At 37.9% G+C, this 144,179-nt stretch overlaps 4 protein-coding genes across 14 annotated transcripts in view; 3 read left to right on the plus strand and 1 right to left on the minus strand.

Annotated features, from left to right (window-relative positions):
• The window catches only part of sstn (stepping stone), a 4,238-nt gene extending 3,954 nt beyond the window's left edge, over positions 1–284 (plus strand). Inside the window, exon 10 of the mRNA XM_008202136.3 lies at positions 1–284. This exon is cut by the window's left edge and continues 274 nt beyond it. The gene's annotated coding sequence lies outside the window, so the exon portion shown is untranslated.
• A 1,881-nt stretch (positions 285–2,165) lies between these two features.
• Efa1 (elongation factor 1-alpha) lies at positions 2,166–4,370 on the plus strand. Its single transcript, NM_001114363.1, has 3 exons — positions 2,166–2,275; positions 2,661–3,424; positions 3,586–4,370. Exons 2-3 carry the CDS (start codon positions 2,672–2,674, stop codon positions 4,219–4,221), a joined length of 1,389 nt encoding a protein of 462 aa, NP_001107835.1. The 5' UTR covers positions 2,166–2,275; positions 2,661–2,671; the 3' UTR covers positions 4,222–4,370.
• Positions 4,371–5,953: 1,583 nt separating this feature from the next.
• On the plus strand, positions 5,954–18,286 carry Hcf (Host cell factor). 2 transcript variants are annotated; one of them, XM_008202137.2, is made up of 13 exons: positions 5,954–6,421; positions 8,783–8,931; positions 8,986–9,541; positions 9,607–9,752; positions 9,802–9,939; positions 9,995–10,214; positions 10,581–10,760; positions 10,819–11,420; positions 12,329–12,524; positions 12,574–13,475; positions 16,828–16,986; positions 17,035–17,227; positions 17,286–18,286. In XM_008202137.2, exons 1-13 carry the CDS (start codon positions 6,262–6,264, stop codon positions 17,375–17,377), a joined length of 3,693 nt encoding a protein of 1,230 aa, XP_008200359.1. In that variant the 5' UTR covers positions 5,954–6,261; the 3' UTR covers positions 17,378–18,286. The 2 variants fall into 2 exon arrangements, with proteins under 2 accessions (XP_008200359.1, XP_969302.1); XM_964209.3 differs by lacking the exon at positions 10,581–10,760.
• Positions 18,287–18,941: 655 nt separating this feature from the next.
• Positions 18,942–93,420, minus strand: Cirl (Calcium-independent receptor for alpha-latrotoxin). 10 transcript variants are annotated; one of them, XM_064359432.1, is made up of 14 exons: positions 92,917–93,419; positions 59,758–59,857; positions 27,812–28,001; positions 26,138–26,244; positions 23,953–24,939; positions 23,313–23,905; positions 23,103–23,268; positions 22,842–23,056; positions 22,689–22,792; positions 22,411–22,455; positions 22,099–22,267; positions 21,836–22,051; positions 20,483–20,749; positions 18,942–20,347 (listed from the first exon to the last, which is right to left on the minus strand). In XM_064359432.1, exons 2-14 carry the CDS (start codon positions 59,843–59,845, stop codon positions 19,601–19,603), a joined length of 3,894 nt encoding a protein of 1,297 aa, XP_064215502.1. In that variant the 5' UTR covers positions 59,846–59,857; positions 92,917–93,419; the 3' UTR covers positions 18,942–19,600. The 10 variants fall into 10 exon arrangements, 9 of the variants coding, with proteins under 9 accessions (XP_064215502.1, XP_064215501.1, XP_064215503.1 ...); XM_064359431.1 differs by having other exon boundaries at positions 27,812–28,004; XM_064359433.1 differs by lacking the exon at positions 26,138–26,244 and adding an exon at positions 26,352–26,455 and having other exon boundaries at positions 27,812–28,004.
• Between the last annotated feature and the right edge of the window lie 50,759 nt (positions 93,421–144,179).

Raw genomic sequence — 144,179 nt, forward strand, 5'->3', positions numbered from 1 at the left:
ATCTGAATTTCGGAAAGTGCCTTGTTTTAATTGAGCGACAATACATTGATCTCAGTCAAAAACAATACTGTGAAAGTAGTTAAGTAGGAACTTAACCGATGCGTGCTTTAAGCATTTTGTACTATTTTAGATTTTTAAAGGTAAAACGGATAATTAGCTCAGTTCTAGGTTTATCGCCCGGCAATATTTGGTTTTCAGAAATGAACCAAAGTCTCGTACCTTGTTAGGTTCGTGTTTGTATTTAAACTTATTTTCTATGTTTTAATAAAGACGATTTTATTTTACCACTTGTTTCATTTACCCCAAAATAAAAATTGATATCTGAGAATTATTTCTTGCGCCAGCACTGTGTAAACAACTTTTTGCGCAAAAACTCCTTTATTTCCATTTATGGATTCCCGGGAATTGTGTGGGGAAGCTCGATTCAAACGCGTGGCACTGGAAAATATTTGTTTGGCGTACACAATGTTTTCATCGATTTATTAACAAACAGCAATACAATAACTGCGCAAATAAGTAATTTGTTAAACGTAAAAAGAATTAATTTCATTAATTTGTAATACACGAATTTTAATTCAATTACACGATGGTTGAAAAATGTTATGCAATAATAATGAATCAACTTAAATAATACGCTGACATTTAATGGCCGTAAAAGTAATTATGAAAAGGTTTGCAGATTCCAGACGCTTGTAAATGCCGACAAAACAGAACTTCTTTGCATGTTTACGAAAGTAATTAATCGGACATTATTTTTCAAAGAAGTTTTGTTTTTTATTGTTATCTAAGGAATGGACGGTGCACGTTACATTACACATTCCCATTAAACAAGAATAATACCAAGATGATAAACGTGTGAAAAAGCCTCAGTTTTGCTCCTTTATCTTTACTCAAGTTTTAAGACAATATGGGAATTTTTGCCACAATTTCGTAACCAAATATTTTGTCCGCATTAATATTTTTCAGCTTTTTTTTTTAATAAGTTCTAGTGTCCATCAGATGAAAGACCTATTAATTTGAAGTAATTCGCCTTCCAAGTTATAATCAAAATCTTTTATGTAAATTTGAATCGACTTTGAGCATTTTTCATTCCTCCCGTGTCCATACTGGCAAGGAGCCCAAAATTTTATCATTTTATTTTCTTTTATTATTTCCTTGAAGAAAAAAAAATAAATCTTTTCCTAACATTTTGCGTCGCTTGAAATTTCTTAGGCTTCTGCTATAACACGCCACTGGCGAATAATTGTCAAATAGTAAAAATAATGAAGCCTAAATAAAAACTAGTCGTATTTTAAAAATAAATTCAAAATAACGTCTACATAGAGACATTTTAAAACCGTGCTTGATGGACTTTGTTATACCGGAGGAAATGACCATTAATCCGACCCTGGATTTTAATAAAATAGCGCATATTGGTTAGAAAAATGTGAATTAATTAAACATTAAGGCGTATTCAAATTTAATTAAATATTAATCCACATTTTTTGCGTAAATTATCATCAATTACATGTAACTAGAAAAACTCTTATCTACTTCAAATAATTGTTTTTTATTATTGCAACACATTTAGACATAATTCATAAATTTTCGACACTCCACAAAGCAACTCTTGACTTACGAGATAAGAAAAGAGAGATTTTGCATAGACTGTATATAATTGTTGTATGAATAATTTTCAAAAGTCGCTATTTAAATTTGTTATATGACGAATTGTACACTATCCAAAAAAAAATCTCTTGAACAGTTTTATAAAAAAAATCAGTCATTTATTTATTTAAGTATATAAAACAAAAACATAGTATGGTACATAAAAAAGTAACAGTGTTACAGTGGCAATGTTTATAAAACGCTTTTTACTTTCATGCCCACACACTAAAACATTTTACAAATCTTACATTAATTGACTTAATGTAAGCTGTGAATATTTTATAATTAATTATGAACTGGTAACAATAAATCAGTTTCTTTGTCATGTCTGAATTATGCAAAACACCTCGTTGATGCCCTTTGCCTGTAACCCCGAAAATCGGCCAAATTACCATGAAAGCAGCTCTTCGCGCCCAAAATCAAAACAGTCATTCGTCGATTTGCGCAGTCCTTCCGCCCCGTCACCGTCCGTAGTGCGTGGGGGGGAAAGAAAAGAGCGCAACTTGTGGGCCTCTTCCTTTTTGACTTGCTCGTCGTTCGGTGTGGTCGCCGCTTCGTTAAGTTGTAAATTTAGTGTTCCTATTTGTTAGGTATTTTGTTAACTGTTGCATTTATTTCATTCCAAACGGTAAGTACCCTCCACTGTAATTATTTCCGCGCGAATTTCGGCCCGATTTAGAAAATCTGAGCGGAATTTTTCCGAAAAACAGCGCACCACCACGTGTACAGATAGATGCATTCCGGTCATGTCCGCCATATGCTGAAACTCAATTTAACGCAATTGCGGCGTCTTTTACGGAATTACAGCGGGCCTGAAGCCAGATTCGGGCCCCTTTTGGGGTTTCCGCGGCTTTTGCGCCGGAAATTGCGTATTTGTGCGGAATTGAGAGTCATGCCGTGTCGGTCAACCTGTTGGATACGGCGGTCATGTTGCAAATTGCAACACGTGAATTAATTACGAGTTTAACGGATTTTGGGTGCCAGCACGTGTTGCTAATGGGGTGGTTTTGCAGGTTGGAGCAAGATGGGTAAAGAAAAGACTCATATCAACATCGTCGTTATCGGCCACGTAGATTCTGGTAAATCTACCACCACTGGTCACTTGATCTACAAATGCGGTGGCATCGATAAGCGTACGATCGAAAAGTTCGAGAAGGAGGCCCAGGAGATGGGCAAGGGTTCGTTCAAATACGCCTGGGTTTTGGACAAGCTCAAAGCCGAGCGTGAACGTGGTATCACCATCGATATCGCGCTGTGGAAATTCGAAACTTCCAAATACTACGTTACTATCATTGACGCTCCCGGCCACAGAGATTTCATCAAGAACATGATCACGGGGACGTCTCAGGCCGATTGCGCCGTTTTGATCGTGGCCGCAGGTACCGGTGAGTTCGAAGCCGGCATCTCCAAGAACGGACAGACCCGCGAACACGCCCTTCTGGCCTTCACTCTGGGAGTCAAACAACTGATCGTTGGTGTGAACAAGATGGACTCCACTGAACCACCATACAGCGAAGCTAGATACGAAGAAATCAAAAAGGAAGTGTCTTCCTACATCAAGAAGATCGGCTACAACCCAGCCGCTGTTGCCTTCGTACCCATCTCCGGGTGGCACGGGGACAACATGTTGGAACCCTCCACCAAAATGCCCTGGTTCAAGGGGTGGAACATCGAACGCAAGGAGGGCAAAGCTGAGGGCAAATGCTTGATCGAGGCCCTTGATGCCATCCTCCCGCCCACGCGCCCCACCGACAAGCCCCTCCGTCTTCCGCTCCAGGTGCGTACGCCCCCTTGCCCCAAACCCCCAGTCACTCCATGATGTTACCAAAAAAACATGACTACTATGAGTGTGTTATAAGGCTTAATCTTTGCTGAAATAACCCAACCGTTCCTTCAAATCATTACCAATTGACAGTTTTTACAATAAAAAATTTACAGGACGTGTACAAGATCGGCGGTATTGGAACAGTACCAGTCGGTCGTGTCGAAACCGGAGTCTTGAAACCCGGAATGGTGGTCGTGTTCGCGCCCGCTAACATCACGACTGAAGTCAAGTCCGTCGAAATGCACCACGAGGCGCTCCCGGAGGCCGTGCCCGGCGACAACGTCGGCTTCAACGTGAAGAACGTGTCCGTGAAGGAGTTGCGTCGTGGGTACGTGGCCGGCGACTCGAAGGCCAGCCCCCCGAAAGGCGCGGCTGACTTCTTGGCGCAAGTTATCGTGTTGAACCACCCTGGACAAATTTCGAACGGTTACACCCCCGTTCTTGACTGTCACACCGCTCACATCGCGTGCAAGTTCGCCGAAATCAAAGAAAAGGTCGACCGTCGTTCAGGAAAGACCACTGAAGAGAATCCCAAAGCTATCAAGTCTGGAGACGCTGCTATTGTCACTTTGGTACCGTCGAAACCAATGTGCGTCGAATCATTCCAGGAGTTCCCGCCATTGGGACGTTTCGCCGTACGTGATATGAGGCAAACCGTTGCCGTAGGTGTCATCAAGAGTGTCAACTTCAAGGATGCTGGTGCTGGGAAAGTCACAAAGGCCGCAGAAAAAGCCGCCAAGAAGAAATGAGCTTAAACTCCGTTTATTCATTTTATAAGTTCAGTTTTCAATAAATTTGGAGTTTTAAAGATATTTTATTTTATAACTTGTGATTTTATAGAATAATTCCACAGTTTGACATTTCCATGTTTATTACTTACTAATAAATGATTTCGTAAATTCGAGTTTTATTATGCTAACAACTAAAACACATTTTAGATCCAAAGGAGAAGTTCGCATGGCCCTTTGTCTAAAATTGTGACGTGTGCTAAATTTCAGCTAAAAATTCACTTAACTCGCGATACTTTCACACAAGTTTCAGGACCGGACTTTCTTTCACTTTCTTTTTTTAATGTTTTACGTGCCACAGTAACAAAAATTCGTTATCATATATAAGTAAAAATTTTCCAAGCTTAAAGATACACTTGATTATTTTTAACCCCAACTCTAGCCTTTTTTGAACAATTTCTGCAATTGGATCCAACACAAAGAATTTTTTATCTTGCAGTCTCATTACACGCACAGCACAAAGTTTTCGGGAACAATTGATTTTGGACAACCCTCACGAAGTTCGTACTTGTCAGGGCCTCACTTGAATTAAATTCAATGTACCAATGATATATATACAGTCCGTGATGGTATTTCATCGCTAAAATTTGCATCAAGTTCACCCATGCACTCTTGAAATAAGAGAATTGAAAAAAAATATCGCTTAAAACGGTTCACCAGTTATTACAATTTTTATCCGAGATATATTTTTAAAATCACCTGTAAATCACAGGAATAGCATCTTAATGCCAAAACATTTTAAAAAAATCGAATTTTACGATATGGCCGTTGATTTTTAGATATAAACAAGACGAACGTCTATTCCTTAAATATTAAAGACAACCTACGTAAATGTGATAGACAGGGGCCAGGTTACGGCTCTAAAACGAAAAATTAACTACTAGCTAATTAAATAATACGGTAGAGGTTGTATTTTAAATACCTACGGTTTTATCCAAAATTTCTGAATATGAATGATTAAAAAGCATTACAAGGACTTAATTACTCGCAGAATAAAAGAACAGGTAAGCTACTGTTAAACAAATAAAAATTAATAATTTACCCATAACGAAAACAGTAAGGAAATGGATACATGATTTTTTAAACAAAAACTTTGAATAATTGAATAAAAATGAAATTTAAACATTATTTGTTTACACAATTTTTACTGTTTTGTTTTTATTTAATTGACGATTGATAAGAACATGAAATGTTTATTATTATTTTGACAGCACAACTTAAAAAGCTTATTAATAAATCCTTGAACCCAGTTCCATTACGTCCAACTCTCCCCTAACATATTGTAAAAAAATAACAAAAAGAAATTGTGACTCGTACGAACGAAAAACATTACCTAAAAGGGTTTAATACAAAAAAATAAATATTACAACGTTCCTAATACGTTTTTTTTTAAACTTTACACTTGGAAAAAGCTTTAAGTACGTCCCTGTTTTTTGATACTTCCCCCCTTTTTTCTTTCTAATGGATTCGTCCGCAACTGGAGCAATCAAATGTATTCTATAAAGTATTACTTTTAGTAGACATCACTAGAGGGCAACTAAAATTTATTATAATTTAGTAGACTTGTTGACACTTATTTAATAAAAGATAAATTACAACATTCGGAGATAATTCAACTTAAGTGCTCGGGTGTTTCGGTGTTAAATATTACGCCAGATTTTTTGCCGTATTTAGGGTTCTGGCCCCATTGTGGGTGTTGGGGGGTAGATGGCGCCCAATTTGGACGTCCTGTTTTACCGGCGGAGTGTTTCTACGCGTTCGTTCTTAGCCGATTTGACGAAAACCTTTTCAATGGTTTTGCCGCTAAAGTTAGTAAAGCGGAGTTATTTTCGTAGACTTTCTAAAACTTTTGTATACCGAGTGTTGTGTATGGAGATAGACTAGGATCAGGGGGTGGCGATCGTGGTGTTGTGTGTGGCCGTTTTCGGCTGTGTCCACGTTTGAATTTGCAAACTTGCTGCGATTGGCTTTGTGGATGGTTATGTGCAATGTGATCACGTAATGGCGGGTAAGGCGTTACAGTGGAAATGTGTGGTTAACACCACTGGCCCCCAACCTCGGCCGAGACACGGACACCGGGCCGTCGCTATCAAGGACTTGATGGTGGTTTTCGGCGGCGGCAACGAAGGAATCGTCGACGAACTCCATGTTTATAACACGGGTATGCGAGCTTTAGCCGATAAATATGGCGCGGGGTTTGTTGTTATTTATATTTACCCCCCGGGACGGCGCTGGGGCTGATCCGGCCCCAGCCGCCCCGCGATCGGCCCCGCGCCCCCAGTGCAACTTTCTCTTTCAAAATTTCAAATGTCGCTTTTCGGGATTGTTTGGTTCGAAAACAAACATGGCCGTCAAACAACAACATTCTACAGGGACCGGACTGAGATTTTTCAAAGATTTTCGCGAATTTACAACGACGCGCTTTTTTTGTCCCAACTTTCATTCAACTGTTTCGTCATTTCTAAAAGGTTAAATTCGCCGACTTCACACTTATCCCCACTGTCATAACCTCACGATGCACGACTCGACTGAAATTTATTAACCTAGTTATGTGAGATTTTTTCAAAATTTAGAAATTTCACTCAATAAGTAAGCCAACGTAACGTAATAGTGCGCTTTTTTGAAATTTTACAATTTACCCAAACGTCACTCTTTTTTTGTTGTCATGGTTACGTCTGATTCAAAAATCACGTTTTTGAAAATTGTCAATTCGGTTAATCAAATTAAGCACTAATTGAATCTTCGGAAGGCAAAATGATGTTCTGCTGACTAACGCTATTGATTTTTGGATTTCATAAATAATAAACAAGTTTAAATTACAGGTACTCCCTTTATAAAATTTTAATTAGCCGCGTTTTTCTGTGTAATACAGTATACAGTAAAGTTTGGATAATCGAAACAGAAAGTTTGCAGATCCCGAAAACGTTCGCATTATAGAATTCACTTTTTCTGTTTAATTTATTACAAGAAAAACCTAAGAAACAGTTAATGGACATCTCCGAATAACGGACATCTCTTCATAACGGACATTTTTGTAGGAACGAAACAAAACCTATGTTAAAATTTCTACCTGCCATTAGTGGACACCTCTCCACAACGGACAGTTAAAGGTTTCCCATCGGTGTCCGTTGTTCGGAGGTTTTACTGTATTAGTATTTAGTATGGAGCTCGAAACATTTTTTATCTGCTTGATAAAAATTCAATTTTCCGAAAGTGTGTCAAGTTTTGTCAGTTTTTAAATTTTTATGGGTAGTAAATCAGTGGAAGGTTATTAAAAAATGTTAGTTTGTAAACACGAATTTTTAACGAAAATAGGAGAAACTGATAAGCTGTTTAACACAATTGTTTGTCTGGTTTTACTTTCAAAATTGAAAATTATTGTGATTTTGGAGAGGGTCAAGGTGACTGTTGAACCCAGTTTTTTCATTTCTAACTGAAATTACAAAAAGTGGCTACGGAATGTAGCGATAACAAAAGGTAACGTGAACCGTACGTGTCGTTATAAATATTAATTAGTAGTCTTATATGAAAATGAGTTTTTTGCCGGAAATGTGTATCAATCATTGAATAATTATTTCAATTTTAGACGTTCAAAAACGTACCGTTATGTTACCACACGTGATAAGGTACGAAAATGAATGAAAATCGCCTGTTGTGGGTTTTAATTAGCGCATTATTTAATTAGTGATTGTTTTTCGAACAGTTTCATCGCATAAAAGCCAGGCAGTTTTCTTTGTTCGAATCGTTCAAGTGTAGCTGATAAAAGTATTTTCCGAGATAAAATAACACGGAACCTTTGTGATACAAATAAACAATAAACTACAGTGGTGTCCGATTATAACGAACTCAGAAAACGCATCAAAATGAATTTGTTATATACGAGGTCTGCTATAAGCTGTAAATTAAAAAAAAAGGTTTTTTTGCAGTTATTTTACTTTACCTACTTATGAAATAGGACGAAATAGATAAGTATCTATCGTAAAATAACATGAATTCTTTGCGAAACAGTAATATGTATAGTGTGTGAATTACAAGTATATTTGCTTTGTCCTAATATCTATAGTTTATGAGAGTTTTGGTCGCCGAATTAATTTGACTCCATCACAAATGTTAAAAAATCATAACATTGAGTTAAAACTAGCAAAAACAGCCACAGAAAAACGAGTCTAAAGTCAGTCAAAACAAGTCCAAAAAAACGAGGCAAAGCTACACCGAACATCATTTTCGTCTGTTAATTATTAAACTTTGGAAAAAAGTACCCAAAAGACGCAAACCTAGTTGATATTGCGTTTTTTTGACGAATTTTTAGACGCTGAAGTGCAGGTTGCAACCTTAATTAGGTTTAAAAACACACGTTTTCACCGGTTAATATTAAATTTCAGTCAATGATTCAATAATCGGTTTATCAGTTAATACTTTTCTTTCTGCTTTGTTATTATCAACCGCGACATATTCTAAATACCGGGCTCTACTGTATGTTTTTGTAATTAGACAAGTGGTTTTTATTGTTGTTGTTCTTCAGCAACCAACCAGTGGTTCGTGCCTATGACCAAAGGCGACGTTCCTCCAGGATGTGCAGCGTATGGTTTCGTGGTGGATGGGACTCGCCTTTTGGTCTTTGGTGGTATGGTTGAGTATGGAAAATACAGCAACGAACTGTACGAGCTACAGGTATTAGTTGTGCAAAGTACTGGTTGTATTTTTCATTTTGTCTTTTTTAAACAGGCATCAAAATGGGAATGGCGTCGCCTAAAACCCAAACCTCCAAAATCCGGCCCAGCCCCGTGTCCTCGTCTGGGCCACAGTTTTACTCTCGTAAATAACAAAGTCTACTTATTCGGTGGTTTAGCAAATGATAGTGCCGATCCAAAAAATAACGTGCCGAGATACTTGAATGATTTATACACGTTGGATATACGTACGTCTCCCGTACAGTGGGACATTCCTATAACTAGTGGTTCATCGCCACCACCAAGAGAATCTCATACGGGTGTCGCTTATATCGATAAGAAAAATAACAAATCGTTTTTGGTTATTTATGGCGGAATGAGCGGTTGCCGATTGGGTGATTTGTGGTTTCTCGAAACGGAAACACGCACTTGGAGCAAACCCCAAATATCGGGAACGACGCCGTTACCACGGTCGTTGCATACTTCGACCCTAATCGGACACAGAATGTTCGTTTTTGGCGGGTGGGTGCCGGTGGTCGCCGACGATGTCAAAACCTCCACAAACGAAAAGGAATGGAAGTGCACGAGCACCATGGCCTGTCTTAATTTAGGTAAAACCATAACCATAATTAGGAATTAATTCGGCTCACTTTATCGTCTTGAATTTTTTGCGTAGAAACAATGAGTTGGGAACAGTTGGATATTGACACCACGGAGGAAAACGTGCCATGCGCTCGCGCCGGCCACTGCTCCGTCGGCGTGAACACGCGGCTTTATATCTGGTCGGGACGTGATGGATATCGAAAAGCTTGGAAAAACCAGGTTTATCTCCCGTTTTCTCCTCAAACTATTTTCTAAACGTTTTATACAGGTGTGTTGTAAAGACATGTGGTATTTGGAAGTGGACCGGCCAGCGCCTCCTAGCAGAGTCTCGCTCGTGAAAGCAGGAACTCATTCGTTAGAAGTCAACTGGAATGGGTCTCCGAGCGTTCAGATGTATATTTTACAGGTGTGTTAATATTGCGTTTGTTTGGTACGATTTTTAAATAATGTTTGGGGGATAGATACAAAAGTATGATTTGCCGACGCCTTCCCCTGCAACAAATGCCGCGGCCAAAGCTATACCTGCAAATACCGCAGTCAAACATGTGCCTGCAGTGCCTCCATTATTGGCATCAGCTAAAACAACACCAGTGGCTAAAGCTACAACAGCCGTGACGCAGCCGAAACAAGTCGTCCAAACAAATCAAATAGGAAATCCACCGAAAGCAACACAAATTAAAGGTAATAACGGTGCGAAAATAGTGAAAATAATCATTGATTTGGCGACGCGTATTGTGGGTCTTGCCAACAAATAATTGGTCGAATGTTGGTCTGTAGGTCAGTGTTTGGGACACCTGTTTTTGGAGTTTTTCGACACAAAATACCGAACGACTTATTTTAGTGCATGATTTTTGATTTGTTCATTTTTTTTTATTGTTAGATCGAGAAGTTTTATTACGTGAAGACGGTCAATTTGATTTACCTGAAAGCAAGTTTTTTTACACTTGAAAGGTAGTGATGATTGGTTTTTCTTTATTTGGTAAAACTTGTTTGTTTTTTCTTGTTTCCTTTTGTATTTGAAATAACCAGTGTTCTTATTATTTATAGTTCGAAATGCGGTGAAAAATACATCAGCATGTGCTCCACTCTTAATTGCACCTCCACAGAGTGCCATGAATACTGATCCTACACAAGCTAGTACGTTGTCAGGCATTCAGGCACTAGCTGCAGCAGCTGCTGCTACCCAAAAAATAACTGTTGCCCCACAAACAACTCAAATCAAAATTGGTGATTATCCTAAACCTGCGATTTCATTTCGAAACTTACGTGAAACAATCTCTTCCAGCGTCGCCGAATGTGCGAGTCCAAGGCACAACGGGACCAATTATCAGACAGACATCACAGGTCGCCGGCAAACCTTTGATCGTTCAGAAAGGCAGCAGTATTATCCAGAAAAGTGGCGTTCAACAGCAAGTTGTGACACTCGTCAAGACCAGTACGGGTATGACACTCGCGACGCTACCGAAAGCCGGAAATATCGTACAGAACAAAACGCCCCAACAACCCAAAAATACCATCGTTAAAATCATGCCGAGTAATCCCTCGAGTAAAGTATTAACGACAGTCAAGGCCATACCGTCGAATTTATTACAAATGAATAAAGCCACCGGAAAATTAATGCTGTCGAAAAGTGCCGGACAAATACCGACCATAAATAACCAACAAGTTATCGTCGTCAGTTCGAGTAGCGGTATTAGAACCATGCAATCCGTCACAAGTGCGCAAACCGTGCCCGTTGTCAAATCAACAACCGTCAATGTTCAACCCATCGCGTCTTCGTCGGCCATAACCGGACTACAAGGCGTCAAAATAGGCAAACCGATCACATTGTCTATGCCCATGACCGTCGTCGGATCGCCTAAGACGCTCACAATCTCCAAAAACACCGTAAGTACAAAAACCGTCAAAATCAAGGCCGTGTCTACGATAAAATTATAATTTTTTTCGTAATATTGTAGCTAAAAAAGGTAAGTAGTTTTTACACAGGGACCGACTGGATTGCATTATGCAGGCACCAAATTTTGAATGTGTTATGGTAAAGCTGCAGTAAATTGTTTGGCAATAGTATATTATTTCACCATAAATCATGCTTTTACGGAAAAAGACGATTATCTAACAAACTTTTTAAATTGAAGTCGCGATTTTGTATTTCCTATAAAGCGTGATAACTTGTAATTTTTATTTTTTATTTCTTGATTATGGCTTGCTGACGCGCAATAATTATGTGCCTTCACACCAATATTTTTTCTCCATTTGTCTAGCTCAACACATTTTTACCTAAAGCGAAAACTTGTGCATAATGTAAATCTAGGTCATGTCTGCCGCTGTCGATGCCCTGTTTCCGTACAGCCTTGTTTCTTCAATACTTTACCTCTGGTGCTGTTGTTATTTTGAATAATGTCGAAAACTGTTTGTAATCAAAGCCAGTAAACTTATTTAGAAAACAGGCAAAGTTAAAATATTGATTACTTTAATTGTTTTTTTGCTGTTTTTGTATTGTTATTATTGTTATTTTTTTATTTATTTTTATTTTTACTTTTCTTTTCACATTTCTTTGAAAACCACTTTACTTTCTGTTTATTCTTGTTGTGTATTTTCTCTTTCGCCTGCTCACATCTTTTCTTTAATGAAGGCTTTTATTTTATTTGTTTCTTTTATTTTTTATTGTTATTATTATTGTTAGTGTTATTATTATTATTTTGGAAACTCAACTAGAGCACACTTGGTGGTGGTTATTTATAAAGGGACACGGCCTTACAGCTTTACAAGTGGCGCTAATTTAATGAATTCTTTAGAAGCAAGTTATGATCGGGGGCAAGCCCGTGACCGTTCAGATGGCGGGGGGTAACAAAGTGACTTTGATGCAGCCCCAGCAAGGTTTGGGTAAAATCGTACGTTTGCCGGTAACTTCAACAATAGCATCGTCGAACAACGCCGAACAACCGAAACTAGTTGTGGTTTCGCGGCCCAAACAACCAACGGCGACGATAGGTTTGTATTTGTGTTTGTTTTAGCGATTTTTGATGTTGTTTTCTGATAGCTTCATCATCATTCGACGGTCCTGCGACGACAGACGTGGCATTGGCTGCTTTGGCCGCCGAAGCGGGTCTTATTGACCCTAAACCAGCCAAAGAGGCTTCAACGAGTGATGAGGGAGAAGCGGCCCAACAAGATTTAATTAGACAATTGGAGGGAGATAATGTGGAGGCTCCGGCAGCGACGGAGTCGCCAAGTGCAGAGGAAGCCACAATTTTGTTTGATAACAACGGGATTAATCAAAGTTTGGGTTTGAAAGGCGGATCCGTGCGAATGCCGCCGTACAAACCGTTCAATTACAAGATGGGCTTGCGAGGTGGGAGCAAAGATTCCGTCGAAATGCATAATCAAAGTAACGAAGATGTAAATACTGATGAGAATATGACGGAGGCCACGTCGATGAATGGCACTGCGGCCGAAGGCGCGGAACAAATGGATGTAACCTCGGTGAAAGAGGAAAGTATGGACGAACAAGAGGAAAAGTTCGATCCGTCGACTCTCGACGGCGAGTTGGGTGCAAGTTTGAATCAAGAAATGGCCGGATTTGCGGACCGGCAGGATGGCGAAGAAGGGCCTCCTCTTCTCGACGAAGTGAAAAAAGAAGATGGCGATGCCTTATCTGCCTTAGCCTCGGCCGCTTTAGACCACTCAAAAGAAAACAAGAAGACTGATAATACGAATAATGTACCAGAAACGATTAATAAGGAGCAGTGGCATACGGTTGGATTTATCAAAGGGAACAGTTGTGACGTTTTGAGTTACTTCCTATTGGACGAATGGTCCGATTTGACCGTCGAAAATTTGCCAGACTTGGCCGGATTTCAGCGAATTTCGCTCGAACCGGGCACGGCTTACAAGTTCAGAGTTGCCGCCATTAATTCAGTCGGAGTTGGAGATTGGAGCGAGGTATGCAATGCAGATTTCGAAATCAAATAACACCGAACCGGAAACATCTTTTCTAAGGATAAAGTTTTGCTGTTTTTTGTTAATTTATATTAACAAATTAGCAAAAAATATCCTTTTATCACATAGTAGTTATCACAACATACTGTGTGTAGAGTTACGTTAAACTTGATTGAAGTACTAAATTCCTCATCTGCATGTTCTCTCACCCTGGAAAGATGTCTCAGACAGTCGACCATGATCTTAGGACCAAATAAAATTTATAATATGTACGAATCGAAGATTGTTGACTAAACTAAGACTGGTCTGCGAGAATTTTTTTTCTCCTTCGTATTGTTATTCGTGATTCTGATTATTATAAATTTGATCTTTCGGGATCGAATTATAGTAATATGTATCACGTATTTTTTTATTTTATTTATTATTTTATTTTATTTATGAAGGACCGGTTGATAAGACACTTCATTCAAATTTAATTCGTTCTTATAAGTTATCGACGCGAGCAAACCAATCAAATTGATTCTATTTGGTCACGTGATCACTTTAATTGCGGATTAAATTAAAGACGCTTTTATTTACCGGTCCTTATTGAAGGTCACAATATTTGCAAGACAAGTTGTAAGGTACTTGTCTCAAATAAGGCCAATAGTTAATTTCAGAATCGGGTAAAGCGTTGACTGCCATCTGTGTTATCAATGACACTAATACCCTGGAAGAAAAATTAGATCTCTATACAGTTATGTACAGTTACAAATTCTTTATTCTGTGCAATTCGAAAAATTCACTTTAATAAAGATTTTAATTTTGCGTTCGTGTCTACCTATTTTTCTAAGTATGGTAAATAAACTTTACAGAATTAATAAAAAAAAATTATACCAATATTTCTTTGGTAGTCCAAGTGTGCGTAAGGCCCAGTCGTGTAAATAACACTAGCATTGCTGCGAAAAACCAGCTTCAAGTGGAGGAATCAAAAAAAGAACGTAGAAAGTTGTTTTGTTTTCTGTGCCAAAAGTATGAAAAACTGAGCATGTCTCGATGTTCATCTTGTCATCTTGTGGTGGTCATGAGGAATGTGTCGGCCTAACCAGAATAAATAAACTTACATTTACTTCGTCTAGTTTGCAGCGAAAGTTTCGATGTTTACTTGTGTTTCATAAATTTCTTTCAAAAGTTATATTTTCAATTTTTTCTTGTTTTTTGTATTCGTTTACATATGGCCTTATTGTATACGTAGTATGCTTAATAAAGTCACATGTTACCAATTAATAATATTTAATACTAAAGAGATAACGTAACGGAATTAACGCTAATATTTTAGTTACACATTTTATGAGGTTCCAAACCTTTAATATGGCCTGCTTTGGGACAGATATCTTATTTCATTGCAAAATACTAAAAATTATTAAAACAATGTAACTGTACCCTGTACCAGTTTGTTAGGTAGGTAGAATTTTCTGCGGCGAAATTACGCTGTAACCTTGAATGAAATAATTTAAATTGTTTCTAACTTCGACGTTTTGTTTTAACTTAGTCCAAGCGTAAAACTTTTACTCGTTTTCTGTTTTTACAAAATCAATTTTTATTATTTATTGCGCCTCTCGCGGAGTCTAGTAGTTTGTAATTGGTTCTAGTGTGTTATAAAATTCGACTTTAGCCGTTCAACTCAAAATCTGCCAATAAAGTACTTCAAACAGCGGGCAAAGTTATTATTAAATTTCTTGGGCGAAACTGGTATAGTTGTATATTAATAGCATTATCTTTTATAGTTTTATTCCTTAATATTATATCGTCTTTCTTATGTGTAATATATACAGGCTGTTTACGGTTTTGAGGTTGAAACTTGCGGTAGATATGTGTGAAAATAAAAATTCAATTCATTTTAGTAATTGTAGTCCATGGACCACATTTCATAAAACACTTACACAAAACACAAACCAAACTTGCCCTAAACGCTTTCAAGAGAAGTGCTCCTGATCAAACAGAATTTAAACAGAATTAACAATTTAAATTTTGATCAAAATTAAAGCCAAACAAAAGAAGTTTTCAACGATATTCTTATGTTTTGCAACCATTAAATTTTATTTTAACTGAGAAATTATTCCAGTGACCCCTAAACTCCAATACTTCGGAGTCAAGTAACTTAAAAAAAAACCTATTCCTTGAGTTTTTTTACGCAGTTACCCTATTTTACACTCTTAATACGTAGTAGGTAAAGTTTCGACTCCAAGACCGTAAACACTTCTTCATATTCGTAATATTTTTATTTTAAAGGAGAATTTCGTTACTTAATTCAAAATGTTTTTCAATTTCTGTTGCTCCGTCACCATGATAAAAAACCGGTCTCTTTGTACAACAACAAATTGTAAGCAAAAAATTTTCAAATTTGAAATATTCCATCGTTGCTAAGTTCCATGAAATGTTTTGGAAATGTCAGTCTTATCGAACAGACCTGTTTTTCCAATGATTTCAACTGTAATTGACTAATTGGCAAATCGACGTTAAAAACAGCCTTAAAATGTAAACGATCACTTGAAATTTTTGCCTCAACGTTTTCGCCAGCATACTCATTAAGGGTTCCTTCAAGCTTATTTCTTTCAGTCTTTTTTTGTTTGTCTGTTTTTGTTAACTCATATTCTTGTAACTTCACTGGTAACTTTCTAAATAAAATTATTTAGGTTCCATTAGAAACTATTTCCGTCTATCTCATGTAACTTCTTATTGCCCAGTCAATAATCTCTACTCTTATCACTTCAAATCTTTATATTATCACTCAGTTGAATTAACATAACTTGAAGGTTTTGGAAGGTCATTTCATGGGTTTACTGGTGACTTGCTAGCTCCAAAACACATATTTTATTTATCTTAGCTCACAACAGTGGCCCCCAAATGTGCAATTTAGAGGGTGAGTATGTTGTTGTAATGGGGTGGTCGTTTTCAAAGGAAAAATTCTGTATTTAGTGGGAAAAACATTGCAACCTAGTTTAATTTTGGTGACGCCGCGGGACAATTTCTTCTAATTTTTTGTAGTTATAGTTTTCAGATAACTATTTTTCGGTGTTTTTAAATTTGAAATGACTTCTAGGAACATTTAATAGCCTGGCGTCGCTGTGACAGAAATTTAATTTGCTAATTCTAGTGCACTAGCTTATGCTGTATCAACCCATTGGCAAAAAACTAAATTACGAACAATTGTTACTTTTGATTTTTTGAGTTAATTCGGACTTCATGCAGCACTCCCTGGGCCCGTGCTGCAATTGAATGACTGCGGACACGTAGCTGTGTAACGTAGAGAGCGCTTTGCGCCAATAATTTTGCTTTTTAAATGAAAAACTTTTAAGTGCGTAATTGCTTGTAGGTGTCTGCCTTCAAGACGTGTCTGCCGGGCTTCCCGGGGGCGCCCTCTGCGATAAAAATCGCCAAATCGGGCGATGGGGCCCACCTGTCGTGGGAGCCCCCCAGTAGCAATCAAGGTGATATCTTGGAGTATTCCGTCTACCTTGCCGTTCGCGGAAAAGTGAGTGACTTCGGTGGGAAGTAACTGAAATGACGGTAATGTTTGCAGGATAAAGCCACGCCTCCGGCGCAACTGGCTTTCGTCCGCGTGTACTGTGGACCAAACAATTCGTGCGTGGTTCCGAACTCGACCCTGGCGGCCGCCCATTTGGACACCTCCACCAAGGCTGCGATCATTTTCCGAATCGCGGCCAAGAACGACAAAGGTTACGGGCCCGCCACCCAAGTCAGGTGGTTGCAAGGTTGGTGATACTGATTGTGATTTGGCAGAATGGTGAGTGTGTTGTTGCATTGTTGCAGATTCGCAAACTACGAATAAATCGACAAAGCGTTTGCAAGATGACCGCCCGATGTTTAGTAAGAAAATGAAATTTGAAAAAGATGAGAATTAAACGAAAGTTGTCTGCAATGATGTGACTATCTTGAGACAAACTGCGGGGCTGGTAATCATCAAATATATATTTTCACTTTTTATTTGAGTCCATCAAGAGGCCCCTGATTTGGTTATTCCCGATTTTTAATTACTTTGACAAAAAAACATTCTAAAATGTATTTATTCAGATGAAACTGTGTTAGTGACTTTAAGTCCTACTTTATTTCTAAGTAGTTACAAAAAACATTATTTACAATAAATTAGTTTGTGTGATATCGGTCATGATATCTTTTAGGAAAAAATAAAGCATTAACTGTAAAAGGTTGACTGTGTAATACTTTCTTTCTCTATTTTTTACTATAAATCTTCAGCTTTTTGAACATGAAGATCTTGTATTATTTGTAGATTGTTATAAGGTAAGGCTTAGGAATTTGTTTATTGATGTTGTCCGTAGTACAAATTTGTCAATTACGGATATCACAATATAAGTTTGCACATTCTGTTCCCATTTTTATTTTACTGCTGTATTTGTTTTTTCAGTTTATGTGAGAAGTTAACTTATTGAGTTATATTTTTACAGATGCATTATAACAAGTAGATTAAAAAATAGAACAGAAAAAATTGTAAATATTTATTGATCATTCATTAAAAACAGTTCATTTTGTTCCTGTTGTATTTATTTTTTCAATATAGTTTATATGTGCGAAAGTTGCATGCGGCCACCGTCGACTTCAAATCGTGGAACGGAGTGAGGTGTTTGACAATGTTCAATAAATATTCCCTTAATGTAAAACAGATTTTAATGTATAATTTTTAATTCAAGTTTTCTGTAACTATTTTATCTATACTATATAGCAATATCATGTTTCTTCAGTTTGTTACTATTGTAAAAAATTTATAATGCAAGAATAAATCATTCTGTTAATGATGTGATTTCTATTATTAGAGATCTTGTAACAAATCATTGAAAATATTGTATCATAAGTGGGAGCTTAGTATCTTTTGTTAAGTCAACAACTAACTTATACAAAACTCAAACTATTTTGTTTACTGATGGTATAGTTATTTTGGTTAGTTACAATTGTTTATACAAATAAATTCATTCTCAATACTTTCCAAATTTTTATTTTCACTGGATTGCCATTTTGTGCTCAGCGCCAAGCAGACAATATAATTTAACTTTTTACAAAACATTTGAACGGGCAGTGGAAAAACGACTTTAGTCTACTAGCAGAGTTGTAAATTGTAATTTTTGAGGGCTCTGTCACATATTCAGTGAGAAATAGCAAATATGAGTTTTAGTTTTAGTCTGTCTTACTGAAGGAAGAAAAACGTGATGGGTCCAATTCAAAATTTTGATTATTTTGGTTACACCTATACAACCAACAAAACACTTACGTGTTGGTTGTGTAAGCATCTTTATTACTTTAGCAACTAAACACAATTAAAAATGTACAGTACAAAATTATACAGTTGTATTTTTTACTTACCTATTTCACACTTCAAAATCTGCGGAGGAAAAGTCTAATAAGTGGGAATCATGGATGGAAAGGATTTGGTTTGGGTAGTGAAAGTTCTATGTCTACAAGAAAATTAATTTATTGGTCAGACTTTGTGATTTAATTTTAAAATTTAATACATTGTTTTGTATAATGGTGTATTGTTTATTTTAGCTATGTGTTAATGGACATAGCAATAATAACAATTTTATGCCTGACTAATATCGTACCATTCAATCAACATGTACAAAGCTCTATACAATATATACAATATAACATAAATACATTTTCCTAATTAAATCCGAAAAACAATCATTTCAAGACAGTTAATGTTTTACAACTGAGAAATTAAATACAATAATAAATAAATAAGTAATCGATTTTGGAAGGTAGGAGGAGAAGTGCTGAGTTATATTAATAAGAAATTGTTCTATATTTACATTATGTGCTGGCTAAGTATGGCTTAATAAGCGCTAGAAAAAATTTCGAATAGATCAAGAACGCCCCTCATTGTTCAGGAAAAAGAAAACAAGTAAAAAATAATGAAAACACGTAACAAGTTGACTGGAATAACTCACATCTAAGAGACATTCGTATTCACATAAATACTTTATTAAAATAGTTCACTATAAAATTATCACTTTCCTTCATTCAATCAAGCTGAGCTTTTCTAACTTAAATATAATGACCGAAAAGTTTGATCATGTGTAAATCACAGATATTCACTTGCGAATGGCAGTTTCCTAACTCTCACTATACTGGGGTAGGACCAGAGTTCGGGACGTATACGGGTCTCGTGGGTACATCTCGGGTGGTTCTAAATGGCACACAACTGTTTCTCCGTCCAGAACGGCCGCAAGCGACCGCACGGTGTCTCCTCGGTAGATATTGGGCCGCATTCTGTATCCGTCCACATCTTGCGGATACCGACTGTGCTCTTTCTTTACCGCTTCCAGGATGCTGCGGTCCGCTCCGGGACTGTACGGGATCAGGGGCCGATGATCCCCGTACGAACGCGATGATTGTCGACTCATATCACTCTGCCTCTTCCCGTCCTCGTCACTCATATCACTAACCTGGATCTCGTTGCGCTCGATCTCCTCGTAGACGGGGTCGTCCTCCGGGGCCAGGCCTCGGGGCACCCTCCCGTCGTAGATCTCGGTGTAGGTGTGGTGGCTCCAGTGGTTGCCCCCCGATTTGGCGAAATTCCCGTTTTTTTTGCGCGTTCCGTGCAGTTGCAGACTTTGGGGCAGCGGCGGGTGCTTCGGGTGCGGGATCGTGTCGTGTCTTCGGTGGTAGTCCGGGAAATTCAACTGAATGTTGTTTTCAACTATAGCTTGATTGCAATCCGACGAAATGTATGCTTGACGACGTGCATCTTTGGCATTGTTGAGCCTGGTATCGGCTACAATTGGATGTGATCTGGGGGAGTCCTCCTGCTCTGATCCTCCATGGCCCGAATCACGACTATATGACTTAAAAGAAATGTTCTGGAACGAAATAAGGCACAGTCAGTTAACTGAAATCGAACAATTCGGTTCAAACTGTTAGTTAGTACAAGCGAAGTGATTGAGAACAGAAAGGGGAGCCGGGTTTTAGTCACCATGCAGCCGCGTGCTACGCACCTTCCAGTGTAAGGGCTTGTGAAGGGGGCCCCAAGTCGAGGCCGATTTGGGTAAATTTGGGGTGATTGTGGAGTTTTTGTAAAAATTACGAATATAGGGTAGCGTGGAGGTGTTTGGAGGTTCGAGAACAGGTGGGGGTGTTTGTGTGCCGTCTCGAGGGGGGCGACACAGAGTAGCAGCCGTGTTGCCCGAAGTAGAGGTGGGCACAGTTGCTCGGCCGCAGCGGTTCACGTTGCTGCAACTCCGGGAGTTCCAATCGCGCTGTAACTGCAACAGAGGGCGCCTTCACCTATCGTCGTCAGTAAGCAGGAAGCGTTAGTCAAACAAACTCTTACCAAACCAAACAAAGGACAGGACATGCCAAGAGGGGGCGCGCAATGCACGCACCACCACAGCACCACACGCGAGTTAGTAAGCAGCTCGTATGGACATTATTAGACATGAGACTAGAACTAACAAGCCAGTCAATTACTAATTGCACCACTCACAAACGGATTTTGCACGCCCTATTAGAAAAAAAAAATTAATTTGCGCAAGACACTTTCACAGATCTATTACTGAAGTAACCCGAGCCAAAATAAAATTAAACAGGAGTCGCGAAATGGCACGAACGAAGTGAGTGTCATGAGAATGTGTTGCATCACGAGGTCTTAGGCACTTTACCAGTTTAGATAAAACTTTAGAAAAGACATTATAAAAAAATCATCGCTGTCGCGAATCCGATATCCGGCAACATCTAGACACCGGAAGATCATAAAATATCAAAATTGAATCAAACCTCTTTTGCATAGTCCTCTTTAGTTGGCCAAAAAGACCTGCGATATTTACTAAACTAAAATGTGTCGCTCTTCGTGTATCTTTGTCGACCGTTCTGGACAATTTTACACGCTCTATTACAGAAAATGAGCAACATCTAGACACCGGACGTTCATAAAAAATCAAAATTTAATGAAAGCTCTACTGCATAGGCCAATTTACTTGGCCAAAAAGACACTTTTACTGCAGAAAATACGATGTTTACTAAACTGTCTTTTGCACCGGGCGGTTTATTTTGGCCAAAGAGGCCAACAGTTGGAGAAACAAACGTGACAAACGTAAGTTGACTGGCTTTGTACTGAAACGCTGTGACAGAGTATGTGGAAAATCGGCACGTTGCGTAAGACTGGAAGGCTACAAGACAGAGCTGCGTGGTGGAAGCAGGGTAGTACCTTGTTGCGAAACATTGTGCAGTCGATTGTGGTTGGTAGTGGTGGTACTAGCATTGTTGAGATCGGTTCTAGTTAGAACCTGGACTAGCGCGGTAGGACGCACGTTATTAAGATTATTCGCGATGACTATATTGTTGGTACCCACACTAGTTCCATGTGGTGATAAGACCGAATTATCGGTCGAATGCGAGTTTGTACCAGATGGGTTGCCGTTGGAACCAGCGTAAATGCTCGTCCTTCGCTCTTTGTTCAAGCCGGAGCTTCCACTGCTGCTGCCAGCGCCACCACCCGGCTTCGAACAACGCAAACACTTCGGCAGCCATGAGTGTCGCCGAATAAACTTGCGGTACTCCTTACGGACCTAACAAAACAATTAATAAACTCCTTAACGACTATGACAAGACAAACCTTCTCGTTTTGCACACAGTGGAACGAAAAAATGAAGAACCCTTGAAGGGAGTTTAGCAACGCAAACAGGTAAGCCATCACGACTGACTCCTGGTTGATAAACAGGAAACCAAAGGTCCAAGTCAGTCCGAGGAGGAACACCAAAACTATTGCACCTTTCAACCAGGCCCTGAAATTCCAAAGCCATGAATGATCGGCTCGGTTAATTATCTGAGTTAAAGATTAAGTCATGCCGAAACTAACTAACTACATGCAATCCTAGTTAATATCTAACTCTGACAGCGAGAAAGATAATAAAGAAAATTATCTTACAAGTGAGCTTGAAATTTGGTTTGAAGTGCATTTTCTTCCTTTCCACTACCATAGGATAAGAGCGCCATGCAAGAAAGAAGAACTTATATTAGAATTAAGACCAAACCACAAACTTCATGTTTAAAACTTCGACCTTACAAACCAACCAAATACATTGATTATAACCATAACCACTTACATTGTAAAATCAACTCTACGACAGTTGGTTTAACCATGCCCAAATTTGTGCAACATTAATTATATACACTTAATTAGGGATTATTAGTGATTAGAATTACCTGGTACTTGCTAGACGTGAGTGCTCCTTGTTTTTAATAGACACCGAAGCACTAGCGTGTCGGCACATCATGACAACAGCCATTGCTAGGAAAATAAGGTTTAGCTGAAAAGAAAAATTAGAGATCCGTATTAATTGAAACGTATCCACTCACCAGAAGCACCAGCGTGACAGGCCCGACGAAACTATAAATGAAGTAGTTGTTCGTTTTGAGCCAACAGTGCTGCTCAGTGCCGTATCCTTGCGGATAAATCGCCGCCGACACAAGCACGATTACCAACGGAAGTCCATAAGCGAAAAAATAATACCACTTCACTCTCGACTTCTCAGCTTCAAACACTTCAATCAGCATCACGTACAATTGAAAACCTGCACAATTCGGTGAGCAACGACATTACAATCAGTCGAGACAAACCTTCAAAGAACATCCAAATAAACGCACACAGGAAGAAGTACTGCAAAAAGCCGGCGATTACGCCGCACACGATCTTGTTCTCGGTCTGGTCCACGCCGATCAGGAAGATCAGCTCGGCAATCAGGAGGCAGATACATAGGTTGCAATGTATTGTGGTTCGGTCACTCTGCGCAAAAATTAGAAAAAACACCCAAAAATCTCTGAAATTACCTTGAGGCCCCGAAATAACTGAAAAGTGATGATCGCCAGGATGAGGCACACGATGGAGATGATGCAGCCGACCAGCGTGATGATCTTCAAGGCGATTTGGTGCGGGATCGCGAGCTGTATCGCGTGGACGTCCATCAGGATGGCGAAATTCGTCAAGTGGTCGCAGAGACACACCGTGTGTGACCTGTTCGTGAACTCGACACGGCAGCCCTCCTCCAGCCAGGCGCTGGAGGTGTAGTCCCAGAAGACGCAAGACGGATTGCTGACGTTCTCGGTTTGGAGGTGTCGCAGCGTCAGCCTGACCGGCTCCCTGAGCTGGATGTGGCGCCCTTTGCCCAAGCTCGCCGAAATCACCTTGCTGTTTAACATGCGGGTTACGTTGGAGTTGGTCTCGGCCGAGTCGGGCTGCCACTGGAGGATCTCCTCCAAGCGGTCGAACGCCACGAAGACTAGGCGGATGAAGCCGCCGTCGCTGTTCTCCTGGAGGGCGCCTTGCGACAGCTCGATCGAGTCGTTGCTGGCGGACCACTTGTTGTCCGACGGGAACACCTCGGTGGTGACGGACTTCGTCTCCAGGACGCGCACCGACAGCACTGCGCATTGATTAGTACAGTGGTACTGCTCGAAATCGGTTACTTACTTATGTTTTTGACGATTTGGTCGACAGTCTTTTTTCTCGTGACGGTATCAGCGAGGAGGAACGCGTTTTCTTCCAAACCGATCAAGAGGGACGTTGCGACGCGCATTTGCTCCTTGTAGCTCAGGTCGCGCCATGACGGGTGTTGCGACGAATCTAGTAAATTGCTACCAGTCTTGACAACGTCATTCAGCATTTCGGTGACAATGGCCTCGCGTTGCCGGGTGTCGGGGAACGTTTGTATGTCCTGCGACATTTTTTGTGCCATTTTCTGGATTATCTTCGTCGTGATCATCATATCGCCCCCGTACAAGGTCTTACTGCTTGTAACTTGGGCGAGATCGTTTGTTATCGAGACTAGAGGGTCCTTCCCTGCCATAATCCTCTGCTCCAAGCTGGTCAGCCAGACCGAGCGACATTGGCTTAAATCTGGCGTTGAAGGGTGCCATGTCGGAGCGGAGTTGACTTCAACGCAGCGCCACTTGGCAAAACCGGTGGTTCCCCCCGGACACGGCTGGATATCAGTTGAGTTCACCTTCGTCCAGTTCCACAAAATGCTCCGGAACGTCTTAGGGCTACATCGGCTCGAGTCGGAATCTTTGGTCCAAGATGGCAGTACACTTGGTGCTGGTACATAAGTATTAGGATAGGTACTTTCGGTTAAAACACCAGTGGCTTTTTTGGGCGTTATGGTGGTATATGGCAGTGTTGTTATCTCGTCAGGGATTGGTTTAACAAAGTCTGCTTCGGTCTCCGGTTCGTCTTCCTTGTCCGCGTCGCTGGGGAGGATTGGAGGGATTGGCGGTGGAGGGTTTGAGGAGGGTGCGACCGTCGTCGATGTTGCTGTTGTTGTTCGCGGAGGTGGCGTTGCCGATACTTTGGGAGGAGGAGGAGGCGGACGCGCTGATGGTTTCACGGTACTCCACATTGGGGGCTGAGATGTTATCAGCCAGGGAGGGCTCGGCCGGCTTGTTGTCGTCGTTGTTGTGGCTAAAGAGACAAGTTATAAGCGCACCACACGAAGACGGCACAATTTTAGAAAAAATCGAAATCAATCAACAAAGTACTGGTCCTCTAATTAAGTAACAACCTTCAAATTTTAATATCGTATGAAGGGATGGAGGCCGTAGCCGAGGTGGCAAAGCGGGAAGGAAGCGGGCCGGCAGGCCCGCTTGAAGTAAGCTTGTATGGTATACTATTAGCAGACTAGCCTGTGAAGCTTTATTGTTAATCAGAACCGTAACTGGCCACAATAAAAATATAAGCACTTTGGTTTTATAATCTCTTGGAGGGGCTTTCGCATTTACGGACTTTCCGATTTTATTGCGGAATTATCGTTTTAGTGAACTGGTACGAGCAGGTGAACTGCGAGCGACACGTCTGTTGCGAATAATAGTTTTAATAGTTATTTATGTGTGAAGGGAGTCAAGTGATTTTTGGTTTTATTTGCCCAGCGTGTTCTTTGGCCGAATTAGTTTGAGGTGGCTCTTATATTTTGCAAATAACTAACAATAGTAAACAATTTATGGGGTTAGAATGTAATTTGAACAATTTCAGATTTCATTTACTAATTAATGCTTCCGGCTGGAAACCGATTACAATCCCTGTTCAATTAAAGTATACAAGATTCATGGGTAAACAAATAGAGCAAATAATGGTAACGAATTTTTCAATTTGGGCCACTTAATTAACTCAGAAAGTAATGAAATGCTCAAAAATGATTTACTTCCGCTGTGGTCTGGAGTGATGCTTTAATTAATTCGAATTGAGTCAGTGTAATAGGAATAGGTGCGAGTTTAGTGGTTCCAGTGACGAAAAAGGATGAAGTTTCTGGGAATTCACGCCGTATTGCTATAATTTTCATCAATTCTAGTATATAATTTCAATTAATTTACATTAATGATACACACTTTAGATTTGCTGCTTTAATTATGGGCAATTTTGACATGTATTTTGACAGGTAAATTAGACGTTGCCACACAGGGAGATCTCAAGCGGCCCCAGATGACGACATTTGTTGATCGTTTCGAATTTTTGTAAAACCGTGCGAATTGTTGTCGAAACCGAGGAAGCATGGTGGTGTTCTGGTGTTAAAAGTTAAAAGTGATTGAGATGTATCACTCGTCGGCGTGTTGTAACTCGAGTAGAATCTTGTCGAACAAACAGTAATGCGTCGGGTCTAACTTACCAGGTAGGCATTGGTAATGGGCCTCAAGGTATTTGTGTGTGCCAGGACAAGGATCTCCGAACATACTTGTGCTCGCTGGGATGCTGCAGTTCTGATAATGGGTGCACCTAAGGCAACCAACCATCGCGTTAAACATACAACCACCATTAAACTAAATGCTTCCTCGTTTCTGACAATATTGTATGTTAAGTCAGCACACACTAAAATAATTTACCCTCGCATCGATATTGCGCCTCGATATATTTATTTGTTCCAGGACACGGATCACCGAAAGTCTCATTGCTCACGTTGACCGAACAGTTTCTCTGATTATTACATCTGGAAAAATTCGCGCGCTCAAAAATCAAACTCAACATGCGATTATTTGTTAATTTTTCTTTTCGGAAGCAATGACGAAATGACACCCGCTTCAGCCCACGAAAACGATGTACGATAACATACAATATTGCAGACACAAGGAAGCACACAACACAAGTTAGACACAAAAAATACAGTTTGTTAATATAAATGGGACAAATTAACCGACATGAAAACATGGTATTAATTGATTAGTTCACTTTTTATCCTCATAAACCAGTTTCGATGGCTGGATAAGCACAAATTTCAGCTGTTTCCTCTCGGTAGATTATTGCTACCAATTTTGATCATTATCAAAGTGAGGAATATGCCATAAAACCTACAAAACTATGCTACAAGAAACCGACCAACATCATTTACATATGTATACTCTTGGCTTTTTACTATCCTTGACTTTGCCCGAGGGTTAGGTGAGAAATATCAAACCGAGTCTTCATGCAAAGTAAATATTATTCACAATAACAATGCCGGTGCTACTGTTGTTTAATAATATGAAAGGCTAGCTACCGGTTTCCTGTTTCGAAATAAAAACACTGATAGCTAATTACAATGCACATTTTTACTCTCCACCCGGCACTGAAAATCATTTCCAACAACGGAAAATCACAAAAGCTTTGTCAAAAAATTACAGCTGCTGCAAAACATTACAACTCCAATCCTTCGAAAAAGAAGTTATTCTTACTTTTTTCAAGACGTTTTTGAGTTTTTGCGTATTTTTGCACAAAAATTGCCGAAGAATTGATTTACTTTTGTTCAATGAGTTCGGAGTGGGTCGAAGAGTCTTAGAAAAATGGAACTGTTCTTTGTTGGCTTTATTGCAGTGAAGAGGCCTCCTGCGTGCACCAAGGCCGCAGCCTGTACAATTATGCATATGAGGCGGCAAGGCTTATTACTTAGGATTATGAGCAAATCCATCAAATCGCCATTATTATTTGTAAACAATTATGAATTTGTTAGCAGTAATTAACAAGCGAACGCGAACGGGGCTTTATTACTGCAGGTTGTTTTTGTTTAAATCTAATTAAAATTAAAATTGATGAGGCGGTACAGTTTGGAAATTTGGATTCCTTGTGATGTGGTCAAGGTTCGCAACTTTAATCAAGCTTTATGTAAAATTCTTGATTGCAATAAAATGGCGCCTGCAAATCACAATAAAAGCCCAGCATTCAATTAATTCGCCATAGATTTATGGCTACAATATAATGATATCATAAAATTTAATGAAGGATCGAGACACGTTAGTTACTGGTAAAATAATTCTGGTTAGAAGCGGGATTAGTCAATCAGAAGCTTTCATTTTCCCCAATCGATACTCACCTCCCGTGCAAAACCCGCAAAGATTTTGGCGACATGCAGTTCACGCTCCAGTCAGTGTTTCCATGGTCGTTGCAGATTGTTATCGAAAAGCGACCATAATTAGCGCGGATCAACTTTATCAATTCGCCCTCTTTGCATTCAATCTTCAGCGTCTTGCCTTCGCACGCGTACGCCGTCTCATATCGGTACACTTCTGGAAAAAAATTACTATTAACAATCACATAAAATATTTTTCAAATGTATGAATGAATAAAGTCCTAGCGTCCCGAAACTAGCCACCCACAAGCGCATAGTCGCCGCTTGTAATAAATAAATGATAATGAGTCCTTGACATGCTTTGAGCATTAGTACATTAGTACACAGTGTGTGCATAGATCCGTTTAATCAGGTGTTTTGCAACACATATTTGCATCTTAGTCATTGAGTTGTAGACGCCTCGTATCAATTAAGAGATAATGAAATGTGCGCTGATGTCATGTATTATACTCGAAAAAGGTGAGGTGAAGCCGCGGTTGCATTCTAAAAATACCACTCAATAACGCAGAAATTGTTGACTTGTTGAAGCAATTATTTCCATTATAAGGCTGAATAATTAAACAAGTTGTTCAAGTTCCGCTAATAACAAAATCTACTGGTTTGGCGGTGACAGTAAAAAATAACTAAGCGCTTGATTGTTTGTTTCCACAAATTCATTCAAATGAACAGTTTTCTTCAGGCTTTTTTTCACACTTGACCAGGCTCCGTACTAGGACATCGCGACAGATGTTTGAACTGCTTGCACAACCTTTTGTACACCAAATCATCGGCTGGTTCACAGAACACCGACAATAGCAAAGACTTGCGGCGAGTATTGAATTTTTTCCCTAGACTATCAAAAGTGCAGAATGAAATTAAGTGCGGACGTCCAGGGGAAACAAAAATTTTATTTAGTGTTTCAAACAGCCCTCCGGGCGATGAATCATGCCAATTTAAAGTGGTGAAGGGTGTGTTTGTAATAAATTTCGCAACGACTCTTAACAGGGAATGAATTTTTTTAGTTAGTTTAGTAAATTTGATTGTGACATAGTTATTATTGGAGTGTGCAGTTGACTGGGTTTCAATCAGAAATATTCGCAACATGTTTGAAAATTGGATTATAAGCATTTCGTGCTGTTGTAAATAAGGTAATTAATAAAATGTGGAAGCGACGTTATCGTGCGCAATGCGATTTCTGTGACAAATAACAATAAAATAAAATATGGGCCATATTATGCATCCATCGGTGGGAGATAGAACTGTGTTAATATAAAAATATGATAATAACGAACGAGGAAATGGATAAAAATAAATTTGAATGACATGGGGTCATAAATCGGGGATAATGTGTGATAACCCTTGCATTATCGTTTAGTGCTGACCTGCGGTTGGCCGAATGGGAGGAATTTTATAAATTTTCCTGTCGCCCGTTGCGTTCAAATAATATATAAAATTGAGCGCCATGAATCATCTTTATAAATAATTATCTTCTAATAAATGGCTGTTATGTGTGTTATCATTTAACCAGTACCAATTTTAAATATTAAAGTGGTTTTCCCAGTTTGGCTTATCGAGATGATAATTTTAAAAACGCATATTTTAAGATAACTATAATTAAAATGTAGAGACACCTTAATCGAAGTTTTATTCACATTTGTTGCAAATCAGGGTTGAGTAATAATTAAATCGGCGCATTTTTGGCATGCTTGTGCCAGGGCTGTGGTGTGTCAACCAATCGTCATTAAAATTCCATTAAAACGAAGGCGCGCTTAGGTCGTAAGTAAATTTTCATTAGAGGGAGAGATCAATGAGGCACACATGTGGTGCGAATCCGAAACTATTCCATTCTTTTCAAGTGCCTCCTCAAATAAGTGCAGAAAGTCCGCTTTATTCAATTCTGAATGGCTAATTACAGTGTTTTACGTACTCTCCTTTTAGTTCAAGTGAGGAGTTGGAGAGTTAAAGCTAGGACATGCTCGCTTAAGAAAGCCTCTTGTGCTCGCTAATATCGCTAATGCTCCTCCACTCCCCCCAAGCTCAAATGCATACGTGATCACCCCAAACTCCAACAATTATACTTTGCACAACTCAGCCATACATCAATAAAAACTTTATTGCCGCACTGTTATCATTACACGGCATCGATTGACAACTTTACAACTTCAAGATATAAAACTCAAGTGCTTAACTTCTCAAACCGGTTTATTACAGATAATCGATGCTAAACCGGTTCCAAGACTAGTTTCCTCCACTACAAAACCGGTTTTTGACTCCACAACTTCAAACTGACTTTTTCAGGCACTTTACCAATTGTTTCTAACCGTTTTGGTTTTTTTTCTCGAGAATTTTGCCAGATTTGCAATCTTGACGCTTATTTTTTATTAGGTTTCTCTAAACCAGACCTGTTGCCTTTTTGCCTTCTTCAAGCGTTTAGCAATTTCTTTGTTGTAATTTTTCCAAAATTCACCTAATTTTCTTTGATGGGTTAGACACGCTTTGTTAAATTATCCCAAAAATAATCTTATTTTTGCTATTTCCGTAGCAGAAACGCAATTATTTGCCTATTTCAACTGTTGCTCTTGCATTACTTGTGCAAGGTGAGTCTGCCAGTATGTTTTGCTGTGATGACATTTTTTACAACTTCAGAAGTGCTTAACTTTAGAAACCGGTTTATTACTGATGATCGATACTAAACCGGTTTCAGGACTGGTTTCCTCCAGTACGAAAACCGGTTTTGACTCCACAAACTTCAAATTACATATTCGTAAAGAAACATTAAACATTTACCCCACTTTGTCGATGCAGCTAGTGTTAACCACATAAATCCAACATGTGATAGCTCCGATATTAGAATTATCGATTAAACAGAGTCATAGCCGTATATCTGATACCTTACGAAACTATTTCAATATATGGGCCGGCCCGAGTGGCCTTTCGCACATATTTTGCCATTTGGTGGGCAGTCATTGTTCTCCTGCTTGTTCAAGTTGGCCCAAGTGTCCAGGTTTTAATCAAAAATGCTGATATAGTTTTTGTGAAGAAGTGAACAGAACTCGGTTAGTTCACACATTGTGTGCATCTAGTCCAGTAATTACCTGTTGTGAGCGGCATTCCTCGGCCTCGGCTTCGACTTAAGTTGGTTGGCCGCTTTTACCACATCGTCGTCCTCGTTCTTTTGTATTTAACAAGTTCGACGTTGTGTAATCCCGAATGCTTTATACGTAGGTACAGCCGGACACATCCCCGAAAACGCGGAATGCCCGAAACTTGGCTAATTAACTTCGACGATCTAACTAATCAACTAGATGCGTCATTGATGCTTGCGGTCCACCGCCATCGGCAGCAAAGCGACTTCATCGCAACTTGCCCAGATTTACGAGAGTTTTAATTTCATTTTTTCAATTGGGGAATTATTGATTGAAGGGCTTTTTACACGCGGTTGCGGACGATAAATCTCGCTCTGAATGGAATAAAACGAATAAATTTAATAAATGATTAAGTGATGAATGTATAACTTACAAGAGGAGAACAAGAATTTTATAAAAGTTGACGTGAAAGCTACGTTTTATTACCTCACTTAAATTTTTACGATGTTCTCTGAAAGCACGTCTTATATGTGTAGGATGAAGTCCGAGCGGTCATAATTTTTTTTAATTTTATATTTTAATTTAATGGTAATTTGTGGTTTTTTTACTTTTCGTCATAGATTAGCATGTAGATAATTAGGGTAATTAGTCAGTAAAGCTCCGAAAAGACCCCGAGACTTTTATTTCGAGAAACATAAACACTTGAGCCTAATTTATTAGCTAGTCAGGGTGACAAGCAGACCACCCCAAGTCGACCGTGAGAAAGACGCCTTCGAATATGCAATTTTGCATATGAGTTTTTAGTTTTCACCCACACTTTAGAGAGGTAGTGTGAGCTAGAGTCAGTTCCAAGTTAGAGTGACTTAAAGTAATTGCTTAAGTGAATCAAGGTGAGTTATCACTGAGTAATCCCAGTTTGTTGGTGTGTGAGGTTTTTCAATCCAATAAGGTGTAGAGATTTATGATAATTACCATATCAACGGTAGGGTGAGTCGTTCAATCATTATTTTAATTGCTGCGGTGTTGATTTTATAATTGTTGATAACGTTCATCAGAAACCTGCGTGAGTATTGAGTACAATATCAAACTGAAGTTGAATTAATGCGCTATTCATCAGTTGATAGTTTATTTAATTGGTTGTTACTAAAGTTGGTGATATTTGATGAGAATGATATTGAATTGAGAGTTGACGAACTATGAATAAGATTGAGTTGAGCCCCGACATGTCGAGCTAAACTTTGTTAGTCTGTCTATCCTTAATTAATCCACGGTTAAGCTTGAGGCGGGGCGGCGCTCGAAAATGCCCATTGCACGCCGAGATTAACCCAACAGGGGACGCTGGAGGGTCGCGGCGTCGCGAGGCCTCCAGGTCTGGTTTATGTTTATTTGTGGACGCGGGGGATCACTAGGCAGCCGCGTTCATTGCACCCCCAGGTCTAGTTTGCAGAATAGGTCGTGGGGAGAGCGCTGGAAGGTGATCATTGCACTTGCTCGTTGGTCCGTGAGACGGCTTCGGCTATGAGGTTAAGGGACTTGTTCGCCACCTGCACTATGAAGAGGGCTTCCATTGCACGCTCAGGGCTATGTGTGATTAGCAGTTGAGCAGGTTAGCCAAAAAGGTGTTCATTGCACTGCCCGGAACCGCCCCTGAGATACGGCTGCGGCCATGAGGTTTATAGGGACTTGTTCACCACCTGCACTATGAAGAGGGCCTCCATTGCACGCTTAGGGCTATGTTTGATTAGCGGCTGAGCAGGTTGGCCAAAAAGGTGATCATTGCACTGCCCGGAACCGCCCCTTTTTATGTTGGTCATAGGCGAGTACCATGAACATAATATCCATTGCACGCTTGGTGTTGAATGACCTGCGGGTCTCGAAGTAGACGCTGGACGGATATTACCGGGGTACTCATTGCACAACCTAAGACAAGTGGTGGATGACAAGGCAGCGTTGCCTATTGCACGTCAGAACCGCGAGGTGGTCTCTCGATTGCTGCTGATCCAGAGACAAGCGGGCTGGATGGTATCTATGAGCAAAGGGGTAACCCTTTGCCTGGTTTCCCCCTATGCTCCTGGAGTCCTATTGACCAGGACTGCGACTGTTAACCTTTTGAACCCCTTGGACAGAGCTCAACCGATTCTATTCGAATTACATATTTTATTGATGGTAGATTTGCATAATTATTTTGGGTTAACGACTGTTACATTTATTGGTTCACAAATGGCGATTGTGGACGTCTCACTCTGATGGACTGGATTACTCACACCCCCATTTTATTTTTCAGACGTTGTCTTAACTAAAATTGATGACCTGACCCCGACACCTCGGCACCAGCTCTCCTGACAGGATTATTTAAAGTGGTTGAGTACTTTCAAAGTTAGTAAAGTAGTGAGTTGCTAAAATTGCCGCCGGTCCAAAGATTTTCCTGATATTTGATAAGCATATGTTTGTAATTTGCGATAATTACGCTTCTGTACAAAAATCGGTTCATCAAAGGCCATTGTGATGGATTTTGCACGTGTTCAAATTAGCTGTTATTTTGCGTTTCAAAAATGGCCCTACATAATTTATTTCAGAAGTGGGATAAAAGACGCACAACCACATGTCTGGCCAGGCTAACTCATACCACATGTTAAAATTTGACAAATTTATGACCACTTAAAACCACCCCCAAATAAATTGCCATTTTAAATGTGCTTTTTCCATTAACTTAAAATAACATTGGCGACAGAAATAATCCAGCTGGCAGGTGTCGGAGGCGATTTTGTTTAAACAATTGTTGACTTTTGGGTTTTGTTTCTCTTTAATAAGATGAGCGGAAATAATAAGAGGAAGCAAACTCGTGGCGAATCGCCAATTAACGCGCGAAGGGTCAGAGGCAGCACCGACGGGTCTGATCAAACCGTCTCTTCGATCGACCGCCTCACCGAAGTGATGGCAGATTTTCTCGAGCGGTCAAACAACCGCCCTACCGCGTTTGCCACAAAGGAGGAGGTGGTACCACCCTTCAACCCAGAGGACCGCGACCAAAGCGCCGAGGCCTGGTGTCGCAAGGTGGACGAGTTAAGGGGTATTTTCCGTTGGACGGAAGATGCCACAATTTATTATGCTTTGGCGAAATTGCGGGGACTCGCCGAGGTGTGGTACAAAGGGTTACCCTCCGTAAACATGTCTTGGGCGGAATGGAAGGAAAAATTAAGGACTGCGTTCCCATCCACTCGCGATTTCAATGACGATCTCTCGAGAATGATGCAGCGGCAGAAACGTCGGGATGAAAGCTACGCTCGGTACTTTTATGAAAAGCTTTCGCTCATAAACGCTTGCCGCATCATAGGAACCGACGCCGTTTCATGCTTAATCGGGGGCATTGACGACGTCGTTGTAAAAACGGGCGCGAGAGCAGGCAATCACCAAACCCCGGAATCGCTTTTCGCATACCTCGCGACGATCAGCGACACAAAAGCGCTCCCGAAACCAGCTACAGCGACCACTTCGTCGTTCTCACGAGCGTCCCAGGTGGCAAAAACCCATCACCGAGGAAGACAATTCGACGAGAAACGGCCTTCGGTGCCGGTTTGCTACGATTGCGGAAAAGAAGGGCACTATCGCCGACAGTGCCGGAAGCCAGCACCGGAAAACAGCCGGAAATCGGAGCTGCGATGCAACTACTGTCGTGGTACCGGTCACACGGAGAAATATTGCAACAAGAAAAACAAAGACCCGAAGACGGTAGCATGACTATCTAGCAAAACGCGCGATCCGGCTAATCAAAAATATTACAAATCAATCTTAATAAACGGTGTAGAATCAACGGCGTATGTAGATTTAGGTAGTTCATGTACCACAATACGTTTAGCGGAGGTTCAAAAATTAGGGTTGGATCACGATTCCAATCAAAAAACCGCACTAAAAGCTTTCGGGAACGGGGTTGTTGCGACGTTAGGGTCTACGACCTTCGAGCTAACAGCTGATCGGGCAACGGCAACCGTTCGGGCCCACGTGGTCCCAAATTCTGTCCAGGAAGTACCTGTCCTAATCGGTCGCAATTTCACCGAGATGCCCCACATTGTCATCGTAAAGGACCAGACCTCGTTAAATATAATCGCAACCGACGCAGAATCAACACTGTCAAAAATCACACCTGAACCGGCATTATCAAAAATCAAACTTCGAGTCGCGCAAAACACCATCATCCCGCAAAATCACGCCGGTCATATTGCAGTTTCCGGAGACGAGTATGAGGGTGATGTCCTCATTGAAGCTGCGATAAGACCTCAAGAAGGTCATGAATACTGTCTACCGCGTACAATTATTCACGTCAAGGCAAATGATACCGCCTTTTTACCATGTATCAACCTATCGGACAACAATTTAAGCTTTAGAAAAGGACAGACAATTGCAAGGGCCTGGCCCTGCATTGAAGAAGAACCACCCACTGAGATGGTCTTGAGGGTAAATAACTCACCCCCAACCGATCTACCGCTCGATCAGGTAAAAATCGGGCCCATCAATGAGAACGAAAGGGATCGCCTTTTTCGATTATTGATGGATTATCGAGATTGTTTTGCACTCACGATAGATGAACTCGGATGTGCAAAATCGGCGGAAATGGAAATAAGGCTCTCCGAGGATAAACCCTTCACTTATCGGCCGTATCGAATGGCGAGATCGGAGCAGGACACAGTCAAAGATATTGTGCAAGAGCTTTTGGACAATAATATCGTCAGAGAAAGTGAGTCAAATTACTGCTCACCGGTATTATTAGTCAAAAAGAAAAATGGCGAACAAAGATTGTGCATCGATTACCGGAAGTTAAATGCACAAACGGTTAAGGACAACCATCCCCTACCTCGGGTGGACGATCAAATTGATCGGCTGCAGGGTGGCGTGTATTTCACGAGTCTCGATTTGCGGTCGGGTTACCATCAAATCCCGCTAAGTGAAGAGTCGAAGAAGTATACTTCATTTGTTACCCCCTTCGGTCAATATGAGTACAACAGAGTGCCATTCGGACTGACGAATGCGCCGCGAACGTTTCAGCGATTCATGAATAAGATTTTGAAACCAGCGCGAGAAAACGCCGCCGTGTATTTGGATGACGTCCTTTTACACGCAAAAGACGTCAACGAAGCGTTGCAAAATCTACAAAAAGTGTTCGAGATTCTCAGAAGCGAAGGATTAACACTTAACTTGAAAAAGTGTTCGTTTCTGATGACCTCCGTGACATTTTTGGGATTTGATATCGAGGACGGAAAAATCAAACCCGGTCAAGATAAGACCAAAGCCATAGAGGCATATACCGCTCCGAAATCAGTACACCAGATTAGACAATTCATCGGGTTGACGGGATATTTCCGTCACTTCGTCAAAGATTACGCATTGATTGCTAAACCTTTGACAAATCTGACGAAGAAAAGTACTGCCTGGAATTGGGGCGACAAAGAGGAAGAGGCGTTCCGCAAATTACAGGCGGCACTTGTGACGCGCCCGACGTTAGTATTATTTAATGCCGAGCTAGAGACCGAAGTTCACACCGACGCCAGTGCGTTAGGGCTGGCCGGAATTTTATTGCAAAAACAACCCGACGAGCGATTACATCCAGTGGCGTACTACAGCCGGCAAACGACCGATACTGAGCAAAAATATCATTCGTACGAGCTCGAGACACTAGCCGTCGTGGAAAGCTTAAAGAAATTTCGATCTTACCTGCTCGGTATAAAATTTACCGTCGTGACCGACTGTAATGCATTACGAGCGACGAGCGTTAAAAAACAAATAATCCCGCGCATTGCCAGATGGTGGCTCCAACTGCAAGAATTTACATTTGAGGTGAAGTACAGACCCGGAAATCGTATGAAACATGTCGATGCGTTAAGCAGAAATCCGGTGGAATCGGGAGAAATCAGCGAAGTACTTCACATCGAAGAGGCGGATTGGGTCCTATCGGGGCAACTAACCGACGACAAAATAAAGCGCATCCGCCAAATTTTGTCCAAACCGCCGACAAATGACGAAGAACGAAAAATTTATAAAAATTACGCCCTACGCGATGGACGCGTGTATCGCATTACCGTGCGAGGAATCCAATGGGTTGTCCCTAGAGGGATGAGACACCAGGTGGTGCGAGCCGCACACGACGATTTCGGGCATTTTGCGGTGGAAAAGACATTGTCCCGACTGTGCGAGCATTATTGGTTCCCTAGGATGCGTAAGTACGTAGAGCAATACATCGCTTGCTGCATTGCGTGTTTGTACAATAAACGCGCATCGGGTAGAAAAGAAGGGTTTCTTCATCCCATCAAGAAGACCGCGGAACCGCTGAATGTGTTCCATGTTGATCATTTAGGACCATTCCCCAAAAGTCGTCGAGGTCACACGCACATCATCGCCGGAATCGACGCGTTTACAAAATTCGTTTTTCTCCGTGCAGTCAAGTCGACCAAAGTAAAATACGTAACCGAATATTTCCGTGATATTTTCGCCACGTATGGCAAACCAAAGATTTTAATATCAGATCAAGGAAGCTGTTTTACTTCAAAACGCTTCAAACAATTTTGCCGACAAAATAATATTCGTCACGTGATGAACGCAGTCGCGACGCCAAGGGCGAACGGCCAAGTTGAGCGCCTAAATCGGACGATTTTAGCGGCCCTTTTATCTTCGACACTTGAGGAGGAACGGTGGGACGAGCACATCAGGAATGTGCAGTTTGCAATTAATAACGTTGCAAATAAGTCCACCCGGAAAACACCATCCCAATTGTTACTAGGATATGTACCGCGCAACGGAACTGATGTCGTACTTCGCGATGAAATCACCCAAGTATCTTCCGTTGTAGAGGATTTAGTAGCTACTCGAGAGGAAGCACTCGCAAAGATGTCCCAGGCACAAGATAATCAGAAAAAGAATTTTGACAAGCGACGAAAACGACCACGGCGCTACAAACAGGGTGACCTAGTGTTGGTGGAAAAGAACGTCGCTTCAAACACAGGTACCAGCCGAAAATTAATACCCCCTTACAGCGGCCCGATGGTGGTAAAAACAGTATTACCTAATGATCGCTACGTCGTAACCGACATGAAAGGGTCACACAGAACTTCGAAAAAGACCAATTACGAACGCGTAGTTGCTGTCGATCGGATGCGACCATGGCGCGTGCCAGGAGGAGTGTCAGATGACACCGACAGCGAAAGTGGGGAAGACGAGATTGTCCCATCTGACGAGGACCCGGAAGTGACAGACGAGTAATGTCACCTCGGGACGAGGTGAATTGCAGGATGGCCGAAGTTGTAGGATGAAGTCCGAGCGGTCATAATTTTTTTTAATTTTATATTTTAATTTAATGGTAATTTGTGGTTTTTTTACTTTTCGTCATAGATTAGCATGTAGATAATTAGGGTAATTAGTCAGTAAAGCTCCGAAAAGACCCCGAGACTTTTATTTCGAGAAACATAAACACTTGAGCCTAATTTATTAGCTAGTCAGGGTGACAAGCAGACCACCCCAAGTCGACCGTGAGAAAGACGCCTTCGAATATGCAATTTTGCATATGAGTTTTTAGTTTTCACCCACACTTTAGAGAGGTAGTGTGAGCTAGAGTCAGTTCCAAGTTAGAGTGACTTAAAGTAATTGCTTAAGTGAATCAAGGTGAGTTATCACTGAGTAATCCCAGTTTGTTGGTGTGTGAGGTTTTTCAATCCAATAAGGTGTAGAGATTTATGATAATTACCATATCAACGGTAGGGTGAGTCGTTCAATCATTATTTTAATTGCTGCGGTGTTGATTTTATAATTGTTGATAACGTTCATCAGAAACCTGCGTGAGTATTGAGTACAATATCAAACTGAAGTTGAATTAATGCGCTATTCATCAGTTGATAGTTTATTTAATTGGTTGTTACTAAAGTTGGTGATATTTGATGAGAATGATATTGAATTGAGAGTTGACGAACTATGAATAAGATTGAGTTGAGCCCCGACATGTCGAGCTAAACTTTGTTAGTCTGTCTATCCTTAATTAATCCACGGTTAAGCTTGAGGCGGGGCGGCGCTCGAAAATGCCCATTGCACGCCGAGATTAACCCAACAGGGGACGCTGGAGGGTCGCGGCGTCGCGAGGCCTCCAGGTCTGGTTTATGTTTATTTGTGGACGCGGGGGATCACTAGGCAGCCGCGTTCATTGCACCCCCAGGTCTAGTTTGCAGAATAGGTCGTGGGGAGAGCGCTGGAAGGTGATCATTGCACTTGCTCGTTGGTCCGTGAGACGGCTTCGGCTATGAGGTTAAGGGACTTGTTCGCCACCTGCACTATGAAGAGGGCTTCCATTGCACGCTCAGGGCTATGTGTGATTAGCAGTTGAGCAGGTTAGCCAAAAAGGTGTTCATTGCACTGCCCGGAACCGCCCCTGAGATACGGCTGCGGCCATGAGGTTTATAGGGACTTGTTCACCACCTGCACTATGAAGAGGGCCTCCATTGCACGCTTAGGGCTATGTTTGATTAGCGGCTGAGCAGGTTGGCCAAAAAGGTGATCATTGCACTGCCCGGAACCGCCCCTTTTTATGTTGGTCATAGGCGAGTACCATGAACATAATATCCATTGCACGCTTGGTGTTGAATGACCTGCGGGTCTCGAAGTAGACGCTGGACGGATATTACCGGGGTACTCATTGCACAACCTAAGACAAGTGGTGGATGACAAGGCAGCGTTGCCTATTGCACGTCAGAACCGCGAGGTGGTCTCTCGATTGCTGCTGATCCAGAGACAAGCGGGCTGGATGGTATCTATGAGCAAAGGGGTAACCCTTTGCCTGGTTTCCCCCTATGCTCCTGGAGTCCTATTGACCAGGACTGCGACTGTTAACCTTTTGAACCCCTTGGACAGAGCTCAACCGATTCTATTCGAATTACATATTTTATTGATGGTAGATTTGCATAATTATTTTGGGTTAACGACTGTTACATTTATTGGTTCACAAATGGCGATTGTGGACGTCTCACTCTGATGGACTGGATTACTCACACCCCCATTTTATTTTTCAGACGTTGTCTTAACTAAAATTGATGACCTGACCCCGACACCTCGGCACCAGCTCTCCTGACAGGATTATTTAAAGTGGTTGAGTACTTTCAAAGTTAGTAAAGTAGTGAGTTGCTAAAATTGCCGCCGGTCCAAAGATTTTCCTGATATTTGATAAGCATATGTTTGTAATTTGCGATAATTACGCTTCTGTACAAAAATCGGTTCATCAAAGGCCATTGTGATGGATTTTGCACGTGTTCAAATTAGCTGTTATTTTGCGTTTCAAAAATGGCCCTACATAATTTAAGAAATTGTTAGGGCATTGCCTTCCTTGTCACTATTTTTTATGATCAAATTTGGAGCTCATGCATCACAAGCTGTGTCGCTGCAATTAAATACAGGACATCTCACATTTCGCCGAGTGATAGTTTTCGAACCGGCGGTCCGGCGGAAACGCACTGGACACCAGGCAACGCAGCAAAGTGCGTTGCGTTTGGGGTTTGGGGTAATTAGTGGCTTGTGGGAATCGGATTAAAAATAAAGCACTTAGTGTTATTTTTACTTGGGTGTAAATTGGAATTGGATGCGTTTTTGACAGCGTCTCAAAACAGTGCCACTTAGCCGTATCCTGTTTATCCAGCTCGAGGAGGGTGTCTGAGAATGCGTAGCGATGATAAAACGGCAATTCCGTAGAAAAAACACGGAGAAATTGTCGGTAATTGTTCCAGTGTGTGAGCAGGAGTTTTGCCTATTATAAATTCATAAGTTACATTTTATGTAAATCAGATCGCTGGATATGAATTACCGAAGATTTAATAAGGCCACTGAGCATAAATAATACGGCGAGAATGCAAATGTAACGTAATTAAGAGTATGATCATTTTGGTGGATCAGCACGATTATGCTGATTTCGATTTGGACGCAGAACCGGTTTTGTGTCAAAAACCGGTTTTTAACAATTGTGTTCGGTTAATCTTGCCAGTTTGTTAGCAGTAGTCATAACGGATCTGTATACAAAACACAGCCAACGGGAAACAAAAGGAATACGTGATTTGACAACAAAAGAGCTACAGCACAAAAATTAAATATTGACTTATTGGCAGTTGGTGCAGGAAGTCGATTCAAATTACAAATCAGTACTCCCGACTCGCGTCTTCATAATTTATTTTATCCAATGTGAATGCAAAGTATTTCATTTGAGGACACGGGATGAATCCGCTAAAATTTTAAACAAATCGTTTCGCTTTCAATCCATAAAGCCCCGTGTTTGGACTGAATCAAATCGGGCGGAAAAATTTGATGAATTTCGCAGTGCACTTGTCACTCTCATTGGCAAAAACCCAAAAATAATATCTAGATGAAATTAAATGCGCGAAGAATTCGGAAACCAACGTGCGAATCGCTCGCATACCTCCCGACCTTAATTTTTAATTAAATATTGGCCACAAAAACGCCCTGATGATGAAACGATGTGTGGGGCTATCAATTAAATAACTGTGAGAAATGGTGGCATTAATAAAGAAAGGAGCAATGTATTGACAAGATGCCAAGAATTTCTGGAATTAAGTACACAAAATCTAGCTTGGGAAGAAAAATGTTGCCATTATAAGAAACGTTTGTAGGTAAGCGGTAAATTTCGAGTTCAGTTGCTATGAAATAAATTGCAGGAACAGCATATTTTGAATCGTTTCTTCCGCCAAATCCGGTAAAAGATAATTCAAAGTGAAAATAGAAAACAATTATAAATCGTCCGTTTTTCTCGTGAAAGGAAATTAATTGTAAATCGAACATGGAAGAGCTCGGAACAATCAAATCTTTTATCGTTCCAGTGGCGCCATCGGTGTCAATGTCTCTCGGAAAGCGATTATCCTCTCTTAATTATCGTTTGTTTGAAGGAATGTGGAAGTCGCTGTATAAATTAAACAAATGCCGAAAACGTGTGCATAACCGTAATTACCGATCGAACGGTTTCGTTATTTATTGGATTAAAACATAAGGCGATCTTGCGAAACGACGTGATTTGTTGGTTTTGTTTCGTGGAATGAGAAAGCCAACTGATTTATTATTAATTAATACTTTTAATCCAACTGCACCCAATTTATTTATATGAGCCATAACACATATTTTATCGCTCTTTACCGCTCACATTGCGCTGCTTTACCCCGGCATTAGAAAGGCATCACCGTCCACCTGGACATTAATTACTCGGAGACACTTCAAGGCAGCAGACGAAAAGTCCAGGCCCTAATTTTTAACGATTTGGGCAAAAGTGAGGTAGGGGAGCGTGGGGCCGGTGGAGTTCATTGTCGTCGGTGTAGCTACTTTCCGTGATCATACGGGTGGAACATTGCTTATTATTATGATCCGCAAGAACACTATAAAGATTTTATGCCTGAATTTACAACCCTGTTCATGTTTTCCCGGCAATCCCCGAATATATAAGGGTCGTCGACAAAACAGAGTAAGGAAGGCGAAGTGCGATGATTAATTAAGTGCAATATTTGCGCCAAGTCAAAAATGCTGGATGTGATTTTCTTGGAAGCCTAGGTAATTGTTGAGGGGGTGACGGTTTGATAAATCGCGTGAGGACCTCTGCGGTGTGTTCGCGGAGCGGTTCGAGGGGTGCTGAGGGGCAGTTCAATCCTAGTCTGAGTGGAGATCTGGCAACGCCGGTTGGGCCAACAGTTGGCGTTTGGACCGGTTTGCCCGATCCTACTCCACAGTCCACACGATTCAATGAAATGAAAACATAACGATATATTGCAAGAAACGGAATTCCTCCAGTTAATAGTGATTTTGGCTCTTTGGCCGTTTTATCTTCGATCATCTGATAATGACAGGTGGTTAAGTGGGCGACTGGTACTCTCTGAACGCAGTCAGTCAGTTAACCCCGGGAACAATCGGGCGGGAGGGTGCCTTGGTGGACTAATTGCTAATTCATGACGAAATAAAGCAGGTCGAAAGCACCCGATACGTGTTGACGATGCATTATGTAAGGAACTTTGATTAAAATGGGAGACCAAGTGCATAACTGAATATTCTAATTTACTTACGAACTAGCCGCTCCCGGACTAGGACTATAATTTCATTATTAAGTACAGGCCGGAATGCTTACTCCACGACCCCTCCTCGATAAACAACACGCACAAATATTGTCATGTAGGAAATGAACGGAATTGACTCAATTAAAACGGAAAAAGATTCCACTTGAACTAAATGGAATTTAATGAAATCAAAAGAATTATAGACTCATGAAACGATGTTTTCTTATTAAGAGTTTTTTAATTACAGCACGAAGGAACATAACAAAGACAAAACAGCTATTAAGCCAATTAAAACTGCTTTTTCAATTTGCTACAAACTCTGACTCGTGTACCTTAAAAGCTGCACAAATTGCCGAAAACAAATGCCACTTGCCAGCACTCATCACTAGAGTCCGAACTTTACGTTTTTGCCTCCGTAACCCTCTAGGCAGAAAAATTCAACATTTGGCACCCCTTTGATTCATGTTTTAATTCTACACAGAAGTAGTTATTTCCTAAGTGCGCAAAGCAAGGGATCTTTTTCTCCAACTGCAGTGTTTTAAACTGCAAATTAATTATTAATAGTTATACCTCAACTCAAAACTCTTCTAGATTCATAAAAAAATATGCATTTTAGATAAAATTTCGGAAATTTCACTCATATTTTGAGAAAATTTTTCGAATTCTAAAAAAATTACTGTGGAAAACACTCTGAGGCTGCCAATTGTAAAAAAAAGAGTTACTTGAATGAATGTTAAGTTTTGCTCATCAGCGTCTAGATGTATGCATTTGCCGCCTACAATTTATAAACACATGCATTATTTATGTAAGCTGTCGGTGCGGATTGGAGGTGTATTTAGTGGAGTGTATTGACTTTTGTGGATGGGGGAATTGGGCTCTTCTTTACCGGTCGTAGAGCAAGTGCGCTCCTCGAATTTCGCCCTAATTCGCTGGAGCTGTTAAAATTTTACAACTCACCGGACTATTCCGAAAACTCCCTTTACAATGTATGACATCATTTCATCAGTCTACTGTTTATGGCGGCGGCGAAATTTTGAGTAATTTGAAGTGAAGGAAGATGCGCATGCTTGTCCGGTGTAAAAATTGCTCTGTGTTTCACCGCTAGATATGCAGGAAGAACCCGTTTGGGATCAGAAGACGTTTCTAAAGGAAGAAAACAGCGCACTGTTTAAACACTAGCTTAACAATAAATACGGGCCTTTAGTACATTGCTCATAAATAAAACGTTTGTTTCATTTCGTATCTTGGAATGCGAAACGATGTATTCGCATTTAGTTAGAAGAAAAGCGCCGCCGGTAAACAAGAAATTAAACAACTAATGAAACTTTTCAATTGTTTAAGTTAGACGAAACACCTGGCTGGCGCAGCAATAACCCCTACACAGATCAATTAGCAAAAACAAACCGATACGGGATCAAACACTTAAAAGGAACGATCACAAGCCAGATACCAGAGCCGGTGATTTATTACTCCCAACTCGGAACTCTCCAAATTAATAATAATGATGATAATAATAAAAGGGTGTGCGGCTCGCTCCCCAACAAACGCCAAGAAAGTATCTAAATCAAACGCAATAAAAAGCCGGTGCGCAAAACACATTCCTTTCAAAGGAGAAATTGCTGATAAGAACTTCCCGGCTCGTTCTAATTGTGCACTTGATACGAAGACGACGCTCGAAAAAGTCGCAGCCTGACGTGCATTCCAACTGTAATATGAAAATATTTCAGCTGTATCATTTTTCGTGAGCTTGCAAATGTCGCCCATAAATCTCTCTTAGGTGGACAAAGAGTCGTTGGGGTGTAAACAAAATAGGTAAAAATGTTGATACTTTTTCCACCGACACGCCTCTCCCTTGTAAACCCCCGTTTATCGGCGAGGAAGATAATTATGGATTCGCCGTTTTTTGCAAAAACGGATTCTCGGGCTAGCCGGAGTTAAATGCTCTGCGCAGAAAGCCGTTGTGTGCTCTGCGGGGACCCGTAAAAAGTCACCGCTTTATTGGGGCGGCCATCCATCCCGAATTTTCGGAGCCACATTATTTTGTGCAAAATAAACACAAGATTCGATTATTGAATGAGTCCAGTTTTGCTGATAATTAAGGCTAAGAGAGACGTATTTGCCCGAATGAGGTCATATCTACAATGGGGGCAGGTGTAAATATTCGGCTTTAGATTATGGCCGTTCGCATTTGTAAAGGCAGAGAACAAATAATGCGAGGCGCTGAAAAGGGACCCGTAAATTTGTTCACACCATGAATTCATCTATATTAGCAGCCTGGGCCGGCACGATGAGCAAATAATACGAGACGGATTCGGAAATTCGCCACCTGTCCACTGAGGAAAAACATTTCATTACGAAATGCTACTTTGAAGCCGATCGAGCGCATGATTATACATCGAATAAGTTGTAAAATATGGCAACGTAAAGAGAGTGGAATAGGTTTTTTCGATAATTGGAAATCGGAGAAAATAGAGTAAACGCCTGTAAAGTTATATTAGACGGACCGAATAAATATTGGCAGTGGAAAAATAAGAGAATGTCACAATTCGAACGCTAAAAGACGGAAACGGCTCGAGGCTATTGTGGGGCCACCACAATCTTAATATCCGACTTGGGACAGCCATCATAATCCCGCTCCTGTCGACTTTCCAATACACACAAATCTATTTGTTAAAATACTTTTATTGCAGACATGGCGGTCATCTTTACTGATAACAACTTTTGATTGTTGGAACAGATGACAAATTGTTGATTCAGCACAAATATGAGATTTTTCGATGTTTGCCGCGCTTCTAATCATCGAGCAACTGTTGAGCGGATTTTTCGCTGATCTCAAGGTGCAGTTTTTGCAAGGAGGAATAATTGGAGTCGGTGTAATAAACGTTTATGAAGGGGGTAATGGGCGCGGAAGCGGCTATTTGTGCAAGATTTGAGTGGAGGATGGAAACAAATAAAGGAATCAAAGAATGAATAAATTCCGTGGAGATTTGTATTCGTTGCTGGGATTCTTGGCATCCGTGGTGTATCCAATTAAGGGAGCATATACATAATCAAAGGTCGTGTCAGCGCTGGGCTGCGATGGCTGGGCGCGATAATGTGAGATAGCCTTATAAAATAATAGTGAAAGTGAAGTTGGGTTAATAGCAAAATAAATAAATTGGAGCTTGAGCCGGCAATGTGACGCTTTCGACGATGAAATAGCCACCATCCGTAAAGGGATGTGGGGTGTTGGTATTGATTTATCTCCGTGCTGGAAATCTCCACCCCGTTGCCCCCGAACCGAACGAAGGAAGCCACTCAAAATCGAGGTGCATAAATTTATTGTTCGAGTATTATGCACGCGCGAAACTGTTTACAGAGGTAATCGCCGCCGATTTACATAAAATTTACCCTCGCAACTTTTAAAAGGGTTTACGTCGTTAGCATCAAAACAATTTCATCCAGTAGCGCAACGGCTCGACTAAGCGACAGTCTTTAACGCAATTATTTATTCATTTTGCACTCGCTCCAAACCTAATTACCGGCAATATCCCCACCAACGCCGAAAAAATCACATTTATAGTGACACCACAAATCACCCGACTTGGATTCAAAAAATTCAATTACCCACTTCCACCATCATTTCAATCTGAAATTACTGGACCAGGTAATACATTTTAAAGCGATTTGTCTTTTGAAATTGCGATATTAAATGAAAATTGTTGCCAAGTACCACTCAATACATAATTTGGGGGTGCTTACTGAATTTCATCCAAAACGAGTAGAAAAACGAATTTAATCATGTAATTTCGTGCAACGGAATTTAAGCGTTTTAATATTGCTGAAACACTGTATTTTAAAAACATGGCCTTTTTATGCTTTTGCGACTCGACGATTATTAAATTTAATATCATAATTCAATTAGTAGCACAAAATAATAAAAATTAATGCGAACTGGAATAAAATACACGATTTAACGAAAATAAAACATACTCCAATTTCAAAAACATTGCATGGAAATTTGCCCCCACACACACATATATGCTAATAGCAAAACAAAATTCAGCGAAAATAACCAAATCGATGCCCTTTCATAACAGCCCCTTTAAAAACTCGACCGAACACGCGGCAATTCACAATTTAAAAAGCACATTTTACTACAAATTACGCTACTAGCAAATTTTATACAAATGTGTATTTTACATTTATTTATATTTCTCCCACGCCCTAATGCTCCTATAGAGTCCCGAACAAAATTAAAAATAAATACAAGTCAGATATTCAATGCTTAGGGAAATTTAATTGATTACTTTTTTAAGGTTCATAATCATCTCGGTACATTGTTTATTTTTATTATACTGACATTTTCGGTGCACACCGCGCTTAACTCTCAACAAATTCAAACTCAGGGTAACAACATTTTCGACAAATCTTTGTGCAAAACTGACATCAAGTGTCTCTCAGGTCACGAATGTACTCACATTTGAACAATAGTTTTTATGTTTCTCATCTAAACATTTTCATGTTTGTAAATACGTAATTTGTTATATTTTCAAACCATGACATAATATGTAAAAGGTCAGTCTGTGCGTTGTTATAATGATACACCGTGAAAAATAAAAGAAAAGTAAAAAAATCATTTACAAACTTTTATATGCAGTGTATTTTATTCGAATTTACCCTGTAAGTTGTAGTGTAATGTTGTATTATAGATCTTTCAAATGAGATAAAACATATTTCTAAATTTAAAAAAATGGTAGAGCTATCGATTTTTGAACTGGAAGGTGCATATTAAAAAAAATAAAACTCTAAATATTTCGAAGACAGCTAAATTTAGGTATAGGGGAAGCTTTTGAAAACTACCTTAAAATAAATGAGCTGATAGCGATTTTCGGTGTAACCGGAAGTGTCACCATCCTGAAAATATTTTCATTGAGCAGGACCTAAGAGATTATGGTTATATACAAATTTTCAGATGACAACATTCGAAAAAAGTGCTTATAGAACTAGGAAAGCATCATTCAATAAACTGCGTAGCAAAAATATTGAAACTTAAATCATCAGAAAAAATATTTTTTACAAAAAAGCTTCAAAATTTTCAGACAGCATGAGTTATGTCCTCTCCCAATAAAAGATTAGGTACCATTTAAAAGAAATTATAATTTTAGGCGTTTTTCAAATAGTAAGATGGTGGTGGTTAGAGATGTATAAATTGGTTAGAGCGTTCTGCGAGGTGTGGGGTCGGGGTGGCCGTACGGCGGGATTTTTCGGGTGTGGGTGAAGTGTGAGTGATGCTGATGACGTTTTGATGTGTTGGTCGAAACTAGTTCCGGTGGCATGTCGACGTGCGGAGTGCACGACACGTAAGCAATGCCAGCAATTCTGGCCACATCTCTGGATGACGACCAAGTGGAAAGCGTGCACGGCATCTTTGCAACAATCTAGGAACGGACGACCAATCAATATGCAATGCATACAGAGAAATGGCTAAGCCGGACACTGATTGATGCTAGTTTATTTTATCAAGCGCTTTAATGAGCGAGGAAATAACTAAAGCGGCAATAGGAAATCAATTTCGGGCAAATGCGATTAATACGTGGTTTATTTAATCTTTTCCATCGACAACGATACTCTTTTCCGGCTCAACATCTCAAAACTCGCCGATATCACGGAATACTAACGAATTCGAACCGACATCGAATCGATCTTATCACGCTGGCCACGTTTCTCTTGTTATACAATAATATCACACGATGGTCTCTATTTTCAAACAACCAAATTGCCCCGATCGGGACAATAAAGGCCCGCAGGAGTCAACTGGCTGCGATTTATCGATACGTGAACGCATCGGGACGCCACAAAACTACAAATACAAATGAAGCCTTACGTCTCCAAAAGATGGAATTCCATCGGCGGGACTAAATTTGACTCAGAAGCATAACAATTGTATTTTCTGTCTAGACGGGAATATCAACTTTTGTGAATTATCTGCGCTCTATCTATATGTTATTTGACTTTTGCCACTGACATGTCGATTAGATACGGTTTATTTGTATCCACAGTTTGAAAAGAAAGTGTCATTTGCAATATGCTTGATTGTTATTTTGGTGGATCGGGTTTAATCAATGGTTATTTTGCATAAAAGGCAGTCTGTGTGTGTAGGTCGACTGTAACGACAATAGGGTGTTAATACACTGCATTCTCGAACACAATCGTTGATTGAAAAGAGATGACTCCGCTATTTGTGCAGGTCACAGTCTCAAATATCGGTTATTTTCCAAAAACAGCGGTGGTGCCAATTATGTGGATGTGGATGTGGATTTGCGTTCGAAATAGATTTAATTCTGAAAAACATCAATAAAGCGGTATGAATTCTCCGGGTAATCAAAGATTGATTTCCGTCGGAGATATTCAGCGTACGCCATTAGCTATGACTAACTCATTTATCCATTTCCCGTTCCCCAGGATCCAATCGGCGCATTCCTCGCCTACCCTCGTTATTTATCACCTTCATTTTTATCACAGCACAACTGATCCTGATGACGTTTTATTAATTATTGAAGATTTGCCCGACCGGACACATATACAACCCTCTCGAGTCAATACTTTTGAAATCATCGGCGCGTAAACGGCTATAAGCGCGCTAATGTTTAATTCTTTTTGCTAGAGTGAACAGCCACTACACTAAATTAATTAGACACGACGGCTATTTCATCGATTTCCTTCCCGTAAACTGCTTTTATCGCCCGAAAACTCCACACGCCTTTCCATATTACTTACCAATATCGACTGTCCCAATCAAATAATGAATTGAATGCGAGTTTGGGGGCGGCCTGTATGTGGTAATAAGTGCTGTGGGAGTAAATTTTGATGTTTATGTAAAAATTTCGCTCAAAGGCGAGTTATGGTAATTCGTGAAGGATCAAAATGAGTTTGGAAGTTTCAAGGGTCGAGTCTTTGAGTGAACTGGCTCTAATCCCGCGAAGAATTTTGGCAATTGATTGGTTGTTGTGGCACAATGGAGTCTTAAGTGATTGTCCGATATGGAAATGGGATAGTCTTCTTTTAAATGTCGCTGTTAGGAAATCTATTAAGCTCGGAATAGGTACGTAGGTTCCTCTATTCGAGTCGATAATTACGTAGGACCCAATGAATATAAATGAAAAATTGTCACAGAGTTGTTATCACCGAAAGCGATCCGTCGTCGATAATCATAGAAAAATTTTAATTGGATTTAGGTTTAGGAGCGGCCGGGTGCGAATTGCGCTCCCTCCACCCGAATATTGCGAATTGTCCCGGAAACAGGGCCACATCCGTATAACTTGGCCGGGTTTGCATTGAGAACGGGCCGATTTCCAGCTATTAATTAGGCAAGTTACTTTGCGAGTTAGCCAACTGGTAAATACAATCGCGACCAAATCCACTACAATGTATCGGTAAGGTAGTAATAATTACAATCGCTCTAAAACACTCGAGATTAAGAAAGTTATGGAGATTTAATGACGGTTGAAATACCGCAACTCTCACGGCTTGAGAGACTGTTTCTTGTTTTCATTCTCCCTTTTACCCTTGTTTCGTTCTTCATTTACTCACATTTCAGGACCTCCCGAGGGCACTTTCGACTTAACTACGGCGCGGTCAAAGATGATAAACTCGATACAAAAATGCCAACTTTTAACACCTTAATCACCCATTTGCATCCACCCCAACACCCCCAATTATCTCTCAACTCTGACTATTTTTCCGATACTGCACACACCAGAGAAGTCCAGGGATATTACTGATTTTGCTGAACAATGATGTATTGATGTACAATTGTTACAATTAAAAAATAAAAATAAAAACTGTTGTTTCTAACTTGTTCCTGTGTGGCGTTTTTGCAGTTAAAAAAAACAAAAATAAAATAATATTTGCGGTAACTAATGCAGAATGTAACCTCCCCTACTATAGTTACTACAGTTCAACATCGCCGTGGCATAATTTTTTATCTTTTCTTGAAAGATTTCTTTCCACACTGCACTTGACTCCTGAAGATTTTTTTGCGGTACATTTATCTATAGAACCCTTCTTTGGGAGGTATTCTAGACGACTTCAATGAGTATTGAGTCAGAAGAATGTTCTGGCCACAGTAAAACAGAAATTTCGTTACCTTCGTAAAAATTCCTAAACCACTTGAAGTGTGCGGTTGGCAATATTTTGGATAAAAATCAAACTATCACCGTAATTTTTGGTGTAAGGCAAGACAAAAGGTTAACGAACAAGATCCTTTTACCAAATTGCTGTTAAAAGTGGTTTAACCAAAACGCGTAACCAGACTTTCATCAACAGTGGCTACTGTTTTGTTTCCTGATGAATTCCGATTTGGAATCCACTCGGATTCAGCAAGAATGAGAATCTGATAGAGAATGGTTATATTTAAAACAAAATATTTTATTTTTTGTATTTTTTGTGTGGGACAGATTTATAAATGAAATAAAAAATGAGCAGAAAAAATCGTATCCCGTTTCAGCAATAGCATAACTGTCACTTTCCATACTTTCGTTGGTGTTTGTGCGCGGCCCTGAAGGGATCAAATGTGTCTGCGTTTGAGCTGGGGTTTAGAAATGTGCCAAATGTTAGTTTAGTTGGGTGGTTGGAGCTGGAGAGGTTGCAGTGTATGGTCCAGAATGGGCAGCGGTGATGGGATGATGAGATCGTGATCGGCAAGATTTGAGAGTGCGCATCATTAAATATAAAATAAAATGGTAGATAGATGTCCGTTACAGCGTAGCATTTTTAGTACCGTTACGTTTGAAGTAAGTACTCGAGCACATCTTGGAGTACATAGAGCAGGGTTCTTTTGTTGGCGCTTGTAACAGTACTGGTTATGCTATCCTTCAAAATAAGACGTTTTTCGAGCCATTTGCTGAAGATTCCTACATCGTAATAGCACACCATGTATGGAATGCAACTACTTTCAATATACTGCCTATGTATTATCTAAATATGCAGTAGTGAGGCTTTACAAAGTTGCATTTCTCGACCGGTGGCTACAATAAAATTGAATTTGCCACAAAGAATTCCCAGATAAATTATGTCAGCCAATTAAAATACCTAGCCAATTTTAAACGCCATGTACAGGCAGGTGAAAAAGTTCGTCCATTCATATCGCAATTACGTGATGAATTATGTCAACTAGAAACGCTTTTTGTCTTTGTTGCCGTTTGAGAAGTGCTTCAAATTTGAATAATAAACTTTGTTGGAAGTTTTTAAGTCGATTTTCTGCTTGAAAAAAGTAAAACGTCAACTTTTCAATTTGGTGTATCGGCGAGCTCTTTTTAAATATTAGAGTTTTGAGGAGTGTGTTGTGCATATAATGGCTACAATGCAATTACGTGGAGTGGCTCCTCGTCGAATGGGGTTAAGCGCACATTCAGAGGCGCCTCGCATTGTGAAGTATGACAATCTTATCATTGAAAAAGCCGGAGTTGGTTGAGTATTAAAAAAGCAGGTGAACGGTCAAACAAGTATAAACTTCCGCTAAGAAAGGTTGTAAAGTGTTTCCGAAAGGCCTATTAGAGCTTAGTGGCTTAGACCGGTAGTAACACGGTCTCATAGAGTGGAGAAAAGGGGTGGAAATGGCGATTGAAAATAAACAGTTCGGGTTAGCTTTCCGGATAACTAGCATGAGCACTGTTTGGCCATTATTGGATGAAATAGGCCATGCGTCACTGACAGATGCATAGCTACGCTTTCGTTCGCCTCATACTTTTTACCAACAATTCCATTTATAAAGATCCCATTTACTACTTTAAATAACAATGACAAAAGAGCGCGCCCATCAAGCCCAGATACCCGTCTTAACGTCCTTAACTTCGTTTCCGAATATCACTTTTATTTCCTGTATATCAAAATTCCACTTCTTTCACTTCTTCCACGCAATATCAATCTTCCTTTCAATCTCATTTAAATCATCGCCGGATGTCATAGCTCCACCGCGCAAAAACTGCAAATCCTCGATTGCGACACAATAGCAAGTAATTAAAATTTTTTCAACCGGCTCGGGATATTTTAATTATCACTGAAACAACTCCCAAAACGTGTTCAAGATGACAAGACAACACTCGAACGATTCTCTTTGAGGCCGGCGTTTAGTAGACAAGACATAAAGTTAAAAATGTCGTAACTGTAAAAACGGGGACATAACAATAAACAAAAGGGATTAATATGATAACACATTAGTTTCGGCGGAGTAAATCTGCAGGCTCTTTATGGGAGAAGGTACGTTCTTTGTTCGGCTTTAGCAGCCATTTGAGTGAACCTACAAAACGAGAGACAATCTAAAACGCGTTAAGAGGGAAAAGAATATAAAAATTACTATAAAACTGATGCTGCGACGGCAGAAAAAGGAGAAATATTGCAATAAAGCAATTGTAATGGTAGGTAATTGACTCGGAGTCACTTAATAATGTACCAGGCCATAAGTTTTATTGATGGTGAGGAGTGAGCCGGTCCGTCAATTAGAATAAATAATTCAAACCGATTAGTGAAAAAATGGCCTCGTAAATAATTGAATGAGTGGTCCTAGGACTTGATTTAGTTCCGCTTAATGCACATCTCTGTGTTTTAATTTGTTTACTACAATCCTGAACTCGGTTAATTCCGATGCAATGAGCCAATCAAATCAGTTTGGCAAAATAGGCACAGTATTCGTCCAGTAAGTGTGCACTGAAGTGAGATAAATTCTCGGAGAAAACGTGATGATCATATAAATGTGTACAAAACGCTATTTCACAACACAGTTTGATACGAAAGGAAACATTCATAACTGGGCGTTTTTATTGTTTAGGGCTTAAAATATTCTCTTCGGAGAAATCAATCCGATTCGGTGGCCGATTTGTCAAATTTTAATTAAGTTTGATTAATTATTCCAGTGGCGTAGTTTAGGATAATAGGCTTCACGGTCACTGACGTCGACTGGAAGCCTCCCAAAATTATTATTTAAATTCGCATCAATTACTTGCTTCATCAAATTTTTATCTAACCCCTCTGCCAGAAATTTGACATAATAATCCATTAAAATGCGAATTTCGCCGTCGTAATTAATCATTAACGCGAATTTTTCTAATCGCCGGGCCGACGATTAATTACAACGAATAGACAAAATGTAAACATTTATGAAGCAGCAAGTGTTTGGTAAATAATTCACAACTCGGCCGCCGTACACGACATTGAGTTTTACCGCCTTATAAAAATTTTAACAATGGAACAAATTCAATAATATCGTCCTATTTCAAACACTATCGACCGATTTTATATTACTATCATTATTCCAATTATTACAATTGCCTCAAAACGTAACACCAGCACTTACCTTCCGGTCATTTATCATTAACGCTCTTTGTCCGAGGCGTTTTCGTATAAAAAATTGGATAAAACAGTTGTCAGCTCGGTTACGAGTTTTCAAGAAACCGGTGATACCGGAAATGCAAATTCATAACTTCATATGTTGTATGACAAATGTACGACTGCACTGTAGAATTCCATTTAACAAGACATACAAGCCTGTCGCGGAAAATATAGGTTTTAATAGAATTTCGAAATATCTGAGTCGTCTCAAATGAGCGGAGTGGTTTCCCTCAATTTCTTTCGCGTTATTAAAATTAGGCAAAGTGGAGTGGAGCTGATGTGATTATGACAAGACGAAAGGAAAATTGAGTGAAAGTGCTAGAAAAATCCGATTGTAATTAAATATTGATAAAGGAGCGTCGCGTCTCGACGTTTGAAATTTTTCCAGGCGCAAATCGGATAAATTAGGTTCGACACGTGCAAATAAGTAAAACGTTGTCTTGTATAAACGTTCCGATGCAAGTTGCAGTGTTCTAATGTAACATTCCCCGCAGCAAAGCGAAGGAACCCTTGTTGCTAGAAAATCAATAGAGACCTGAGCACGACCGATTGTAGCGTTGAGTCGAGTCGCAGCACAAGATACCTGGAGACTTAACTTGCACTTGCAAGCCTTTGCGATTTTTCAATCGACTCATGGCGAAAACGGATCAAAGGAGCGAATCCGTCATAAACCCCGTCGCGTACTCAAATCCGGATAAACGCGCTTTGATCGACAGCAGTCGTCGACTAATTTTGGCCGGTTTTGGCGGTCGGGCAGAGATATATCGTTACGATTCCCGAGAAGAAAAGCTCCGAGCTTTACAACACGTTCATTTTAGAGCAACGTCTGTTGGGATTCTCGGTAAAAGAGGGTGAAACATTGACTATTGCGTTCATAACTCTGCGAGAATTTCAAATCGTAAATAACGTGCAACTTAGAAACACTCTGACCTACCATTTCGACACCGACGAAATGAAACCGCTTTTCTTCCGAAATTACAAACCCAATCGACTATTTTTCGACGGGTGCCAACTGGCAAAAAGTATGGCCAAACTTTACTAACTTGCGCGGTTTTATCAACTAAACTACAAGATATACGTCCAACAACAAAACAAACTGACTTTTTCAAATCTACTCTAATGGCTCTATCGATCCTCATTAGGGACCACTATATATTATTCATACAAGATGATTACATTTTCTGCAATTATTTCGATTCGCATGCGGTATCAAGACTTTGGTGCTTTTGCCGCCATGAACCATACATTTTTGCCGCCGTATCTTGCGCCCATCATCGTAGATAATTGAGATTGCGTGTGATGGCCGATCCATGAAAATGGATTAGTCGTTTTAACATAAAACATAAATGAGTGCACGCAGTAATGAGTGCACAAATCCGTTTATTAGAAAACGCGCTCTCCAGACACATTAAACCATAATTTCCGACAGATTCCACGCCACCAACATCTCTCCCCAAAACGAATTTACACACTTTTTACTGATATTATTTCATTTCAAGAATTTTTTCATTTTGTGTGAATTCATTTCTCAATACCGTTTGGCCTTCTGCTGTGTAAACCGTTTATTTATTTATTTATTTATTTATTTTTCATAATACTCATATGAATAAAAACAAAAATTTAATAAAAAAAATTTACGCCCCAAAACGGCCTAAAAGTGTGCACACCGTTCAAGTTTAGAAGTGGAGACCAGTCTTTTTGTTATTTATTATTAAACAATCATTTTTTTATTTCCTTAAATGTGAGTATTTTTGGCTTATTTTACGGTAAAGACCCGAGCCGCGAGCACTTGCGAATCCGTAGGATTTGCGTTTATCCACTTTATTTTTCTAATGTGGGAGGAGATAACTGCAATCGCTGAATTTTTTGTCCCTTCGGCTCCGACTGTGACCAATAAAAATTGAGAGACCGGTTAGTTTTCACGGAACTTGCCATAAAATGGTTGTAATCATTTAATCATTGGCCCTTAGGATGGACCAATCAATTAAAAATTCGTAAAGAGTAGACTCTAAACTATGAGTGTCACCATTTTGTATTTACTTCTCTAAAGTGGGAGGAGATAATGCAATCGCCACAATTTTTTGTCCCTTTGACCCAGAGTCTGGCCAATAAAAATTGAGAAACCGGTTTGTTTTGACGGCACTTGCTATAAAATGGGTGAAATAATTGGCCCTTAAATAAAGAGAGTAAAAGACTCAACTACTTTTCTCTCATCGAGTCACCATTTTGTATTTACTTTTTTTAAGTGGGAGGAGAGAATTGCAATCGCTAATTTTTTTGTTCTGGGTCTTATTGTAGCCAATAAGGCCCTTGAACTGGGGGTCCAATCAAATTCAAGACGAATGAATCTCCAGATTTTATTACATGATATATTTTTTTCACTTATCGCTATCACTCAAAAATTTTTTTAAACTTAGTTCACCTTAAAATGAATACCAGACTGACGACTGGAGAACAGAATATTCCTCAAAAATTATTTAATTATACTGGGTGATCAATTTTAAACATAAACACCCAACTAAATATGATTATCTGTCCTTGCATTTAAAAAGTCCTATCGTTTCTAAGGTGGTGTTAATGAATATTTTTAACAACAAAGTATATCTCTAATATGATCTCTACCCGTATAACAGCTAGCAGTATAAATAAATTAGGCAAATGCTTCTACTTGTATTTAGTAAAAGATAGCGTTAATTGATTTTTTATTTGAAAGAAAAAGATAAAACTATTTTATTCATATTTATATTTTATTCAGTTTATTTTTACAGAACTGGCCCTTGAAATAAACCAACCAATTGAAAATGTGCAAAAAGTAAAGACTTAATTATTTTTTCACCATTTTGTAGCTGGAGATAATTGCAGTAGCTGTATTTTTTTTGTCCCTTCGACTCGATTGTGGCCAATAAAAATTGAGAAACGGGTTTGATTTCACAAAACTTAAAATTATTATTGTCATTGGCCTTTATAATGAACCAATTGTTTTCAAAGTTAAAAAAAATTCAAAGCACAGTTCTTTAAATAATTACCTTTGTACAAGCGATTGAAGAGTTTACGCTTTTCTGTATGGACGTTCTATTTTTTTTTTTTTTTTTGAGCTAATGCAACTGCGTCCAGAAAGCTTTCTGGAGTTGAGTTTTTTCTCATTTTAATGGGGAACTTAAGTGAATAAAGAAAAAGTAAACGCGTTTGAAAAATTCGGCTGAATCCGATGTGTTTCGGTGAAATCTCGAAAAAGCTGGCGTAAATGTTGATAGCAATCGAAGAGACGGTGCGGTTGCTTCTCTTTTTGCCGAGTTCCATAATTAAAGGAGGAAATCTCGATTCTATTGCAGGTTGGGTTCGAACATTTAAGAGTCTGCGGGTCATAACAATAAAAAAGGACCAGATTAAGCGTCTTCAAGTCAGGGCAATCGCAAGGCACGTATTACATGAGCAGATCGAAAAAGGCCCGGACGCCTGTATTGTTTACAGATGAATTAAGGTCTTGGCCGGTGTCCAAGCTAAAGGACAATGCGGCAACAAAATTGATGCAATTTCGACAATTCCTCGCTCCCGCACAAAAAGTCTCATATGTTGGGCGTAATTCGAGTGATGAATGCATTTTAGTCAGTTCATGAGCATGTGAAATGTCGGATTTGGCGCGATGAGGAAAAAATCTAACATCAAACTGCAATTTATGTGATTGGATGCTGTTATGCAGGGTTGATTGAACACGAACGATAAACAAGTTACTATTATTGCGAAAAATCCCTTCCGACTAACAATATGAACAACCCCGTTTCCGGTATGATCGGAATGGTATCGTATAATAGGCACAATTCCGGATAACAAGGCGCAAAAATAAATTTCGAAAGTCGTTTTTTGTCTCTAACTCGACTAATCGCATCAAAGCGCACAGGTATTCCAGTTATCGTAATAAAAATAGAGAATTGAATTCCGGGGATGCTTCGTCCAATTTGGGCGTATTCTTGCGATAATGAAGTTGTCGGGTTCGGCGTATTGACGCTTGTTCCATGAGTATGCAAAAGAAAGTTAGTGTAAGTGGGGTGAAAAGTTGAATGTTTTTCCGTTGGCGCAGAAACATGTTGCCGCTGGGATAAGGGAAAAACCTATATAATTTAATTTATTTGATAGCATGCCGTAAGAGAAAAAAATATGGTTCGCTTAATTTCAACGGTAAGAGAGAATGCAGCAATTTGTTCCGCTGGAAACGTACTGCAACTTAATTACAGTTTAAGCTCAGGAGTATCGAACTAAGGCCGTGTTATTGGTCCTAGACGAGTGTTTGTGTTTCATGCGACTGAGCAGGACCCGTTTCTGGAATTAAAACATCAAACCCTAATTCGGAGACAGTTCGTGCGATGGAATAACAATGCCCAATTTGCCCTTAAACCAATGGATTTTAATAACGACCGACAACACTCACAATTATTGGATTTTTCAATTATCGACGCACTCCCGCCTCGACACTCACTTATTTACTTAAATCTTCACCTTCCTCCCAAAGCAGCGGCGCGTTCCGCGGGATTAAAAAATCTTTCAAAGGCTTACGCCCAAATCGAACTCTTAATGGAACAAAACACTTCGAACACGTGTGCCGTATCTTTACTTGTATTTCCTCATAGATCGGCTAAGAATGAGCGCATTTTTCTTCCTCGCTCACTTTTTCAACATTTCAGCTTTTTCCTATTTACATATTTTTCTTGTGTTACATGAACTGGATCTGAATACGCTTTTAAGAGTGATGTCTGTTGTTGATAGCAATGATTAAGTGCATTCAAAATATTAAAACTGCCGCTTTTTTCGGCCCTCGCTCCATGAAAAGATCAATAAATAACAATTAGAAGAATGCGGGATGAATGGAACCCCACTGCTCGATACTGTCTGTTTGAATAATTGGTAACACTTATTAGCAACATACACAAGCGATTATTGGTGAATTAGATTTTTAAAATCTTAATTAGTTTCTTGAATGGTTTGTGACGTCAAAACAATCGATCCAATTATCATTATTGTGAAGCGGTGGTGTAATTATCTTCCAGAATAAATCAATTGTTTACAAACAGCGCTCTTCAATGTGTGTTACAGCGTGATATCGTATGGTCATGATCCAATCTCATTTACATTTTACTTAAGCCAAATCGAGCAAACGCTAAATTAAATTAAAACATCGCCGTTCTTGCCACCCCTTTCCTTCGCAATTTTTATTAATTGTCTTTTTCTACCTCGTAAATAAAAAGAAATGACTGCGTTTATCGAAATCGCACATAAATTCTCTTTATGGAGATTAAAATTCGTGCGCCTGTAAATAAATTCTTCAATTAATTCGGACTGCTGCACTTATTGGGCTATGGTAGCATAAATATCCAACAATTAAGTGCATCCAAGACACAATCCGGTTTACTCGACTTACCTATACTTTTGGCCATTGCCTCCGATATAACAACGAAAGAGAAGAGGAGAAGAAGCAGGCCGGGCCGGACCTTCCCATGCCAGGCCATGGCACCGTCACCCTGAAACCAAAAACCAAATTCAGACTTGTTCTACAAGAACTATATCTGTTTTTTAATTACGTATAATTACTCTTTCCGTGATAATTTTATTCCGAGTTCCATGTTTAATAATAGAAATGTATAGCACGGTCCCCTATCGCCTGCAATCTATGTGTCGTGTTATTGTAGCGACACTGAAACATGACTGCTTTTTACGAAAATTCATGTAAAAAATATTAATATTTAGCCACATAGTGCACCGCCAGCAAATATATTTCATTACTTGGTGGCGTTTTTATGGGGCGAGAATTTTATGAACAACTAAACGATGCGTTTCATCCTCGATTATTTTAACAGGCACCTGTTTCATCAAATGGAAAAATGCGAGACGAGCATCTTGTTTCATCCTTACCTACTTTCACTTCTCTACTGATTTGCATAAATTGTGCAATTTGCGGTGCTTTTAGCGCGATTAGAAGTTTTCTACCTCGATTCGGGGGCAGGGCAGGACTGGGCTAAAAATGGACTAAGTCCTTTGAAAACCTAAATATATCTAAATGCTTTATTATGTCTTACACAAATAGGAAAATTCCGATCATGTATAGTTATAATGTTAGTGGTCACATTTTACAAAGAACAGACACATTTAAAGATCTAGGAGTTACCTTTGATAACAAACTTTTATTTGTGAATCATATTACAAATATTATTAATAGCGCGTATAAAACTTTAGGATTTATTTATCGCAACTGTAGAGAGTTTACTAATTTAAGAGCCTTAAAAGTCTTATTTTTTGCCCTTTTACGCTCCAAGTTAGAATATTGTGCAATTATTTGGTCACCTATATATGTCACACACATAAATAGTATTGAATCAGTCCAAAGAAAATTTTTGAAACTGCTATGGTATATTTCTTTTAAAAATTACCCCGACAGGGGATGTGACCAACTAGTGCTTTTAAGGACATTTAATATCAATTCTCTAGAAGTTAGGAGAATTATCTCAAGTATTGCATTTTTACATAAATTACTAAACAACAAGATTGACTGTATTGCTCCTGTTAATAAGATAATTTTTCTGGTTCCTAGAATTAACTCACGGCATCCCATGACTTTTTACAGTTGCAGTTGTAATACGAATGTTCTATTAAAATCACCTTTATATGTAATGTGTAGTAATTTTAACAAAATTAGCAGTAGTTGTGATATTCATTTTCATTCATTTAATTACATTAAAAATCATATAATTAGTTACTTTAGTGGCTAGGTAAAATTTAATTTTAGATCTTGTTTCTTAATTTATTATTATAGTATTATTATTAGTTTGTTTTAGTTTTTTTAAATTATTAGTTTTTGCTTGCAGCACGATCATTAAGTTTAAGTTTATTTTCTGTAATTGGGTGTGTCACCTGTTGAAAATAAAATAATAATTATTATTATTATTATTATTAAAATTAATGGTGCAAAAGTGCGGCGGTATTCCTGGCTATAACATTGTCTACGTTTAGCTGCCTTAACAACTTCAGCTCATGTGTATGTATTTCAACTTTCAGCAGTGAATATTGGGAGAATTTTGATAGTAACTGTATAAATATTTATGTTTTCGGTTGGCAAAAAATTCAAATTCGCTGGCTGAATGGGCTGTGTAATGGAATAAAATCGATTGGGTTGCGCTATAGCAGGAGCATCAATTATCAAGTCTTAGTTGTTCTTATTATTATTTAATTTAATGATCGGTTTGGTGGGAAGCCACGTCCTCGCTGGCTTGTAACAGCGCACAAGGTGGATCTTATCGGAATTCAATAGCACATACTTGTAATATTAATTACACGTACGTGGAGATACATAAATCGGATGTTGCATAAAAACCGGGTTAAAAACTCAAACATAATTATGGGCGTTATGGGTTCCGGGGTGTTCATGTTTGATGCATATTTTCATAATGACTAGCTAACGACGTTATTGGTGGCAAATAATGACATTGATAATGAATACGCGAGCTTCGAAAATGGTAAACGATTATTTAGTGTGTCCTACACATGTACGTGCTAAAAGCATGTGCATGCCACATCATTCACCCGGGAATCGCTTATCAGAAAAAGCTCGCTCTTTTCCGCTATCTATTACATATTTTTATCGAAATCCGTCCGTGTTCGTTACGATGGCCGTTAAGTTTTTTCTAGTTTTGTGACATCGTCCCATCTCCCGGGACAGCTTTCCACGATTCGAGTGGAAACTCACTTGCACGTATTTTATTTAGCGACGTTGGAACCTCTCCTCTCCGTCGGCCATTTAATTAAGCGTGTTCTTAATCGGCCGACGCCCAAGCAAATATTCACAAATCCGGAATTTATTCGCGTCTAAGGCCGCCGTAATGAGTTATGCATGCGTTGCAATAAGAGTAATTCACAAAAGTTATGCTAAAATATTCCGAATCGACCCAGGTGCACACTAATACAGGTAAGAGTAATGCCACCCACCACCACATGGAAAGCAATTAGTAAGAGCAATGCTTTCAACGAGTCCATTAGAGAGACGAGCCTACGCTGATAACAACCAACACAAATTGTTTATATTAACGGGATAAGATTTAAATCGTAAGCAGACCTCATACAACCATAAGCCACTTTTACACTAGTCTGCTCCCCAAGATAACAAACCTGATTCAGCACAACTCGCCCCAGTTTTACGACAAAACCGAATAAATTTTCAAGTGGCCTGCACCAGGTAACTCACTCAAAGATATTTGATTTTTGCACACACAAGAGCACAAACACCACAGGTGGCCGCCACCCGACTCAATTGAGTTTTTCCAAAAATCGTAAAAATTCATCATTTACCATAGCACTGGATATTGGTTATTTTCCTCCACAATAATCAGTTATTAGCAGAAATGTATTTACTTTGTATTGTGCAAACTAAAAATTTGGAAATTGTTGCGAACTTCAACTGCAGGCTGCAGAGCAAATTATTTATGGTTTTGTGTCGTGTCCGGCCGGAGTGTTACCTTCTAGCCACCTGTATAATGCCATGTGGGAGTGTAGTAGGGCGGCATTTTAGCGCTATATCGCGTGCAAGCTTATCGTGTAGAACCGTGTGTATGTGGCTATTTAACATGTACGGCATTGTCAGAAATCAGATGATATACTCGTCAGTGTTTTTGTTTCGTTCTTGTAGAAGAAAGAATAAAATCCTTGTTGTGTGCAAATATGTATAAATTAATGTATATGTGATACGTGATAAAGCTCCACATTGAAAATTTGAATGGGAGCGCTTTCTTGGGGAATAAGTGAAGCCATTCTTCAAAGAGGCTTTCATACGAATTTACCTTTAGTGAAACTTTTATACAACTTCGACGATCTTGTCGATAAAAAGCATACATTCATTTCGGTGCAATCGCAAGTTCACTTTTTCGCCAAGTTTTCAAGAATCGCGCATAATGCGAACGCACGTGTTAGATTTGATTCGATTACGTGCGACTATGTTCACTTCTCTAAATCTTTATCACCGGATTTGTCGTCTTTTTGGTTTCGGAGAAAACAGGTAATTACGTCGATGATGCTGTACAGCAATAATTAAGAAATATCCTGTATACCAGACGAGAATATAGCGATTTTAATTAGGGTCAATTAGCAATTTCCACGAGAATAAGATACGACGAGTCACGTACGATGCTTGTCATATTTCGAATCAGAGACAAGGAAATTAGTGGAAATGTCGCGAATTTATTGGGTGTAATTGTATTCGACACAAGCGTTCAACCAATCGGAATCGATTTTTGCCAAATTAATTCGGAGCTTGTGCACTTAAATAATTACGTCTTTGACTCGACACAAATCCTGCGTCTCCATCTTGCGGAGGTAAAAGTTTTCCCGTGGTTTCCCCCGGCTCCGAACAGTTTGAAGAATTAATTATTCTATTTACGATCGGACTCCGACATCCCCAAACACTCCTTTAGTTGGACCACAGTTGGAGACGAGTGTGCACTTCAAAGTGGACAATTTAACCGGAGATGACATAACTTTGTTAGCATCGACGAAATATGGCCGAAATCGTAAGGCGATGTGTACACTTGTCAGAACAATTCTAATGGATTTAGATGGTTCTGCTGAACTTGGGGTATTACGTGCAATAAATAATGCAGTAAGGATAGTGGCAAGCCGGGACTATTTCGCTAGTTAAAATGATGTAGTGAGTGGAATGACACTCCTCTGCACTGCAATAAGAGTGATTGGTGACAGGGTTGTTAAATATTTCCAACTTGGTAATAAATGGATGATGATTAATGAATTTACGAGAGTGGACCCGGACAGGCTCAACCTGACTTATTTATCTAGCTCACACACTTTTTACCAACCGAAATTGTTGCTCAAGCAAGTGTGAACCGTTTTTGCGGTGAAACGATATGGACATCCAGTTAAAGATTAATTGTTGTTTACAGCCCCCCGAAGCATCGAACAATATGAATAATAAATGTTTCGGTTGTTCCGAATAAATGCGCCGATCGAAGTTAGAAGCTCGCAGCGATACAATCAACTAAACTCAAATCAAAATTGCCGAAATTTCGGGACATTCCTCCGATTGAAGTATTGGGGCGTTATCTCGGTACTTAAATCACGCATGTAAAAATCTGTACCGCGTCCGTGTTCTATTTTATACCGGTGCGTTATCGTGTAGTAGATGGTTTACATTGGAACCAACATGAATAGAATCGCCCTCGCCATTTCCACACGCGTCGTCGATACCACCGCAGTGTAGGGCGATATTTCATCGTTTTGACGCGAGTACGCGACCCTTGCTTATTTCAAATTTCAGGTTGATCAATGAACTTAAAAAGCGTTGGGGGTGCGGGAGCGAAATTGTTTCACGCGGTCGAGGGGTGGCCGATCAACCGTGGGGGGATGGTATTAGTGGAGGTGGAGGCCCGTCGAGGTGCCGTGATTAATATTGCTTGAGCATGCGATCTGATTTGTGTAAATTGGCAACAATGTGTAGTCTGCGCCTCGGTCCGCGATTTTCCCAATCAATAATCCGATAATCGCGAAGGGAGAGACACATTTCATTTTCGAACCAACGATTCACCCAAAGTAACGCGCTCCGGCCCGGACCGCGGACCGCGCGGACCGACTCGCTGTTTCCACAGATCAGCCAGCATTTTTAATTTCATAACGGGCTAAAAATATTTCCAACATCATTTCCGTGAACCCCAACCTGCATGCGAAGTCACGTAATTGTTAAGCCCTTTGCTATTACGTATTCCGATCTACTCCATCTTGACTCACTTCTGTTTTTCCCTCGTCTTTTCCTAAACACATATTGCGCTTTTTATGACTATTCAACTTTATAACTTTTTCTTCTTATATCCACTCCAACACAACACTTACCATAACTTTGCCAGCCCACAAATCTTATCTCAAATCCCCAGAATCTTAAATTCAATAATAGAGACTGCGCGTTCGTCATCACATCTGTGCTAATTGTCTGAATCAAACAACAAACACTGTTTTCTTTTCTCTAATAACAGCGACTTTTTACTCATCAAGAACAAATACTGCTAATAATGATAATAAACCGGCATTGCCGGCACTCCCAACTTGTCATACAAAAGCTGCTTGCTGATAATGAACCTGATTTACACGAAAACAATTTTAAACGTGACACCAGTAAGCAAAATTCAAGCGACAATCGGATTTTTGTCTGTTACCAAGTGGGGTGAATACAGGGCTTGATTACGAGGTGTTCCGAAAGTGTCGTCAAAGCAGGGTAAACACGTGATAAGGATAGTGGGACGGCGGCAAGTGGCTACTATTTAATTTCCACTTTCCCCCATAAAGGGGGTCGTAATGGGCCGTCGGTTCTCAGGGGGTGAGTTTCGATTTAAAAATCAAAGTAACGACTGGTAGGAAGAGAATGATTCGTGTATTGTTTGGCAAATGATTGTGCACATGCACCACGTCGTGCCATGCGGCCATTAACTTTCAAATTATTTCTCGTACACTATAGACATATAGTAATTTTCTCCACACGGAGAGAATAACACAATTATTAGGATAATTAAGGAAATTTGAAAATATTATTTCGCGCTTATGTGCAAAACTTTGGGCTCAGTGGAGTGCCACGCACAAAAGGGATAAAGTGATTTTTAATGTGGCAAGAGTGACCTGGAGCATTACTGTTATTACTTAGCAAATACATGCAATCTTTACAATTGCGGACATTATTGTGGGAGCTTTTATCTTCTATTTGCTCGTCCTTTTATCTCTTTATTTTAAAGGGCCAGGATATATAGACACTGCGGCGAAAAAAGCACGCTATTATACTTCTGAATCAAAGATAGAATTTACTTGGCTCATTCAAATTCAAGAATAGCCGACCAAATTCATTAATGATTGTTCGTATTTTTTTATTGTTCTTTTGCCTTTCTCCTTGATTTGGAAGTTTGCCAACGCATTCCTGCTGTGGTGAATGGAATGGGCTAATGCTAACAGGAATTGAAGAAATACTTGTTTAACCGTCTCCGTCGTGAAAATAATGAACGTCGCTAGTTTTCGTCTACATAACAAACACATCGCTAACGTGCTACTTCTCTTGTTGTTCTTCAACAAAATAGATTTAAACTACAAGATTTATACGTATTGTCTTATTCCTGAATTTATCTTAAATGTCTCGCACACGATTTTCTTTTTGCCATTGAAACGCTTAATCTTGAAGATACAAGAATAAATTGATGCGCACAGCTTTCGTCCAAATTGAACCAAATCGTTCAACACGGTAGTTATGCAACCCGCAGCGAGCATAGCTGCATTTATTGTGTAGAAAATTAATCGTAAAACTGAAATTGACTTATTACGGAGCGTTGTGGTCAGCCGGAGCGTGGTTTACCTCAGCAAAATCGTCGCAAAAGCTTTGAGTGTTATAACAGATGTTAATTAAATATCTTGCGCTCGTCGGGATAATTAATATTTGCCTTCTTCGAGATAAAAGGGTGATGCATTTAAACTCTCTTGAATATATATAACGGTAAAATTTTCTCCAACTAAAGGGTGGGATCTATCATAAAGTCATTAAGTGGCAAGACGGTGTTGGAGTAACGCGATACCGCTTTCTTATTACACAAATTTATGCAAAAATATGAAAATTACGACGACAACTTACTTTTATAAAGCATTATCCATATTAAATGAAGAAAAAATAATAAAAAACCAATATTAAATCACTAAACTTAGCACCAGAGAACCGGAGCTGAAGCACGCTTTCGAGCACGGCAACAAGAACTGACTCAACAGCCGCAGCACAACCTAAAACCATCTTCTTGTAAACCGAACGAGAAAGACGATAACTGCGCCTCCAGGTGGAAGGAATTTCAAATTCCAACCTTCTGAATCTACCTGTGTTAGTTTCATAGCCCGAGAGTGATATTTTTTTCGATTCTTTTTAACATATCAATTTAAATGGTTGTGTTGTCTCGAAATTTTCAAATTGTTCATTTATCATCGACTCTCAAACAGCTCGATGACAAAAAAACTACTTTCTAGACGATAATTTAGGATTGCTATAAATATGTCAGGAGAGAAGGTAGGTATAAATCGGCACCCCGTGGCCTGGCACCCTTGTAGCCGGGCTGATTTTATCAGCCAGCAACTAACTTCCTTTCTGTCAGTGAGCAGTAGCTGTGATAAGTAGGAAACAGAATTAAAACGGAAAAAATCGCCCGTCAATATGTAAAATGGCAGGGTGTCGTCTACGAAATAAAACTTCTCTCATTTAACAACTTTTACATTTTATTTCTTTATAAAAGCAAGTATTCCACCACGTTAGACGTAAATCTGCTCCTTCCATAAAATAAAGAAGGGCCGGCTAACTTTAAAAGTCGTATTAAAACTTCTATTTAACTTGTAATAACGAAAAACTCAACTTAACGCGACACACCACCCGAAATGTTTTATTCGAAAATGAAAGTTATTTCGACCGTACGGATATATTTATAGCCACGGTTCGCACCGGACTTGTTCCATTTTAAAATCGGCAGGTGTTTATTTAGATCAATTAATTTATTGCACTTTAGTGCATTGCTTTCATCCATTCATTCTCCAGGTATTCTGTCATATGTGACTCCGCATACCTTTCCCGATCAGTAAATGCATTCCACAGCTCCACATTTAATGTAAATCAACTTTTAATAATTTTCTTTTCGATGTACAGGTGTTCCCAAATGATGGCTCATTTCTCACCCATTTTTTCAGCCTATTCCTTTCAAATTTCCCCATAATCAACACGAAATCATCAGCAGTAATTATATTGTTGCGACAGTAAACTACACGACATAAATCTGCATACGTAATGAGCCAAGACGTGTTTTGTTATTATTACATACTTTCTTCCAGGAAATACCAACCTCTCACAAAACTCACACCAATTAGGCCTTCATTGCTATTTTCTATTGCGAAACTCACACAAATCTCGAATTCTTCGACCGGTCGGCCAACGGTTTGGCTTTTTCGACCAGATCTTATCAACACTTGACCACTGCCTTGCAAACACAAAACCCAATGACGGAAAAAATGTTTTTTTGGAAAAAAACTTTCATTTAAAAGATGTTTCCAAAGCTTTTATAAACTTTAAAATCCTAATTTGTAAGACAATATATTCTCCTTTGATAGAAAAACATTGCTTTTATTTACTTTTTAGTGCATCTTTCAAATATAGGTGAGCTTTTTTCTAATAAATTCTTTTTTTAATTTTTTTATTTATTGCTTTTTAGTCTTTACTTATTCTAAACGTCTTTTTCTCTGAGATTTAGATTCGCCGTATTATTCACCATTATCCTAACTTCTGTTCTGTGACTATACTCTATCGTCCAAAATAAATTAATGAAAAAAAATAGCAACAATGACCATACCGTATGCAAAATTTCCATTCATTGGGACAACGGGAACCCTTTCAAATTTGGCTCCGAAAATATGAAACAGACAGACAGACAACAAAGCAGGTTGAATAAAAGCTTTTAAAAACTGGCAAAATTTTCCAAGTTATGACAAGACGTCGAAGGTTTGTTCTGGCACGGGGGTGCGGTGTTGGTTTAGTGTGGACGTAATGTTGGATTTTTGTGAGAAGAAGGAATTGGTTAACGACGTGTACGGGAAGCCATATGTTGCATGTCGTTGGATGACAAGCAGCGAATAAACACATTATGTTCTTGATAATCTTCTAGTCCCCGCACGTGTATGACTAACACCACATGATATGCAGTTATAATTCGAAAGATAAATAGGGGTTGATATCCATTCTCCTGTAGTTTTTACATAAATCGTCGCCCTAGACACAGTATGGCGCGCCGTGCATTGTTATGCGAATAATAAAGGTTCCCTCCTTGCCGCTGTTTCGCATTGATAAGCTTCAGGCTCGGAATGAGCCGATTGTTATATTTGTTAGTCGCTCAATTCGAACATTTTGGATTTTTCTTGCACGGGCCTGCGACGCGCGATAGCCCCATAATAGGGGAAGTTATTAAAATCGACCCCTAATTGCCTTCGGACAAAACAGCCGAATTTATAACGCTCGGACACAGGACTACTTTAATTAATTACAGCGCAGAACACACATAAATCAACTCTTTATCCCGCCTTTCGAATGACACCACACTTCACTTGCTCCTCATAGAAACCAATTATCTAATAACTGGATTCATTCGCTTTGCCGTTCGTTTCCTGAGTAGCCTTCAGTCTTTTCCAATTTTGCAAAGTAGCAACGAAATGCGATTCATTTGTCGTGGACCGCTTATATTATTGTATCTGCAGCTGACGAGCAGGAATAAGTCAGGAACACTTTCAGATGTGTTTGTAAATTCTAACCGATGGCAATGGCTTTGTTGCCGTGAAACTTGGGTCTGTCTCGTTGCATGAATGGTGGACATTCGGACATTTCCTTAGCCAGAGATAACCGAATAATTGAAAGCCCGAGTTAAAATTGTAATTAGGAATCCGAGTCTTTTGTCGCGTCGTAAATAGTTGATTACGGCGTTTAGGCCGGTGTTGTCGCATCGTCATAATGCCATAACTCGATTGTGACTGGTTATAGGCTGAATGGGTTGACATAAACGGTTTGGCAAAATTTTGTCGGTGGTGTAATTGGATTTGTTATTCTTGAAATGATGCGGTTGCCGCTTGCTTGAATTAATAATAGCGGAAAAACGATTAACACTTGGGACAATTAGCGAACGCGGCGAACGAAATATTTTGCTCTACGCCACTCTAAACATTGCAACAAGAATTGGCCAAAGATGTGACCAGGTGCCATTAGCTGCGTCCGTGACTGTACCTGCATAATAAAAGTCGTTCCGCTACGTTTAGAAATCTGAGAAATAGTAAAAGTATACAAATTGTTATTTTAATGAAATCATGAAAACATATTTCATCAACAAAACAGCCACTTAATGTAACAATTAAGACTTTACCTTGAGATAGTGAAAAATATTCCATGCCATTCGATCGTTACGGCCGTTAGTGCAAAAATATGAGTAGTTAGTTTAAGCAAGTTTAGCAATAATGCGTTTAAAACGGTTGCGAGTTATTTATCCCGATTAAAATATGGAAATCGATTTCGATACAAGCAGTTATCACAACGTCTGTCGCAATAATTTCCAAGCGACATTACCAGGGGTGGGTTATGGGGCCGTGTCGAGAAACTTAATCGCTTAGAAAAATTACTAGTGTGGTGGGTGAAATGTGGCAATTTTGATGAGATATTGGACGCAAGGGCCATCTACCACAGGGGCCTTCGGTTTAACTAACGCAACTGCATGTCGAATAAAATTGTTAATTATGAAGCAACAATCATACCGAATATTGAACTTTTCATCATGTTTGAGTTGGGTGATTGGCTTTAAGTTTCGAAAATGTGTTAAAAGATTAATGTGAGATAATGTGTGACAATCGCATGGCGTTATGGAAAGCAGAGGATGAAGCAGTTCATAAAAAATGATTGAAGAGATGAAAGCTTGGGAGAATTTGAACATACCATTAGGTTGTTTACTTTCTGGAAAACACGAAAAATCCCGGAAGAGTTATGGAATTGTTTCATTGCAAACACGACGGATTTGTTTCGGAAATTTTTCGAAACTCCCTCGGCGATAATTATGGTTTTTGTTTGAAATCGTGTCCACTTATCATTATCACTTAATGGCGCATACGCATCGATATTGGGTTTGGGGGAAAAGTGCGCTTTATGGACACTTTTGCCATTTAGGGGACGACATATGTCCCGATTTGGGGTAGTTTTCACTAAGAACCCTCGATCGGCCATAATTTATATTTAGTCTGGTCAATAATACGTTTGCTCAGTAAATACTCAAAACCGAACGTTAACTACTAATGAGCAAATAATTAATTGACATTACGTCATACGTGACATAGAAAACACATTTCTGTAATACCCAGCGTCATAATTAATGCGCCTAATACGGTTTTACCACGCCGTATGCAATAATTTACCAATTAATGCAAAACGTTGACGCGTCCTCGAACGCCTCTTCTCCTCGACAAAATTATAATATGAAGTGATTTCGGCTGTTTTTCTCTTGTTTTAATTCCAATTACTACGTTGGATACTTTTTGTTTCAACTTAATTCCAGTTAATGAACGCCAGCGAGTTCTACCTTCAAAGTTTTCTTATCGCTAAACGTTTAAAGTTCCAATGTGGATGGTCACCTAAATTGCACAAGCTTAATTTGTGGCATTTAAACACGAATCGATTTCGCATAAGCCACATTTGGGCGATTTTTCGTCCTTTGTGCGATGTTTTCTCGGGAGCATTTGTGCGAATTTGTTAATCCTTAGCAGCTTTATAAAGATAACATTGTAATGGCCCAGATGTTGGGGTTTTTACGGCCTTTTTACAATCGGAAGTGGGCAATTGTGGCAATATTTGTGAGCTTTGCCTGAAGTAAGTTTGCGAAAGAAAAATATTCCCGCCACGTATACGTAATTTGCAAGCGGGCTAATATTAATCCAACATACTAAGATTCACAGTGTTGGTTTTGCACGTATAACTTATTAAAAGGATGTGTTTTATGGCGAGCTTTACATGACGTAAATTCATTAAGGCCTCTTTTAACTAACCGGTTGCTCTAATACCTTTATATTTAACACTGTCAAGCTTTGGAGTTTTTCAATTACATTATCTTATGAAAGAACGGCTCTCATTGTACGAATACTCTTTATAAATCGACTTTGGGGAAAAAACTTGTAATAAGCTTGTTAACAAGTTTTCGGCACTAAATAGCCTGGCACGGGCTGAGCGCAAATAGCGCCCTGACACCGCGACCCACCCCCACAACCCTTCGACATCCGACGCACTATTGCCTGTTAAGAAACACCTGCATGCTGTTTATGTATATGCGAAGACTTAATAAGAGCCCTTCGGGCTGAGCACGGATGAGTTCGTGTGAGTTTTCACAGGAAGGATGTTCAGACAGAACGTTCCGATAAAAATACTTGGAAAAATAAACTTGTTTCATCAATTCCAACTTTAATCTATCACTTTTTCTAGCTTCTTTGTTAACAAGTTTAATTATACATTGCTCCAAAAAGCAGCTTGTCGGAGTTAAAATAACTCCTCGTCTCAGAAACACTAGCTTTATTCAACCAATTTTGATTACAACATGGATTTTTCCGGCCCGTTGTAAACAATAAATAATTGGATCTGAGACTTGGTTTGCCTATAGTATCATAGTATCACAAAATTGTGTCTAGACGTTGATGAGATAAAATCAATCTTGCACCAAACAAGCAAAATATTTATTCAATATACAGAGTGTCAGCAACGGAAAATTCGAAATGGGGGAATTTTCGTGTGGAAAAATATATTGGGTGTTAGTGTCGGCTCGGGTAGTCCGTAGTCCTAATGCGAGTCCGAGCCAATTTGGTAGTTTAGAGAGTAGATTTCGGCGAGCATTTGTAGGAGTGTTCGTCGGTCTGAAGAATTCATCCAATTTTAATATGAGTTGGCAAAGTGAATTTGAGTGTTTAAAAATTGGATTAGCAGCTCGTAGCGACGAAATAAGTTGTAAATTCGATTGTGTGTAGTGTTTAACTTGGGTTAGAGAAGCTTAATTATGCGTAAATGTTGTTTTTGTTTTGCGGTATTATTCGCAATTTCGTATAAACATCCAAAGTTCGCATTTGCACACAATTATAATTCAAATTGCAGAATATGCGGTTGGATCCATTACAGACCGACTTCCCTCGGGCTTAACAAAGGCCATTTCAGATCCCGCTTTAACTGGCCTACAATAGGGATTAGTCATGTAAAGGCATTATTACACGAGCTATCTATTTCCATATTGATTAACGCTCTTCGATACACAGTTTTACGGCGAGTTTTTCCGCAGCTTCCGAAACAGCGAACAATTACGATTACCGACTTGCAGCAAACCCGAATGTCGATGGAGAACCACGGGATTGTGCTCGTGCAATGCGTGCTATCAGCATACAACATCCGATAGAGATATTTCATTTTCCTTGCGGCAAATATGATCATTTGCTTCTCAAATTGCGCAAAACGTTGGAGGAAATGTGTTCGTTTTTTGCCTTCCGATTGTGATTTCAATTGAGATAGTGGTGTTTAGATATTTAAAATTGTGATGGTGATTTGATGGTGGCGTTTTTTCCCACACTGGGGCATGATGAATGGAATTTTTCGATAATCTTTATTACGTTTCTTGCACCACATGCATCACATACGCTACAGATTATTACATGTGGTCGGTGTAATAAATAGAAGCTGCTGCCATCGTCAAAATTAATGACACCCTAATTACGCTCGTTCATCTCGAACCACCGAAAAGAAGCGACATATTTGCGAAAAAAATTATTAAGACCTACACTCGAATAAACAATCTCATTGGAGACTTTAGTTACGCTCGATGCTTTCATAATTATATCAGATTTTTCAGATTTACTCGGACTCCATTAATCAATCTCGATGGCCACGATAATTAAATATCATTACCCGAAAAAATCTAGACCAGTGATACACATCTCTACATGGAAACAATTCAAATATTTTATACGATACCTTTTAATTTATTTCCTATTAATTTACATAACAATTAACACGAAGCCCTCCTTGAGCCATTTGTCGCGGGTTTACCTGAAATCAAACAGACCCACATTAGTCACAACCGAATTTTTCGCACACAATATAATATTATCCACAGACACGGTCGTCGTATATAAAATCGACGTTTTAGGATCCCGAAAATCGTTTCGCATTCTACCGACACAGATAGACATCACTTTGACTTTTGTGTTCCTCAACCTGACTTGACCACGATTTAGCGATAAATTAATATTATAGGCTCAAAATAAATTCCACTGCTTCGTTATTAAACGCAAACATTCTACCACATTTATAAACCATACCAACGGGACAAGCGGATTATTGACTTTCTTTCCTTTCCCTTTCAAGCTTCAATACTCGGCGGAGACATATAATTTTAAATTCTAAAGTACCGGCTATTTTAAGACAATTATTAAAGCATTTGAGATACGAGACGAGACTTTAAGGTTTCGCGGCAATTAATAAGGAAACCAACCGGCGTTCCCCCAAGTCTTGCCGCAAGCTCCACCAAATTCTAATAAAGCTCGCTACTGACCCGGCCAATTAACAGCCAACAATCAATTCAAATTATTTGCCGCGAATAGCAAAATCAACGCCAAAAAAATTGCCAAGAAAAAATTCACTCCCAGCGTCTATTATAAGTTTTTTATATTTTTAGATTTCGTTGTAATTTTGGTTGTTTATCGGTACCTGGAGCACGTATCCGCCAATAACTACAGAATTATTAACCGCAACCTCATAAGTCGGGATCGCTGGAAAGCTGTTTTACTTAATTTATCTTAAAAAAACATCCTAGTAAACACACTAACGTAAAGAAAGAAACGTTACTTTTATATGAAATATGAGTGCAATTTATTTACGTATTTATTTGTACAATTTAAGAAAAACAAATTTTTGTGTGGGTTTAATTTTATTTATTTAATAATCCTACACTCAACATCCAAAACATTATTTTAAAGAACTTGCTTTTCTTACATGTTATCATATATTTAAAAACACGTTATTTTCTATATAAAACTTAAAAATGGTAATGTATTTAATAGAAGCACTGCCCTTTTTATTATTCTCCTAAAAGTCAAAGACTGCTTGCTGCCTTTTTTTATATGAATTTTAAATTTCATGATTGTCAAAAATACATGCAAAAGTAGTTATTACTATAGTAGTTATTTTCTACACAGTGTCGCTAAAAAGTTTGTATAACGTTAAATATTTTCAGAACGGTTTAACAGAGAACCTTTAAACTTGGGAAACAGTTAAAAGTGTTTAAATTCTATCATCTGAGGGCTTTTTCGAATTTCTATCGTCATTTATTTTGAAAATACAAGGCTAACTTAATTTTTTTAATGATACGGAGAGCCTAATTTCATCATTTTTAAAAGAGCATTTTTTTTCTGAATTCAGTGTTGTTTAACAAAGGTGCATTTAAGTAAAACTGCGCGAAAAAATATTTCATGTTCCTTCAAAAATTCGAAAAAGTCATGTTTTCCAAACTATATCCAAGTCTTTAAAAAAGGTTATTACACACTAATTAATCAGATATGTGAAAGTGGTTGGAATTGGGTGTATGTTTGTAAAAAGTGCAGCGATTTGATGGCGATTGTGAGTGAAAAAATTGCCGTTGTCTGGCATTTATGTGCAAATTTCCTTTCAGGGGAGGGATTGGGTAAAAAGTGTGTTCGTGTAGACACGTGTTTGGTGTTCTATTGGTTGTAGCAATGTTTTGTATGTGAGAAAGAGAGTCTGCATAAAAGGTTTTTAAAATGAGGTGGAATGTAAGGTGAGAAGAATAGTGAAGGAATCGATGTATTAAGTTAAAATATCCATTTTTGTGTTCGCGTTCCTTGTAAATATGTAAATTAACTAAATCAATATTCAGGCGAAGTTCGTAAGTCTGGGGGAGTTGAAAAATCGTAATTATAAGGGAGTAGGGCGCATACAAGTCGGTGAAGTTCCTGATGCAGGCCATTTAATCCGCAATATATTAAAGTTGAATGTTCACCAGTGATATAAACCCTCACCAATTCCGGTTTAAAGCCTTGGAACCCCAGTGGCAATCGCGAATTTGACAGTTTAAAGAGTGTACCGACATTTGATGAGATGGTGGAAAAACTAGAAAATTAGGACTGCGCCGGAAATGGGGGCGCACAGCCCCCTGACGCACATATTTTAAGAAAGCATGCAGTCGAGTTCGCGCCACATTAGCCACTTATCTGGCCATTGCCATCTGCTCATCTGGCGAAAGAATATAAGACAGCCATTGAACGGAAACCAGCCGAAGGGCTGAACTACCCTCCACTCGAAAACCTCGACACCATCCTGACGTCACCGTACTAATCTAGGTTTATAGTCTAATATGGCTCCGGCCAAGGGCGCTTACGCCCATTCCTTGTTCATCTGTCGCACTGAATTTGATTTGGGAATTGCCGAATGCTTTTAATTTTATTTTTATTTCCCTCTTTCGCACGTTAGCCCTCCAACTACTTTTAATCCAATTTTGCTTAAAAACAGACGACAATTAGACGCACAAACACTGTGCTCCCAGATTTTCGCCTACGCCTCGACAAACCCCAATTCAATCGACCAATCACCAAAAACACTCACTGGATCCGGAGAGCCCAAACATTTGGCGTCCCAAACCTGGGCATAATACACGCCTCTGGTGTATTTGGTGCAACAATAGAAAGTTGTAAAATAATTTGAGTAATAAATCGGGACGGAACATAAAAATGTGGCACAGAATCAGGGTCACAGCAGTCCCTGGATGTTTCCCGACATTTTCCGCACCATATTGTTTAGGACTCCGAGATTTATATGTGGTTGCAAAGTTAAAATAAGACCATGTCGGAGTTTTTCAAAGCGAATTTAAAATTATTTTGCGATGTTTACAAGCTGGGAAGGGTGCGCAAGTGTAAATATAACGTTAAAAAACATTAGCAAGTCGGTAATGCTTATAAATATACGTAAAAGTGTGTAGACAAATAGTGGTCATGTTTATTTCGGTGCGATCTCTCAATTTTATTTTTAGGAAACGCTGGCTGTAATAACCCGAACAGATTGTAACGAAGGGTGAATTCGCAAATCCTCATTTAACGATATAAAAAGTCGGGGTGTTGATAATAATAATAAAAATTGTGCGAAAAATCAATACGGCCAAACTGACGCCTGAAATATAGGGCATGTTGAACACGAGGCAAAGCACATTGATCGTGGTGAAATAAAACAGGGTTTCAGGTTTTCTCCGTCTCGTGTAGACTGCACGTCAGCGGATTAGTTAATAATGAAAGGGCATTATAAGAGGAAACATTCAACAAGACCCCAAACTTGCGCTCTTATAGAATAAAATATTTCTAATGAACCTTACACGAACACCTCGGAATTACGTGCCAAAAGGAAACAGTATTTTACACCTTGTACAATACTTTTCATTTTGAGCGAATTTTTCGTCGGCCATATGGTCTAGCCAGACAATGAATTTCAAACGGTTCTAGCGGAAGCATTCTCCTCATGCTCGGTTGATTTAAAACAATTTTGCGTCGCCAATTGCCTTAAGTTTATTTTTCGAAAATCTATTCTGGTCAAATTATTTTCCGCTTTCGAACCGTGAGAAGTGCAGTCATCTAAAAATGAAGTTTTGCATGGAACCCCGTCATATTGTTTGAACATGTCTGTTCAGTTTCCACAACTGTCAACCAGGACTCCGCCTCCTAACCATAATGGTAAACAAATGTTTCGTTTAAGTAACATTTAGACATAATGCCTCAAAAAGTGAGGAGTTAGTGAGGTCATGACAGACGCTACTTAAGCAAATATTGTATTTAAAATAATGGACGATTTATTTCTGCTAGAAACTAACCAGACGTAACCCAGCATAGTTCTCATAGTTAAAAAGATGCCTAACTGTTTTTTTATTGTCTGCATTAACAAAAGCGCACGATATGAAATGAGCATCACGCAGACTTTCGACGTCCATTTTTCAACGGATTTGTGACTTGATTAATTAGGGAAAAATTGGCGGCCAGTTGACGAAAATGCAACAATAATAGAAATTATTTTATTCCTCATCCTCAGCCCCTTTCAGTAGCGCTCGCAATACCGGAGATAAATTACCGACAAAATCGCCATTAATTTTGTCCATAGTTGTAGGAGTTTAACAACGTTATTTATCAAAGTGCAGACGCGAAAGTTGCATCGAAAATACCTCTTTGATAATTCTGTTTTAATAGAATTAGAATGCGTTCGAATGTCAAACTATGCAAGTGGAAAACAGAGATGCGGTCTTTTGATTAAATTAGGTCACAAAGTTTGGAATCTTTCCGAACCGTAATTATTTTTAATTACACAGGTGAGCGATTATGGAATAATGAAACCGATAGGAGAGCATGTTTTATGCAGATTCGACATTATTCATATTAAATGGGATTCCGTAAATTATTAAAATCGCCGCTGTGTTTATTATAAAGCTTATTATAATTTCAGTGGGGGATTAAGTGAAGCAAAAATAATCGTGGCTTTTACAAACAGTAAGTAATTGTGTTCTACACGAAAATGCGCTAAAATATATTATGGCCAAGCTGTAATAAATTACAAGTTCAATTATAAAAACGAGGTTACATTAAATTTGCAAGGGCTTTAAATATGACGGTTAGGGTTCAGGTCTACTTTTGACGTTGATAATATCTGGATTCTTGCACTACGACTAATAAATATTTGATATTTTATTCGAGTCAACGGGACATTGATTAGGGTTACCGATAGGGTTTTAAATAAATTTGTTAAGGTAATAAAACACCCGCGCACGACATTTTACTACACATGTTAAACCGATACGAACCCAAAATAAAAATACGTCACTTTGTCCTTGCGCGCTTTAATAGAACTTATTCAAATGTTTTCGGGGGTTTGGGACTTGCATGTGCAATTACTGTGAGCTTCAAATGTGTGGCAATAAAGGATAAAAGCTCGGGCCGGAGTAAAATACTCGATATTTAATAATGTTAAAGTTTCGTCGGGTTCCATTAAAAAGGAATTTAGAGAGATAAGTAATGCCTTCGAAATTGCTCATTAAAGAAATATGTTAGAAGATAACATATTATCCCCATTTTAAAAGGGACTCACTCGATAGGGAAGTTGCTTAAAATGCACTTTTCCCAAACTAATCGAATTCCACTGCGCGAACATCACAATTTACTTCGGCAAAAATGTCGTCAAATTTTTTAAGCAAAACTCATTTATTAAGGCAATTAGGGGCAAGAGACGACAAGTCACTTTCCGCAACTATTTCTCAACTTTTCCCATTTATCCTCGAGAAATTAGCTTGTCGAAAGTATTACAATATATCTTGACCGGGATTTGGCGTTGTTTACAATTTTCCTGGAGGGTAGATAGTGCCCCCTGCGGTTTTTATCTCGGCTATAACCAGCCGATATTGAAACTCTTAGCTCTTGTATTATCTCTCCCAGGTATACCGGCGTACCTGAATCCCCAACGTTTTTATACTAACCACTTCAAATATATTTTCGGTGCCTCGGACACATAAAATACACAATACATAACAGTACTCCGCTTTATGTCTTCTTTAGACCATTCTTGTACCTCGCCCTGTTAAATTCTCAACTCCTGTTCCTGTACGACCTCTCGATATTTAAAACCAGACAAATCCACAACAGTTCACTGACTTTATTTCCATTATTTTCAGCCACCCATAGATCACATATTAATTTTTATCTTTACGTGCTTAAATTGCCAACGTTTGCATTTTAAAATACTACCAACAAACCTAAATTTTCAGAAAGTGGTGGCAATAGATAACACGTGTTAATTCGTAAGTGGCCTAATAAACATGTTATAAGTCGGAATCGTTACAGGCTGGTTGGTTGATTCGAGCGATATCGGATTTCATGCAGTTCTTGCGTATGTGGAGCAAAATTTGCGTTCGAATGATTTAATCCCTTTAGTAGAAAAAATAAGAGCGGTCAAACAGATTTATAAAAATATCAGATCGGAAGTTTTCTTATTAATTGAGTTTGTGCACGAGATTTGGTAATCAATCAAGGTCTATTATAATACAGAGCGATTAGAGCAATTAGGTTTTGGTCAGTTTGACGGTTTTCGAATGCGGCATGATCCGTAAATATGCAGCGAGTGGGATGTGAGAGCAAAGGTACTAATTGAAATTGTTTTATTGTGCAAAACGGATCCTAGAAATAACTAGTCTGCAATCACGCCGCACACTCCTATAATCCCTTTGTATCCATTACCACATACGGATTTATCTCTAATATAGCATTCGCATCCATGGAAACTGCCCCCAGGCTAGTTGCTTTAATCAGTCTGTATATTGTCGAATTAGTAGTTTTTTCCGAGCCATCAATCCGATTTTGATAAATAAAATTCCCGTGATAATTACATATTCTCTCCGATGCGTACAACAATAGAACAAAGAAGGTGCAATTTTATGCAATAATCGATAGAATCGTGATCGTCAATCAATGGAATTGTGCCATGACATCCACACGAACCAGCACGTCGTAATCCGAAGAAAAGACATAAACGCTGGCCATGATGTAACACATCTTTTGCGATTTTATCCACTCCGCCGAGAACAATTCAAATTTTACAGAGAACTGTACTGACGCTGCAAAAATCCCCAAATTCGATGCCGATCCAAACACGAGGTGGGAATTTCGCCTCCGGCCCTAATCCCGATTTAAATCTATTGATTTCCTCCTCCAAAAGCTCGAATTAAAAACAATCAATTCGACGGCTTTCTTATTCAAAATTGAACCGACTGAGTAAACACAAGCAAATTTTCTATTTCCGTATTTTCATATTCCAATTTATAGTGCACACGAAAACAGTTACAGATATATCAAATATTTGCACATAAATGCATACTTTAATAAAGTAAACACATTTGTTAAGATAAACCAACATTCCAGGGCCCAATACTCTCAATATTAATTTATACTCCGCAGTGATACGAAATCGCTCTCCTTCTGCGCACACAAAGAGCACCAATCAGGAGCCGACGCGTTGCACCACGCGATTGCATTATAACGAGAAAACAATAAAGAAGACTACATAAAAATGCTAAAAAGTATGTATAAAAATACTAGACAAAACTTTGTACAAAGCAGGCTAGAATTTAAAATCCTTCTAAAAAATTTTGAGAGAAGCTCAGAAAATAATTGCAAAAATCTAGGAAAGAGTTTGTACAAGAATCTAAATAGAAATTTACTAAATAATATAAAAAATTGTCCCGATTTCAGACGTGAAGACGTTTTAACAAAAGAAAAATCTGAAGTATAATCAAGAAAAAGACGTAGAAAATTCGTATTCTTTTATTGTTGCAAATTTGCCAAAAAATATTCATAGGCGACTTTGCAGTGATTTTTCAAAAATTGTTTTTTTTATAACAAAAAGTTGAATAATTCCAAAACGAAAAAAGATAGACCCATAATAGTTTATATAGTTATATTATTTTTTGCGTAGATTCCAATGATGTAAAAATATATTTTAAATTATTTTAAAATATTTTCTCTGTGCATAATAAAAATATTTTGTTTGTGGATTTTAAGTCGATCTAACGGATAATAAAAACAGCATATTAATATTTCAATTACCAAAAAAGGTATAGACCGATTACACACCCCTGTATAATACCGTACGTTTAGTTTATAGTTTTTAAGAATCATAGTTTTACGCTTCGCGTTTGTTTGTTACAGTTGATTTGGCTGTAACAGAAGTCGCCAATTGGCCATTGTTGCATAAAATCTTCACTTAACTAAAAAAGATATTTCTCGTTCTGAAACGAAATTGTCGTGCACATGCATAAAATAACGTTTCGTTCGACGTTCAATCGCAGTTAAAGTAAAATTCCATTTAAACTCCGTGAAAATAGCACTTTTTCCAAAACAATACTTGGGGCATATTTGGAATTTTATTCCTCAGAGTGTGAAACAACAAAAGAATGAGGAAAGAGAAATCGTTTATATCTCGGGATCTCGCTGAAGTAAGATTAAGAACTTTCTAGTTGCATTATCCTCGAAGTCGGGGTGAAATTATTTAAATATTGCGATTAAATCTGATCAATAGCTGATCTATTTCCCGGAGAGACACACGTGTTTGCGTGATTCTTCACGTCGTTTTTTAACAGAATCTACAACGTATTTCAAATTTTATTACTATGACTATAAATAAAAGTCTGCGACCCTCTTATATGATAAGAGCCGCTCCAAATTGACGTTTCGGCTGCCCGACTGCTAACTTGCTTTGGCATTTAGCTTCACTTTCTTAATCGATTTTGGGATCGCGAGGGGAGCCTGAATCTCAAAAATCGTGGTCAAAGCGGAAGCAATTAATTTCATTTAAAATAAAACAGTTAAATAGAAAATGGGGCGCTTCCGTCGGTGGACCAGATAAAGCCGAAACATGAGCTTTAATCTGCCGAGTTCCATTTTTTGGCTAATGGGGCGCAAGTTTGTATAGAGGCCAAACAACAGGACGTCCTATAGTGTTAGGTTATTATTATATGGGTTAGAATAGGGTTTCCTTTGTATGAATACGAGTTACAACACAATTCCTTGGGTCGAAAATGTTCCTAGCATAATACAAAAATAAACATCAGCGAGACTGGACAAACTGACAAGAATTTCTGTTGTACCACAGGGAATCGAGGCAATTAAAAGATATTAAACGGGTCAATAATTTATAAATATTATTAGTTTAAGGCTGAAATTAAATATACATTGATGTCAGTCGTAATTAATTTTACGGTTTTCATCTGTTCGGAAAACATTTCAAAACATTCGTCGACAATTTTTTCTCTCTGTTCTGCATAAATCATTCGGCATCTCGCGCTTCTTACACGTCTAATAAAACCCATTTTATGGTTCCTGAATGTTTGTTTTACATTTCCTGGTCGGAGTTTTACGCAAAAATAATCATCGAATCCGGAACTGAGAGGAGAAAATATTAAAATACCAGAGCGAGCATAGTTTGCTCGTCGCGTCGGTAATCTAATAGCAGGATTTATCTAAAAAAGGAAATTTTCTGTCATCCACCTGTCGTGTGTTTCAAACTCGAAGAAACTGAACCGTTATTTACCTACAGAACAGCGCAAATAATCCATAAAATGTCAATATGGACATTTCATCCATAATGCCCTTATCGCCGTGTCAATACGAGCAAATTAACTTTGTTTACATCATCTAGTAAATGAATTCCGGGTTTATCCGATGCAACAGGATAGATAAGAGTTAAACTTTCCGGTGTAAAAACTCGAGTGAAATTAGTTCATGAAGAGACAAGGAAAGAAAATTCGATGTTCGTTCCGCCATTTTCATCGGGCTGTCAGAATCCATTATTGTGGTGTTTTTGCATTTAACTTTTCGCACGAACACAATGAAGTAAACTAAACCAAACTAAAGCAAACTTGTCTAAAGTCAGACGTGGCAATGCAAAGTCGGTGGTCTGCCGGAGCGAGATAGCATATGTGCACATATAGAGGAATCTTCGCTGAGATATATCTGCCACCTAAGGGTCCCCGCCACCACTCAATCGAAAAATCATTCAGATACGCCCCTAAATAAACACCGCTCCCCTGATCGTAAAATTGATTCGTTTTATTGCAAAAACAATACTACTTCATAAAACAACACGACATACGGGTTCATCGCGATAACTTCGGCTTGAAAAAGCCCCGTCATTAAATATCGCCAAACCCCCTCGACATTACTCAAATCTGTTAAACAAACCTTTTCTTCGCTGTCTAAACTACGGATTAACCGCCCAAATTTCTAAGCTCCGAGTGATCCTCGTGTGGAAGCAGGTAATATTCAAGATAATGGCGTTCAGTTGTCACATGCGATTTAGCTATGCCCGTTTGCACATCAAACAATGGCATATTTTAAATCTTGACACCAACATATTACACTCGGGCGTGAAAATAAACGCTTCATCAGAAACATACTTGTTAATTCACCGTTTCCTCAATAAAACCAAGGAACTATTAAGGATGTGAAAATGATCTGCTCTTAGCATTTGTCACTGCGCTAACAAGAACACTGTAATTACGAGACGCGATAAAAATCTCACGCTTATGCACTAATAGAACACCCCGGACAACATTTTGCAAATCCGTGTTTGTTGAAAATTGATGGCGTAATTATTGCTGATACGTCCCGCGTAATAAATATTATTATTGCGCAGTAAAAACATTTTTATGTGATTTGTTTACTTCTTTCCTTTACTGCTTATTTTTCTTGCAATAAAATGGATTTACCGTCATAGAACAGTCGTTTGGCTTGGTCTGAAACCAAACGTCTATCGCAGATAAAACGCTTGGTGTGCCGTTGTCAATATTTTTAACCCGTCGTGAAGGATGGCTCTATTCAGTTAATTAGATGTTTATTAATGCAGAAATAGTAAGATGGCCGGTTCAGTCCCCGGAAAGTTTAAAATTTCATTTTTCATCATTTGTGTACTAATTTGACAATCTGCGAAACTAGTTTCGGCCCGAAATGGAAATTGAGTCGGCTATAAATTATGATAATTATGTTAGCAAATTATTGATATGAAAAAATGTCGGCCTGGTTTATGTACAGTTGGAAAAACGAAAATTGCGGGAGCTTTTGACTCGGATAGGTCGTCGCCATGTATATTATGTAAATTACGTAACGGGGCCAATAAATCAATAGTTGGCAAAGTTGTGTAAAATTGCCGGTAATTTTTCTATATTAAAGATAAAAAGAGTGTAGGTGTCAGGAAACGATATAAAGCTTTTAAAATAATCTTTAAAAATGAAATGGGCACCTACATATTCGTGTACTTAATGCGGCGTTATCGGGCAAATATCAATAGTGTTGTCAGGAAAGCGCATTTTTTGTGGAGTGTCAATACAAAAGTCAAACACACTTATCGGCTGTTGGTTTAATACCTATGCCTATGCACCGAGTTTCGATGACTGTCCCGATAAAATAATTTCCAAAATCCGTGCCGTTTTTTACTGGCGAGGAATCCCACCCGCATGTCTCCGTTCTGTCGAAATGTCAATCAAGCCACTCCTAAAACAAAGAAATCTCGAAAAAGCCGTGTAACGAAACTGAGTTTGTACAAAATAAAAACGTTCCAGTCGAAATTTCACGGCATTATTTATGTTTCCTGATTAGTGGTAGTTCAGTTTTCTGCTTTACCTCACCGATGGAATGTTGGCGAAGCGGAGTGGAAGAGGTTTATAAGAGAGACTCTCGCACTTCAACGGCCTTGCAACTTAACGTAGTACCTGCCCGGTTGGTCGGCTCAAATGAGAGTTGAACGGCCGAAAGTGACCGATCATTTTGTTTCATCAATATCGAATAAACAATATTTTTATTGACTAATGTCACCACTTTCAAGACGCGCCGCGCCGACAACCACCCCGGATCGGAAAAATCAACAAAGATAAACGCGCCGCGAGATAAACTATCGACTGCGCCTCGAAATCATAGGTCAGGGAGTAGAAAGTACCAAAAACCGCCTCACTGATATTATTTTCCAATCGGAACATACAACCGAAAAACAAATCCCATTTTACAGGATTCCAACCTGAGACTGTTCCCCACTCTGTTCCTATTTTTCTACAAAATAAATGCTCCACGCCGTTCAAATGAAAACTGATTTTTGCGAAAAATGGACGTCGCTCCTAAATTAATTTTTGGCGCAAGTAAATATCACTATAATTTTTCGAGCAATGGAACGAATTTAAAAATCTCGTTTGTCTCTGAACGGATCAAATGTGAGCCAAATGACGGTGCGGACGTAAGATTTTTTTAATTGGTGTTGTGTCGGCTGAGGTTAATCAGGTCCGTGTCGGGTGGCAAATTGTCCTGCGAAATGTCACAAGAAACGTGAGGCGCAGACGTTATTGAAAGATTAAAGTTTTGTTAATTTTTTGCGAACGAGTGCTCCAGGGCTCTAAAATCAAGTCCAAGTAGATCCGCGTAATCCTATTTTATTCACAATATTCTCCCTCAAAGAGAATAAAAAGCGGAATTTTCATTCACCTGGCTATTAAATTTTTTAGAGTTTATAACAGTGCACGCGATTTCATTGAAATTGCAGTAGATAAATAAAAGTGGCCGTTCCTAAATTTAGATTAAAGTTAGGTAGCAGCGCAAGTTGTCAAAGGCATGTTATATCAATTAAATAACTAATTAGTTGTAAAACAAGTCGCAACAACTATCGATCAAGCCGAGGTAGAATGCCACCGGTTTTTGGTGCGAAACGGGGTATTCCATCAAATAATTGAAGTGAAAGATGGAATTTCGGGAAATAATTTATGTAACGCGATAAGGGTGTGAGCAATTCTGGACACCTGTATGGTATGATTTATTTATCGGAAAGCGCAATAGAGTAGAGGAGCGAGTCAATAAGTAATATTTTCCCGATAAAACATATATTACGCTCATCCATTAAATAAAAGTCGGAAGGCGATCAATGTTTCTCTTTGATCGTGTGAACGAGTCGTTTGAATTATTACTGAAAAAATGATATTAAGGACGACAGCCTGTTTAAGGATGAAAAATTTTCATCTCGGACTCGAAACTTATTTTCCAGATATTAACTTTTTACTTTGACCAAATTGTATTACACGCTGATGGCCCTGATGATGACTAAACAATCTGCAAACAATATCGAAAAAAATAACGAAATTAATAGAGCTTCATGTGAAAATTGCTTTTTATACTTCTAACCGGTGATTACACTAAATTATTTATAACGGACCCCGGCCTGTCAAGTCAATCCATTTTCTCTCTCTCTTTTCACTCATCAATTATTTAATACACAAATAATTACTTTTGTCCGCAATTCGAAAAATAAAAACGCCCTGTATAGGCGTGTGCAAACTCGTTAAAAGTTTCAGGCCCCCAGATAAGTGTTTGTTTAGTAATATTTTTTATGGGGATTGTTAATGAGATACGCGCTGCGTGGGAGGACATAATTAATTAAAACTTGCTTTAATTTCTCTAAATTACAATTTTTAACTGAGACACATACATCATTCAATGGGCGGCTCAGCCGGGACATCCTGTATAACATTTCTGACTTGACACTAGTGATGTGTAAAGTAAGTTATAACAAATTTACATGATTGCATCCGTCTACACTTGGCAAGTTAGTCGTAATGTGATTTAAGCAACGGTCAAGAGACCTCTCGTAGGTGATGAGCGGTAATGTTTCTCCTTTACGATCCACAAAACCTTCAAATTCCGAGTTGCAAACTTGCTAGGAATCGTTACGAAGTTTTTAGCTTAATCAACTCTTGTAAAATAATTATTTCGGGCAATTAATATTTCACTTGTGGAAGGAAAATCATCGACTTTAAGGAGTGCAGCAAGTATAATAATAAAAATAAAAGACTAAGCAAACAGAAACTGCTTTTCGTAATGACACTTGAAAGCCGCCTCATCTTCCTCCCGCCTTTAAGCCTTGTAATGATAATAACTAAAACCATTAGATAATTTCAGTAAACAGAATAATAAAACATTTAAAGGCGAGTAACTGTGTCCCACATAAGGTGTACGAGGAAATGACATGAAAATAGTAGACAACGGAAAAATTTCAGATGGTCGAGAGAGCATAACGAGCGTGGAGGGTGCAATAAAGAGACACTAGCCCTCTACTCTCTTAATCTCACCCTTGCTCGACTTTTTCCAAATATTTTCGGCGGTAATAACAATAAATTGACAAGTCAGCAACGACCGAATCCGCTCAACTATTTATCGATCTCAAACTCTTGCAACTCCACGTAAAAATTTGTTTTTCCGATTTTATTAAATATAGAATCTATTGTTTGGGTTAAGTGTGGTGAACTCGGGCCCAAGGTTATTTCCTTAATCTCAGTTTAATGCATCCTTTCGTGTCAGTTTTTTCTTTTTGAGATTAAGTTATTAGCAAGCTGGAATTTGAGTTTTTAGTTCCACGACGTTAAATTAACACAGTTTTTGTGTTTCCGACATCTGCTTTGCGTGTTCGACGGCCCGACGGCCAACCGGCGGATTCGATGGGTTTGGCTGTTGGTAAAGGGTTGCAGTGAAGTGGGGGTGGCGTTCGTCGCGGCATCGCCTTGGGCGCGCATTCCGCGCCCATACGTGTTTTGGCAGAGTCGGAACACTCACCTCGACAGAATTAATGGAGTTGGAGATAGCATAATGCTGTTCGCTTGTTCGAATCATATACAGGTATCAAAAACAGATTAAAATTTCGAGTTTTGTATTTAATGTGTGCGTACATTTAAAATTGATAGCACTACCTTTATTAATGGATATGGGCTGAAAGGCTAGCCTGTATTAATGCTGTAGATCACGAGAGTTGATGGCTCGTGTATTTCAGAGTTTTGTTTTAACGAATCTCATTTACTGGCTTTTACGCCTACTTATACGTTTATCTCTTTCTTTCGAATTTGTGTCGTTCCATTTTATCATTCTGATCGTTTTCATATAAAATCTTAAAATCCTTATCCATAACGCTGAGAGCTCATTCCTTCTTACTAATGTTCCTTTCTGTCTGCGACCCCTCTTAATTCCGCCAAAACTGCATCGGATACATAATGCACCTCGACAAAAGCTAAGCCGCATTAACTTGAAATATGACTTTTTTAATCATAATGTCTCATTCAGCCCTTCAGCCTCACCCCAACTTTCCACGCCACCACCTCCGCCCAGTGGCGTCGCAGCATTGACATTTTTTCCTGCACCACTCAAAAACAATTCAACAAACTTCAATTTAAACATTAAAGCCCCAATCACTAAGCTGCGGATCTTGCCTCACTTACGCTCCGCTCGGTAAACTTTATTGCAAACAAACCAAGATAACAGCACCGGAAAACCTAAACCTAGGTTTACGACCTTATTCATCTTTAACCGCGAACTCTAATAACTAATACTGGTGACAAACCAATGCTGCTAATGAAGGTTTATTCAGAAATTAAATAAACCCACTGAGACTGAGCGCCTGATTATTTATTTGGCCAAAATGCGCCGAAGTGGAGGCGTTTTTCGCTCCACATAGCGATGCAAATTACGGTATGATGTTCGATTCTATTACAGCATGATAATTGCAGCTCGGTCTGGATTACGTGAATTACGTAACAATATTTGTTGGGAAAAGCATCAGCGATCGGGCAACATGTTGATATTTTGATCGTCGAGGGAGTTCGTGTTAAAATTAATAAATCATTGTGGCCATCTATGCGATTTTTCACAATGACTGGTCGGGTGCGAGCGCGAGAATGAGTTTATTTGTGGTAAAAGTGACCGATTGCATCTGGATTTTTTCTGGCCGTGTATGCGCCGCTACTGGCTGCAAACCAATCCATCTATTCGAGATTAATTTGATATCAATGTGCTGCAAGGAATTCGCCTTTCACAACACCTATAATCGGCGTCTTAAGAAAACGCCTCAAAAATCGATTCTCGGCCAGATATGCACGTTTAAGTTATGCCAAGTCATTTGAAAGATGATATTAGTATACATTCAAATCACTGGAGGAGAAATCAATGATAAAATTTCGCTTTGTTAGATGCGATTTGACATTAGTATAGCGAAACACGGTTTCGGAATTCTTTCACCGTGTATGCAAAAATGAGCCGCAGATGTCGCCCCGCCATTACAAATCGGCATTAAATTTTCCACTACTCCACTAAATTAAGCTCAGAGAGCTATCGACACTGCGACAGTTGGTAAATGAGTTTCTTACACAAAAGTACATACAGAAACTTATAATTTGATATTTATGGCTCGCAGTACAACAATGACCCGAGTTTAAAATCTCCGGAATTAATTCCTATAATCGGCGAGTCTCTCATTTACATTCGCCGCTCCTCATTATTAAACAAATTTCATCGACCATTCACAAAACAACTCACATTACGCTGCGTTTTGAAACATATGTCTTAACATCATCAATACGCCGGTTATTTCACTTTGTTAAACACACTTTCCGTTGTGCAGTTATTTCATAAAACAAAACCATTTTTAACGTTATTAAATGAAACAAAATAAATAAACCCGCCTAAACCGAATTTAAACAAACAAAAATTATTTATTTGTAAACTTTATTCAATATTAAAGCTGTTAAAACCGTTTGATATATCCAATAAATTTATTGCAGCGATTTGACTTCTCGTTGATTTAATTTCTTGGTAAAATAGTTCTCAGCAAACAAATAAATAGCAACGTCTTTTCCCTTTTTCGGTGGAAATTTATCAGAGCGAGACAGTTTTCGATAATACAATCTCGCCGATTCTGGCGTTCGATACTCGGCACCTCTAGTGATTCGAGCTTTAAACCGTATTTTCTTAGCAGATTTCATTATCTTGGGTTTCATTTGATTTCACTAAAGGTTAATCCAGCAGTGGACAGGCCGCAAAAGTAGCCAGGATACAAGCTGGAATTATTCGAATTTCATCAGTGACAATGTAAGTAACTGATTTATTAATATCTGGTTGTGTAATAGCTCTTTTCCGGTACTAATAACACCAGTACTCGACGACCGTGATTTATAATCTCAAGTCAAGTGAAACCAATAAAAAAATGCACTGGGAAGAATTTCAATGTGCAACAATTTGTTATTTTAATTTATTCATTTATTTTTATTGAAGTATTCCGCTGAAAGGAAAAAACGGGGCAAAAAATTCGACTTGCCTTAATTAACGTTTATTTAATACAAAAACAACTTATTAGAGTTGTTCAAACCTACGCACTCGAGATGAAAGCAACTTATTGTCAACTCTGGAAGCAATTCTTGTAGTAAAATCGTTAAGATTTCAGTAGAACGTTGTTAATGCTGAATTATTAATACCGACAAGTTCTTACTGGCCCAAGAGACACTTGGAAAAAAATTGGACTAGATATAATCGGGACCAAACCGAGAACGTGATTCACTAAACTGGCATTTAGCATTCTATTTTTATTATTGTTCGAATAAGTTATTAAAAATGTTTAGACCCACACACCGCATTTGAAAAGACGTTATTGTTCGTTTTCGTAATCCCATCAATAGATTTATTGTTAGTAGCAATTTATTAAAATTGGCAAATTGTGAAATAAGCGCCTAGTACCGCAGCACACTCTAAAAAATTAGCTAATTTCTCGTGACCTTACGAAACAATTGTTCTTATACAAGAGCTAAAGACGTCGTTACTGCTGATTTATTATAACTGACAAGTTGTGCAACGATGCTATCGAATGGCCATGATCCATAAATACAGGGTGTTTGGAGCTGAAAAGCTCCAATTGTCCTCCGTGGGGAATTATCGAACGTCCTGAGCACGTGAAAATACGTTTACGAGAAACCGGCCACCAGAGGCACAAAACCGGCGTTCCAAAATAATAAAAAATTAATTCGTGATTTTTAAACAAATTTATTCGGTGGTCGCGTCCTGTTTTTCACCCCGATCGGGCCGTTTTTTTGGGACACTCCGCATAGGTAGCATTCCGACCGTTTTGTGGTCGCTTGCCGGCTTGCGATTTCCATCATGTGAAGAGGTCGGTCTGCGTTGCTTTTAATTTCGGTAGGAGGATTCTCCGCTGGAATAATTTATAAAAGTGCATTTAACAGTAGTAATAATTGAGAATGTTCTCGGATGTCTGCTCGGTTATTTATACGCGCATGGCGGCACTCTATTTTTGTAATGGAAGACGCGGTAGGCCCTAACCGCACTTAATGGCAATTAGATCGAACAACACACTTACATGCACATTTTCAAAAAATACCAAAAGTACATATATATTTTCATGCTTATCGAGGGAAATAGTGGCTGCCGTCCGTCCGTTGAAATGTTATGTTTTGGTTTTTGGGCAATTAGAGCGCCTTGATCTGAGAGAAATAAATAATGGGCCTATTAGCAACGACTTCCTATTTCAATCATACGTATTTGGAGTAAACAGTGAGTTCGCGTTTCCCCATGGGGAGTTTTTTAATTGGTGTATAAATAAGAAAGCAAACACACTTTTTCAGCCCTTTGGTGTTTACTTTATGATCCGCGGGCTTCGGTTTGCTTGGGTCAAAGTTGGTCATTTTTCCTCATTTGCGATTTAAAATAATCGTTTTTGATTTTGGTTTTGAATGTGAGCGCGCCGCGTTGCCACATCGAGTTGATCTCAACCACGTCTGCAACATTCTCTGTAGATTCAAGCTTGATAGGACATGTTTCTGGTTTGAAACTATCAAATTATTGCCTTGATTAAATTAAAAATACCTTAATTCAAGTCATCCTATAATTAGTGGTGGAGTAAATGAAAAAATTTCCGGTTTGGTAGATTTTTTGGGTAATTAGTGTTTCGGAGAAAATAAAGGAAATTAAATAAAAAATTTGAGCCATGCCATGCCTCATATTTATGGCCTCATCGGATTGGTGGGTGAAAATAAAAAAATAGAAATAATGTGACTGTCATTGGTTCTAATGCGAGTTGAAGAAATATCATGTCCCGCAATATTTAATGTTAATTATACGATGTTATGAGCTTTCTCGGATACAAACAAAAGGGACCACCAACATCTAAAAGATTCGAACACGTTCATTAAATTGCCCAACCACTAGAAATAATGACATACAAGTTTCATTAGTGATTTGAACATATTTTTTTACAATGGAGTCGTTGTTTTTCGAGAGAGAAAGCTTAAAAGTTCAACAATAGGTGAGTAGTAAACGATTTGTGTGATTTGAAAAAATACTCCAATAGGACAAAAGCTTGAAGCCAAAAGAAAAGAATTTCGCTGTGAGGTAAAGACATCCGACGGCAGCCATTTTAGCGCTTTGATGACGAGATTAAAAGAAGTTTCCCCATTATTTAAAACGGGGAAACTCGAAGTTGGTTATTTTTCAATAAATTTTCTTTGATTCGCGTTGGTAACACTGTCAACTTTTCCCGGATTAAGTTATCCGTCAAGTGCGAAGCCGGCGAGGTGTAATGTAAACATACCTTTAATGTACTCCTCAGCAACTTATCACACAAACACTTTCATGTACATATTGTATATAATCACAAGGCACAGCATAAAACACAGAAACGCACTGAAACCACTCTCTAAAAGTATTCATTTAAAAACTTTACTATAAGTTGAAGTTCCATTTGCAACTCCTCGGAAAATAATCCATTACTAGGACCCCCAATTAAAGCCAGCCCTGCGAAGCACCATGACAAACTTTGGAATAGTTTGCGTAAACTATACAACCACTCAACTAGAGCCACTAAAATAAAACCAGAAAAAGCTCCCGCTCAAGAGCTTTTTTAATCGGACACGTCGCTGCTACTGATTTAAAAGCTCGTCTCTGTCAGAAAATGCGAGCGAATTGCATTTCAACCACTGTCTGCGCTAAATAATTCTAAAGCTGCGTTCAAATTTGAAATGTGGCAAGCCTGACGACGGTCTTACATGAAACTGCAACGGCGGCAAGAACTCAACTAAAACTACATCTCACAAATCGGATTCCCTCAACGAAAACCGCCGAACTGCGCACGAATGCTACGTCACAACTTCCAACAGGGGAAACCGGGAAATTCATACTCTGTTAGCCAACTCATAAAAATAATGACACCATATCTGAATTTATATTTGCCAAATTTCAAACGTTATTATACTGATGTTGACGCACATTGTTTCGGATAAGTACCGCAAAATGACGATCACACCATTTGTTTGCATCGTTATCATTAATTGGCGGTTGAATTGTAAAAACCGATTCTATCAACAACCAAAACAGACGCTATTTGCAGCGATATTGCGCCTGTTAACACCAACTTTCAAACTTTCTACCCTGTTCCTCCATCTTCGCCACTAGTGAATAAGCAACAAAACCACCAAAAAATCACACTGTTTTCAGGACGAGTTCATTGATCCAAAAACAATGGAAAAACAAACAGCTATTTATCTGATTATTCTTATCCCCCAGCCCATGATAAACTAAAACGTATGAAATAAATTAAATTGTCTCCGATTTTTGTAAATTTAAGATTAAGATAATGATTATTAAAAATATTTTTAAAATAAAAAAATAAGTGATAGTTCACAGTTGTGACCTAATTTACTGATTTCTCTTTTTGATTTAACAACAAATTCATAATTTTTCTGTCAAATAAAAAATTACTTTTAATGCAAGAAATACTAACAGTTTAATCATCGAAACCATTTTGTATCGGTTTGTGATAGAGACCAATACACTCGCTTTGAAATTTTTTGTCTATACATTATCTCTACCTTTTTATTGGTTGAGCGCATTGAAAAGGCATGACCAGATTAGCTTTCGGACTGGCTCCACCCAATTAAAATCAAGCAATTTAAACAAACTAAAGTATTTGGTAATTTTGTTTGCCATTGTCTTTTCCACACAACGGACTTTGTTTTCATTTATTTCGCGTGTTTTTACTAGAACTTTCATTCAAAACGAATAATTTCTTGTTTCTCGATTGGGACTGAAGACCAAAATAATAGTTATAATAACAACATTAATAATAATAACGCTGGTCATCATGATTTTTTACGTCTATTACGTGTCTTTTTTATGCAGATTCTAAAAATGTACTCAAAAATTGGCCAACACGTTTGATCTCTGTAAAAAAATTATTAAGTATTTTTTAATATATTTATTTCAAAGTCTGTATGATGAATTAAAGCGTATGAAATAATCGCAGTCACGCTTTCTGTATCCGATTTTTGTAAAAAGATTAAGATTACAATTTTAAGAAATATTGTTAAAATAAAGAAAATAAACAATTGTTCAACGTTTTTACCTTATTTACTCTCTCTTTTCAATCTAACAAAAACGCAAAAACTAGGGTTTTATTTAAAATGCGTGTTTAAGCGCTTGAAAAAAGTAAAAATTCACTAACTTGTAGTACAAGTCCATTTGCCTAAATTCACAAATTTTAAAATCCAACAATTTTTCAACTTTTAATGCAAAAAATACTAATAATTTAGTCATCGAAACCATTTTGTAGTGGTTTGCGATAAATTGACCAATACACTCGCTTTGAAATTTTTTGTCTCTACATTATCTCTGCCTTTTTATTGGTTGAGCACATTGAAAGGACATGATTCAGATTAGGTGTCGGACTGGCTCCACCCAATTAAATTAAGGTAATTTTAACGAATCAAAATATTTGATAATGTTATTTTTGTGTGGCATTGTCTTGAATGCCTCCTCCTTTCTTTCATTTATTTCGAGCATTATTACTAAAAGTTTTATTCATAAGGTATAATTCATTTCTTTTTTGGGATTGAGAACCAAAATAATACTTAATTAAAGTTAATAAAAATAAAGAAAATCAATTTTAATTTTTTAATAAATAATACAAAAGCCTGAGGAACAAATGTTTTTTAAATAATAACATTAAAAGTTTTTTTTAATACACATTCATTAATAAACAAATAATTATTACTTAATAAATCATTGCAAGAAAATTTACGAAAAAATTTTAAGTCATCATGACGTCACAGGCCTAGAACCGCCCACTAGCGTTTTGATTGGTTCACTAAGGTGACGTAACAAAATAACGCGTATCTGAAATGGAAGTGCAAACACAAGCGCAAATCAAAACTTAGGTTAAATTCATGTTCATATAAGGTTTAGCGTGTTTTTAGTAGTGTATGTAAGCAATTATGTAATGACAATAAGTAAAAACACGATAAATAACATAAGAAATACAAAAATTAACCTAAATCATTTTATACAAATCATGAAAACGTGTGCCCAGGCCAGATCGAAATTCATGGAAATAGTTATATGCGTTTACAGTGAATGCGCATGCGCGCTTTGAAATGGGAGTAGCTCGGCCTACTACGTTACGCGATCAAAAATTGCTCTTTTTGGCCTTAGTACTGAAAAAAATTGCATTAACAACTATGTAGTACATCCAAAAATGCACAAAATGTAAAGTGTTTTATTTTAAAAAATAGTAATTTGCATTGTAGCACTTTTTGGGCTTGAATTTTTTTAAATATTTTGACATATTTTGATAGCCCCTCTCCCCAAAATTAATGTCTGGTTCCGCTCCTGAAGAAAATTAATACAATTCGTTTTGAAAATAATTACCTTTCGTTTCGGGCTAGGCAACGTGCTAAAAAAATTTACGAGGTTCTGATAAAACATGTATAAACATTTTGAACGAAATACCTCTATTCAAATAGTCAAAAATCATCGAAAACAAAAACAACAGTGTTTCACTTTTTTTTTTCTTATATTAGTAGCATTTTTGAGACAATTCGCAATAATTGCGTTTCTGATTTGCGTTTGAACAATAATTAATATTACTTATTGATTTATTGTTTGGTTGAGTGCAGTCGAAAAGGGCCGTTTTTGGGCGAAACCGCAGTGCCACCTTGCCAGCAATGAAATTAAATGCGTTTACTTTTGTAATTTATGTTGGGGAATCCCTTGCAGGCGATAGTTTTCCGTACGTAAAGTAGCAAGTGTAGTTAGTATCGGGAGAGCCATTTGAAGTAGTCGACTAGAGGGACAATTAGACAACGGTATCCTATACGTTATCGTAATCGAGTTAGGGGCACTAATTCGAACTTGTGAATGTGCTGTTAGCAATTGCGACGTAGTTTTTAATTTCTAAATGCGATTTTATTAATGCAGCGAATGTTGCTGTTTACTCGTAACATCATTACTGGGAAAACTGCTATCAGAGTTTCATCTCATTTAATTAGAATTATTTCAACTGTTGAAATGTTTGATCACCTTGGTATGAAGATACCTATATTTTTTAGGCGAGTGGGTGGTTTAATGTTATTTTCGTTTTATGAACGGATGTTTCAATCAAGTAACGTCAGGATTGATTATTTCATCAGTTCGGAAAATGATAAGAAACTTAATTAAAGTCTTTAAAAAGGTTGCTTTTGAAAATAAACTGAAATAAGACCACGACACAAAATGTGATATGTGGCTGCTTTACATCTATCCATTCATTAAAATCATATTCAAATTTATGACCTAAATTTTATAATGCTTTTATCAAAGCGTAATTGAGAGTGCTTTTAGTCGATATCTCTTCTTTGTTTAAAATTTTTCACTGCATGAAATCAATATTTGCTGGAGGTGACACAATGAAATTGTCTTATCGTTCATGGCTATGATAACTCAGAGTTTACTCCAGAAAAGTTTGCGCCAATCACGATTTAACGCCAATCACGAAATGAATCAATTAATAGCGAAGAGTATGGCAAATGACTGTAATTTAAGCGCCGCCAGAAATAAAAGCTCGTAACGACATGTGTGCGATGGTTGAGAAAAGACTTTTCGGGCTTTAGCGATACTTTGGGGCAGCTGAATGTGTAAAGTAATCTTTTACATGGTCGTGGAGGTCTTTTCAAGCTAGACAGGTGGCGGAATTCGAGAACTACACCTAATTATTATAATAAAGTCGCGGCTGGGGCCTAATGACAGTAGCCCGGAGTGGGCATGCGCATAATCATAGAAATTCACATGCCAAATAATTAACATTGGTTACGATTTTTCGAATTTGTTGATTTTCAATGCACAATTACGGGATTCGACGTGCTTCAGGCTTGCTATCTGAGCAAATTGAATTGTGTCTGCATTTTTTATCAGCTGCAATACCGGCAAAATTCATTATTCCATGCCAAGTGAGGTGACAAAGTTGCGAGTTGCGACGTCTGCGTCAATGGAATTAAATATTTTCAAAATATATTATTATGGCAAGTTACACAGCGACGATGGATTTGATTGGACGTCGCTATGCGACCTGACGTCATTACGACTAAATTATATTCAGTACAGGTAATGGTAGAGTATTAAATGCATCCATTTATTTTATTTTTAGCGAATTCAACATTATTTTAATTTTAATTTCAATTTCATAATTGAATTTTAAACAAAGTAAGTTAACCGTTTATGTTCGAAACAATCTGCATAGTTCCATCGGTACTAATTATCTTAAAATACGTTTGCCCATCCGTCACGAATATTGCATTAAACCGAAATTAACTCAATTTGGTCAAATTGGAAGTCAGAAAAAATGCCAAATCGATTAGCGAGTTAAGCGATCCCACTGTGCCTGGGTTAATTATAAGGTAATCATTTAATAATCTAAGAAACTACAACTTTTAATTAGTTTGCTACTACATTCGTAGCAAAATTTTTCATTATAAACACTAATTAGTTATAAATAAATTTTTCTGAGCCATTAACATAAACTGCGCTGTTTAATGTTTAACTACCGGTTTAATTCTGCAATTATCGATTATTAATAAACGGTATATCGTTTCTAATTCGTACCCGTGCTTTCTGAGTGAGATATTTATTTTGATCAAAAATCTCGAATAAAATTGTAGTAAACGCTACTTATATAACATAATTACTGACGGATTTGCATTCTTTGTTAAGTTTTTTGCCAATTGGGAGGAAAATTGCTGCTCTACAAATGAACTTTTATCACGAAATGCCTAAAATAAAATCTAATTCTACAATAAATTTGCATGTTTCACAACTATTCTAACGCGAGCTAATTCCGAAGGGAGCGCAGGACAATTCTCGGAAAAATTCCCGACGTGTCCTAATTAATATAAATTCATTTTTAAGTAATGGTTCGAAAACTGTTTATTATAATAACTTAATTTTAAAGCAATTTCGTTTAATGTCCCTCAAGGCTCTATTTAAAGACCGCCTCTATCTCGATTTATAATTAAATAATGATTCCGGCTACTTGGATTTTTTCTTATTATTATCAATAATTGTTGGCCTTTTCGATTAGGAGTTGCCGATCGGTAAACAGAACCGTTTCGAAATCGCTGGCTTAATTTCTAGTAAGCAAGCAATCAAACTGTGCCTTCCTAGTAAACTTTAATCTAAGCTTTGAGATAATCTACGGGTAAAGCAGGTTCCGTTACCGGCCGTTTCAAGCATAAATTATACTCCCTCAGACGTTGTTTAATGGTTTCATTAATGTTATGAGTTTCCAATAACAAACTTTTTTTCGCCGACTCGTCCTCATCCACGTCTCAGCTTCCGGTTTATTTTCTTTCACTTCCTGTTCTTTGTCGCAAATACGGGCTCGACGATATTTAAACACCACCGAAACTTTTCCTAATTGCCTGGAGCCCCAGATCAATGTGTTTACAAGATGAAAATTCAATTGCATTTTTTCGGCGCTATCCTCCATCTTATACATTCCTCCAGCCTCCGGTTGTCCTAATTTTGTTTTGATCGGTGATAAGACAAAGCCATTTATCACAAATTCCGATCTAAATGTTGAAATAAATAAAACTGTATAACTTGTAGGTATAACTAATTGTTTTACAGGTTTGCTCGATAAAAAGTCGTTTAAGCACTAGAAAATAATATATTTCATGTAAAGTCGGATCCACTCACTGATAACACAATCAAAAAACCAGAAGTGTCGGTTTAATAGGCAATTATGTAGTTCCAAGTTTCTTAATTGCAGGAAGTCGTGTTACTACTTTCCAGGAACAGGTTCCAATAATTTTTCTGATCGCTGAATTGTTATTTTATTATTATTGTGTGCGATTCGAAAAATATTTTAAGGTAAGTTGCTTTAGCTCGACTACCTAACGGAATAAATCTCCACCGAACACAATGATGTCACGCACAGGATAACTGAGTGTTTACATATGCGCTGGTGTTGATTTTTATAGTTTGGGTGTTTAGTTTTGTGGTTATCTACGAATGTTTATCTTTATTAAACCATATTTACCCAACGTTTCACCAAAATGTAATAAATACATCCAAATCAAATTTTTATTTCACTATTATGCCTATATTTTCCCTTATTTACTTATATAGTGGTAGTTTGCTTGATTTATAGTACAAACTTATTTAGATGTTGAAAGACCAGACCATAACATAAAGCTACAACATAAAACGGAAACTTTGAGTCCGATTAATTCTAGACACGGTTGTTTAAACTCTAATAAACTTGTATAAATGAGAATTTGTGGGGTTTTACAGAAAACAAAAATGTTTGCCAAATTAATCTAGAATGTAATAATACGTTATTAAATATTTCCATGCAATAAAACGTCTCGTTTCACTGCCAACAGAAATATAATTTATTACAACTAATTGCACTTTTTCTAATTTCCTTTATAGACGCCAGCAGCTTTACGACGCTCTTACAAGGCCAAGATGGCCGCCTTTGCGAAAACTGCTAAATTAATGAAGTGCACCCTATACATAATACTCCCAACTATAAAAGATTTGTGGCTTTTCAAATAAAACCACAACACAGAAAATTTAATAATGCACTCATACTTATGTTACTGCTTTTATTTGAAAAAATATTCGGTCTTAAATTAAATTAAAAATCATTAAAAATTAATATTTTTCATTTTATTTTTTTTACTTTTTAAATAAAAAAATAAATAAAATAAATAAAATAAATAAAATAAATAAAATAAATAAAATAAATAAAATAAATAAAATAAATAAAATAAATAAAATAAATAAAATAAATAAAACAAATAAAAAAAAATTATTTATAAGCCTAAAACAAAAGACGACAACGGAAAGAGGTTTTAGAAAAATGTTTCTTCAGGAGATATTTTGGAGAATGTGTGGTGGTTTTTGCAAAACCTACAAGTGGGAGGTTTAATAATAATTTGAGCTCGTGGAGTGCAAGCTGTAAGAAGTTTGGTTTTGAGGGTAGTAAATCAGTGCGGAGGTGAATATTAAAGTGGTGTGAGTGTTAGATCGTGTTGTTGATTATGAGAGTGTTGGTGCGAAGGAGCGCGAATTGCAGGTGATGGCGTTTGTTCAATACGTAAAATTTAATGTTGGTAAAGTGGTACCTCTAAGCATATTATTAGCGATTATTTAAGAGTGTCGAAATAAAATCGCGTGTTTTTTATATTCGTGGTCCGTAATAAATTTTTAAGAAGGTCGTTTTATTCTCGCAAGTTGAATGGACGAGCGGCGAGCTATCTGTAGGTGTTTATCTTTGAGCGCAATTGTCAATGCAAGATAGCGCTTTGTGTTTAATGCATATAAAAAAGCGCAGTGTCGAGTCGTTCCGAGTGCAGAATTCCGTCCCGAAATTGGTCTTAAATGACAGGAGATTTTATTATTTGTTATTTAGAAGCGAAACATCGACGAGATCACGCAATGGACAGTGCGTTTAGCGGCCCCATTTAATAACAGTGTATCGATCATTCTGCTCCTGCAATTACATAGCACCTTCTGCAAGAACCCAAGAACATTCGCCGGCTGTTCTGTTCTCGCGTGAGTCCCCCCGGCCCCGAACCACTCGTCTACCACGGTCTTTACAGCCTCAAAGCTGCACTGTTCTATGATCCGTCACAAACATAAATTCTTACCGAGATGATTTATTCCTCAAAATTATCCGTAATACAACCCACACATGCCTTCAAACATGTTCATACTGCTATACCTATACCATCACTACTGACTCACACCGACGTCCTGCCATTCCGCCTCATCTCACCTTTAAATACACCTAATAATGCACATTCCACGCAAAAATGCACCTCACACGCCATAAACGGCACAAACCTTCGTGCCCATTTTTCCATTAAATTCAAAGGTATTCAGAGAACAAATTTCATGATACATACTAACAACAGTTGTAACGAGTCGGACAAAAGTCAGGAACCAAGCGTTTTTTGCCTATAAACTACAGTGGAGTCCAATTCTACCACTTATAATGAACAATTTTTTCAAACATCGAAAATCGTTCCGCAAGCTTAACGTATTTTTTTACCCGCTTATAACAAAGTTCTAAATACAGTGAAACCTCCCTTAATGGACATGTCCGTTGCTGAGAGGTTTTACTCAATAACGAACTATATTTGATTTCAAATCTAATGCAATTTTCCGTTTATCACGAACTTCTCACCGAATTTTGAGAAATATGTCGGAGTTGATATTAAAGTAGCAAGAGAAGTTTTAACTGATGAACAGATTATTGAATTATTAACCGATGAAAACGTGCGTTTCTAAACATAATTACAGTGTGAATTTGATAGTTGTGCAAATATTTTTTGATAGTAGAGCTCAAAAAAATGAAAATAAATCAACTTGCGTTATCCGAACTTCTACATTTGGAAATATTCAATAATATTGTATTTAAATCAGTGTTTTTTAAATAAAAATGTCCAAAAAAGCGAATACCAACCCGGTTCGTGGTCACGAGCCGCCACTGTGCAACTTGTTTCCAGGCGCTACAATGTTTATAGTCGGATCCTAAGAGTGCTCAACTCATGTTTACACACGTTTTGATTATTATTTTTATAATTAAACAGCTCTAATGAATCAACATACACCAAGTGTAACTAACACGAGCACTTTATTTGTACAGGCTGTTCCAGCTAAGACAGTTGCGAGCAAAAAATGTGCATTAATGTAAAATGCATTAGTGTGATCGAAAAAGTGAGTCGTAAAAAATATCGAAAATATTCATGTATACTAAAACATGCATTAGTTGTGATTTTCTATTCTCTGATTTTCTACTTAAAGAGGATGTGCGTGTACGTGTGGCAATATTTTGAAATTTGTTATTTTATCGCGAAATACACGAAGAGTTATGCGTTTTTAGGGGCAGATGAAGCGGTGTAGCTTAATACGTTGTTGATGTTATCTAGGGTGACTTGAACTACAACCGAAAATTTACGTCGAATTTGAAAGTACTAGCAAGGAATTTGTCATTCAGTTCGTCATTTTGAATAATTTTACGACCCCCAAACGCTGGAAAATAACTATACGTGACTCAGACAATTTCTCCCATAATGACGTCAAATGCTAATCAAATGATCTCACCACTTTTCTGTGATATTAGCCAAAATTGCAGCAAACAATGAAGAGCATCGATGAAAATGGATAATGAACGGGGCGTGGTATATTAGTTATGTTAATTAAATGCAAAATAAGCCCCGCCTGTTCCACTTAACAATAGTACGAAAAATTAAACTTATGTCAAGCACCGAAAAACTTAACTTCATTGTTTTAATTAAAAATATTCGTTAAGTTGTTTTTAATTTCGCGCAATTAATGTGCTCGTAAAAGCTTCCGTTGTCACGAGGTGCTTACTGAAATATTCACTTCTGCATACATTACCGGGATGTACCTCGTACGTAAACGTCTCCCAGCTTTTTCATACTAAATACCCTAATTAAAACTATCCCGAAAATCGAACAATACAGCGCTAATACCGCGTTTCTTTAATTAAATAATGATCCCGGTGGACAGTAAACAATTTCAAAGTCAAACCGCATCGTGTACGACATATATTACGCTTATTACTACTTGTTGGGTGACTTTCACTCCGGATTATTTATTTGGTATCATGGCAATTTATTGTCAAATAGTTTTTGTTGGCTCGCTGTCGCTAGATTTTTCAGTGGGAGTCGTATTGATTTTCAGCGCTAATAACCGTTTGTCTAGTTTCGGGTCTTTTGATGTAATTTGTACCAAGCAAACTGGCGACTTTTTTGGAATTGAGCAGGTCTTAAAATGTTGTGTGTTTAAAAGATTCCATCGACGTTATTTCTCACAACATGTGCAGACATAATAAATGAAAATAGTTGTCAATATTGACAATATATCATAGGTAAACGTTTGCTAAAATTGAAAAATAAGCTGGAATGTAAACACTGTGACAAAGGTTTGACATTATGCAAAGAAAACGATTGAAATCTCTCATTTCCAGCGAGATTAGTTATTTTCAAAGAGGCCGACGCCCGAACCAATTAGAAAGGTAAATAAATTTGGTTTAATTACAATCTTAACGGCAATAATTGCTGGTATTATTGGAGCAGTAACGGCAAAAAAGCTAGTTGTGATTAATTTAATAAATAGTATTTGCCTAGTCCTTGTAATGGGTGTCTTCAAACCTACTTCTATACAAATACACAACTGTTCACGACCTGTTAAAACCACTTTATGTTACAAATAAATTTAATCTGACGTTTATATGTTTTTATTACTTTAACATGTCATAAAATATCATTTCAAAATCGATACTTGAATATAAAATCTAACAGCAGTTTCCACGCCAACGTTAAACGTCCACATGTATTACTATAGTGCTTTTTACCTTTAAACACCTCACAAGCGCCAAGGGCCCCGTCTCCAACTCGCTAATGGCTCGACGCAGCCTCATCCAGTGATTGATGGGTCAATCGATATTATCCTCAGATTTGTCTAGCGAAAATTACGCCAATTCGTGTTTATTTGTCCTATTTAAGCCCATATTGTTGGCGAGCCGGTCGGTTAAACATATTTTCTGTCATCCTCATTACAATGAATCCGCAAATCCCAAAAACATTTCATTATTTCCAGTTTTATTTCGGGATTAAATCTGGCAAGCTGATGGTTGCTGGTATTATAAACTAATTTAAAATCGAATTTATTGAACATCAATTCCGGCCGTAAGTATGCAGATTTGAAACAAATCCAGTTATATGTTTCATTTCTATTGCCGTGCAATAAGTATTTTTGTCTTTTGCTCGTTCAATAATTGCTTGGGTTTCGCGAAATTGACACGACTCAACAACCCACAAAATAAAATTTAGATAAACCGTTAAAAATGGAAACACCGAGACCTCTGTTATATGCTGTAGAGAGATCTGAAAGCATTTGTGTGTTTTACTGATTATTTCAACAGTTTTGAAATTATTTAATAGACAGGCTCCCAGACCGCCGACATATTTAAAAAAGTAATCGGGTCTACATCAAGACAGTTCGGTAGGTGTACTACACAAAATTCGTTTTTTACGTTTGTTTAAATATTGAAAATTGTTTTAATTAGTTTCTGTCAGCAACGTCAATCACAACTCATAGAAAACTGAAACAATTTAATTAAAAAGTCGCTTCCGTTTGTAAATACCCGATGTTTGCTGTAACATATACTAAAATAGGAAATAAAAAATCGCCGTTTTTTATCACAACCAACCAAAATTAATTTATTAGGACAAAAGAATCGCACGTTGCCGCCCATATTTGGCATGTAAATTCCGGCCAAATTCTATTTTAGTTTTCGGGATAAAAGAGTTTATAAACAAAACTGTGCACTCTAATTAGAGACAGATTGTCGTTTTAGTGCGCTGTACATGAGGCATGTTTCAGCATGATTTTTCCAACTTTGCCGCTTTAAATGGCAACGCGACTTTTCCATTACTTCGATAATTTATTTGATTAGATCGTAAAACGTTTGTCATCTTTTAAATATTCATGTGAATTATTTGAGCGCTGCATATGCAACAATGTGGTCAGTGTTTTGGCCGAAAAATGTGTTAGCTGTGACTGCATCACGGCTTAATTTTCTCAAGCAATAGATGACATGCATGAAATAAAGCTTTGATCTGCAAGCACCTGAATAATGGCATATTCTGGGAAGCAATGCCTTTGTAATGAGTTTATTAGATGTAACTTGAAATTCGATTCATTGTGATGGCGTCCGTATAACTCTTCGTAACCGTGGGCGTAAAAGTGGGTTATTAGAACCATCATAATTGTACGAAATTTATCCCGAAGTAAAAGCAGAACCGTCCAAATAGGTAATAAATTTATTTAATATTTTCTTCCCTCATTTAGTGTATGGCCCATTTGTTTGAGCAACCCTTTTTTAAGCAAAGCGATAATAAATTACTAACATAAAACAGGTTTTTGTCCAAAAACACTAAATTAAAATTGTGGCATTTAAGCTAAATTACTGTATAATTTCGTTGGCGGATACTTCAGCTATTAAAAGTATGCCTTTTCTCGTGATGGCGATAAATTCAGCGGCGATAAAACATGCATTTAAGGGTGTGAAATAAGTAAGCAACCTTTTAACGGCAACATATGCTACCACTGGTCAGTCTGGTTAATTATTAATTAACACAAGAAGCCTCGACAACGCCGCATCTGCTGGATGGAGAAATATGTTTGGTCGTTTTTGAGTTTCGTTATAAATCGATATATTGATATTTTCCAATTACACAAGGAAAAAAGCCGCGCCACCGCTCGATAAGCTAAAAATTCCACCCCTTGCAACTTGTTTACCATATATAATACCTGCGCCAATAGATGATGGATGAATCGTACACGCAGCTGGGTTTTGCAATTATAACTTTTTACCAACTCCGGAATGTTAAAATTTCATTCATCCACTGGATTTACACGTTGCAATAACAACAAAACGAAACTTTCGAAAATCATTTTTTATCACATCGCGCATCTCATTAGTAGCAAAAGAATTCGCGGCTGTAAAAGCACTATAACTATAATTTATTCCGTTTTATAACGTTTGCTATCAACTAGCATACGTCCATATGAAATGTTGAGCCATTTTCAACAAATTAACGCCGCTATCAACAACCATATAATTAGGAATAATGAAAATCGTTTCTAGGACATTTTCTAGATTAATTGTTATAGTCTATTGTTTGGTGAAGGCGGGGGGCGTCTTTTGCTAAATGTTAATTACTTTCAATACATAAATCTCGGAAACATACTTATGCAAATCAATTTCAAGGGCCAGCTTTATAGAAATAATAACAAGCGTTTGAACGCACCCGTAAAAGTATGCGTAGGTAATTGTGAGAATTAGATAAGGAAGCTCGCCATGGAAGCACTGATGCAGCATTTGATTAAAATTGTATAGAGCTTTTCATTAACAAAGCGCTTGTTCGCACTGATATAACTTCTCTGAATTAAACGCTTAGAGTGATCTTTTATAAATTGCGGAATTTTTGTAATTGCGATATGAAATTGCCATCAACCCGAAGAATTTATCTATGAAATGTCGTATGACAGGCAATTATAGTTTTATTACCGCCGACATTCCATCAAGTCAATTTTTAAAAATGCCAGACTATTTGAAAAAATACAAACTATATGCCGGGTCGTTTACGCGGCTTCCGCGAGTGTGAGCGTTTGTTCACGTTTTTAAAAATTTCATTATTGTAAAGCTGAAACCCAAAGTGGCTTGTAATTAAATGCACAATATTTTGTTACGCATTTGTCGAATAAATAATTGCGGCGCTGTTACCGCCTCTCCAATATAACAGTAACAGTAAAGAAGTGAAGAACTCGAATGAATTAAAACTGTCGCAGTATTATTGCTGTTAATTTTCTTTTGGATAAACTTTTGGGGCTCCAAAAACACACTGAAGGTGTGAAAACGTTGCTGTTTGCGCTTTGAGTTCGTTTTTGTGATGTGGGCATTGTAGCTGATACGTTTCGAAAATCAGTGTGGCTGCGATAAAAGTAAACACCAACTTATTTACTCATTCATTTATTCATTTATTCCCTTGTCAGGTGGAATGCGTGTGAAATTGTATGTGTTCAGCATTTTATTTTTCCTGGTGGTGTTAATAGTCAATTTGGCGTAGAGCAATAAAGTGGTGAATCAATGTATAGATGACAGCATTAATAAAGAATGGGAGAGGGGTGTGTGTGGAGCTGGGGCGTTATTAATTCGGTGTTATGTGGGTGGTGGTTGATTCGTTTAAAAAATCGAGCAGCTGAACTATTCGGCCAAATCCGGGTGAGGGTAGGATTCCACGAGCATAAGGTAAATGTGTGGCATAAAAACCGTTCTAGATCAGCATAGTTCACGAAATGCACGGCCGGTGGGAAAATAAGTGGGATATTTGTGCGTGTGTGGTTAAGAAGCAATAATTGCCGAGTCTGTTCGCTTCAAATTGTAAACTTCTTCGAAACAAAGTAGCTTTAAGAATGACAGTTTTTCTGAGGCAGTTTTGTAGAGCATTCCCTGTCAAATCGTTTCAAGGAATCACGAGGCGATCATTAACTTTCTGATGGTGTAGCTATTGTATTTTGTGACTAATTAGGCAGAATGCGAAATCGATTCAAAGCGAGGGTTAAATGCTAATATGACGAAAGCTCGCCTAGTAACACTCAAATTGAAAACATATCTACCATCAACAAGAATTTAAAAGCATTGTTATATCTTCACGCAATACAGCTATTTTTAATAAAAGGAAATAACAAGAACACCATTGCTTATATTTATATTCGCCGACTCGGGATAAATATTTACATTTTTATGTAGCTCTTTCATTCTCCCAGCGCGCTCTAACGACCCTAACACAATTCTTTTAAGCTCCTAACTCACCGCCAATTCATTAACGACAATTGCCATTATTTCACACACGATCGTGTCTTAAATTCGGAAAACTAGCCTCGGGTTTTTGTGCATATGCCAGAATTTGCATGTCTGGAGTTCCGTTCTGTAAAGTCGAAAATAAATGGAATTATGTATTTTGCATTTTATGCCTTTGCTTGATATTATCTAATTCTTTTCTCCCCTTTATCACGAAATAAATCAAATTTGGTGGCAAGAAAGAAAAATACTAATTTGCTTTGACTCGTGTGTTTTGAAGTGATTTATTCAGCATTATGCGTTTCCAGCAAGTGACAATCGGCGAGATTAGAAAAATAATCGCTGTAATACCAGTAGTACGACACGTAGAAAATTGATTGATCTCGCATTTAAATATTCACTCGATTTGCGACAAATATTGAAAAGAGCGTTGACCGGAACGACGTGAGGTGTTGACTGACAATGCAAGAAAGAAAATTGCGTGTACGATATCAAACGTCCAAACGATTTTTATACCTTGTACACTAAAACGTTTGCTTCGATACATATCTTCGACTCGTGCTAATTTCAAAGAAAATCCCCATTAAAACTAAATTCAATCGCAATTTTTACGAGGGTGGACCGTGTATCAGGCTTGTACTTACACAAAACGGACGATTAAGGACACGTCAAGCGGTAATTAGGGTTTTTGGCAATAGTTTCGGACGTTTAGCGAAAACATTTTTCTGACACGTATGTTATTAGCTCTCGGCTTGTCTGTAATTATATCAGGGTGTGTGTATGTATCATTTATTGTATGATAGACATTAAAGTGCTGAACACAATGGCCCTCACGCCTATACACTAATTACAGACGACAATCATTCTAGCTGTGTATGTGCAGACTTACTACATTTCAATTAGAAACCAGATATTGTGAAACAATCCACAACTCCGCTTTTTTCTTTCTTTAATTATTTACTAGAAAAAATTCCAAAACTTTGCCAAAAATCAAGCTGCTGGCTTGAAGAAAAGTGATTTTTTGAGAAAATTAATTGTATTGTGGCAGCTGTGAGCAGCCAAAAAGCCGGTGAAACGGCACGTACTGTGCAAGAAAAATATTCCAAGTTCTAATCAGCGCGATGCAAAGATCTTATTGAAGCAAAAACATCAATATAAAGCGTGTTCTATGCATAATTTTCCAATACAAAAGTTTCGAGCTAAATGCATACCAAAATAGATTAGAATCTCAACAATACCCTTTGCGAATCGTGTCATAATGCAAAAATCCCACGTCATAAATTTCGTCTTTATTTAAAGTGACTAAACAAAAAGCAAGGTCTGTTGTGTTAGAATTTGTGAAATAAATATGTACATTGTTATGCAAGGTTTGCCTAAGAAAAACAGCGCATCTGCAAAAGTAGAAATAGGATAATTTAATGACAGCGATAATTTTCTATGTCGATGGTGTCGGGGGAGCGCGGCTTGCTTTGTTGTTAATTAAAACAATGGGAGAATAGTAAAATGTGTAACGGTTGAAAAAGCGAAATTACCGTTAATGTAAGTAATTTGTGTACTCTTCTAACAATTCCAAAGTCATTATGATATGAAGACGACGTTTTAATACGAAAAAAGTCGACATTATTCTTGGTTAAGGATGCAGGTCCGGACTCGGTGGCCTTGTGGCATAATATGTGGTTTTTTGTTTGAGATGTAGTCCGTGTGACATGAAATGAGTTGAGTTTTTGGCCTTGAAGTGAAGTGCCCTTAGTGCAGCGATATATCTGCATAGAGCATGGCTGGTAAACCGTCTGGACGATATATCTATGCTTGTAAATGGCTCATTAGAATTGCAACATCCCGTGCGTAGTAATGTGTAATATATTCAACAGCTTTACGGCTAAAGGAAAAAATCCTAGACAAGATTAGAGGAGTTATGACTCGGATGCAAAAATGTACATTTCGCCGTTCGATAATCGATTTATGGGCTCATTAAAATATCTTTCCTGACCGATATACACATCGAATTTTCATTAATAAATTATTAAAAGTATTAACACGGATGAAATTAAGATTGGAAAGTCTGGGAAAAAATATAAATTGAAGACGAGATGAACCAATATGAATTTAATGAGCTTCTGTAATTGAAATACCATGTTCGGATGTAGCGCCCCTCGCTCCGCTCAACTGGAACTAAGTAATCTTCTATCGATATTTTGTAGTTATGATAGCATTTACACGAAAACACTATTGAGATTTCAGTTTGATGACTTGAGACCTTGTTGACGTGCTCTTGTTTTCTTCCCATTGTCCTTAATGCGTCCTACCTGCGACCCTCTTCTAATCAACTCACTTAACATCATTTGTAAATTCTCCAACAAAAATTTATACACCACCACACTTTCTCGGAACTGGATCAATCCAAAACGTGATCCGTTTAAGCACCGCATTTTTACGATAATCTAGTTGTGATGGTTGGAAATAGGAGCAGTTGTGCCAAAATTTAAGGATCCTGCAACTTTGTTCAGTTGTTTGAATTCAATCAAACATTTCGGGCAACTGTCAACATTTTTAATTTAAAGTAGGTGGGTCGAAATTGATATTCTGACAGAATTTTCATTTAAAATCAAAAAGACATTGGGGTAAAAATGAAATTGGTCGATGCGACCCAGTTTAAACATTGATGGAGAGGAATAATGTTTCACCACAGGCCTATACAAATGATGTTTGCGAGCGTAGTTGTAGTTTTGTCAGTGCATATTTGTTGTTGTGTGGAAGCTGTAAATTGTCCGTATAATGTAGTCGTGGAGCTTCGATCGGGTGCCTTAATTTTGTCGCAAGTTATTTAGTCTACCTAGAACCCACACGCAAATGGCGATTGCAATTCTGGCCGATTATTTTCGGTTTGGAGTGAGTGGTAGGAGTGCGAAGGCCTGTGGCAACAAGTCAGTTTTGTACTTTTTGCTCGCAATAAATATGCATCGATATTTTTGGGGTGGTCGTCCTCGCTGATAAACTATACAATTAATTCGGCCGTTTTAAAAATGTTAATAATAAATAAATGTTTAATTACATAAACGTCGAGCCGGCAATCGGAATAAAAATCAGCAAGAGGTAGGGTCAAGTTTTAAAATCAATTAAACGTCGTAGAGTCGACGCTTGCATTCAGGTTTTAAAATTGCGGATAATAATCTGAAGTGCAATATTTATTTGGTAAATTAAAGTCGGCTGCGAGCTGGATAAATCGCGAATTTTTACATCGAATCGCCCGATTACATCACACATATTGAACATGTATGTAAATGTTCAAGACGCTGCTGTTGTGTTCTGTTGCGAGTCGGATTCTGTTCAATTAAACATCTCAAGTCAACTGGACCGGTTTGCTGCAATGTGTGTTCTCGAGGTATCTGCTGAGATTCTACTAATGATTCTATTTCGTCCACAAGGCTGCATTCGTTACCTTTTTACAACAGACGGCCAACCGACATTTCCATAACTGCACTACCATTTATACCACTCACGCCAAAATATTTACACAAACATCACATTGATATCGCGCATAAATATTCAGGTGATCCTGAATATTTATGAGACTCAAACTCTATTCGTTACACATATTATATACGAAACATCTCCAAATTTTCCCCACCCCGAACAACCAAATCAAAAAATTTGACTTTTTTCCAAAGTCCAAAAGCTTTGAATTACAGAAGCTACAGGCTCTATAAAATTTTCATAAAATGACACGCCGTTTGCAATGAAATAAAAGTTTTTGTCCTAGCCCTTTTGACAAGAGCATTTTGTCGAAGCTGATTTTATGTATGTCGTCATCTGGTCGCGCCTTGGAACAAGAAAATATTAATCGATGACAAACCGCTTTACACTTCTTTCTATTTACAATTATAAATAGAAACCGCGTTGTCAACTACACATCTCCGAGCTAGATACATTCATCATTATGACTTACCGCAATGATGTGGCTAAGTGCGGAAATGAACAGTTGGTTCATTGAAAAAATGCAGCGTAACTATGACAACGTTTTCTTTAATTAGCGTTCCGGTAATTGTTTACGGTTGGAGAAGAGACGCACAGGGAAAATATTTATTTTTCATAATTTCAACAAAGCTCCATAAACTAATTAAGGGTAAACTATTTTGCTCTGAATTCGGAGCGATTCGTCAATGTTTTACCCTTGTTGGGCAACTTTGTGGGCTTTATGGAAAGGTATCCGCATACTTACGGCCAAATTTATTGTTTGTAGAGTAACTTTATGTAATACTTAAAATATAATGGCTTAATAACTATATAATGAGCGGCTTTCGGCGGGTTAAGGACTACAAAGCAACCAAAATGTAATATCCGTAATGCTCCCATCTCGCTCCCCGTCCTAAGATTTTACAAAAAGAATCGCGCCAAAAACCTAAATGTAGTTGTAGACATAAGTATTTAAGTAAAATTTAATGAGGTATTACCAAAATGTCCGGTTACATCTTCCCTCTCCATGAATAATGAAACTTTGCCTGTTTCTGGTGCTTTAATTTTGCATCGCGTTTAGTTTAATGTCTGTCTAGACTTGGCTAATTTCATTGTTTTCGCGCTCATATTGAAAATTGAAATGTAGAGCTGAATGTGTCGAGGGGACAGAGGCGTTAAAAGGCCTTCCTTGACAAGGGGTAAATGAGAAAGAATGATCGGATTGAAGAGGCGGCGTCGTGGTCACCCCCTAAATTATAAAAGCTAGATTTTAAATTCTGACGCACGATACGACACAGCTTCGTGTCTAACTTCACAGATAATTCACCCTGAAAATGCCGTTTAACAATTCTATTGCCTCATACAAAAGGGGAATAACTTATTTATAATTCGAACAATACCAATCGATCCTTTCACAACTCACCAACTCACTGTATTAATAATAATGGGATGGTGCAAGACAATATCAATATATTTTTAGTTTTGAGTGACATTTATTAAACGGCCGCGTTGGACACCGAGAGCGCCTTGCTAAATTACCAATTAAAATTCGATATCTGTTCCAGAGAAACAAGCAATTACATTGAAAAACAAAACAGTGAGTTATTTTCTCAATTACTTTTAGATTGAATGGGTCTTTTAATTCAATATCGGACCTTCTAAGCTTTTTTCTCTCCCTATGTTAACAGTAGCGATTCTAACACAAAATAACTAGCAGGCTATAAAGAAACTTGTTTGTTCCAACACGAGCAAAGAACGTTTCGCACATATTGAACCAACATTCATTACATTTTTCCCATTACTTTCCGCTCAAAAATAAAGAATCACGCGACTGTTTTCGGTTATTTAATAATAATTTAATTAAAAGTACATCCCGGCCTCCTAGCGAGAATTTCCTAATTAACGTGTCCTATTTTAACTGAGGGAAGGCTTTCATTAAATTTTTTACACGACCATTCATTGCACGGTATGTTCATACCATTTTATTTATAATAAAACGCATCACTGGAATTATAACGCATTTCATTGTTTATTTTTTATAATTAGCATTCGAATCAGCGCCTCAATAAATATGTAATTATTACAACTGCGGCTCATTGTTTCGTTTTGTCATTTTTTCGATGTTATCCTTATCATTGTTCTATTGTCCTCTACTTGCGTCAAAAATCTCGATATTTAGGACTCGCATAATAAATTCTAGTTCATATCCATTTTTCATTAGGGAGGGAAACAGCCGGAAGCGTTTGTAAAGAGGGTGGTGCGAAGCAACACATTCCTTGTAAACTATTGACCAAAACAATGGTAAACAAGGCTCGTAATTGTCCGCGATTAAGGCCAAAGTCTATTTACCCGTTCCAATCGATGCAATAAATAAATATATAAATAAATAATCCACTACCCGCCCCCGCAAACCGATATTCGATAACAATTACAAGATGCTGGAGACACAACAGATCTCTTCAGTTGAGATACTTCAGGTCAATCAAAATCTTTTTTAAACGCTTTTACTACCCCGATGAATTGAAATTTTACAATCCTAATTTGTAATTTGTACATTATTTTTTACTTTTTAGTGCATCTTTTGAATAAAAGCTTTTTTCTAAAAAAACATTTCTTTTAATTTTTATTTGACTTTGTGTAACAGAAACGGCACTTTGCGAATTTTTGCCGCGTTTTATGGGGACATTCCAGTATGAGATTTGCAATTTTACGATTATTTCAGCATTGAGGCAAATAAATAATAATTAATTGGCCTTTCAAGCGCGTCCATAAAATCGGTAATGGGCAATAGATAAAACGTCGAATTTTTGCGAGTGTGTCACCCGCTTTTTCCTAATAAATTTCCTTTTGAGTCATTTGTGGTTGTGGCGATAAATAGAACCATCAGTGGTGGTTTTGTGGTGACTCAATCGATAGACAACGAGAAGAATTAAATTCCAGTCCGATTTTACGCTTGCAAACTTTTACGGTTCATCATTTGTTTGTCACAAATGCAAGCTTAATGATAATCCTTTGTGTTCCGTGGCGAAATTATTATTTTCATTACACCGCTGACCTTTTACTATTATCGATATGATACAACAATACAAATGCTTAATAACTGTTATTAGCAAATTAATTTTTGCGGTTGGGAAACTCGCCGAAGATGACGAAACCACACGCTTTCTTTGACATTTAAATCTCGGTGTAAAGTAATTGTGGCCTGAAATTTTGAATTTTGAACTAGGGTGCGCATGTGCACCTGGCGTCTGCCAATCGGCTTCGAACGCGCGAATTCGAAAAATGCAAGGTGTTCGTGATGCTCACGGTTAATTAATTTGAGGTGTGAGATTCAGTGGCGTGTGGAAATTATTTCTGGAGAAAATAAAATGAATGGCGCCAGGAGCGACATCTGCAAGCTCATATCTGAATCCATTCATTTGCATGGCCTTAAGCTAATTTATTGTCTACTAGCACTTCGCGCAAGTTCTATATAGGTGACAATCCACATCTGACTGCCTTCCTACTAGGATTATCCAGTAGCATACGTTAATGGAATGAAACAAGCGTCTAGCGAGATATATTACGTAATTATTTCATACAGGCTGTCCCAGAACGCGCGACAAGCGCCCCAAAAAGAGGAGAGTTGATGTGGTCTGTGGTAGTTTTGTCATCGATTGGCTGCGGGGGAAATCAGATAAGTCAGCGATTTTCCATCAAATGATTAAAATTCGTTGTAGAATATTTTGTTTTAATTAAACGGAGGAAATGGATCTGCGCACAATTAGAATTTGCTTTGGCTCGATTCCCGGTGAAAAGTTTATTTAGCAAAAAATGTTTTTGTTTAGTTGGGATGGGTCGAACCCTTCACTTTTAGTTAATTATTGAGTTAGTGACTGTGATCAAATCAAAACGTTCCGAGAGTTTATAAATGCTTGTCGTAGACCTCTTAGGCGAGGTCTTTAATTATTACATTGTCTACCTATATTTCAATTAACATTAAAATCGTCCCTTCGTAATGCGATTAAATTAGTTTGACGTAAGTATCTCGCCTAATTGATTTAAGTGAAGTGAGTGTTCGCATTTTTAGTAATTAGGGATAATCCAAAATTGTATCGAATTTCGCCACAGCGATAACTGGGGTAATTAGCACAAATTATGTCAAAGCAATGGCGTTCTTAAGGGATTTGGGGCTGAAAACACTCAAACAGTTGGAAAATTAGTGTTTTACGGCCCCGAACGACAGGCTCAGGTGGCAATTGGGGTAAAACGAAAAGCGATAAAAAATAATGTTGAATAATATCGAAGTGTTGACTGCATGAAGAAGCCATAGAGGCTAATAGGATTACCCCAGCAATGTAATATAGAAAAAAGCGAACATGTCTCTAAAAATATGGCTCCAACTTAACTTTAGCTCCGGATAAATTATTCATCTTTAGTTTTTTCGCGCTCTCATCCATCTCGAGCTCAAAGTGAGAAAAAGTGTAATTGCTTTCGTGGCGGATCGAATAGTGGAGCCCGATTTAATTGCACAACATTTGATAAGTTTGAATAATTGATTCCGAGGCCGGCTCTTGAAAATATGGAAAAAGTTTCATATGGCGCAAACTGGGCCCTTGATTCGTGGAATTACGTGGCGTTGCCCGAAAACTCATTAAATGAACCGAACCCAATGGATTTAAAAGTTTAAAAACGCGACTGAAAAAATATATACAGTATATACAGGACGCCCGAATAGAACAACCCTTTGGAGGATTCAATAAATTGGCTCTGTTTTATATATTGATTGTTAAAATTTTTTAAGGGAATCCGGCCACAGGAACGCGCGCACAAACATTTCGGAAACATCGCTAGACGTTCACAGAAATGAAATTATTGCCTCGACTTTTTAGCGATGCAATAAAATTTCCATAAATTCATTTAGAGCCGTTATTGGTATTCCGACTACGTTTATGTGTAAAATTAATCTTTGACAGCATATTTTCGTAAATTAGTAATCTCCGTTATCCGCCAACAGGAGAGGAATACGCACCAAATTGATTGTAAATGAAATAATTGAACTCCCTAGCCGAGGGATGAAAACTCTGTGTTTCGTGTTTCACCAAATATTTTGCCCCCACAGTCTGAATTAGGACAAAATGCAAGTATTTTAAAAGACCACTTTCGGTGTGTTGTCATCGCCCCACGTCACAAAATATTGATTCCACGAGTGGTAAAAAATTGATAAAGCGGTGCCTAACTGCGCTTTCGTGGCTGCAATGTTTCCTTTTTATCTAATCCATTAGGAACAATAATGCAGGGCCTTTTGTTGGAAAACCTCGGAAAAGAGCGATTGACCGCTTTAACAGAAAATACAATAACTGATTTATCAAGTGCAATTGCCTGTGATTCTAGCGATTTTCCTGAACAGCATTCAATGAAATCCTTAATCTTCAGCTATCTCTGCCAAAAGACTCCTACATATTGACCTTTCGCAGCATTATCGACTGACGCCATATTGATGACGCTTTCGCAGCCCACACCGGACCAACTATTAATATATTATAAATATCACACTTGCAGAAAATGCCATCAATTGTCTGAATGCGCTTTTTTCAAGAGCCCAAAAAGGTTTCACGACTGATCAATTTATAAAATGAAATAGAGCAGGGCAATGTTGAAGAATAACGTGACATATAGTATGACAGATTCCCATTTATATTGATTTCTTCATTTCCGATTCGGTTTGAGGTTTCCCCAAATTACGCTCCGATTTCTCACATCTCCCCGGCCGCGTTTTGGGCGCAACTTTGCAACAAATAATTTTCCGAATAAATGAAAAGCTTTTAAATTTATAAATTTAACGCGTGTTAACGCGCGTTTCACAATTCGGCTGCAAAGCCATAACGGAAGCATTCCTCTGAAAACCGAATGAAATTCAAACTTAATTAAACTTGATTATTATGAAAACGGCGGAATCATTCCGAATTCACTTTGTCCGAAAAGTCGATTCATCAATTTAAATTTCGGACGAAATAGTTTATAAATCTTCCGAAAGTAATCACAAAGAGAGAACTAAAGTGCAATTAAAAAGTTCACAAGGTTAGGCCGCATTCAGCGCCACCTGCGCTCCGTCGACTCTATATCTGAAATTCCTCGCCATATAACATAAAAGCTTGATGTTTCTTAAATCAGGAGTACTTTTACCATATTGCGAAACAGCGCAAAGGAAAGCATACGAACAATGCACAAAGAGATTCGTTTTTTAACAAAGACCTAGTAATTATACAATACCATCAGCGATACTGATGCCTTCTTAAAACATCTCGCTGTCTTTGTGCGACGCTAGTTTTTCCCCACTAATTAAAAGATTTTTCTCTTTTCGCCAGTTTGGTGAATCGGCGGCCGTTAAATTTAATTTATGCGTTAAAGTCGATATTGCTGCTAGCACATGCTATTACCTGTGCCACTAAACTCACTTCACAATGGAACGCTAATGCAAAGATTATTATTATTACCAGCCATTAATAATATATTTGCATAGCGGAGAAAACTCGCAATTAGAACTTGTACAATGGCAATTTTCACACTTTATTACCGAATTTCGCTAATTATCCGTGACTCTTAACTAACTTTCATAGACAATAAACTAACTAATAAAACGAAAGCTGAACAAGCGACTTGCCTGGCGAATTCTTCGGGTAAATAAAGGGAATCATTTGAGTGATCATTGCAATATTTCAGAATTTAATTCCAGATTATTTGTAACAAATTGAGGGTCGGGTGAACAAGTTCTGATTGACAATGACAAATTTTGAGTATCATAATATAATTATGGTAATCACAAAGATAATCATTTTATTAATTAATGACCAGCAACAATCTCGTAATAGCTTCGATAATTAACCAGAACTGGTCAATGAAGTATTTACTAATCCCGTTAATTAATGAGATGTTTAGGTGCAAGGTGTCTTTGGCTGGTGGGACTTACCACTGATCCTCCACATTTAATATTTATTGAATATTAAATTAGGGGAAAGGGTGTTTATGTATACATTTATTTTTTCGATATATCATCTTCTCAAGCTTTCACTTTACGAACTTCCAACTTTGTCAGCACTTACGAAAATCTCGTAAGTTTTATTAAACTTTCCTCTTCGTTTACTGTTGCGAATTGTGTACGGTTTATCGAATAATTTTTGTTTACATCTCTTATCAAAGTTTGTTTATTCAGAAAAGTTTTATTTTCTTTCCCTTCGTTTTAAATCATATCAATAAACAATGACGAAGAATTGATCAAAACTACACAATTTTGCGGAATTTAAATGCAAATTAAGGCAGTTATTGTCACAGGTACTCGTATCAGAAGAACATGGACCGGCGTTTACGAGCTGATGTTATCAGTAGTCGAGTTAATAATAAAAGCCGTTGTGTTGCAGTCTCATATAAGTTGTTGATATTGCCCTGTTCTTAAAAAGCTTCATCTTTATGCACATAAAAGTGTGTGTAAAGATTGCAGCGAAACAACTTTTAAAATCAATAAAATCTTGTTGCTTCATTGCTCAAGACGGTTTCAGGCTCACTTTTCCAAGTTCAAAATAGAAAATAACAACATTCATTTCGCTTATAATTTATTATTAAAGATTACCGTACAAGCAAGGGTCTCAATTAGAGAAAATATTGAAAAAAAACAGTGACTTTTTGGAGCCTAGGTGATGGATGAAATGTTTAATATTTGGTTTTGGCAATTATGCTGGGCGATCTTGTTTGGTTGGCGCTAAAGCGTCGGGATTTAACCTTATTTTATCGCCGGATTGAGTCTCATGTAAAATGTATTCTGGAATTTCAGTCGCAATTCAAAAAAGTAATTTAAAGGGGGTTTTCCGGGAGAGAGACGTTTCTGTCAGTCAGTATAAGGTAAGATTGTCATATTATTTGACAACGAAGTTGCATGTCTGCGAACATGTCGGAAGTACAAAAGAGCAATTATGGTTAAATTCGTTGGGTTTTTGTTCTATTTCCGCGATGAGGGATGTTCCGTTTAGTGCAGATGACACAGTTCGATTGCATTAAGTGGGAGGTATTGCCAGGAGCTTATGTTTTTGGCAAGTGAGTGGAGTGTGGCGTCCCCATTGATTGAAAAGGTAATAACTAAAAAGCGAATCAAAGGGCGTTTTGTGCTGTAAGAATATATCTCGTAGTCAGTTACAATCTTCCCTTATCGCATCTTGGTTCGAGACGTTACTTGAATTTTACGTATGACAACTTCAAAGCATCGAGAAAATTGGGGATTCCGAAGTTCCCCTTCAATCAGATAGTAGGGAGGTATCGAGGAACTTACCGAGTTGGAATAACACATAAACATAGGTAGGGGATAGAGATTTTAATTTCGATCTACAACAAAAACAATCGCGATGTAAAATGGAAAGTTTAGGTTAACGACGATATCGATTTTAGCTTAACGTCTTTTGTGATTTATTTTCTATTCAGTCGAAATTTGCCTCCTCCAACTAAGTCTCAATTAATTATATTCCTTTAATAACCAGTCGAAGATCTCCTTGCTTAGAACTCATAATAGCGCGGCAAAAAATGCGAGTAGATCGACTTTTATCCTACAAACAAAACCCGGCCCCAAATAAAAAATCCTCCTTTTTCACCCCCAATATCCATAGCAACTCGGCTCGTGTCGTCAAATTCCCAACTTGCAGACTAATTGTATGATTTATGTTATCGTTTAAAATCCATTAAGTGATCGTCAGCAAATTTCTAATTACAAAACTTAGGTAAGCAGAAATTAAATGTCACTGTTGGAAACTTTCTTTCCCGAATAATCACGCAAATTGACTTTTTATTAGCAAAATCTATTTTTGCGCGAGTAATTCCATTCCGGCGCTAGAAGGGTCAATTTGGCCTTTTTGTTATTATTTGGCCAATACTTCCGAAAAAATTCAATGAATAACAAATACCCCGGCCGCGGCCGTTTTGTTCTCAAATTGCATCACGCACCATTTTTGTTATTAAACCTGCTCAATAATCACTAAATACGGAATGATGTTAAACATAAACTGCCGACAGAGGCGAAGGGTGGTGTGACGACACAATTATATTTAATTATATATCGATTTCGCTCTCCAACTAAATTAGCTACGGCAAGCTTGAGTTGAAATTACAACTCGATTATAAATTTTCAACGAACATGAATTTCCCTACAGTTTACGCAGTCACTGATCGGAATCACTTAACTCCTAAAATATAAATATTTCGGTTTTTGTCCAGCGAAATTGTTGGAAATTGTCACTGCGCCAAATACAGTACAGTTTATGCAGTTGCCAAGTCGCAACTCGTCTGCATGGCAGTTGTAGTTTTTAGTGCTCTCTCTGTAGTAGTACATCGCACGGTCTCTAAGCCGTCCAATTGGATTTAATTAGAATCTTCAACGAGGGCATTAAAATGTTTCAGCGGAGGAGAAATCAGGTTTTCCGGCATTCGCGAATATTTTTTCAAATTTTATATTCTCAGCGGGATAGAATTAATAAAGCCTAATCGAATGCACCCAATGGCGTAACATTAGATACTGACTGAAAGAATCGCAAATAAATGTTGAAATTTAAGCATAAAAAACAGCTTGATGTATAATTACGCCGGGATAATCAAAGTTTGTTGAGTTCGCCGAGTTATTGTGGTCGTAAATTTAACAAGTATTGCGAACGCTTGTTTACAGATTTTTCAAAAGGAAGTCGATTTCAATACACAAGGCTGCACTAAATAAAAATCCACTTTAATTCATCAATGGCTGTCACAAGTCAACCATTGTTTTCTCTCGTTGCGAAATTTCAAGCGTCAGTCTTATGTATATGTGATTATGTATTTGCCGATATTTGTGTTGTATGTATGTGTGCGTGTCCCTCTGTAGCCCTGTATAATGCATATATTTGTCTGTGTTTGTGGGTATGGTAATCCTGTATGTTTACTTCGTACAAAGTTGCTCTTCATTGCTATGTATATATGCAAGCTCTACGGGGAATCGATTCTTCAAAAGCAAGTGAAAAGTTCTATCCCCCTAACTACGGTCACTACACTAAAAAAACACTCGAAATTTAATTAAAAATCACAAATAACCGATAAAAATAGAAAATTCCTAAATTTGCTCATTTATTATTCATGCAAATTAGGTTGGCAACGTGAAAGAGGGATGCAAGTTGATGCATACAATTGGAATTTAAATGAAAATTTAAGGACTAAAACAAGCTCTTGAAAGATGAACCAAAGCAATAATTGTGCAGGCTTTTAAACGCATTTGCCGCTTTATATGTGTCACAGAAATAGAACTCAAATAAATTGAATTAATCTTATAACGCTCTTTAATGAAGCACTTTCTTCAATTAAGACGCGGTGCTCTCCCACACCAATTTATAAATTGTGCCATTAGGTTCCGAAAAATCGATTCCCGTGTGTTAACAAAAATAGTGCCCGCAGAACCACGCTGTAAACAGGGGCCGGAGATTTTTAAATTAAGAAAGTTAGATTAATAAATCCGGGGCAAGGAGTATAATCTAACTTACTTTATTAAGTATCTATCCAAAGAGTAATAAAGAGCCATGAGTCTGAGAAAGACGTTGTAAATTGTAGAGAAAAGTGTCCGTTTTCGATAGCAGTGTAGCTGTCGGCTTTGAATTCAAAGTCGGTTATTGTAACAAAATCCGCGTTGTTTTACTCAACTTCGATCAATTCATATTCAAGTAGATCGGGTATTTTGACTTTAAAAAGGTTTCAAGGGATTTCTATCGCAACAATCTATCCGCCGAACTTTCCCCTCCGACTCCTTTTCACTTTTTCTCTCCCTCGAAATATTTAAATTACTAATTATGAATAAATTCGGGCGTATTATTCAAATTTAAATTCACCAAACTCGGTCTCAAACTCTCACGTCCGCCAAGCGACTCGACTCAAATTATCGCCTACTCGACAATTTCCCACCGATTTCCAGATATTTTCTCTAAATAATTCATCTATCTCAATTTTTACCCTCGTGGACTTCTCTTATTACATTCAAACTAACCCGAACTTATTCATTGGTCTTTTTAACGACCAGAGTTGACGACTATTGTCCCATCACTGCGCTTCAGCTTCCAATAAGTGGAAGCGAGCGGACTTGATTCTATTTATTATATTTGCAAACTTTGCCCAAGTTTGTCTCCAAACTTGTCTTTGTTTTGTTATTTGTCTTTCATAATGATGCACAACGACTGGGGTTGGAAACTTATTGTTCTCATCTACCAACATGATCCTAACTAAAAACAACACCCCGGAATAAATATCTCTTACTTTATACCACTTCAACTAGGGCTTACCTGCCCCGAAAATTACCAAACAAACTTCGCAGTCGCCACTTTTTGCCAAACGCGAGCAAAAATTACGCCAAACAGCAACCCACGTTGTTTTTGGTTTTACGAAAATTCCCTTCAAAACACGTGCATTACATTGTCAAAATAATTTTAATTAATAATTCATAATTCGGTTCACTAGGATTTTTTATTTTGATTCGAGTTCTCATCTCTGAATACATGCAAATTATCACAAACTCCTGTTTTAATTTCGTAATCTGCGAATAACAAAATAGTTAAGCGAAAAATGAATTTACAGCATACTTGTATCGTGTAATTGCACGGTTTTGTACGTTTTGCATGTTCGCGATAATACGGAGTAATATATGTAGTCTGGTGCATCCTAGACTAAATACTGGGACGCTAAAAGTCCGTAATCTTGCTGAACAAATTCATTTCGCGCGAGTATGATTTGTAAAAATTATTTAGCTCATCGCGATTTTAGCTAATGTTCAAGGAGTATGAAGGCCGTTAGGTGTTAGCAGGCCATTAGTCACTCCCATTGTTTTCTGACGGATTTAAAATGAAAAGTAAAGGTCGTTTTCAAGGAAACTGAAGTAATAGCGAAATAATAATTGTATAAATCATACGTATGTAATGTAGTTGTTGTGTTTCCAGTAAGAATTTGATGTGTATCGAATTAAAACAACACGTTTTAGCCTTTCCCCCTTCGATTACACCTTCACCTTTCGATCGATTTGTCAAGATTTATCTGCGGGTATTGCTAATTGTTTTATTTTTCTGGCATAATAGAGACATGAGCTGGACGAGAGTGATTTGGTGTGTCGTCCATAAATCACGAAACGTTCGCGAAGTGAAAATGGCGTAATTATAGCCGTGCATCGATACAAATGGAAGGATGCATTTCGAATTTAATTGCACTTTGGAAAAATAATTATTACAAGGTCTTTGAAAAAATCCTGATTTATAATTGCTTACAAATACATAATAGCGGTGAAGGTGCACACACCTGATCTCCGCTATGGCCAACAATAATGCAAGAATTTATCGTCGGAGAAAAATTCGAAGGCTGTTCTACGCTAAATTAAAAGCATTTCGCAATTAATCGGGACTAGCATCGATTGCATGTGCGTGGCCTATGATATATGGCGGAGTGCGCGAGTAAATTTTTTCCTATTTTTCGAGTTATTGAAGTATGTCTTGATTTTGCAAGGATTTGTCTCTAAAACGTGCCCATCTTTCATAATGCTAGCAGTTTGGAGTGATTTAAGCATGAAAAGTTTTTATTCAGCTCGTGCATGGGAATATTTCCTCCCTAATTCTCAATTTCGCTGGAGCAAAAGGTACTGAGGTATATGAATATCGAGTCAGGTGAATAAGACACAAATATCGCGATGGTACGAGACCTGAATCGGGGGCCGCACTGTGGGAATTGGGATTTGGAGGGAGAGGAATGCCGAAATCAGCACTTAGTGCATTCAATATGGACGGATTACGGACAAATTTCAAAGACTCACGTTCGATCAAATCTAGCTTCCTTCGTGAGCCTGTTTTGTTTACCGAGTCGGGGCGTGAAAAAATCACTTAGAAGTATTCGCGTTTTGCAGGAACTCGGGTAATAGACGTTGTCACCGTTCCTCGTTAATAAATCTCATAATCCTTGCGCGATCTTTAAATATGACGACGAAAACATTATTTTGCGCGCTCCGCGTTTTTCCCCCATTATAGCCATCATCCATAGTAATATATTTTAATCCTTGTCGGCAAAAAGGGATGTGTAACGGGGGCATACCGATCGCCTTTGTGGCATACGTAAATGTCTATTGAGACGCAAATATGTGTATTGAGATGCATCCGAGATTTTAAATTTAAATTTGACGCTCTGGCCGTTCTGTATTGAACCTAAGCTTCACTAGAATACTGGCTGATCCTTTAAAGCCAATATAATGTCCTCACTTGATAACGGCTGACTGCAGAAATCCTATTTTTATCAGAAATTGGTACCAGTGAAAAGCAAGCGTGAGTGGCATATTCATAGACAAGGGTGCTTCCTCCCGTCTCGGCTTGACCCACACTTCATAAAGACCTCTACTATTTCATTCTCAACTTGATATTCTACTACATGAGCGCGACAAAATGTGCTAAGACTGCGCGATACCACATCCCACAGCTCCGCACTAAACCACACATTAAACCATTCCGCCACAAATGTTACTTACTTTGCCCAGGAACTAACAAAAAATGCAAAAAACAGTGGCTGGGACACTAGCTCCCAATTTTTGGGTGGGCACATAAATCTATTTTCAGTAACATTTTCGAAAAAAAATGCCTAGACTTCACTAGAGTTGATCTAATAATTGTTTAAACGCACCGTGTATAAATATTAGTATTTTACATAACGAGGAATGTAAGAAGCAGATTACGGACAAGAGGAGCGCAATTGCCTTACAATTCGAGCAATGTACTATACTTTTTCTACACTTATTTTTTCTCGTCCTTTGACTATTACTTTTATTTTTCTCGTATTTTGTTTTCGTCGAGTTGAATAGCCTCGGCTAAACTTCGTCCAAAGAAATAAAGCGAAAATGAATTAATAACTCAAAAAAAGTGTACCGAGATGCGTTATGTTCTTTAGTGAGAGTTGCGTTTTTAATTTGGAACGGGTACGATTTATCTAAATGATAAACCTCCTCGCGTAAACCAATAATGCGACCCCTTTCAAAGTTACTTAATTGGTGAAAATAATTACGTACACAAACTCAAGGCATTTTCGAGTAGGGCGTGAAATGTAAACTACAAATTAAATGAAATTAATTGCAACATTAATTCAGCAAGTCGAGATTTTTTGTCTTGTTGGGGAACATTGGGTATTTCTTTAATGAATTTTTGTGGGGGTAATGGTAACGTATGGGTGCGGTTTTAGGAAGTGAAGGTCCGTTTTTGACGATCCTTAAGTTTTAAAAGCTGTTGCACAATAATGTCTTAATGGATTGAAATGGATTTTTTGCACGTGCTAAAGTGGCAATTTGTTTTTAATTGTAGTATTGAAAACTGTTTGAGCGAATATAATTTCGAAATCAATACATATAGAAAATAGGCTTCCTTTCTGTTCTTAATTGACAGATTCATTTTAGAATTTCTCTTTATGTGAAGGTAAATGTCTATTTGCCGTCTCACAATAACGTGATTATTTTGAAATTTGAGTTTGCTGAATGAAAGTAATTAATGACGATTGCGGCTTTCTAAATATTTTTTGCGTTATTATAAATGGATTAAAAATGCGAATCCTCGACCACGTTACGCAATTACCCTTCAGCTGGTTGATTTTGAATTCGCAAGTTGCAACATGAGTGCAATGATTTGAATTTGATAGTGTTTTAATCACAGTATGTACATGAAATAATTTCATAATTTAGCATTATTTCGTTGGGGAAAAATCGTTTTGTTTTCGGTGGAAACTCGTTTTTAATGGACTCCATCCAGCAATTTTCCGAGTGAAAATGTTTCTGCGTAGCTAAAACTGTATAGAATAATATAATACATTCGTTTAACTTTAACTTCGCTTTACACTTGTGATTGGCAGCACTTCCACTACCGTTTCACTTTGATTACTTCAATTATTGAGCTTGCACAAAGAGCAACCATTTTTAAATTTCCTTCTGTAAAGCGACTTATTGACACATTGACAGCTGATCAAAAGTACCGACCGCATCACCCCACTCAACTAATTATGTCCCGCTCCAAAAATCCGACGCCCTAATATTGTTAACATGACGTTTCATTCCCAATCACATTCGAACCTGTATGTCACAGGCCGCGGCATTCGAACCCAAACAGACCTTCTTAAAAGCTACACTTAACAGCGATTTGCTTCGTTATTTTTCCCTGACCTTTACAAAAACTGCCTGAATTGAATTATCATCGCAAAGACTTTTTCGCCGGAACTGTCCCTCGTTAGACGTCGGATTGGACTTAATCCTTTAAAGTTTCTAAACCCTAATCAGAAGGATTGTTCAAAATTAATTACTCTCTTAATTGGAGTACTTTCGCTCATCTGCATCTCACGCCTCGTACTATATCTAAAACAAAAATTTATTCCGCGCTCTACGTAACACCAAATGTACGGTTCTTAAAGACTAATTAGCTCAACCGGCTCTGAGTGACTTGCATTAGATTAATTACCTAATTATTATTGAAACAAAATGGAGTTCAGACACCAAAACTGAGCATGGCTTAATTTGCGGTTAAACTAATCAATTAAATAAAGTAGATTACATAGTCAACCAATTGGGGTCGCGCCACACGTAAAATCTACTAATCTCAGACAATCGACTGGGAATTTTGCAAGAACAAAAATTGCACTCTAAGGAAAAGCTAAATTAACAAAAAAATAGTGGATCCAGATGGCTCTGTGACAGTGTGACATGATCGTCAGTACCTATACCGGATGTTTCAATTTGTTCTGTAACTTTTTTCGTCAATAAAATTGCTTGTCCTGACTAACTGACCTAAACGGCTGAGTATAGAAAATTTTCACAATAGGTAGCTTTTATGTACTAAGAAACGATTTTTGGAAAATCACCCCCTAAAAAGGTTAAATAGGGTGTTAAAATTTGAATAAAAATCCGTCATTTTTAAAGTTATATTCTTGAAAATTAGTATTTGGGCTTTCGGTTAAAAAAGAACAAAGACGCGTTTTAGGATTTTTAGTTAAACCCTAAACGTCATTTTTAAAGTTACATTAAACTTACATTTTTGAAAATTAGTATTTAGGCTTTTAGTTAAAAACATATTTAGTTAATAAATAATTATGGATCTATTTGATTAAGAAATTGGCAATTCATTAAATGACTCCTGTGTGAGTGGATGGTTTGGGGCCGTTGGTTCCTGGTTTGCGTCTGAATGATGTGGATTAGATCAATATTAAAATAGAGCGTTTGTGATTAAAGGTGTGTTAGATGTGTTTGATCGATTTGAATGGCATTTTGTTTGACATTAGGAGCTTTAGTCGAATGAAGGTGTCAGTGTGGCCCGCATAGAGCCGTCTCCTGGGGGAAAATCCGGATAAATCGTAAGTAATATCAGAAACAAATCGATAGACGCACAGCGATTAAATAAATAGAGAACAAGGTGGAACAGAGGAGCCTCCGGCTATACTATCAAATGAAGATCTAAGGTGTAACATGTAGCTGTAACAGAGGCTATATTGTGAAAAGGCTAATGTGTCCCACGTCTTGAGGATTCTTTATCCCTCAGTTCTCGTGTAAAACACAGTACCACATTGCCTCCACTAAATGTCACGGTTTTCTCTCGGGAGTCAGCCAACTTATCCTTCTACGACCGCTCCTGCACCAATGGAACCATCAGCTTAATAAATGTACTCGCTATACAGGATCACAATACCATCATCAAATTGAATTCATATCGGCCTGCGCCAGCCGCTCGCACTGCGCATGCAGCGACTTTTCTAATTAACAGACGGATCTAGGTTTTCCTTCATGTTCCTCAAATAACAACAAACGGCAGTTCTGTTTTTAAATTCCACTTTGCTCGATTAATTAATCGATCGAGACAAATTCCTGGTGTCATGTCCCATTTATGTGTGACGGTGCGGAGAACAAAAGTTCGCACGCGTGTGTCGACAATGTTAGGAACATTGTTTATCGCAGCTCGGAAATTTTCGAGATGGTGTTTCTTTTGTGAGGCGAGAGTTTGCGGCAAGTAAGTAAATTTTAGGCCGCACTCCTGAAATATGCCTCTGAGAAGTACTAAATTATCGAGTAAATTCCAATAAAGGGGGAAGTGTTAAGAAATTTCGGCACAAACATATAAAGCTATTCCCGGTGAGAATGCCTGTACTAAATGTTTCAGATAATCGAGATGGCATTAAATATTTGCGATTTTCGCGCGCGAAACTCGAATTATTACATCAATGCCGGGGCATTAAAGGATTCAGCTGTCTCCTTACATAAATTACAGCCCTGTCTGCCGATAGAAAGTCGCTCGGGATGGATGTACGACGGCATAAACAAAGATTCATTAGAACATGTGCCCCCAACTCACTACAAATTTCAAGTCGCTCTACTCCACGCTCAAATTGGATACCTACCTCACATTGACCTCCTTTACTAATCAACCCCACGCCCTTTTTGAACAGGCACGGAAAGTAATCGAGTAATCCGCGCTATTGCAAATGCTACAATCATCGAATATTTGTAGAGTATTTCAATTTATTTCGAATAATCCCGAATAATTAAAATTTTATTACGCACTTTGTTACAAAAACAGCAAATATAGATTTATTTGTTGAATCGTAATTTATTAATAAATTCTTGATTAAGCATTATTAACATAAACAAATCAAAAATAATAAAATTAATGTGGCATTCGTTGTTTACAAATTCTATATATAATTTCACGAAACTTAATTAAAATCTGCACAAATACGCCGCGATAATACACTCGGCAAAACAATTCGGTTTTAAATTCATAAACCCCACTCGTGACTTCCCCGAAGTGAAAAATCCTTCATTTTTATGCAAATACAGCCGTCTCGGAAAAAATATCGAAACAACTTCATCTCTTAGAAACAGTAAGGATCACGATATCAATGATTGTCATTCGACATTTGTGTACTCTGGCAGAAGAAACAATAATCTTGTTTAGGAAAATTTTGCCTTTGAAAATTGCTTTCGAGAAATTGAACTGGGATTTATAAGATTTTTCGGTTCCATTAAACCTCAACAACACAAAAATGTTTTCATTCATTCGCCGATATTGGATTCTGCCCAAAATATATTTTAATTATTTAATGCCGCATCTGAAGAAGTTCAAACATAAACAATCGATGGACAACGCAGTATTTCAAAATTATCATCATCATTAAATATCATTAATTTTTTAAACAATATTAAGGATCGCTTGTTTTGGAATGACTTACAACGACTTAATTTAATTAATTAATTACCAGAAAAATCTCCAAATTTCATTTTGAAGCTAAAGTTTTTGCTTTTAGCCGACGTGTTGGCACTTGTGGCCTTACGGGTATTCTCAAAGCTAGAAATATGAGAAAATTTATTCATTACAAACGTAATTACGGGTATGGAAAATCGATAGCTTGTTATTCGCCAGTTTGGGTTTTTGAGATTCGTCGTTTCTCAGCGTCGGGTTATTTATTTATCAAAATTTGGCGTAATTTTGCAAAAGATCGGTTTCTCTTGAACTGGTGTGGAAATCCATACGCAAACGGTTAATTTGTGAAAAACGCAGCTCGGGGCCAAATTTCCTATTAAACAGTTGAATGAATTAAGACGCACAAAGGTGAAAAGCCCATGGCTGTGTTGTAATTAACCAATCTGTAAAATCGCCCCAAAACTTGATTTTTTCTGGGATTCTGGCCGAGATTGGCCTAATTTGCAGATTTTGCGTGGGTAAATTTTCGATCGAGCGTATTTGTGTTTGTGCAAGCGTTTGTTGATTCGCAACGATGTAGGTGTTGGCGTAACAAGTCGTGTAAATGGTAAAATGGCAGCTGGGGGTGGAAAATCACTGATTTGGCGTGCTTCTGTGACACAATCGTTCGAATAGTTTCGATGTAATTCGATAAATAAACGTGCAAGTTTCACTTCATCTCATACTTTGTTGACTTGTTTGTTTCATCGCGTCTTCGCCTTGTGGCGCTGTCTAGACGAGCCTATTATGAAGACGCATCTCCTCAAACCCTCCTTATTTTTATTACCTTATTCTGCTTCTCCACTTAAATCTAATGAGAAAGTAAATATCTCAGATTATCCGCGACTAAACTAATCTCGTAATTAATCCCAAACCACACACTTTTTGGCCGATGACAAACTTTTACTCCGGTTTTTTCTCCTCGCCGCGATTTTCCACTGTTATGCATACTTTCTGCATAACTTCTCGTGGTTGCGCTGCACAGCAAAAACACCACAGCTTTATTAACTCCTCACTATACCTTATTAGGAAAACTACGTTGCTTCATTTAGTTAATAATCAGTTACCAACACGGCACTAAGAGCTTTTTGCACGTGCTGCACAATTTTCTAATGTCACCACAATCGGATAAACTACACAACTCGGCGAAATTCATTTCAAAATGCGCGGTTACACTCTTCCACGGTTTTATTGTTCCTCCAAGATCCGCCTAATTGAAAATTACACGTAGACGCACAGCCAATTAGCGCCGTTTAATTATGCATTGTGTATAGCAAAAACATCGCTAAATCAGGGAGCCACTTTTACTACCTGTAACACGTGTGCTAAGTGTTAAGTTGCGCTTAAAGTGTAACATGCTCCTCTGGAAACGTGCACCCCAGCTCCCACAACGCAATTTCCAAAAATCCATTAAATTTAGAAATTCATTTATTAATTCAGCCATAACGGACGGGACACTTTGCACAATTTTTTTTATTTTATTTTCAGTTTTTACGAACACTATTATTAGTAGAAGTGAATTAGTACCACTCAAATTGTTTGCAATCTACAATTAGAACCACATTTTTAAAATCTGAAATGCGCGGAGAAGAAAGTAATACAAAGTGATGACGGACGGGTCACAAAAAGACCTTACATTTTTATCGTCGAACATTCGTGTTAAAATTCTGTTAATTTAAAGGGCACTAATTCCAACAACAATTCTTAAAGAGGTACAAATTAAATGCACAGTATTTTATTTAAACGACAAGTATTTTTGATCAGTAAAAATAATAAATGCACAGTAAGACATAGTATGTAAATTTTAGAATCCAATGAATTACTTCAATTTAAGTTATTATCCTCTCCCAAAAACTCTTTTGTCGCAAAATACACTAAGAATAAACCGAATCGACTCCAAAAATCATTTTGAAATTTCGGGGTCAGGTTGCATTTTTCCTGCAATGGCTGAATTGTCAGTACATTACAAACTGCTTTTCACTTTTAGCTGGTTTTTGGGGAAGTTTTTTCAAATATAACCCGAAAAACTATAGTTTTTCACTAAAGTGTATTTTCGGAACTTGTTGTGCGAGTTAAAAATGTGGGTAATTCGTGAATGAAACCGGTGGCGGCTAATTGTAATCAAATAGTTTTTCGCGTACTGAGAAAAATTTGCATTTGTGTGAAGCGAAAAAGGAAAAGTAAAAGTGTGCACGAGTTAGTTGTAAAATGCGTGAATGCTAACAAGAGGTTGCAGAAAGTAGTTAGCAGAAAATGATATTTGATATATGAGGTCATTGTTATGGGTTTTTTAATTATTTCCCGGCTTTCATTTCGTGTTGTGCGTTGCATGTTGTGTGGATGTTTGAGGCGCAAAGGTGCGCGCGATAAAAGAAAGTTTGGAAAGGAGGAGAGTTTGAGGGTGTAGGTAAGTGATTAAAAGGGAAGAGTTTGAGTAAGGTTTGCGCACATTTATTGAGATAATTGCAATTTGCGAAGAGAATCGTGCGTGAAATTTCTCGGGGAAAAAGGGTATTTTCTTGGTGAATTGTGTCGTAAAATCGATGTCTGCTATTAATGATTAAAATAATTGGTTTATGTATTAATCTAGGCGGCAAATTGCCTTGCCACAATCTGCTCATAGCATGTTAGAGTTCGCAGGTACCGCAGGTAACGTTATCGATCTCCTCAATCGTGTAAATTTGGGACCGCGCTCAGCGCCGTTAGCGGTCGTAAACGGCATTTTCGTTCGACGACCTGCTCTTGTTCTATGCACACTTCCACCACCTCACAATAAATGAAAACACCACCCACGCAAACATCTCTTACATCCCTTATCCGAGCTTTAAGCTCCACAGCCTTGATAACATTGATTGCAGGCCAACTAGTGGCCATTCGGCTCAGAAACCAATAAAATCGGTCGGTTTCTTGTAATAAAACTGTTTATGCGACTCGAGCTGTAAACAAAAATCAAAACAATTTACTTTCGGCCACGTTTACCGCCGAATCATTGCCAATAACAGCAATTACTTCTATTTGAATCAAACTCTCTCTCGCCCCGACACGTACAAGAAAAGAAAAACAAAAACTTGCAGCAAACTGGCGGTGACGTTAAATTGAGCGCGGAAAAAAGTTATAAAACAACTGATATTGTCAAGTTCTTTGTCAACTCGGCTTCAAGTGTCGAACTACACTAAAGTGACCAGAGGTAATCCTATAACACACCAAAGGCCATAAATTATAAACTGAACAAACTCCAGCCAACTCTATTAAAAATTTCGCAAATTTTGCACTCGAATATAAATAAGCTTACAATTCGGGAAGAATCGACAAACTTAAATTGGACACCTCCGACCCGTCCTCGGCGAAACTATTAAATTAAACCCAAAGCGAACAATTACTAATAACATTCAACTCGCATTTAATTACAAATTTTAGGTGAATAGTTTTATGAAACTGATCAAACTAAGTCGACACTTTTCAGTAAAGCCAAATATTAATTATCGCCAAGGGAGGGAGCACTCCTAATGGCTATAATATTTTATTGGGTGTTCTTTCCCTCCACTCTGGCCATCTGTGTTCTCGTAAAATAATTTTATTGGGAAATATTTTTTCATTGTCTTAGCGAGTTGATGTTGGAGAATTGCTCCCAAATGAAGAGATTACGGCGAGCTTAAGGTTCTAGACTAGTACAAAAAGTGCTTATTATGTTATTGCCAGTAAATCTAAGCGCACGCAACGACTGGAGTTAAAACAAACACGAAGCATAAAAATTGCAATGAAAATTCTATCACATTTAATTATTTGGCTAGTTTTGAGTTTTGCGCTCTTTGGTTCTTTGAACTAATTTTAGTTGGGATGCGAACGCTCTGAATGGAGAAGAGGAAGAATATAAGCAATAAGTTGCTGTGGTCGTGATATTAGATCCGTTTGTGGGGTATAGGTATAGCCAGGTCGCGCTTGCAAGTACAATGTCCCATGAATCTCTGTCAACATTCGCGCTTTCGCTTTCCAGCTCTTTTTCCGGCGTTCACAAAGAAATTATTAAAATCGTATTAAATTCCCGATAAAATTCGGTTCATTTATTTCTCTGAATTAGAAAGTATAAAAGTTGTGTGTACAAGACTAATGAGTCGGTTGTCAGATTTGGGAAAAAATACCGGCCAATGAAGCGATTCATTGTTGAAAGTCTTCCTAACCGTGAAAATATCCAGTGGACTGGCGCTCCTTCGTGCATGGTTAGACACAGTTCTATCGTGAAACGTTTTATGGATAATTATTAATTAGAGATGGTACATTTGGTGGGAATGTATGGAAAAAGTCCGATTCGGGGCTTTTCAATGGAAAAGCGCTTATCTAGCGCTGGCAGTACTCGGATTGCGGGGGTTTCTTCGAGCCAATTGTTGCTATTCCGAATTTCCATTAATGTAGCTGTGGCCACAGTTACAAAAACAATATTCACTCGAATGGGCCGATCTTATCGCTTTAATTACTGACGGGAAAATAATTTGTGTGCTTGTATTTAAGCAGGCTTTAATTAAACAATGCCCCAAATCAATACACTCGTAATTTGCGGAATTAGGTGATCAACTCCAATCAACTCCTCACTATTCAGAAATGAGTTTCGATCTGACGGATCTCGCCAAACTACCAAGATTGCGGAATCTACGGCCACTACAAACAACACGATAAACCGCCTATCACCCCATAAACCCAAAAGCCGATTTTGAAACGAATTCCAAAATCACGTTTGCCTTTTCCCGAGTCATGGGTGGAAGGTGTTAGCACTTATTTCGCCATCGGTTTCGCTTGGTAATTTTGTACCTAGTTACAACATCCTAATCAATACAACAATATAATAACAGTCATTACTGTGGTAAAATTGTGAAAAGAAAGTGAGAAGCTATCGTAATGTCGCCGTTATAAATAATAATTTCAGGCAAATGGGCACCATTGTATTCAAGTCGCGTATAAATTATTATAACTAAGTGAAAACATGCAGAAAAATCGTTAAAATTATTACAATACAAAGTAATGACCGCAATATTCGCCATTAAGTGTCATTAACTATATGTTCGATTGAAATTATGTTACAACAATTACAATGAGAGTTATAAATTATTCATTTAATAGGTTCCGCGGGCAAGTGACATTTAAATTCATAGAAAAGATATCAGCGCTGCTCGGGGCGATTACGTGCGTAGTTTTGCGAAAAATCGAATCTGCATCTGGAAAACCGTTAGTTTTGCCCTAAACGAGCCAACATTCATCGATAAATTGGCACATACGCGTGTACCGTACGTAATAATTGAACCGTCCGTTATCTCCCAACATAAAGTAAGGTTTATTTTGTTTAAAAGGTCTAAGTGCCGAATTTACATCCGGGATTAGCCCATAAAACGGACGAATTCAGAAACATTGGGAATTACGAAGATTAGTCTTTTTAATAGCTCTTTAGCTACTGGGCGCTGACAGGATGATTTAGGCCCACAACAAGCCGAAAAATATCCGGGAAATTTTGGCTTGTTACAATGTCATCTTTAAAATTATACACCTGATTTAGCATTGAAAGGATTTAGAAACTTGGCTCACTGTTGCCAAAACTTAATGTTTGGACGCTGTTCAAGTTTCGACATGAACAAAACATAAAGTTGGTAAACTGTTCATCCATGAATTAAAAATATGTTTATAGCGTTATTACATTAGTGAGTTTCGGGGAAAAAACCGAAGACACAAATCCAGCAATAGTTGAAAGCTAATATTTCAGAACGATATAAAATGTGAAAATAGATAGAGAAATGCTCACTCGAAGTTTGATAAACAACAAACTCTTATATCTGACAAATAGGGAGGAAGGAATTTTACAGATCGGGAACATATTTCAGGTTTTATAGCTTTATTCAATGAGAGATTTTCTTAAAGGTTTTAATGCGTAATGAGACTTGCTCATTTGTCGGAATACAATGAGCCTTTAATGTACATCCGGTGTTAAATTTCCTATTCAGGGATAAACGCTTTTTTGTATACTTACAATACAAGTTAACCATTTTTAGACGCATCCAGTCTCTCTCACACTATTGATTAATTCCACGCTTGTTTGTTTCAATTTCATCTTATCTCGTCTATTTGATTTGCTCTCTCCACACGCCATGATCGAGCAAAATATCTCAATAATATTCTGTTTAAATAAATTATTGGCTTTAATTGATTTTAATTGCAGCGGAATTCGTTCAAGAAATATTATTATCATTAATACACACTGAAGAAAAAGTCGCTACTGCATTTGCGCTCCACTGACCAGCTATTTAAACTGTCAATCAGAACTAGAGAATAAAACGGCAAATTTCCGGTATTTATGGAACAATTATAATATTGGGGGACGCTTCAGTAAAACAAATTAACCGCTCGCTGTTCCAAAAAATGTTCGGTACATTGTTACCGTGTCGCTCCACATTCACACAATTATTTCTAATTTACGTGAACATCTTGAAGGCTAATGACTTAATTTATCCTAAACTTCATATAATAAGCACTTTTCGGGCCGCGCGTAATTATGCAAAAAATGGATAATTAGAACAATATAGTAATAAAGAGGCTACAAAGCAATTGAATTATTTTCAAATTAAAAGTGCGCTTCCCCTTCGGGCCTTCGGCACAATTTCATATTCATAAAGTTCGATCTTTTTTTGATTACATCAATGCGAAGTTGAAATTTCTTTGTGTTGTTACAATTTCAAATTTATCAAGGACTGAAATTAATTTCTCTGATTGTTGGGGAATTTCAGCCAGCGGAAATCGGTCAAACAAATAATAAGAACTAGTGCTTTTTAATATCTCATAATTTGACGTTATTCTGCGTTGTCTGCTGAATAAAATATGTCGCATAAAATAAGTATTCCAATCGGGCAATAAAAGTGATATTAAAATGAATAGCAGAGTCGGCAAATTTTTCTGTTTAAATTACCGGAAACCCACTTGACTTTCTTCGATATTAACTCTGATCAATATCCGGGAACTGCAAATAATGGCAGAAGTGGCCGAGAACAAGAGTTCTCCCAGTTACACATAAAATATTTTATTGGCGTTGCTTTTCAACCAAAAATTTCGCGTTGAATATGCAAATTAGTGCAGAAATAAATATTTTGCCGGTTATTGTTACGAATACAACTCAATTACGGGTGGCAAAAACCTGCGGTAGCGAACAATATTGCAAAAAAATCTGCAGCGGATATAACTGTATTAAATTGCAGCTATTAATGTAACAATTAATTTGGTTTTTATTAGAAATTTTCTTATATAATTCAGAGTATAGTAATGACACGCTTTGCTGGACCTGATATGCGGCAATTACATTGGTACACACCTGAGCTCAGGGTCACTCCGTGGTATCTGTCAGGGTGTTTTCTACCTACTTATTATTCACCAGCCGTGATGTATGATTTACACTTGATTAATAGCAATTATTGTGATTTTTGTGGAGAAATTCTAGTATTCATGGTATTTGTACAGAAACAGCTCCAGCGAAAAGTACTCTACTTTGGAAAAGTTTTAGATTACGTTCTGAAATATATTTAATAAAGCGCCTTTCATTTCTTTGAGGCCCGGATTAGCCCGCGTCGAAATAATTTAAAGTACTAATTGAAAATATTCAGGTGAGTGGCCGGTGATTTGAAATAAAAAGTGTCAAATGAGACAAAAGCAGCTCATTCCGATGTAAATTGCAGTTACTAAAGCAAGATTTTAATTATTTTAGAATGTTCGTAAAGAATAATAAAAATTTTGATTTTGTCCGTAATTAATGCATTATTCATTGACTTGATGTGTTTATTCTTCTATTGGAGCAGTGGAGTAAATATTTTGGGTAAAAATTGGTTTGGCAGGCGCTTGAGAGCAACAAAGAGGCGCGAGAAGGACAGCCTGCAAGTTCATGCCTTCTAATAAAGATTGCCGACGAGGAACGTTTATAAAGAATCTTACATTAATTGCATATGGACACACATGCAGCGCGATCATGGGCGCCCCAATGGGGCCACGCATCCATTTGCTGCGACGAGGTCCACAAACCAAGACAATGTGTACCCCATTGTAAACTAAATACCACATTTACCACTCTTAACAATGCACAGTTATTAAATGTAATTTACAATAATAAACGTAAATTATTTGAAAATGATCCATGGGTGGGATTCGCAAGAATGGTGTGTGAAAACATAACTGTGGACGCCCATGGAGCGGGAGTGGTCGCAAACGCCGACCATTTTCCGAAATTCCGCGCCGAAAATGTTTTTTTGCCTAAACAAGGTGGTCCCGTATTATTTATGGCTTTGGTGACGGAATGCTCGAACTGCGGCTCGATTTGATATCGAACTTACCGTTAAGATTATTATTTGCTGAATTACACCCTAAATTAGCGCTAATTGCTCGCTTATGTTTAAATCTTAATTATAGTGCTTAGACAAGTTCATCGCGTGATAGCGCAGGTATCGTCCTAAAGTGTGTGGTTTAACGTTTTTTGGTGGGTATTTTTATGGGAATTACAGACAGCATGCAAATAAGGACATACAGGGTCAGGCCGGGCCGGTGAGCCACCGGGAAATATTCAAAATTGAAGAAAAGCCCAACTCAAAAACGACAACTTATTTTCAGAAAGTTGTAAATAGATAGTAAAGAGACATGTTTCGTTTTAGTTTTAGTTTTAGTTTTTGGATTATTGAGTGAAACCAAAAAAGTGTAATTTTTGTTTTTATTTTTTTAAGCGAAAACTAAAAGAACTAGAGAACATTCTCGAGGTGCTTCAAAAATAACACATCAAATTTTCTTTCAGACAACTGTTTAGCATGAAAATGAGCAATTTTGCCTTAATTTAACCGACCTCGCATCGCATATAATAACTGAAATCCCAATGGTAGAGTTCAAAAAGCGGACAGCCCTGTATGTACCTTTGGTCTTCATATTTACAAATAAATATAAAAGCAGCTTTTATTATTTAGCTCCGACACCAATTGAATAAATTTATTAAATATTTACAAATGTCACGTAAGTCATTTAGAAAATAACAAAAAAAGATTTATTATTATTATTATTATTATTGACTTCGGATTTTTCTTCAATTTTGAACTCACACACCACTTTGAACACTGTAGATGCTTTATACTGTTCAAAAATAATTTCTTCAAATCATTTTTTGGATGTCCAAAAAGGGGATTTCCAGAAACTAAAAAGTTTATAAAAAAAACAAATGACTATTTGAGAAAAGTAATCTGCTTGAGCTTTATAGTCAAAACAGAATATTTTTAGTTAGCATAAGGTTATCCCGAAATTTTGCCGTTTACTGTATACCTGTTACACAAAACTGCTATCTAACTTTACTTTGAAAAAAGTTTTGTGCGGATAAAACAACCGCCGAATAAATTTGGTATTAATTTTTCGCGAGTTTAGCGCTTTGTGCTCTTTGCAGCAGCGGATGATTTTAAAAATTCTTAGCTTGAATGTCAATGTATTTGTGTTCATTACCTGAGGATATTGGAATGATTTGAAATAAAATCGCGGCGCAAATGCCCGCTAATTGCGTTGTTGGGGTTATTTTTGTAAAAGTCGGTGTATAGAGAGGTTGACGAGTTTTGCTTTGAGCAACTCTTTACCGAGAACAGCGTTTTAGGCACACGTTATGTGCGAGCGTATTTCGGATTCCAGTTATTGTTTATGACAGGCTATATAGTGAAGGGAGGAAAATAATAGCCCCTCATATTTTTAAATTCCACTGTATATTATATTGATCATGTGTGCAGTGTGCGTGAGTGGTACACAAGCTGCAGAGATCATGTTTCACCTATTATTTAATGCTCGCAGACTATGAAACTCTCCACTAACACAATGTCGGTAAATTAATTGAGGAAATCTCATTGTTTTTGTGCTCACATCCCCACAGATCTCTAGCTAATTTCATAATCCGTTGCAAGGCTCGTCAAACGCTTTTCTCCCAAAAATGTAATTAATAAGCTTTTCGGGAAATTCGGGGAAACGTGCCCAATAACTGATCAACACTAATTATCTTGTTGGCCACCTGGCCCCAGGCTAGCCGGGACTCCGTTGGGAGCTTTTGCCCACAAACAACCCTAATTGTAATTATTGATGCAAAGTTGACTCATTCTTGACATCTTCAAGCACGATTAATAATTAATTGGCTAACTCTTATCAGGGCTTCTTCTAATTACCAGCAACTATAATTAAGAAACTTTTTAGAACGTTCTCAGATATAATTTCCAAGCAAACTTACTTAATTAAATGAACTATTTTACTGGCCACCTCTCCAGACATTTATCAGGTATCACAGGCAATAAAACTTGCTCACTTTCTTAATTTAGCGATTTTGCAAAATAATCCAATTACAGCCACGTTTCGTATTGGATTACATGCATAGTTGGTCGGATTCTTTTGTTATTAATTGAAAATTAATTGAGGAAATTGCATTATTGTGTATTTGTACGCACACAAAGTACCGAAAGCTAATTTTATAGTCCATCACAACCCCGATGAAGTGTTTTTCACTTTCAGTCTCCGAATATAATTAGTGAAGTTTCCTGGAGTATAATTCAATATAGGAATTAAGCTTTGAGGCACCTAACCAACAATAATGCGATGGACACTGGCTTCGGGATTATAACTCTTAAAAAATTGTTAATTATGAAGTTACTGTTTGTATATTTTTCTATTATATTTAAAAATAAAAATCAATCTCCTTTTAATTTTCCTGTATTGTTAAGTACAGTCGAACTTTGATAAGTCGATCTTCGCTAACTTGATAATTCGAATGATTGTGAATTCCGAAGCACGAAAGCTCCGAACCTAAGATTTATTAGTCGATAACTCGAACATTCAAACTTCGATAAGTTGAATATGTGGAACCCTTTTGACGACCCCTAGACCGTAATTTGCCTTTCTAAGTCGAATTTTTTCGCCTACCATTCATACTTTTAAAAAAAAATTTGTCACGGAAACAGAAATATTTTTTTATATATATTTTGTGTATCGCAATTCAGATTATGGCGGTATTAAACGATGGACGAATTTTTCAATGTTAATTAGGCAGTGAAGTTTTGTTTAACAAATATTATGCGAAATATAATTAACATACAAAGGTTTGCGCGGCCGTATTGTAATTAATCGAGTCAGTGTTTAAAATTGTATAGTTATTTTAATTGGGCATAATTTTCTGTGCGCTCTTCTCATAACGTGGAGGCATTTTTAATAGTCTAATTAGTTTTGATTATATCATGTCGCATTAGCATCTGTTCCCTATATTTGAAGGAAACTTGTAATTATTTCCCTGGAGGAATTTTTATTAAGATTTTGACACGTTTCGGTCAATTCCTTCACTCTTATAACAAGGATAAAACCTAGCACCTAGTCACGGAGAGCAACTGAAGATAAAACATTTTGACAAGGTTTATAAATCAAGGCAGTCGTTGCTGTTGGAAATTACAACAAGGACTCGACTTACTGGCGATAAAAATTCGTTTTAACTGATTTAATCCCGATATTAGGATACTATGATTAATTCAGCGTCAATAAGCAGCTTCAGTGCATTTCTAGGTTGATTTCACGCTCCCTGCCTTAACTCAATATAAGAGACCTATGCCAATATCGATGGAAAGGAAAAGTCAGGCTAAGTGATATTTGCAATCTCGACACATCCAATTTAAAGATCAAAACTTGTAAAAAATACATAAATTGCTGCCTCATCTCGGCATCAAAGACTCGACCTTCCAGCATCCGTGAAACGTATCGATTGAATTTCTAGGAGTAGCACTTAATTACCCCGCAATACACTTGCGACTCATTATCAGTAAATCAATAGCCTCTGTGATAAAACCGAGCCAAATCCCCTTTTAATGAATTTTTTCTCTAGCATCAATGAAAATTTTAACGTCGGCAATAAAGTTGCTTGTAGGGCTGCAAGGTTTTTATTGATCTTTCAACTTTCGTTAAGCGCTTCGGGGTAAAATTAGTTTAACGAATTAGACAACAGATAATAACATATAAGTTGCGTGGCTTTTAACCGTTTCCGCTTCCAGAGAGGATATTAAAAAGTGTTTTTATTGAAAACTTCGATCTCAATGGATGAAAAACAGAATATTGCTTCCGGTCCGACAATTTTCCTGAAAGAGAAAATTGTTATAGATTTTCATAAAGTTCGATATTTTCCCAAATCCGCAGCGTTCGACCGGAATTAGTCCGTCGAATAACATTTAATTTCGCTAAATGGAATTGACTCGTAACAAAGTTTGTTTTAAAAAATAAAATTCCCTTCTTATTTTACTCGTTTTGATGCTCAGGTTCTAATTAGACTAACCAAATAAATCGGTTGGTGTTGGGATGTTTAAACAGCTCATGGAACTTGCAGTAATTAAAAGTTTATTTTACGTAATGCACTCATCCCTTTGGCAGAGTCCAGCCAATTACCCGAAACAAAACGTGACAAAATCTAAAATTCAAAAAGTCATTTTCGAGTTATTTATTGGGCTCGTCCTTTGGCCAAGAGCTATCGCTATGTTGTTGGCAACTTTACGGTAGAAATTTTTTAATTGAACGTGAGCAAGCGCAAACAGGATGGAGTGGATTTCCGTTCAAATTTTGATCTGGGCGTCCCACTAATGTGTACACACTTGTACCTATTACGTGTTCCATTGGTCTAATTACGGCATTCATGTTATATATCAGGCCGACATTGGTCGTTTATTATTGGTAGAGTAAATATGGTCGCAACTAGGTGTTAGAAAATGAACGGTGGAGCTTGAGCGAATAAAAATCTGTCGTTGAGGGAAAATAATCGTTGATCAAGACCTGGGGTTTTATACTTCCTGGATTATGTCATTATTACGTCTGGAAACTAGAAACTTTTTTATTAGTAACAATCAGTTAAAACACCCTTTATGTGTCGTAAAAGCCTGTCAGAGGCTGCATTAGAGAGTTGGACATTTTATCCCTCTTCTGCGCCATAAATTATTCAAAAACATCGCCCCGTAATTACGAATAAAACCTAACCGCGAATTATTATTGAAAAATTGAGATTTTAGTCTTCTCCGGTGATTTTTTTACGTTCCTTTGTTTACGATATGATTATTAACCCGTTTTATGTTTAAAATGGTTTTTATCGGCGTCGTAATTTATGCTATTAAATGAACTTTTTGCCTCGCAATTACCTCCTTGTTTACAGCTTTCCTACTACATTGTTAATTCTAACAAATCGCTGGGCTGATTAATGGAAATATGTGATTTTCCTGACTTAAATAATCAGGTCACAATTATGTTTCGTTTTTACGACGCCTTAAGAATTGTTGTAAAAGCTGATTTCGATTTTGCTAACAAGCCCATGAATATTCATCGACATGCAATTTTGATTGTGGTTGAATTTAGAAATTAAAACAGGAACACAACTTCGCGGCTTGAGCTGTCGTTGCAAATATCTGGCGTTATCCATCTGTTTTTAATAGTACTTTCAAGACGAGCTATTTCGCATAAAAGCTTTTTCACACTTATGGAGCTTATTCAATTAGGTTTTTATTAGGCAAATAAAATGATTGATGCGCCATTTTTGCCCATCCTTTTAGAAAATCTAACATTATTCAATGATATAAAATGACACAAGCCGTCAACACTCGTTATTAATTGATAAAATAATAGCGCCAGGCTTTTATTAAAATAAAAATATGAATAATGCGTGACGCACTAACTTCTGACCCCAACACTGTTCTAGCTATATCAAGTTGTTATAAATTTTCCGAATGTTTCATAAACTTTATAACCTCCAGTCAGATAAAAGACTCCTAAATTCCACCACCGCGGATATTATTTTATAAACTCGGCAATAACAGAAGTAAAACGTTTGCGATATTTTGAATAGTTGCAATAAATCGGCGATTTGCATTATTAAAAGCCAAAACTACTAATCCACCTATTAGAGATATTGTACTGAATACAGTGGAACGGAAAATACACAATGGGTTGTGAAAACCTTATTTTAGCATCAAGTATTTTATTACCACGCAAATTGCATTTTATTATTTACTCGAAAAATTCAGATTGACGTTTCCAAATATAGAAAAATAAAAAATTTCATATTTTTTACCCTTATCTCATTTTAATATTTCAAAGTGGGTTTTATTGACCGCAAGGACAAACCTTTGTTTCATATTTTTTTAACACGATTAAAAATGAACGCTGGAATGATCCAATTTTTGTTTATGGCGATATTAAGTCAAACATAAAGTAATGTGAATTGTTATCATAATTGATCAGGACTGGAATATTTCTGTAATCTAGAAAACGAGAGTAGTTATTCCAATTCCAAGATAATGGCTGCAAGTGCACTATCTCTAACAAGAAATGCGATGATTAATAGAGCAGCTCCGATAATCACAACCCTTAAAACGCTGTTTCTCTTCACTTCCTTGGAAA

This window comes from Tribolium castaneum, chromosome 10 (assembly GCF_031307605.1).
Source record: "Tribolium castaneum strain GA2 chromosome 10, icTriCast1.1, whole genome shotgun sequence".
Taxonomy (NCBI): domain Eukaryota; kingdom Metazoa; phylum Arthropoda; class Insecta; order Coleoptera; family Tenebrionidae; genus Tribolium; species Tribolium castaneum.

Excerpts from the sequence above, each read along its gene's own strand:
- Cirl (XM_064359431.1), bottom strand. The coding sequence starts at position 59,845 with ATGGCCTGGCATGGGAAGGTCCGGCCCGGCCTGCTTCTTCTCCTCTTC. Across the intron at positions 23,269-23,312 it reads AGTTATTTCGGGGCCTCAAG|AGTGACCGAACCACAATACA; the intron begins GTAATTTCAGAG and ends ATTTTTGCGCAG. Across the intron at positions 20,348-20,482 it reads ACAAGCCCTTACACTGGAAG|AACATTTCTTTTAAGTCATA; the intron begins GTGCGTAGCACG and ends ATTTCGTTCCAG.
- Hcf (XM_008202137.2), top strand. The coding sequence starts at position 6,262 with ATGGCGGGTAAGGCGTTACAGTGGAAATGTGTGGTTAACACCACTGGC. Across the intron at positions 6,422-8,782 it reads ACTCCATGTTTATAACACGG|CAACCAACCAGTGGTTCGTG; the intron begins GTATGCGAGCTT and ends GTTGTTCTTCAG. Across the intron at positions 10,215-10,580 it reads GAAAGCAACACAAATTAAAG|TTCGAAATGCGGTGAAAAAT; the intron begins GTAATAACGGTG and ends TATTATTTATAG.
- Efa1 (NM_001114363.1), top strand. The coding sequence starts at position 2,672 with ATGGGTAAAGAAAAGACTCATATCAACATCGTCGTTATCGGCCACGTA. Across the intron at positions 3,425-3,585 it reads CCCTCCGTCTTCCGCTCCAG|GACGTGTACAAGATCGGCGG; the intron begins GTGCGTACGCCC and ends AAAAATTTACAG.